Genomic DNA, 144,179 nt, shown 5'->3' on the forward strand with positions numbered 1-144,179 from the left:
GAATGCACAGCAGATAATTCATCTTATACAGACACCTGGAAATGAAGATATTAAAAAGACAACTGGGTTTAAACATTTTGATACAAGTACGTGACTGAACTGCCATCATGCCCCATGCATGACATTGTATTAACCCATTTTGGGCGGGAACCCCTTTTTATGCTTTAGCTATTGAAAAATAGCAGATCTACAAGCTCATAGCGCGCCACCAAGTGGCGCGCTACGAGCTTGTAGGTCTGCTATTTTTGAAAAATCGAAGAACGACTGACATAGAAACATAGCTTTTTCAGAAAAGTGTCAGGATGTAGAAGACATTTTTCGAATCTGATCTCAGGTCAACATGGGTTAATGGACACTCCTGGGGTGGGTGACCCAGTATTGAGGAGAGCCTCTTCAATACTCAAGAAAGGAAAGGTTATGGCACCGCAGACCCACAAACTATTCTCAAATAAATACAAAAATAAACTGTGCAACATTTGTAACATTACTTACAATGCCAATACAAAACATACCCTGAAATATAAAGTATTCTGACAGGCAACACACACTTATCTACAGTATATTACATGCATCATTTACGCAGTAAATCAACCTACATAATCTGTACTGTACTGTATGTGTGCGACTCCAAAAATGACAATTGCCTGAATTATACAAAACCATTTTCACATAACTATATTTTTTGGTAAACCAAAATATATCCCGACATAAAATATAAGTTGAAGTATTTCCTGAAACTATTCATCACACGTGGATAATGACATTACAATGTCTGCTTCAGCTGCATGGACTACTATACTGCAACTCCACAATTTACATGACAGACAATTAGTGCAGTGACCAAAAATGATTATTCAGGACATAACTAGAAAGAACAAAAGTTAATGACTGCAAGATAATATCCAGAAGATCCTTTGACATTTCCAAACGGCAATCACAAACGTCACGCAACGACACAAAATTACACTGACAACTCGGGGCAAGATTACGCCATTATGCACTAGTAGTCCAACTATTGTTGCTGCACCCCTGCACACAGATATACACTACAGTAGTACAGTGTATCACATACTGTATGCAGTCACAACACAACCCATGTTGCTCCATTGGGGAAATGGCTAATTGCAAATTCATTTAAACAACGATTACTGCTACTGGTGCACCTCCTGCATTCTTCCTTCCCACGTTTAATTCCTGTGCGTTTTGATGAGAGGACTACAGTATACAACATGTGACAGTGGCAGCGGTGGCCGAACGGATTGCGGAGCGATCTTGATACCGGAAGGTCGTCAGTTCGAATCAGCGGTCCGACACGTTAAAATTACCACCGCTGAAGTACCCTTGAGCAAGGCATTGAACCACTACCATGAAATGTTCTATGAGCAGGGCCTGGCTGGAAACAAGTTCTTGAGCTTAGCCCAGATACCCTGGGTAAATATAGTAACTTTGCTTTGCTTACTTTCTAGAGATCGTATCGCATTGCTGCAGCAGGTCAAGTTAAGCTTACAGTAAGGACAGGACAAAAGCACAAGACAAATTCATGGATGGATTTTGGATGAAAAAATAATGCTAAATAAATAAAACAAATGCATGGTTTTATGTAGGACAGTTTTGTTAATATCAGAGTATCCGTCTTAATTCGCTATATTATGGATGGTCAACGATCTTACATGAATGACTTCATGAAGCTTTATTCTAGACAATGTATAGCTTCATTCTGTCCAACAACAAGGGATGGAATGTGCAATAAGGAGAGAGAAACAGTCTTCTACTCTGTCCTCATACAAACTTTGGTTATCTCTACGCTTCACTCAAAACATTAAGCTCAAAACTGTAGCAGACAACAGAGCCTATGTTTATGCTCAATGCACATTTACACACTCACTATACTTTTTAAATCACATTTTAAATAAATATATATATATTATTATTACCACATAATGTCCCATCAAACACATATACATTAGTGATTCCATCAACACAAATTATCCTGCACGCACGCACACGCACACGAGCGCATGCACGCCCGCACACGAGCGCATGCACGCACGTGCACGCGCACACATGCACGCACGTGCACGCGCACACATGCACGCACGCGCGCGCGCGCGCGCTTGCACGCACGAGCACACATGCACACATGCACGCGCGCGCGCGTGCGCACACACACACACACACACACACACACACACACACACACACACACACACACACACACACACACACACACACACACACACACACACACACACACACACACACACACACACACACACACAGTACCTTCCTGAAGAAACTCCATCAATTTAGTCATTTCACGACCAATGCAGATTTGGCTCTTCTCTCTCCATTTACTTACAAATATAGAATGGACACTTGGCCACTTGGCCAGACATGAATCAAACAGAGAGGATGCTGTTTAAAAGGCGATGATGATGGATCTTACATTGTTCCTAGAGATGTTAGCAAACAGCTAAAGCCTAGAGTGCCCTCTGCTGGTTAAAAAGAAAAGAAATAATGACAAGAAAAGAAAAAGAAAACATGCCTTTTCTCTGGCAGTTGACGGCCTTCTCATCATCATGAGTGTTCCTCTCTGGCTAACTGTAGACCAACATGGTCTGCGATGCTGATGATGATCCAATGGATGGTGTACAGTTGGGTGCCACCGATATTGTCCCTTATCATTTGACCCATTTAGGCCTGACCTCAAAATTTTAAAAAATCCTTCTAAATCCTCCAGTTTTCTGAAATAAATATTTTCACGATTTTTCAAAAATAGCAGACCTACAAGCTCGTAGCGCGCCACTCGGTGGCGCGCTACGAGCTTGTAGATCTGCTATTTTTCAATAGCTAAATTATAACATAATGTTTAAAACACCAAAAGGGGTTCCCACCCAAAATGGGTTAACTGTCCTTTTGCGCAGATCACGCAAACCTCAGCAAAAAAGAAAAGGACAATATAGATGGCCTCCAACTGTAGGTTTCCAGGTAGAAGTGTGTTCATTTCTCGTAAGCCTTGTTGTGCAGGTAACTGAAAAGGGCCTCCAGTCCTTTGGTTGAGCACCACAGCTGTTTGAGCATGTGGCACTCCTTCTCGTTCACCTCCTCCAGCACGGACATCACAATGCTCCGCACCAGACATTTGGATTCTTCTAGGACCTACGACGTGGAGGGGGCAGAGAGAGATAGGTGTGGTATGTTAATGGTGTGTGATTGATTGATTGAGTGATTGATTGATTAATTGAAAATGTTATTAACAGATTGCAGAATGGGTACAGTTAAAGGAAGGTGCAGGTCAATACAAAAACTAGCCGGACACTCAGCCTGAATTTTCATTTCGTTTTCACTCGCCAGAACATATTGTTTTTAATGCTAGCGATTCATGGCTGAAGGCTCCAGCCATGAATCGCTCCAGCCTGGAGCCAGGCAATACAAAAACTGCTAAAACCAGAAAAAACACTAAGGTGACATTCACACCAGAAAGCTTTGCTGCGATTAAAACGAATCCTGCTGCGCATTGTCAGAAAGTGCACTTCGTTTGGCAGGTGTGAAGGCTCATTTGAATCCTAATGCGTATCAAAGAACCGCATTCTACTCCGAGCAAAAACGGGGGTTTCGCTTCGCTTCCAATCGCACTTGATTACGATTCGGTGCAGGTGTGAATGCAATCCGCAGTAAATAACGGAAATGAAGCAAACAATGTGGCGGGTGAGGAGCTGAACACAGTTGGAGACGGAGAAGGCATATTTTACGCAGCGCAAAGATGTCCCGTTACCGTGGATAGACGTGGTCGAATGAGGAGACTGAAGCCCTGATCGAAATTAGGACGAGTACATTAATCAATTGCTTAAGGAAACACATAAAAACACTGGCCTACACTACAGAATATTCTGTCTGTCTGTCTGTGCGTGCCGTAAACATGGAGTGCTGTCACTGTGTGGGGACTGGAGAGTAGGGACTTTCATCTCGATAAACTTGTAAACATTTTGCGCTGCTGTCTGTTATATCAGTGTGCTCAGCGCTGTTCCTTCCATGCCCAAAAGAACAGTGCGTGGCTGCGTGCGTATAGAGAGAGAGAGAGGCGGGTGGGTCCAGTTCCAGACGGCACGACACATGCACGTTATGAGTATAATTTAAGATTTTGATCACCATAGATTTCACTGTGTAGGGCCAGGCTATAGTTTATGAATGGAACACATTGATAAAGGTCCCCCTGCTGCGTTTCCAATAGCTGCGGATGACAGTGTGAAGGCAAACCGCAGCAAATTAAATATGCAAGAAGTCCCAATTCTCCTCCCATTCGCATCGAGTCTACCGAAGTATTAGGTGGGAATGTGTATTAGGTGGGAATTGAACGTGGTTTGTTCTGGTGTTGTGATTGTGGATTGTGGACGGGAACCCCTTTTGGTGTTTTAACTAAGCATTATGTTATACTTTAGCTATTGAAAAATAGCAGATCTACAAGCTTGTAGGTATATTGTAGGTATATATACGGTATATATAAACCATTGAATTTGTTTTGAATTCATGAACATTTTTAGCTTTTTGGGTTTTTCTTTTTTTTATGTGTTGAAATAATAATATTTCAAAAATGTATGAAACAAAATAATAAAGGGACCCATAAAATGTGTCCATGACCCACAAATGGGTCCTGTAATGTCCAAGCCCTATGCTTGAGTCGAAACGTTGTCCGTTGAGTTAATCCATTGAGACCTGGAACGCATCCATGTCACGTTAGCGTTTAACCACATTAACCATTAACCCATTTTGGGCGGGAACCCCTTTTGGTGTTTTAAACATTATGTTATAATTTAGCTATTGAAAAATAGCAGATCTACAAGCTCATAGCGCGCCACCGAGTGGCGCGCTATGAACTTGTAGGTCTGCTATTTTTGAAAAATCGTTAAAATGTGCCTCAAATCTTTCAGAAAATTGTCATGATTTAGAAAACATTTTTTTTTAATTTCGACGTCAGGCCTGAATGGGTTAATAAAATATATTTATTATCGCCGTTGTCCTATACTTCAGCACAATAAATAAACGGTCAAACGCTACACATACCCAGACCACGTACAGCTCCAAGAGCACAGTGTTGCTGCCAATCAGCAACACCTGCTGCTTGATTGGGGACGCATTAGCTGTTGCCAGACCTACCAGACAGGCACGGCCGTTTTCTCTGTCGGCCAGCGTCTTTTCCGGGTTTTTAGACAGCTGGTGGATGGAAATTAAGCTCCACCAAGCGTTTTCCGGGAATCTGGCCGTCGCGGCATTCAGCCGCGTGGGTGGAGCTTATTTTCCATCCACCAGCTGTCTAAAAACCCGGAAAAAAGACGCTGGCCGACAGAAAACGGCCGCGGCTGTCGGCTCAGGACTGGAAACGCTGATTAACACATGTTGTGCCCAAGACGTCCACAGACGTCCTGGGAATTACCGCTATGTGGTGCCCAGGACGTCTGTGATTTTTATAAAAAATAAATAAAATGTCAAAAATAACATTGGGCACCCTGGGTCACTATTTTGAAAATGTTGAAAGGGCACACAAAGCGTTAAATATCCAGGCAACCTTGGCCATGCCCTGTTAGATCATATGGCTCTTACAGGTCCCGAGCCAGTGTTTGTGAACCAGAGCTCTAGTCTAGGTTATGTATGTAGACATCAATGCTTACCACTGAACTGCACAACGCCATTTCTTTTACCCGTAGCATCACTTCCTGGTTGAACGTGGTTGGCCAGAACACCTGTGACACCAGACCTCGGCTGCAGGCTTCCTGGGCGGTGAGCTTTCGCCCACAGAACAGCATCTCGTTGGCCTGGGGTTTACACAGGGATATGGGAGAGTTGTTACAAAAACCATGAAACAGAACAGCATCTCGTTTGGCCTGGGGCTTACACAGGGATGTGGGAGAGTTGTTACAAAAACCATGAAACAGAACAGCATCTCGTTGGCCTGGGGTTTACACAGGGATGTGGGAGAGTTGTTATAAAAACCATGAAACAGAACAGCATCTCGTTGGCCTGGGGTTTACACAGGGATGTGGGAGAGTTGTTATAAAAACCATGAAACAGAACAGCATCTCGTTGGCCTGGGGTTTACACGGGGATGTGGGAGCGTTGTTACAAAAACCATGAAACAGAACAGCATCCCGTTGGCCTGGGGTTTACACAGGGATGTGGGAGAGTTGTTACAAAAACCATGAAACAGAACAGCATCTCGTTGGCCTGGGGTTTACACAGGGATGTGGGAGCGTTGTTATAAAAACCATGAAACAGAACAGCATCTCTTTGGCCTGGGGTTTACACAGGGATGTGGGAGAGTCGTTACAAAAACCATGAAACAGAACAGCATCTCTATGCATATCTAGGAAACACATTCCTATGTTGTCTCAAAATTCACAGTCCTGTCTTGACTCTGACCGATGCCAGATTTTTGAGTCCATACCAGAGACAAAGAGTTCTTATACAGTAACTGGCAAGGGTCCGTTTTCTTTTGTCAGACATTGCAAATGTTCTAATGAATTTGAAAAACGTTTAGGTTATAATAAGCCAATAAATAAATATAAAATACACATACAGTATATTGAACTTTGATTATTTGATTTAACCACAAGACCTATTCAGTATAATGTCATGCTCAAAATAGAGCACCGGAGTCTGACGTCAAGATCGGTAGAGGGCGCGAATCCATGGGTTCATGTACTTTTTATTTGCACTGTAATCACCATACTAGGGGGATTGTAGATTGCGTCATATAAGAACTGTGTTTGAAAAATAAACATGTCATCCCGGCCGTTTCACTCATATGGATATGAAGAATCAACTGACTGAGAGAAAACGCTATTGTTACTGCTACTAAATTAGTTACATTTTCGCTAGAAACAGACTGTATCATATAATTATGAGTGAATGACTGTCGCAAACGATACAGAGACACCTCCCTGACAATAACGCAGAGACAGCTTGTTTATTTGTGGACCGCTTATATGAAACGATTTTAAGATGAGCCCATGTTATTCTCCATAGAGAAATTACTTCCGTGAACCAGGGGATGAGCGAGTGACGTCAGGGCTTCGGCCCTCTATAGGGAAGCCAGGTTAAAAACCGGCACACATATTGGCTGCATAAATGCTGATGCCAAAGACGGCAAAAAAAGTCAAAAATAATGGCTGATATGTGAGCCGGTCCCAATTTATCAGTGTAACCAACGTGTAACCAAGATGTATTACATTGCTGGAAAAGATGAGGATCTTTCAAAGTTGTTAAAGGTGTCGTGAAATGAACCACACTTTTTTCACATCATATGGGCATACAATGGATGCCAAAAAAAATGGGAAAGTTTTCATTGTTGTGCATTTGTATATCAAAAGTCCATAAAAAATAAAATTGTAATTACTTCCTTAAAACAAAAACGTACTGTGTGATGACGTGTAGAGCTACACATCAATAAAAGCCAATAAAAATGAAGCTCACCTGTTTGATTCCCATTGCTGCATCGTCCTCCAAACACAGGTGCTTTTGATTAAAGAACTACTCCGTTTTTACTCTCATCGCCCAAATTAACCATTTCACCACGTCTTTAAATATGGAATGCCGTGATCCCCCCTTCCCCCCCCCCCCATAACATGATCATCAGGTACAATGATTATACTAGGAGAAAGATTATTTTTCAAAAAAATGTGTACAGAAAGTGTTACAATTAGTAATAAAACCAGTTCATGCCTGGTTTTCACATGGGTGGTGATCCTCCTTAACTGAAGCCGCACCTACACCTATGATAAAGGGGGAGGGGTTTGGTGAGGGGATGATATTGTGATGTCACTATATCACTGTCATTTCGATTGGGCCTTTTGACTCAAATGCTTTCAGCTTTCAGGAAGAAACCAAAAATACACAGGAAAGACATATTTCAATATTCTAGAGTAATGTTAACTCAAAACAGAAAAAAGTACAAAAATCACAGCACTTCCATCTTGAATAATGCCACTCACCAGAGCTACTCCCAGGATCTGTGGAAAGGTGTAAGAGGAACAGCCAGACGGTGTGAGGCGGAGGGCAGCACATGGGGTTTGGAACCAGGCACGTTCGCTGGCCCACACCACGTCACACAGGGGCAGGATGGAGGCTCCGAGGCCCAGAGCCGGTCCGTTAATAGCCACCACGATGGGCTTCTTAAAGTGGATGAATGCCAACACAAAGTCCCTGGACGACAAGTCACACAGCGTCACGTCAGCACAGACCAGTGGTGGGAAAAAGTACTCAATTGTTTTAAAGTCTTAAAGTAAAAGTGTCAATACTGCGACGCCGACGTAGAACTATACTCAAAATGTACTTTGAGTAAAAGTACAGAAATATTGGCATCAACATGTACCTTCTTCTTCTGAAAATAGCCGATCTACAAGTTCACAATGCGTCGACTCGCATCGCAATGCATTGTGAGCTTGTAGATCTGCTATATTCAAATGGATGGAATGTATACTGAAGGGCTGAAGTGGTCAGTGTATGTTTTGTGAAAACAATGCAAATCTACAAAGTAACCAGTGACTAAAGTTTTCAAATAAATGTAGTGGAGTAAAAGTGCAATGTAGTGGAATAGAAGTAAAAGTACTGCAAATTGGAAATTTACTCCAGTAAAGTACAAATACCTCAAAATTGTACGTAAGTGCAGTACTTAAGTACATGTACTTAGTTACTTTCCACCACTGAGTACAGACAACTGAGAATATACAGGTACGGCCTGGGCCGTGGCTCAGCGGTCAAGGCACCTTGGCCGGTAGCCCAAGTCTGGCAGTGTGCCGCGGGCTCGACTCCCGATCCCGACGGCCTTTACTGCATGTCACCCCTCCCATCTCTCTCCCCATTTCCTGTCAGCCTACTGTCTGTCCCTCTATAAAAATATATAAAATAAAGGCGAAAGCCACAAAATTGCACACTATGCGTCTAGTTACAGCACCCTGCCTTTTGTTGACTCTGCTCATTCAGATCTCGCACATGACAAAGTCGCTCTGGATAAGAGAGTCTGAACTAAATCATAGCTGTAATTGTCGCGTGTTTCGCGGTTGCGGCTCTAATCTTACCGTACGGCGTCTGCGATGCGGCTGCTCTCTTTCCTGCGATCAGTAGATAGACGTCCTATCAGGTAGGATGGTTCCAGGCCGCTGCAGAACACCGTCCCCACGGCACTGAGCAACAATACTTTACTGTCATCGGCAGCGGCGTTATCCAGGGCCCGACACACCTCCTTCATTACCTAAAGGAAGAAGGGAAAGTCGTTATCCAGGGCCCGACACACCTCCTTCATTACCTAAAGGAAGGGAAAGTCATTATCCAGGGCCCGACACACCTCCTTCATTACCTAAAGGAAGGGAAAGTCATTATCCAGGGCCCGACACACCTCCTTCATTACCTAAAGGAAGAAGGGAAAGTCATTATCCAGGGCCCGACACACCTCCTTCATTACCTAAAGGAAGGGAAAGTCATTATCCAGGGCCCGACACACCTCCTTCATTACCTAAAGGAAGGGAAAGTCATTATCCAGGGCCCGACACACCTCCTTCATTACCTAAAGGAAGAAGGGAAAGTCATTATCCAGGGCCCGACACACCTCCTTCATTACCTAAAGGAAGGGAAAGTCATTATCCAGGGCCCGACACACCTCCTTCATTACCTAAAGGAAGAAGGGAAAGTCATTATCCAGGGCCCGACACACCGCCTTCATTACCTAAAGGAAGAAGGGAAAGTCATTATCCAGGGCCCGACACACCTCCTTCATTACCTACAGGAAGAAGGGAAAGTCATTATCCAGAGCCCGACACACCTCCTTCATTACCTACAGGAAGAAGGGAAAGTCATTATCCAGGGCCCGACACACCTCCTTCATTACCTAAAGGAAGGGAAAGTCATTATCCAGGGCCCGACACACCTCCTTCATTACCTAAAGGAAGGGAAAGTCATTATGCAGGGCCCGACACACCTCCTTCATTACCTAAAGGAAGAAGGGAAAGTCATTATCCAGGGCCTGACACACCTCCTTCATTACCTAAAGGAAGAAGGGAAAGTCATTATCCAGGGCCTGACACACCTCCTTCATTACCTAAAGGAAGGGAAAGGCATTATGCAGGGCCCGACACACCTCCTTCATTACCTACAGGAAGAAGGGAAAGTCATTATCCAGGGCCCGACACACCTCCTTCATTACCTACAGGAAGAAGGGAAAGTCATTATTCAGGGCCCGACACACCTCCTTCATTACCTAAAGGAAGAACGGAAAGTCATTATCCAGGGCCCGACACACCTCCTTCATTACCTACAGGAAGAAGGGAAAGTCATTATCCAGGGCCCGACACACCTCCTTCATTACCTAAAGGAAGAACGGAAAGTCATTATCCAGGGCCCGACACACCTCCTTCATTACCTAAAGGAAGAAGGGAAAGTCATTATCCAGGGCCCGGCACACCTCCTTCATTACCTACAGGAAGAAGGGAAAGTCATTATCCAGGGCCTGACACACCTCCTTCATTACCTAAAGGAAGAAGGGAAAGTCATTATCCAGGGCCCGACACACCTCCTTTATTACCTACAGGAAGGGAAAGTCATTATCCAGGGCCCGACACACCTCCTTTATTACCTACAGGAAGAAGGTAAAGTCATTATCCAGGGCCCGACACACCTCCTTCATTACCTAAAGGAAGAAGGGAAAGTCGTTATCCAGGGCCCGACACACCTCCTTTATTACCTACAGGAAGGGAAAGTCATTATCCAGGGCCCGACACACCTCCTTCATTACCTACAGGAAGAAGGGAAAGTCATTATCCAGGGCCCGACACACCTCCTTCATTACCTAAAGGAAGAAGGGAAAGTCATTATCCAGGGCCCGACACACCTCCTTTATTACCTACAGGAAGAAGGGAAAGTCATTATCCAGGGCCCGACACACCTCCTTCATTACCTACAGGAAGAAGGGAAAGTCATTATCCAGGGCCCGACACACCTCCTTCATTACCTAAAGGAAGAAGGGAAAGTCATTATCCAGGGCCCGACACACCTCCTTCATTACCTAAAGGAAGGGAAAGTCATTATCCAGGGCCCGACACACCTCCTTTATTACCTACAGGAAGGGAAAGTCATTATCCAGGGCCTGACACACCTCCTTTATTACCTACAGGAAGGGAAAGTCATTATCCAGGGCCCGACACACCTCCTTCATTACCTAAAGGAAGAAGGGAAAGTCATTATCCAGGGCCCGACACACCTCCTTCATTACCTAAAGGAAGAAGGGAAAGTCATTATCCAGGGCCCGACACACCTCCTTCATTACCTAAAGGAAGGGAAAGTCATTATCCAGGGCCCGACACACCTCCTTCATTACCTAAAGGAAGGGAAAGTCATTATCCAGGGCCTGACACACCTCCTTCATTACCTACAGGAAGGGAAAGTCATTATCCAGGGCCCGACACACCTCCTTCATTACCTAAAGGAAGAAGGGAAAGTCGTTATCCAGGGCCCGACACACCTCCTTCATTACCTAAAGGAAGAAGGGAAAGTCATTATCCAGGGCCCGACACACCTCCTTCATTACCTAAAGGAAGGGAAAGTCATTATCCAGGGCCCGACACACCTCCTTCATTACCTAAAGGAAGATGGGAAAGTCATTATCCAGGGCCCGACACACCTCCTTCATTACCTAAACTCCTAAAGGAAGAAGGGAAAGTCTGTTTTTGTGGGTCATTATTCGGCCTAACACACGGTACAAGTTAAACACCTTAACCATATATTTATAGCATGGCATAGCAAGGATATGACATGACATGTTCTTGTACTTTTTGCACCATAATGATATGACAAGCTGCAGTACACAACAGATAGCCCCAGGATCACCTCATTATTATCCATGCCGAGGGAGAGAGAGAAGCACACAATACTCACCTTTAAGGCCTCACTATGTTGAATTATGTACACACCTGAGAAATAATGGTAAACACTAGGAATAGAAAAATGTTCTTGATCCGTACACACATGGTTGGAGTGGAATGTGGGTAGCGTATCCTAAGACAGATAGATACACACCTATATGTGTTAACCAAATGAACCCTAGCGTCCCTGGACCAGTGTTGTTTTTGGCAGCAAATTTTGATTTTAGTTTTAGTCATAGTCTCTTGAATAGTTTTCATTTAGTTTTAGTCACATTTTATAGTCACCCGGAATGTCTTAGTGTTAGTCTAGTTTTAGTCGACTAAATATCATAGGATTTTAGTTGACTAAATGTACAGTTGATTTAATTGAAACAGTTGCCTGTTTTTACACTTGCTGAAAATAGCCGATATACAAGCTCACTACGCGTCGCGCTGTGACGCGTTGTAGATCTGCTATTTTCAGCATGCAAGTGTAAGATGACTTACACTGGATCTCTTGTCCACTAGTCCCTTCCTATACATTTTAGTCTAGTTTTTATTTGCTGATGAAATTGTCAGTATATTTAGTCTTAGTTTTAGTCATCATAGCTTATAGTTTTCATTTAGTTTTTGTCAGTGGAAAAAGGTAGTCGACTAACATTTTAGTTTCAGTCGGTGCCGAATCGTCTATTTGAACCTTTTTTAAATGTTTTTTAAAATAGTAAAATATGGCTAATACGTTTAGGGATAAGGGGTAAGACTCTCTCAGTCTCCCAAACTCATTGTGGTCTATAGCAGGGGTTCTCAACCCGTGGGTCGAGACTCCTCGGGGGGTCGCCAAATTATTTTCAGGGGGTCGTGAGACATGGCCAAAGCATTTCTGGGGGTCCCCAGCCAAAAACGTTGAGATAGAGTCTGGAACTACACCTCTACCTTTTTTTGAGATCACAAAGGAATGTCGGCTTAAATAAATCAGGAGACTACTACAAAACTCTCGGCGTCAACTGTCAAAGCCAACACGAGCAAGTTGGATCCAGGCACTGTCATTGAGAAGGCTGTTAAAGCAGACCTACAGTAGGTGTGCTGTGAACAACATGTGGGACCACAGGCACAGCGTCCATCCTACCACTGCAGATTCTGTCACTTCGTAAATATCCTTAGCAAAATGGACATCGTGTGGGAGGAATCCACAGCTGCTGAAGTTGTACAGTGGATGGGTAGCCTGAAGCCTCGGATACCCAAGCTTTCATTTTCGTTCACATTCGGCCCAAAAATGAAAGCCTGGGGAAAAAAGGCGACACATTTCCTGGTGACCTGGTCTAGGAGTGGGAGGGAGTGAACTACAGTGCAGAGGGGGCGTCGCTCCAAATTCAGTGACGTCAGTGTTTTCCGCTGTTTTCTACCAGGGTGGGGAGGGGGAGGAGGGGGGCGGGCGCTCAGATCGGTGAACCAATGTGATCCAACGCCGTTATCCTGGCGGCACCCACCCCTCTATAACAGAAATCACGGATGCTGGGCCAGACTAATGGATGGGTGGCTTACAGATGATAATGTATTTTGAAATGATCATCCTTCTACCCTAATGGAAAGGGGGTACACAAGCACATGGCCGTTTATCCGTTCGCCTTCTCCTACCAAACCACTCCGTTAGCACACATCTCTCCATGCACAAAAACTCCTGCACGCCACCCGAATCCATATGCACTACATCGCTTCCCCACAACCGCCATATTTACTGTACAAATATTACTTTTGTCAGACACACTGTTATTGCGCAACATTTCGCTGTGATGCAAATTACATCACAAATTCCCCACTCCCCGCCCCCTTCCCTTTCCACTGGACACACACACACACACACACACACACACACACACACACACACACACACACACACACACACACACACACACACACACACACACACACACACACACACACACACACACACACACACACACACACACACACACACACACACACACACACACACACACGATATCCAGTTAATGGGGTCAAGGACAGAAATCAGGTTATGATGCACAATAGGAGGTACAACTATTTCTCATAGGAATAGATTACGTGACAACCAGGAATAGTCTGGTGACCACCGCAAAGACGGGTGACAGCCGGAATGTAGACGGCACCCCGGGAGCAGTATGGGTTGACGCCCCAGCCTGTGTCTTCCGTGAGGAGGAAGCCCAACAAACCCTTGTTGAGGCCTTTAGGAGGGCCATTCAAGACACAAGAGGAGCCTGCAGCACCACCGTTGCCCAGGTGGAGCCTGCAGAACTATTGCGGCTCAAGAATCCACCACTCCTGAATGTAGTGCCTGGTTGCTGGGAGTCAACCCACAGAACTTAGTCCTTCCTTTCACGCGCCAGATTGATCTACCTCCCAGTCCCGGCAGAGTAGTTCCGGAGCAACGGATTGTGTGGCCCTGGTCTTTCCAGTTCGAGAGACCCGAAACCCTGATGACCTTGGGATACATCACTGAGGAATACGTCCCAGGTGCATCCATGCAATGTTTTTTTCGTTCAGTGAAAATGTAATGTAGGTGCAATCACATAGACCAAGTGTACTATATTAGCCTATCTATACTTTTAAATACTTTAAAGTATAGACAATTTCAGGTCCTTCTGTAGGCTACGCAATTCCAGGAAAAGGGACACCGTGTTTAAATGACTTTTTTGATGAGTCAAGACACAGCTTTCACCTTGTTCCTGTCCTTCAAGGGCTCGAACACGTAGAGCACCGAAGTCTGACGTCAATATCGGTAGAGGGCGGAAGTACACAGGTTCATGTACTATTTATTTGCATTGTAATCCCCATAGGGGGATTTTAGATCGCCTCATATAAGAACTGTGTTTGAAAAATGAACAGGTCATCCCGGTCATTTCATTCATATGGATATGAAGAATCAACTGACTGAGAGAAAACGCTATTGTTACTGCTACTGAATTAGTTACATTTTCGCTATATAAGTGACTCCCCTCGATTCCCCTTTATTGCATTTTAAAAGCATCTGTCTGTCTCTGGTTTTCCTGATGGCGTGGAAAATATCACATTTGAAAGCAAATTTCAAAGCAGGGAAAGTGCTTTGAAATTTGCTCCTAGAAAGTACTCCTTCCCTCTCAGCGATCCTACATCTCAACAAAAGCAAATAAAAGGACTGACCACTCTTTCCACAGCATTTATTATTGTTGCTGTGCATCTCTCTCTCTCTCTCTCTCTCTCTGAACATGTCCAATTCACGTGAGAGTTAATGGGTATTATTGCTGTGGTCGATTGAAGGCCACGCAAAGTAAAGCTAGCAGAGGTCTTTTCTTTAGATTCTCTCAGCTAAAGCCATTAGTAAAAGCATCCACAGACTCCTTTGCTTTAGCAGCTTCCAAAGACTCAAAGACTGAGAAAGAGCACCAGAGCCGTTTGATAAGCCCACAGCTAAAAGGCTGTCGTACATTCACACATAATATGCCACCCACACACAGTATATGTACACAAGTAGAAAGCCACTTCAATGGCTGTGAAAGACAGCCAAGGGGGCACGGTGGCACAGTCGGTAGTGCTGTCGCCTCACAGCTAGAAGGTCCTGGGTGAGGCGGGGTTGGCGAAAAGGCCTTTCTGTGTGGAGTTTGCATGTTCTCCCCGTGTCCCCTAGGGTAGGTACCCTCACAAAAAACCTACAGTAATCCTGGTCTCTAAACTACCTTCCCCTGGCCAGCCGGGGCGCCTGATGGAGGAGAAAGGAACTGGTCGGAATAACGTGTTCCTTCCACGCGTCCGGCAGGTGAAAAGAAGCAGCTTGGACTCCTCATACATAGAAGGAGGCATGAGGTCAGTCTGCTGCCCCCCCAGGTTGGCAGAGGAAGTGTAGTGCCCAGGATTACATTAGATAATTGACACTGGGTGAAAAAACAGCCGACATGCAGCACCATGCAGACGCACTGATTCAAACCGAGACAGCTTCTCTCTAGAGAACAATACACGACCTGAGACGTATTCAACAACCAGAAGTGCAGGAACACCCAGTTTGCTTATATCAGTCAATGACTGTCAGGATCGAGGAATATGCCATGCCAATATGCCTTTCCTGGTGTGCAATAGGTTTTTTTTATGTTATATATGTCATGTTTGTGACCAAAAATGTATCAAATTTGTTTTCCTTCACTGGACTACAAGTCACACCTCCATGCAGCCTCCCCCCCTCCACAAGGAGGGGAAGTGCACTAAAGCATTTATGGTCATTGTAGGAATTCAGCGATGCAGTCAAACCCTAGTCAAACACACAGACTTCATTATTTTTCTGGCCATAGGGTTCAAATGTCTTGTGCTACTGTTATCTATATACTACTACAAATACAATTAACATTGAGTGACTGCAGTTTCTTCCAGCGGTGAAATGTCCCTTTTTAATTATGACACCATGTATAATATATAATATTTCCATCTGGTTTTAATTGTCCATAGGCTATACATACCACAGCCTTTAGAAATATTGTCTTTCACATCAGGATGTATGATAATTAGACTAGTAGCAATAACCCAACTATCTCCCAGACTGCCCACTGTCCCCAGCCAAAGTTTGAATGAGTGTAGAATTATGTGCACAATGTAAGACCTGATGTAAGACGATGAAAGAAAAGAAAAAACCCTCTCTCTCACACTTATGCCAGTGCGCCAGTGATCACCCTCCCCTGTGCCAATGTTGGCACCCGTGCCTATGGTTTCCTATACCCATGATCTACAGTATACCCTTAGTATTTTACCTACAGTGTTTACAATTTAATTGAATCCAGAGCGACTAACATTAGGCAAGAACAAAAAAGCATGGCAATACATCACATACATAAAAAGTAGTATTCATGAAACATGCGTAAGCTAAGAACGTAACAGTGGAATCTCTATATGAAACTATACATATAAACTATACATACAGTACTATATTATACTACATATATACTATAAAGTGCTACGACTACATATAGTGCTGTCTAGTGCTGTTTCAAATACAGTTAAAACACATGCTAAACCAAAATTATATTTAAATGAGTTTCGCGAAAACCGACTGAACGGTTCAGCCAGAACTGCTATTTTTTGGCGGAAAATAAGGGACCTTCGGGACTGCTTGGTCCCTTAATAATGATAATGGATTGCATTTTTATAGCGCTTATCTATGCACTACATGTGCCTATTTTACAATGTGCTTAACAATGGTCCATTCATTCATACATTGGGAGATGAAGTGGCAAACAGTCAACGCCAGCGTCCTTCCTTCCCACATTCATACACCAATGTTCAGTTTTCTGCGTCAACGTGACAGACAGTTACTGACAACGCTAGCCTGGGGACCAGGCCAGTGCAAAAACAAATATAGTCTGGCTATGCGAGACTAATTTGACTATGCCAATAGTTGATTGCATTTAGACATCCTGGGCCTCTATGCAACATGAGCAAACCTTCTTGTCATTTGAGAAGGAATTCACACGGAATGTTTGCGATGAAGGATATGCATCTGGGAGATTCAGTAGCTACAACAACCGGATGATTGCAGGTGTAAGGACTACTGAATAACTGTAAGCAAACATCTATCAGTCCGTCCGTCGTTCCCTCCGTCACGCCACCATATCTAGACGTCAGTCCCTCACGCCTCGTGACACGTCACGCCACAATATATGTCTTGTCAGTCCTTCACGCCTCGTGACACGTCACGCCACCATATATGTCCGTCAAGCCTTGTGACATGCTCCATATATCACAAAGATCACGACACTGACCTCGTCAAACCCTGGATAGCCAGCAACTCTACATCTGACATCAAACCCTTATATTTCCATATATAGAGCTGACCTGATCTGACATTCCAAATGCTGATCCTTCCCACCCGGCCTTCCTCTTCAGTGTCTCCCTTTCGACTGATACCTGTCCATTCAAACTCTAGACGGGCCCACCCCAAAGTTATTAGTGCAGCCGCTCCTGGCAGCCGGCGAAAACTAAAGTTCTAAACAGGCCCGAAAATTAAGGCCTGGCCCTACCTGGGCCCTCATCAAACCCTGTACACTCAAGACACTGCCCCGTTGCCACCCTTAGATCTCCATATATGGAGCTGACCTGTTCTGACATTCTATATGTTGATCTGACCTCATATGTTGATCTGACCTCATAAAACCCTGTACACTCGAGACACACTCAATATATGGCCAGACCTCATCAAACCCTGTACACTCAAGCCACTGCCCCCGCTGCCACCCTTAGATCTCCATATATGGAGCTGACCTGTTCGGACATTCCATATGTTGATCTTTGGAAATATGATAGGCAGTTTCTGCTGTCAAAAAACACTTTGTGTTTGAAATAAACACTCATGCTTTCTAAGGTGTGATTTGGGGCCCTAAGTATGAATACAAAATGAATATCAACATCCCAATACTGTCCAATAATTTGATAGGGAGGGGTGTGAAATTATGACAGGCAGTTTCTGCTGTCAAAATGTTGTGTTTGAAATAGACACTCATGCATTCTAAGGTGTGATGTGGGGCCCAAAGGTTGAATACAAAATGAATATCAACATCCTAATACCATCCAATCTAAGGTGTGATTTGGGGCCCTAAGGATGAATATGAGATACTGTAGACACTCATGCTTTCTACGGTGTGATTTGGGGGGGTGGAAATATTATGACAGGCAGTTCAAGAAACCTATGTGTTTTAAGCAGTCTGAACGATGCATCAAGAGCTTGAGAAGTATTGTATTGTTGTTGCTCACAGTATAGGATATCATGCTTGTTGTGCTGTGTGTGTGCTGTGTTGTAAGACGGTTAACATTGAAGTGAACAGCGATTCAGCCACCAGATGGCAGTGTCGGCGACAACTCCTCTAGTCTACAGTACTTGGCACCTGACCTCCAAATCTAGCAGGATTGCCAGTATACTGCATTGATTGATTGATTGATTGATTGATTGAACATTTTATTAACAGTTTGCAGAATTACAGTACATTTCAAGCACAAACTCAATACAAAGGCTGTTAACTGTGAGTGGACGACCCAATTAAGCATTACACTTGTTTACAACAGGGTCCACCATGTTCAATTCATCAAAACATTTAGAGACGTACAAATAGACACTTCTATATAGACAAAGAACAGTACAGGAATTCATCATAATGGAGGTAAAAAGGGAAAAGAAACATATACAGCGAGGGGGAAAGGGGGGGGGGGGGGGGGGGGGGGGGGGGGGGGCGGTGGGAAAGGAGGAGAAACAGAGGAGAAACAGGTGACAATTAACCAAGATCTCATTTAGATATCACTTAGATATTGTATGTAGACATAGCACTATAGTATATATGCAGTTTCATTATATAGACATTCCACTGTTAGGTTCTTAGCTTACGTATGATACATGATGGCGATGTTATATGTATATGATGTATTACCATGTTTTTTGTTCTTGCTTAGTGTAAGTCACTCTGGATTAAGAGTGTCTGCTAAATGCCTAAATTGTAAACCAACTCATCTGTCACAATTTAATGGTGGATATACAGTAGTATATTTGTGAGCTTTGTGCCAATATGGTATGTTGCATTTGTGATGTATGACGCACGCACGCACGCGCGCACGCGCGCACGCACGCACGCACGCACGCACGCACGCACGCACGCACGCACGCACGCACGCACGCACGCACGCACGCACACACACACACACAGGAGTCAAGTGCCAATTTTCAGCAGGTTTTTACACATACAAACAAATAAAATAAATACAAATAAAAAACGTGCTAATTTATGTGTAAAAGGTGTATATCAAACACCTTGGTGGAAATGTGGCTGTCATGCTGTATAATACTCCCCACTAGCTCAGCTGATATTTAGCTACAGTAACAGCAGATGGCACACACCTGGATGAGAGGGATGCGCAAATCGTTGCTGTCGGGCAGAGTATCTCCATGTTTCAAATGTTATTTTAAAAATCACACCCGTGTGAACTGAGTGGTGTAAGGTCTTATATAGACTGATCAGCTGTGGTCTGACGTAATGTCTGACGTAATGAAATCACACCCGTGTGAACTGGGTGACCATAGCAACCGTGCTCATTTTTTGAGCACAGACAGACACGTAAACTAACAAAGCCAGTTGTAGGAGTGGTTTACACCACTCAAAAATGTTATTAGTGCCTGTTACCTGTTACCTATCCACTTCGTGCCTTGTGCCACATAAGGCCTTCACAGAGCGCTTCCACCCTTCACGGTCAGCTGCTGCCATCCTCACTTCAGACCATGACCTCCATCCTGCCTCTTGTCTTTCTTTCTTTCTTTATTAGTGCCTAACTTCATCATACTAGAGTGTCACACAAAAGTAGCAATAATAGGCGATCCATGAGGTCAGAGGACGTCGTGAAGTGACCTTGTAGATTGGCTGTTTTTGCTATTTTTGAAATTATTTTTTAAGTTAAAGTGTTTTAGTGCGTCGTCTTTATTTACTTATTAATAAATTCCTTGACAGCCATAACCTCTATAGGGGTTAATGGTTTGATTACCGTTCACAGCCATTAAACTCTTTTGGTGCTTTATTCGTATTTCTTTCTAAGAGTTGGTCTACTAATAACCCCCATGAAGTTGGCATCCAGCTAGAATACAATACAATACAGTACAAAGCAACAGTAGAGTACAGTAACTATAACAATAAATGTATAGTTGCACCGCTCACTTCACACACTGATGTTTAATATCCATTGATTACGGTGCTCAGCTGTGTCCAGTTTCCCCTCATAACAGTCCCATTTTGATCCAAAACCGGAAATTAAAATTCCGCTGGCTTATGCTTGCTATGGGACACAGCATCTTAGAACGTAAATATCTCCGTTTCACTTTTTAGACCAAAATGCAACCTTGCTTTGAGTCTGATGTATCCAAACAATAGTATTTCGCTGATCAAAAGTATGTTTTGGGTGGATTAAATGACAATCGCGGGACGGATATGTTAAATAGCGGATTTTACTTCCTGACTCAGCAGTTTCTGGACAACGTGGTTTCAAAGTACCGCTGATCATTGACATTGCATTATGGCAACGAGAACCCAACCACCAGATGGCGCCATGGCACTGGATGAGTTCAAACGGATTTTCATGAAAAGGAGCGATGATGTCGGTGATGTGTGTACATGCATGCGTGCGTGCGTGCGTGCGTGCGTGCGTGCGTGCGTGCGTGCGTGCGTGCGTGCGTGCGTGCGTGCAAGTGTGTGTGTGAGAGAGAGAGAGAGAGACGAGTGTGTTGACTTGACTCACCTCGGGTGTCAGAGCGTTGTTGTCCGTCGTTTGACTGGAGAGGAGAATGTGTGTGAAGCCCTCCTCCTTCCTGACCACGATGTCTCGGAATCGACAGTTGCTCTCAGTCTGTCGCACGTTGTACCGCAGCCGCTTGTCGAACACGTAGCCTTTGTCCTCGGCCAGCTTCCGCTTCACGGAGCTGTTCGCGTGACTCCCGCCGTTGGCCAGAGGGGAAGCTGTGAGACAGACGGGAGGGTCAGAACTGTCCAGTATTCTGTGTATGTTTACTACTAGGCAGTGGTGTGAAGCAGTGGCTCCCAAAAATGTCATGTCACGGACCCCCAAATTGACACTAATTAGCCCGTGGACCCCCATTTGAAAGGATATGCCAGGGACCGCCATAAGAGAAGATTTTTACATCGAGATTCTCAACCTGTTTAATTTCAAGGAGCCCCAGTTTGACAAGCATTAGTCTACGGACCCCCATTTAACTGTTTTTTCCCCCAGTTATGTACAGTATATACGTCGACGCTAGGTGGCGTCATATCCCAGGTCCGTAGGTCCTTGAGTATTTCCAATTTCCAATACTTTTACTTCTACTCCACTACATCTCAGAGCCAAAAGTTTGACTTTTAACACAATTATTTGAAAACTTTAGTTACGAGTTACTTTGGAGATTTTAATTTTGATTAGAAAACATACATTAACCACTTCAACAAGAAATACGAGTGGACAGGAGAAAAAATGCTGGCATCATTAGAGTGAGAGTAGAGGCAGGAGGAGGAGAGAGGCTGCGTTGTGTTTCCCCTTTTTGAAACTAGCTCCTCGTCACTCGCCCTACACACTTCCACTTGGTTTGAGCATAGATGTATAAATCATAGAGACGGCACTGGATGGGAGGGGAATTCCAGTGCCGTCTCTTATATTTATATATCTATGCTCAAAAACAAGGCCTGTGTGTGTGTGTGTGTGTGTGTGTGTGTGTGTGTGTGTGTGTGTGTGTGTGTGTGTGTGTGTGTGTGTGTGTGTGTGTGTGCGTGTGTGTGTGTGTGCGCTCGCTGGTGCAGGCGTGTGTCTAAACCAACGGGAGAGGTACAGTAGCATTGATACACCGATACTATGAAAAAGTCATATTGACCCGTTTTTATTTTTCATAATCAATATTTACCGAGAAATCTATATTTTCGACAACACTATATATATATATATATATATATATATATATATATGAATGAATTTTATTTATATAGCACCTTTCCAAACAAAAAGTTACAAAGTGCTTTACAGACAGGATTAAAAAACAACAATCATAAAGAATAATCAAGAACATCAGAATTAATAAAGCATAACATCAGATCAAAACAAATCACGGACAGAAAGAAAGGTAAATAAATGAAAAAATATATACATACACACCTACATACATATACACATGTACATACTTTCATACATACACCCATACACACACACACACACACACAGGTCTACATACACCTACACACATACATATAGGACTGAAATTAGGAAAAACACTTGACATACAGGTGTGTTTTTAAAAGCTGTTTAAAGGCGGGCACTGTCTCCGCTTGCTTAAGGGCCAAGGGGAGGGCATTCCAGAGCGATGGAGCGCGGGCCGCAAAAGACCGGTCACCTCGGGTGACAAGATGAGTTATAGGTGGGACTAGAAGGGCCCTATCTGCAGATCTGAGGCTGCGGACCGGCCTGTGGGGTCTTAGCAAATCTGTGATGTAGCTGGGGGCTAGTCCATGTAGGGCTTTAAAAGTGATTAATAAAACCTTAAAATCGATCCTGTAGCTCACAGGGAGCCAATGTAGGGTAGCCAGGATTGGCGTGATATGTTCACGTTTACGTGTGTTGGTGAGTAGGCGTGCCGCGGAGTTTTGCACCATCTGGAGACGTGCTATGTTTTTTTTGCTCATGCCGGAATAAACAGAGTTACAATAATCCAGTCTTGAAGAAATGAAGGAGTGTATAACTGTTTCTAGGTCTGCATGTGACAAAAATGATTTAATTTTAGCAATGTTCCTAATCTGGTAGTAGCAGGACTGGACAACTTTGGTAACTTGGGTGTTAAAGGAGATGTCAGGGTCAAAGAAGACACCCAGGTTGCGGGCTGATTGTGTAATGTTTGCAGATAAAGTGCCGAGGTCAGAGTGGAATGGGAGGGTGGAGTGTGGAGGACCGAAAATAATAACTTCTGATTTAGAGTCATTCAATTTAAGGAAATTTTGCGACATCCAATTTTTTATGTCAGAGAGACAAGTAAGTAGCCGATGTACATTTCCGGTACTACCAGGTTTTAGTGGGATGTATAATTGCGTATCGTCGGCATAGCTGTGGAATTGGATGCCATGACTCCTAATGATGTTACCAATTGGCAACATATAAATAGTAAAGAGTAAAGGACCCAGAATCGATCCCTGTGGGACGCCACATTTAAACAGGGCCTGAGAAGAGGAGGCCTCTCCAATTGCTACGGAGAAACTCCTATCAGTAAGGTACGATCGGAACCACTCAAGTGCAGTGTTGTTTATGCCGACCAGGTTTCTGAGACGTTCAATTAAAATATTGTGGTCAACTGTGTCAAACGCACAGCTGAGGTCTAAAAGAAATAAAATTGAGCAGTCACCAGAATCTGCGTTTACAAGGAGATCATTAGTGACTTTTAAAAGTGCAGTTTCTGTGCTGTGTAAAGCCCTAAAACCAGACTGGAATGTCTCAAAGGTGGAGTTAAGATTCATAAAAGTAATCAGTTGATTGGACACAGTTTTTTCTAAAATTTTCGATAAAAATGGTAATTTAGAGATGGGCCTAAAATTGCTTAAAACTAGGGGGTCCAATGATGTTTTCTTTAAAAGAGGTTGGACTAAGGCCTTTTTAAAATTGGATGGGAATATGCCGGTGGACAGAGAACAGTTGATGATGGAGATAATGTTAGGGGCAACTGTCAGCAGGTTCTCCTTCAAGAAGGTGGTGGGAATTTTATCTAGGGGGCATGATGATGATTTCATATGAGAGACAATTTTAGTGAGAGTTTCCAAAGTGATAGGGTTGAAAGAGGTGAGTTGGGAGTGTGGTGCTGGACAGGCGTACGGGGCCGACAGTATCACAGGCAACTGCTGTCTAATTCCCTCTACCTTGGCAACAAAATGTTGGAGGAACGCTTCACACATTTCTGAGGAGGCTTCTAGGGATTGACTGGGGGGTGGGTTAATGACTGATTGAATGGCCTGAAACATTATCCGGGAGTTATGTGAGTGAGAGGCAATCAGTTTAGAGAAATGCTCACTTCTCGCAGTCTTAACGGCTGATTGATATTTCTGCATCAGCTCTCTGAGGTTATTATGGGACGACACCAGTTTATCTTTGTTCCATTTACGTTCGGCCTTTCTGCACAGTTTTTTAATGTCCCTGGTCTGTTCATTTTCCCAGGTAGTTGACTTGGGCTTTACGTGCTTGATTTTGAACGGGGCAATGGAGTCAAGGATGTGAGTACAGGCACTGTTAAAATCATTGACTAACTCATTTACAGAACGCTGGCCAGTAGGAGGGGAGGAGGGGGTGATAGCAGGAAAGGCCTGTTTGAAGAGATGATTAGAGTTAGGCTTAAAAGAGCGGGCGCGGTAGGACCTTGGTGGCAGGGGAGTTGGAGCAGGGAACAGAGACTGGAAGAGGATGGCTTTATGATCTGAAGGGGGGAAATCTGCAACATTTAAGTTGTGAAGGGGGAGACCATGTGACAGAACGAGATCAAGAGTATGACCTTTTGAGTGAGTGGGCCCAGTAATGTGTTGTACCAAATTAAACGATTCATACAGTGTAATGAAATCAGTGGCAAAGGCAGATGATGGACAGCAAACATGTATGTTAAAATCACCTAAAATACAGATATGATCATATTGAGGCATAATAACAGACAGGAGCTCGGCAAATTCAGCTAAAAAACCTGTGAGTTTCGGGGGTCTATAAATTAAAACAAATAAAATAGGCAGTTTGCCTTTGAGTAAAATACTAAAACTCTCAAAAGAGGAGAACGTACCAAAATTTACAATGGCCCCTTTAATATTTTCCTTATAAATTATGGCTAGGCCTCCAGCACGGCCAGATAGTCTGGGATGGTTAAAACTAAGGAAGTTGGGGGGGCAAGTGTCGTTTAGGGTTGCCAAATCACCAGGACACAGCCATGACTCAGTTATAAAAAATATATCTATATTATTTGATTGAATAAAATCTCTACAAATAAACGACTTCAATACCAATGATCTAACATTTAATAGGCCTATTGAGACAGGTGCCGTGGCCTGTGGGAGGAGGGTGGCTTGAGTAGTGTGAAAAATTGGAGTGATTAGGTTGTTTCTGTTTACTGAAAGGGCGCGCACAGACATTTCATTTATCAACTCTATCCTTGACGTTCTGTTTGAAATACGGACCGGTATATGTTGTGGAGCGACAGTAAGAGGAACAGATAAAGGAGACGTTAATACAAGTGTAATTTGACCGACCGGCCACATGGGGGCAGGCGCTTCACACGAAACTGAGGTGGAACCACACTGACCGGAAGTCAAATTTCCGGTTGACCAGTTAGTGTGTGGGACCCCAAGTCAGGCGTGTGTGTCTAGAATGCGCTGCACATGAAATGATAGGGAATGATTTCCCAGTGTGCTAGGATGCAGTCCATCCCGGCTGTAAAATGCGTGGCGAGACCAGAAAAGGTGAAAGTTGTGGATGTACGTTATATTGCACGAGGAGCAAACAGACTGGAGCCAGTAGTGTAAGTCCAGCAGCCTACCGAAACGACTCTCCCCAGCGTGCAGCGGCGGAAAAGGACCCGACATAAAAATGTTTTTACCACAGCTGAGCAGGAGGTCGAAAATAATTTTAAAGTTCTTACGGGTCTCGACGGATGGTTTGTCATTTACGCCGACATGCAGGACGATCTTGGTGATGGAAGGAGGAAGCGATGCCAGAATGGTGGGGAGTCGGTTGACGAAAAATTGCGTATTTGCACCAGGATAGCAGTAAATTAAACCGTTCGTCAAACGCAAATTCCTGGTCACAGAATCGCCAATCACCAGCACCGAGGGGGGGTGCCGGAGACTGGGTCGTCTGGGGGTCTTGTGCGTGGACAACGGGGCTTTGGACGAGGGCTGTTTACTTTTTACTCCCGCCATGCTCGCAGGGGTGGGCTGAGAAGCAGCAGCAGACCGAGCCTGCAGCAATGGGACAGTGGATGGAGGAGCGGGGTTGAAATGGACAGAGGCAGGGCGGATACCAGTACGTCCGCGGCGGTCAGGGACTACCGCCTCCACCTTGTTATAAAGTGAGGGGTCAACATCCCCAACATTTCTGGCACGCGTAGTGCATCCGCGGCGGTCAGGGACTCTCACCTCCACTTCATTTTGAAGCGAGGGGTCAACATCCCCAACTTGTCTGGAGTGTGTACCCGGGCGCTTGTTGTAGCCGAGGGCTGCCGCCTCGCTGTAGGAGAGCGAGGGGTCGATCTCTCTCGGTAGAGCGGGTGGGGATGCAGCTCTACCCCGGCGCCTACTCCTCTTTGCCCTGGGGGTGGATTGGCGATCCACCAGGAGAGAGCTCAGAAGCTCAAAGCTGTTTTCCAGAGGAATGGGTGGTGAGACTACCAGCGAGGTATTTCTACACCGTTTGAGCTTGGAGCGGACTGGAATCCAGGCATCCGATACAGCCCTACCGGTGGTAGTACTAGCAGGCTGTTTCGGCTTGGCACCGAGGGAAGGCCAATCCTCCACCGTGATGATGGCACCGGCTCTGGGCAGTGGATCCACACACGGAGGCTCCTTCGGCAGGCCCATGGATTGGCGGCCAGACGCTGAGTGCTCCGGAGAGGCCAAACCTGAGGCTGCAGCCAAGAAGTCCAGAAAATCCTCATCATTTTTTATCTGGCGGAGGAGCGAGATACGGACCTCCAATTCTTTTATTTTCTGCCCCTGACTGAGACAGCTTTCACAGTCGGGATGGGAGGTAAGTGGTGGCATGATAGCCACAAACACCCAGCCCAGTAGTTGGCAGCACTGGTAGACACCGCTGTTTGTGGTGAACACAGGCGACCAAAAAATCTGATTGTTAAAGTAGTCCACTGTGTTAAAAGCGGATAGTTATAGCAACCATATCCCACAAAAACTGTAGGTTAGGACTGCCTTAAAAGTATTAAAATGACGTTATTAATGAGATAGCTGTCGGAGCTTGTCACAAACGCTGTCACAGACGCTGCCACACCTAACGCATGCGCATGAATCTCTAAATATATATAAACTCTGGGCATGGCTGTCTCCCTTTATGTTGGCGATGACACCATTGACAGCTAAGTGGTGCAGGATAGCAGCCATGCACCGGTCCAGTGGAGAGAGTGCTACAGTCTCTCTCCTCTGCTCCTCCTGCAGTGGCTAGTATGAAACATACTTTGTGGTCACTGATCCGCTTTTTGACCTCCCTTTAGAAGTCACACCACTCTTCTTTTTTCTTTTTTTTCCTCCACAATGCTGGTTCAGGGCTATAGCAGAAATATACAACAGCCAAGCCAAAGTTCTCCCACTCATTTTGTTTATGCTTGCTTACTACTACTACTACTAGGCATTTGTGAGAGTGTAACACAATTCCACACTGACCGACTTCTTCACACAAGCGTGACAATGTCACGCTTGTATCACCAAGTGAAAGATCGTTCCTATTATCTGCTGTACTAAACTCAAATCTTTGCTTCTGGGGGGGGGGGGGGGGGGGGGGGGTTTCCAGGGCCTGGAAAAACATATTTTCAGATGGGGGGTCCGCGGCCAAATAGAGGGGGTCCTTGACATGGAAAAGGTTGAGAACCACTGACATAGTTTTTTTTTTGTTGAAAACCGTTAGGATTTAGAAGACTTTTTGGAGAATCAGGTCTAAATAGGTTAAAGGAGCATTCAGTGATTTGGAAAAAAAACCTGGTCCACCCGGTAACAAGATGTGCACATGCACACGCTCTACAGTGGGGGAAGTACAACAGACCAACAGCACGTGCACCAATGCCCTCCCCACTCGATCATGATTGGCCACCCAAAGCCCAAACCGAAACTAGGGTTTTTTGACCCCAGGGGCTCACTGGGGACAGGGAAGAACTCCTTATATGGTCAGCACACTTTATAGTAGGGAGGATTATCCAAAAAATAAGAAAAAATAAGTGATATTTGAATTAAGTGAAATCACTGAATATACCTTTAACCCATTCTGGACGGGAACCCGTTTGTGTTTTAACTAAGCATTATTTAGCTATTGAAAAAGCTCACGAGCTTGTAGGTCTGCTATTTTTGAAAAGTCGTGAAAATGTGGCACAAATCTTTGAATATATATTCTTTCAGAAGACTTTTTATTTATTTCGACGTCAGGCCTAAATAGGTTCAGCTATGTTCAGCGTTTTCTACATTGTGATGTGTGAGTGTGCTCCCCTACAAAGTCAGGTATATGACTTGAGGAATGATTGCCTTGTATGGGTGGTTAAAGGGTGTCTTGAGTGCAATCGAATCAAAGACACAGTCTGCACGTTCATCTTTCAGCCTTATATCCTCCTGCTGTCAAGACAGGTTTAAACAGTTTAAACAGTGGGGTACATCCAACAGTATGGAAGGAAGCTAAAATCACCCCACTTCCAAAAGACAAGAATGAAACATTTACTGGTCCAAACAGCCGTCCTATCAGTATTTTACCGTTGCTAAGCAAAATAATAGAAACAAATATTGTATTCAAACAGGTCATGGACTACTTTGCCAATAACGATCTACTGTCACCCTTTCAGCATGCTTACAGGGAAGGTCATTCCACAAGCACTGCACTTTTACAAATGAATGATGATTGGTTATCTTCCATGGACAATAGGAAATTAGTAGGTGCTGTTATGCTGGATTTCAGTGCAGCCTTTGATGTAATTGATCACACCTTGATTGCTTGTAGATAAGTTACAGTGTTACGGTTTCACCTCCAATGCATCATCTTGGTTTATTCATTATCTCTCAGGGAGACAACAGAGAGTCTTCTTTAGTGGCAGCTATTCAAAATGGAACCCCATTAACTGTGGAGTTCCACAAGGTAGCTGCCTAGGGCCTTTGTTATACTCTATTTTCACAAATGATTTACAATTGGGTATACAAAATGTTAATACAATTATGTATGCTGATGACACAACATTATATAGCGCAGCCACATCTGAGCAAGCTGTAACTGACACCTTAAATATGGCTTTAGCAGACATTTACAAATGGATTGAGTGCAACAAGCTGGTGTTAAATATTTCCAAGACAAAGGCCATTGTGCTTGGATCTAGACACATGTTGGGTAAGAATCCTCAGTTAAAACTGTCAATTGGCACCACACAAATTGAACAGGTGAACACAATAAAACTTCTGGGAGTAACTATAGATAGCTCTTGGTCCAAACATATAAATAATATTGTCATCAAAATGGGAAGAGGAATCGGTATGACTAGGAAGTGTTCTGCTTTCATCACTCCCTCTATAATGAAACATGTTACTCATTCTTTGGTTTTGTCTCATTTAGAATACTGCCCTGTTATCTGGTCATCAGCTACAAAATCTGATCTGAAAAAGTTGATTGCTCAGATTGCTCAGAATAAAGCGGCTCGTCTGGCACTAGGCTGTTCATACCGGACAAGTATTAGTTATATGCACGACATCTGGCATGGCTAATGGTTGAAAATAAATTAGCAGTGAGTCTTCTAATGCTACTGCGGAACATTATTTCCACTGGTAAGCCGTATAGCTTGGCTCACCAGAGGAACAGCTTCTGGCAACATAAGAATAAAAACAACACCAAAATCAAACTGTCTTAAACACACTGGTATATATATATATAGGTCAATAACTCTCTGGAATGCTCTGCCCAGGGGACACAGGGAGAACATGCAAACTCCACACAGAAAGGCCCTTTTTGCCAACCCCAGCTAGGGTATGGGCACTGAATGATGATGATGCAGGGGAGAGAACACGCCCACAGCGTCGAACCCGGGACCCTCTAGCTGTGAGGTGACAGCACTACTGACTGCGAGCCACCGTGCCCCCCACCCCTATTCTCCCACTCCCACTTAAGATGTAAAATCCAGCCTTATTAGTAAAACAAAACAAAACAAAAGGCTGTGATGACCTCTTGAACAGTCAAAGAATGATTAACTATGACAGTGGAAACTCTGGACTGTGACCCAGCCAGGAGTGAGATCCAAAGCTCTTATCAGTTGCTTCACTGCTCTGTCGGGAGTAGTCATGGATGAGGCTGAATGACAGACTGGCACGTGTAACGCCCGGGATTCGAACTCGGGTCTCCTGCGTGAAAGTCCAATATCTTAACCACTAGACCAAAGGGACATCCCTATGGACTAGGGGAATTATTAGATATTAGGCTCTGAGCCACTGCTACACATGCAGCCTTATTTTGTTATTAAGGAATGTGTATTTCTCACAGAAACTCTCCAGTTTGTTTCTACAGCTATCGTGCGCACTAAAGTTGTCACTAGAGATGCACTAAGTGGTCACTTTACTTTACCTCTGCCCAGAACCAATGCACTTAAATCTATAGCTGCCGCTAGGTGGCAGCATAAGCACACGTAAGGACTGCCACCCGTCCGCTCCAACGCTGCGATCCTTGTTTCCTTTCCGGGTTATTCAGGAAGGTGGGGGCTTTTGTTATGAGCACAGTATTCACTCGCATTAGCTCAGACCCCTCTATCATTGGGGTTTTTTTGTTGCCTGGACCCCAGGAAGAATAGTCTCCACTACAGTGTAGACCAATGGGGATCCCCAATAAACAATAATAATTATGTCCCAGCACCGGAGACACATTTAATCTCCAGCTCTCTGCAGCTTACAGTAACAGCACAGTATTACCATCAGGGCTTAATTTCAGCCGGAGCTTGGCGGAGCCCAGCTCCGGTACCTGTAGGGGGCGCCGATTGGTCCTATACGCAGACTACACAGGCTGCGTAGGGCCCCCGATTCCCAACAAGGCCTCCACCTGCCATGCGCAAAGAACCACGTTCAAAGAACGTTGCGCAGTGAGTGAATATTCTTTCAAAAGTGTGTGGAAAATAGGCCCTTAACACTGAGGATAGTCATTTGTTTTGCCATGCTTATGAGTAGCACATTAACTTAGCATAGAAACACTGCTCAGAACGGTGAAATCTTCCGTCAACAGCGTACCTTAGTGATCAGAATCAGAGACATGCTGACACCGTAGTAGTTATTTCCACCACGCGGAAACGCCCCCCTTTCAAAGTGTTTTTGCTTCGGTGTAAATCGGTTCAGTTTCGGACGGAAGAGTTTATTAACACACGGATCTATCAGTCATCATGAAGCGACTTTATCCGTTCAGGATATGAAAAAAGAAAAGGCGTCAGACTGAACTATGGCAGCAGCAATCAGGTAAATAAACATGTAGACTTGCAACCTTGCAGTGTCCTGTGCTGTGAATGCCGGTTGTTGTTACTTGTTGTTGTTGTCGTCAGGGGTGTCACTAGGTTCCAAACGGAGCTATCGGGTGGTCAAAGTGTGTGTGTTTGTGTGTGTGTGTGTGGGGGGGTGAAATCACCTATATGTGAGAGTGCGGGTGTTGCGACTCACAGTGAATGGTGGTGTTGGTGGCCTGGTTGTTGTTGTTGTGTGTTGTACAGGCTGAGCCACACTAGCAGTACTGCTGCTGCAGTTTGTAATCAATAATCATCTCTCTTATCATGACATGGTGACTGGCTGTAGTCTCACTCTCTGTGACTGTACAGTCTGTGGCTGTGCAGTCTGATTTGTGAAAAAGTGTTTGGTATACCTACTGCCTGGCTGTCACTCTGGGGCAGAATTACCGCCAAATAACCGGCATAAATACCCCCAAACCCGACTAAAAGCCAGTGCACATGCACATGCACTGGCACACGCGTGCATGTGCGGGAGTTGAGCTCCGGCATCCATTGAGTTAGAAATGAAGCACTGATTACCATTAAAGGATGACGTGAGTTATGAGGTCAAATGACACAACATTTCAATGGACAACGGAATGGGCAAAATGTGTTTCTATGCTAAGTTAATGTGCTACTCATAAGCATGGCAAAACAAATGACTATCCTCAGTGTTAAGGGCCTATTTTCCACACACTTTTGAAAGAATATTCATATATGTTTTTCTTCACTCATGCTCATTATAAAACGGCACCATTTCCATCTACTCACTCTGGGTCTCCGAAGTGTGCTGTGGACAGTTGAGAAACCTGCCTATCAACTATGGTCACCTCAAAACTATTTTTATTTTTCATTGATGCAAGAACAACATGGCTTCAATTTCGGTCTAGCACACTAACTTTCCAACAAGAGGAAGGATGTACAGTTTCCATTAGCTTCACCAATCATTGGTAGGCAGGGTTCTGAACGGTCCATCCATATACAGTACCTCTTATCATTTGTTAATCAAAGTAACATTGTGTGATTAAACGTGTATGCTTTCTAATACCGAGCAAGTTAAAGTCAAAAGCCTAGTAAAGAATCAGAATCAGGTTTATCAGAATCAGGTTTATTTGTCACATCACATTACAAGTAAGGTGGGTGAAATAGTAAAGCCTAGCGACGCCAAGGCTTATAACTCTCTGCTCCGGACTCCGGAGGCAACTGTGTGTGGGTGGCGGTGCACTGACCGTGTCACTCTGTGGTCAGAGTGAAATCTGTGTCAACAGGCAGGCAGAGCGGTGCGAGGCAGCTGATTTATTCTTCATTGTATGCCAGTGTCGCATGGCAAATATGACAAATCTACAAGCTCACAACGCGTTGCATCAATGACGCATTGTGGACTTTTAACTCGGCTCACGTTTACACACGGCACCGCCGTACGATTAAGTAAAGCTTTAGGGGAGACTTCTCCCGCCTTCTGCCCCTGACTGTGGGTTCTGTGATCTCGTGAGACAAGCCGCCGATTAACCCATTCAGGCATGACGTCGAAATTTAAAAAAAAAAAGTTTTCTAAATCATGACAATTTTCTGAAAGATTTGAGGCACATTTTAACGATTTAAAAAATAGCAGACCTACAAGTTCATAGCGCGCCACTTGGTGGCGCGCTATGAGCTTGTAGATCTGCTATTTTTCAATAGCTAAATTATAACATAATGTTTAAAACACCAAAGGGGGTTCCCGCCCAAAATGGGTTAATGTTACGTGGCCCAGTGTCTCGCAAGAACTCGCACAGCTGGAACACTGGCAGTTCCTGGACCACTGGCAGCCAATTACATATAATTGCTGGGGTCCTTGACATGAAATAGTCTGAGAACCACTTATATAGAAATATAGGGTTTTCAGAAAAACATTTTTGAATACCGGTAGTTAAAAAAGCCAGTCTACACACTCACAACGTGTCGATGTAGATTGGCTATTTTAACAATGCAAAAAATGTTTTTCAAAATAGTAAAAAAAAAGGCAAAGTAGTTAGAGCCCTTAGATCCTTACCTAGTTCAGTAGGGTGTTGTGGCCCAGTAGTATCCACGTGGCCTAATGCCCTCTCCACTCGGTCCGAGGGCAAGCCATGTGACCTTGCTGCTGCTCTGTACATGAGGGGCTCCGCCTCGCCATTCTGGAGTCCATTATGCGGAGTCCTCAGTGGAGGAACAAACTGAAGATTCCCTGCTGGAGGGGCCTTATATGACATGCTTTTACTCATCCTGTCCGTCGTGGCCTGCTTCCCCCCTCCTCCTCCTCCTCCTCCTCCTCCTCCTCCACCCGCCTTCCTGTGCTTATGCGCCGCTCCGGAACCAACAGTCATGCCTGACCCAACTCCCACTCTGACCCCAACCCCTGGACCACAAGTCCTTCTCTTCTTGCGGGCCTCCACCCGAGCTCTGGAGGGGTCTGGGGCGGAGGGGCGGCTGGTACTATCGAGGTGCCGAGGGCCGGCAGCCGCAGCCGCCGCCGCCCCTCCGGAAGAAGATATCTTGGGAGGTTTCGGCCGCTTGTGTGCTGCTGTGTGCGGTCGCAAGGTGTGGAACTGCTCGATGAAGTCCTCACAGTGCAGCAGGTGGTGTTCCGGCTCCCATGTGTCCTCCTTACTGCCGTAGCCTTTCCACCTGATCAGGTACTCCCACTTCCCCTTCTTGTTCCGCCGCCTGTCCATGATCCGCTCCACCTGGAGACCAGACAGGAAGACAGTACACTGTAATGTTATACCCATTAAGACCTGAGACCAGGAAGACAGTACACTGTAATGTTATACCCATTAAGACCTGAGACCAGGAAGACAGTACACTGTAATGTTATACCCATTAAGACCTGAGACCAGGAAGACAGTACACTGTAATGTTATACCCATTAAGACCTGAGACCAGGAAGACAGTACACTGTAATGTTATACCCATTAAGACCTGAAGACCAGCTTCTACTAATGTCTCTGTAGTTTTTTGAAAACTTTACATTTCTATGTGCTCTAAGGACCCCAAATATGATATTTGGCCGCCGGACCCTCATCTGAAAATTTGTAGTTTCAGGGAGCACCCAAGAAGCAAAGATTTGGGTTAAAAATATTTGCTGTGAAAGAATATATTATATTCAAAGATTTGCACACGTTTTCACGATATTTCAAAGATTGCAGATCTACAGGCTCGTATAGTGCGGCACTCTGTGCCATGCACTCTATGAGCCCCACACATATTTCTGTGTTGTCAGTCACTCACTACCGACTCACGTGCCAGTGAGGAGCCCCCAACAGGAGTACGTATAGTGCCTTCGTGTCCTACTCCTCCCGCACAACACTCCCTGCTGGCATTGCCGTCCCCCCAGCCCGTAGGAGTATACAGTACCACTCCCTGCTGGCAGGTGCCGTCCCCCCAGCCCGTAGGAGTATACAGTACCACTCCCTGCTGGCAGGTGCCGTCCCCCCAGCCCGTAGGTCGTAGGAGTATACAGTACCACTCCCTGCTGACAGGTGCTGTCCCCCCAGCCCGTAGGAGTATACAGTACCACTCCCTGCTGACAGGTGCTGTCCCCTCAGCCTGTAGGAGTATACAGTACCACTCCCTGCTGGCAGGTGCCGTCCCCCCAGCCCGTAGGAGTATACAGTACCACTCCCTGCTGACAGGTGCCGTCCCCCCAGCCCGTAGGAGTATACAGTACCACTCCCTGCTGACAGGTGCTGTCCCCTCAGCCTGTAGGAGTATACAGTTCCACTCCCTGCTGACAGGTGCTGTCCCCCCAGCTTATAGGAGTATACAGTACCACTCCCTGCTGACAGGTGCCGTCCCCCCAGCCTATAGGAGTATACAGTACCACTCCCTGCTGACAGGTGCCGTCCCCTCAGTCTATAGGAGTATACAGTACCACTCCCTGCTGACAGGTGCCGTTTGCATAGACGCTCGATAAAGCCAGATGTACCGCGGTGGATTCGCACCCACAACCTCCGTGGTGGTGGGCGAGGACTTCACCACTGCATGCGGCACCCGAGCATAGATCTGATATTTTTGGTACGAATGGTAACCCCAGAATAGGGATGGATGCTAGTGTTCATGTGGTTGAGTCTACAGGAACAACTATATTTAAGATATAATTAAATAACTTCTCTATGTTCCTACACATATCAACCTGATTCATATTTAATTATCCTAGATCACTATTAGGGTTGTCCCGATCGGATCGGTTGATCGGAAATCGGGGCAGATCACGTGATTTTCAAATGATCGGGAGCCAAAAAACGTGATCGTGATCAATATTATATCCATATCATGATATTAGACTGGATATTGTCTGTGATTTGGGATATTGTACTATTATGATATGGCATTAATGTGTTCTATAAAATATCGGTATTGGCATATGCTCAAAATCAAATGATCGGAATCGGATCGGGAGCAAAAAACCCTGATCGGGACATCCCTAATCACTATGTCTATGAATTTGATGTATGTATTACCCTGTGTTGTTCTTGTTTACTGTAAATCACTCTGGATTAAGAGCGTCTACTAAATGCCTAAATTGTAAATGGTCAAGATTGCCATTTTGCGTAAACACAGCGAACAAGAACAATGTCACAGCCACGCAGTGACAAAAGAAGGGGAAAAAGGGTGATAGTTTCATTGTCACACAGAATACTGCTCAGTTTTATCATGTCTGAGATGAAAGGGCGAGATGACATTTCACTAAATATTCATATTTAGAGTTAATTTGTGAGAATGGATTTCTATTCAATATTCTCTGATTCCTTGATGCTGTGATCAACACAACCTTTATATTTTATCTCATATAACTTTCAGCATACAAAATGCAGATTTCTTTTCCCCCTACACAAATGCATGCAGACTCTCAAAATCAAATGTGAATAATTTAACAACTTGATGCTGCACAAGTTGGTTGGGTGGCACAAATACATATTTTCATATAGGCTAGACCAACAGCATCATACTGCATGTCTAAGTGACGTGTATGGACATTGGTGTCCGTTTAATCTCCGTCACTTCCATTCTCTACAATCTATTTCAAGTCTACATGTATCATTAAAGTTATGCTGAACGTAGGCAAGAGAATATATGTTGACAATACAATATATCATCAGGCCTAACTGATTATTATAGCAAGAAAGATAATTGCGTAAATTAACTAGAAATGCACTCTGTCGAGGTGCCAACTTGCACGTTGCACACAAGTAGGCCATAGCCTACTTGTGCGCAAGCAGAGCACGCCATGAGGTGCACTCACCACTGACATCACTGCTTCAAAAATAATATATATTATGATATATTGTGGTAGATAAAACACTGTTAATCTAAGATGTAGTATAAACAAGATTTTCTTTTCTTTTTTAAATCATTTTTATCCCACGATTTTGTAACCCATTTTTCACCCGTGTCAATTATCTAATGTGATCCTGGGCTCTACACACCCTCCGCCAACCTAGTCCCCATATATGGGGGACATGGGGAGAGCAACGGACTTGAACTCATGCTTCCTTCATGCCTTAGTGTCCAAGTTGCTCCTTTACACCTGACAGGGGGGAGTTTCCCTGGTTGGACGTAACGTGTGGAAGGAACACGTTATTCCAACCAGTTCCTTTCCCCTCCATCAGGTGCCCCGGCTGGCCAGGGGGAGGCAGTTTAGAGACCAGGATTACTGCATGTTTTTTGTGAGGGTACCTACCCTAGGGGACACGGGGAGAACATGCAAACTCCACACAGAAAGGCCCTTTCGCCAACCCCGTATCGGGTATGGGACGCGGAGGAGGAAACACGGCGCCAGCACCCATAGCGTCCTGAGCGGGAATTGAACCCAGGACCTTCTAGCTGTGAGGCGACAGCACTATACCAAATGTGCCACCGTTCCCCCATAACAAGAATTGATGACATCAATTATTCCTTCTAGCTGTGAGGCGACAGCACTACCAAATGTGCCACCGTGCCCCCATAAACAAGAATTGATGACATCAATTAATTACCAGCTGGTGCCTTATATCCCATGGCTGAGAGGTCGGCTAGAGGCAAAAAGTGTGTGGTTGCCTAGAGACGAGGCAGCCAATCAGGACGAGCGGTATACTGTGGTTACTTTGCGCCCCTTTTGATGCGTATGTATCGTCCCAGCATATGACGTCAGGGTATAACTGGTATAACTAGCTCTCAATGATGACGTAATAAAGATATGGATTAAAGGACCCAATGCCAGGGTGTAATTGGTTTTCGATGGTGACGTAATGACGATATGTTTTAGTGTCGGGAGGATTAAAGGTAATGCCCCTATGTATACATGCATGTAATCTGACACCACTGCCATATCAAGCACAAGTAGTCATTACGTCATACGCTGGCACGGCGCATACGCATCAAACGGCGACATGGACGAAAACTATTACTTGCGCGCTCAGCTTGCGCAGGTAACAAGAATTGATGACATCAATGAATTACCAGCTGGTGCCTTATATCCCATGGCTGAGGTCGGCAAAAAGTGTGTGGTTGCCTAGAGACGAGGCAGCCAATCAGGACGATAGGTTGTCAGTGCAGCCAATGAGAAACATAGGTCTCAACTACAGCAAGTGGGCATGAAAGCACGGCAGAGAGAACATTAACCAGCTGTGCTTACACAGCAGCTGGTAAAAAAAAAGAATCACACCCGTGTGAAGTGAGGGGCGCTTTGTGTTGCCACAAATTCTGTCGTATTTGGCGCACATTTGACCTAATTTCTCCTTTCATTGTCAATGGCAAATATGAGCCGTGTGGGAATAGATTTACGTCATATTTGGCAGACGTTTGACCTAATTTCTCCTTTCATTGTCAATGGCAAATATTGAGATGTGTGGGGACAAAAGCTGCATATAGGAGGGGCTAGTGCCCCTAAAAAAACTACTGCATCTTCTGAATTAAGTCTAATACAACTGCAGTTCTAAATCCTTTAGACCCATTATTGACCTTATACCAACCTTGAAACGTACCCTAGTTACGTCACCAAGAATGGTGGTCCCTTATTGGCTGTTGATGGTGACATCACATAACCAACTCAATCATTGATCCTATTGGGATTGAAGTAGAGACGTCATGAGGTGCGTTCACCACTGGCATCACCACTGGTGACGTTACCAGAGATGCTGGTCCCTGATTGGGCTACGCGGTCTTAAGCAAGAGAGGACACCGACATACATACCCCGACATACATACATACCCAGCCGATCGCACTACTTGCTCGCTCTGCTTGCGCAAGTAATAATAAAAATGACACACGTGTGAAGTGAGGGGCGCTCTTATCATCTTACAACATGATGATGTAAAACAAACATCAGACAAAACAAACATTAAATTCTCTTTATTGTCAATGGCATTTTTAAAACAAACATTGAACTAAAAAAAAAAAAACCTGTAGGAGGGGCTAGTGCCCATCAAAAAATAAAATAAACAATACTAATAATAATATAGGCTAAGGCTGAACGATTAATCGTTTTCAAACCGAAATTGCGATTTGAAACCACGCGATTAGCAAATCGCAAAGGCTGCGATTAAAAAAAAAATCATAATCAACCCGGAGCGCGTCTGATCCAGTATTTACAACACGGCTATACTGTGCTCTCTATTCTAACCAATCAGAAGTGTCCCTGCAGTGCATGTGACTGCAGTGCATGTGTACACGCGCTCCCAGTGCCCAAAACAAAGTCATCATTTACGTCTACTCTGCTCTGTGTTCAGTGCGTTGATGCTAATGCTACCATGCTAGCAGCTGAGGAGCAGATGCAAGCATAGCGTCTGCGGAGCCCGAATAAACTTTCTGAAGTCCGCACAATTTAATCCCAAAGAGATCAGGCACTTCGGGGATATGGCATTATTTTGGTTTTGACGTTACAGCCGTCCAACAAGAGAGTTTTGTGCAAGACCTGTCATGGTACAGCGACAGTCAAAACATCCCGCAGCAACACCACAAACCTTCGCATGGCACGGGCGCTGTCCTGCTGTCCTGTCCCCTGTTTATTTTATTAATGCTACATTGTCGTCGTCGTCCCCGATTCTGGTGAACCGGTCCCCATTGTGGTGCATGTACATTTGTAATGATTTGTCTAAGCGAGGTCCGCGAAATTGTACCGAGATCCGAGAGCCATCATTAAAAAAAAGCTTACACCAGGACCCGTGGTGGGAAAATAGCCGGCCAACAAGCTCATAAACATTAAAGTTAAAGTTATGAGCTTGTCTTAAACCTCAGACAAAATTATCTCTAATAATTGATAGCCTAATTCTGTCATCACATCTGTCAAAATGTAGCCTACACTTATGCAATGCATATGCTTTTATTTGGTTAAAAAAATCCCACCCGTGTGAAGTGAGGGGCGCTCTTATCATCGTACATCATCATGACGTAAAATAGACACTAGGCCTATTTCTTTGCTCAGACAATGACATAAAATTGTCAATGGGAATGTAATGTTTGTGTAGGACGTTTGTGGACATACGTGCACTGGATTTAGGAGGGGCTACTGCCCCTCAAAAACAAATAAATCAATTGAACATAATATCTAAATGTGAATATTAAATGAGAATCACAATATTGTGCTCTGATGATTAGATAACTAGCCTAATAGCAATTGCACTTAAATAGAAAAAATTACATTGCATTTATGGTCTGTATCCAGAGAGCTATTTACAATTATTTCTAACATTACAATTTGAACACACATTCTTATTGTAGTTAATTAAACACAGGTCAATTTGGTTAGCCTACATTATTTTGAGCTGTCTCACATCCTGTGAATCCTGACATCACTGCCTGGTAAAGTAAATGAATGGTATGCCATTTGGTAATGTTTCATTACTTTTTAAATGGACACAGTGAATACTAAATTGAAGCTTTACTTTTTAAGTGGTGCAACCACTTCATTATGGAGCTTTGTGTGTCTGTGGGTGGCTGGCTGGCTGGGTCTGTCCGAGCACGAAAATAGCATTTGGTTGGTTTTCACAACCAAGTGTCACTGTTGCGCAGCCTAACACACACACATACTAACTGTATAGGCCCTATATGATGATTTTGGGTGTGACATTACAGTACAGTGACTGTACAGTACAGTACAGTACAGTATAGGGACCTCCTGGGGACCCACACACGGTAACTCTTTCTCGACCGTTTCGGACGCGGGGCGGCTCGCCTAAACCGGGCCGGCACCCTGGGCACGTTCCTGTGGGTCTGGAAGTTTCGGGGACCCCCCCCGGGGGCGCCCACACGGAGTTGCACCACTTACTTCACACGGGTGTGATTTTTAAAAAAAATATCGCGAGTCAAATCGCAATCGCAATATTGGTCAGAAAAATCGCAATTAGATTTTTTCTCAAAATCGTTCAGCCTTAATATAGGCTGACATAGGCTTTATAGGCATCAAACTATGTGGCTTTATGGCTACACTGTACATTGTATGGCTATGACAAAACTTGGCAAAGAAACAAAAAAGCAAAAATCTGCTATTTTCACAGAATGTTCGCCCACACAATAGGACCTCTAGGGTTAAAATGGTGGTTAAAATTAGCCCAACCCCAGCCTGTGACATTGTGACTGGGCCTTCCAGATAGAAGTGATGTCCTTCACTACAGAGATAACAGCATGCATCCTCAGGCCGTTCAAACAAAGCCAAGAGCACTTATATTTTTTTTTAACTAACAACTGCATATAAAAGGACTCCAAGAGACGTTTCCAGGGCGGGTCAAATCCAAAACGAATTATTTTGGTGACATGTTGTGCCTGTAAGATAAGGGGTTTTTTTCAGTGTGGGAGTAAGATAAGAGGCCATAGTTGATAATGAGTGCCATCATGAACATGAAACCTTAAACACACGTACTATGTTTTTGTCTCCACCAGGCCGAAGGCATGGGGAGAGAGTATGTTTTGCACTCCGTCCGTCCGTCCGTCCGTGTGTGTGTGTGTGTGTGTGTGTGTGTGTCCGTCCGTCCGTCCGTCCGTCCGTCCGTCCTTCCGTCTGTGAACAGCTAATCTCCGGCACCGTTAACCCGGTCGATGCCAAATTTTGCACACACACTCCCTGGATGCCAACGATGAACCTCTGCCCCAAAATTTCCAGAACGGCCTGTTAAAGCGCCACCAGGAGGCCGCTTTGTGCAAAACAAGTTTTTGGACAGTACACCTACAGATTTTGTCCAAACATCACGCAAATTGGTACATAGTCTCTCTAGAGCCATTCAACGAAACGGGTCTTTCAGATTTCTCAGACTCCATCCTGATTGGCTAAGATTGGCTTCCAAAGTTCGCAGGAGTGCTCAGTTTCAAACAAAATGCTGCAAATCATGAACACATCGTGTGATTTCCGTGAAATTGTGCACGCACATTCCCACTAGGCCGAGGAAGAAATGCCACATGAACATTTTCAACTCAGCCTCATGGTGGCGCTATAACTGGCCGAAAAGTGTTTTTACCTCTAACTGCACGGATCTGTGGATAACTTTGTATGCCAACTCCCTAGAGGCCAAGGAAAGACCTTTGCCTGGAATTTTTCACATCTGCTCTTTATAGCGCCACCAGGAGGCCCACATATGTAAAACCCATTTTCTAATATTACTCATTCAGATTTTATCCAAATTTCACGCAAATCGGTACACATGCTCTCCATAGTCATGTGATCAAGACGGGTTTGATAGTTTTCAAATTAGCCTCATGGTGGCGCTACAACAGGCCAAGCCACGTCACACACACACACACACACACACACACACACACACACACACACACACACACACACACACACACACACACACACACACACACACACACACACACACACACACACACACACACACACACACACACACACACACACGTTTATATTTCTCCTAAACATTTTGCCAAACATCACACACACACTCCTATCCTCCTGGTGGAGACCTGTGCCCAGAAGGGCACTAGTTTATACTTTGTCTTTATACTTGTCTACTGTGAAGCACTTTGGTCAATTTCGGTTGTGTAAACGTGCTATATAAATAAAGGTTGATTGATTGATTGATTGATTGATTGATTAAACACACGTCAGTGTTGCATTTCAACACAGTGGTTTTAAATCCTTTCCATTTCAGGCCTGTTATTTATTCGGCATTTCAGCCACGGACCACCATTTGATGACATTTAGCCTCTCAGACCCAAGACATATTTTGTTGTTGTTGGATAAGAGTTTGTCCACAATGTCATGCTGTATTGATGTTGGTACCACGCTCTTTGCTATTGTTTTTATTGTTACTATTATGTTATTATTTATTGGATGGAGAGGAGATCATCTGGCAAAATATCTAAAAAACAATTCTTCTACATTCTCTAATTGTGTAGACTTCTTGTAAATTAAGTAATGCAAGATGTTTAACAATGACTCTTGAGAGCGTAAAATGAAACCAAATTGGTTTCATTTTATGCCGTCAAGAGTTAAAAGATCTACAGTAATAACGAAGGGTCCATTTGGTTACCAACTCTCCATCATTTAGCTGGGGACGACCTGGAACCCCCTCAAGGACCACTGGTGGTCCCCGGACCACTGGTTGAAAACCACTGCCCTAATACACTAGCACAACCTGGCATTAGAGAGCTACTTTAGGTTACTAATCGAGAATTTACGTCATATGTATACAGCTTTTGTCCCCACACGTCTCATATTTGCCATTGACAATGAAAGGAGATATAAGGTCATATGTCACCACAAACATTACATGCCATTGACAATGAAGGGAAAATCATATGTAGACGAGCAAATCGGCTAATCAAACACATAAATGTACTTGTTCATGAGATGATGTACGATGATGTATAATGATAAAAGCGCCCCTCACTTCACACGGGTGTGATGTTTTTTGTTTTACGTCATGATGTACGATGATAATAGCGCCCCTCACTTCACACGGGTGTGATTTTTTTTGTAAAATGAAACACCTTCACTGCCCCAGTCACAGGGCATGGGCTGTTTATTCTGTGAAGGTCTATTCTCTTATAACCCAGCCTGCACTGCAGTGATGCATGGCATGATCCATTTTTGGACCAAACTTATACTGACATAGCTTTAATGTTGAGATCAATTTTTTATAGATATTGACCGGGTGTGGCTCGACACATAGACCAAACAGGATATGTCTACATCAGTGGACCAAACCTTTTCATGTCAAGGACCCCCAAATTGACATGCATATTAGTCTACCGACCTCCATTTGATGGCAATTTATATTGTAAAATCAATGTTAATTTAACTCTGAGAGTGTACAAATGGAAGCAATTGGACCCTCGGGTCCATTTGTACACTCTCAGAGTTGCACACCCATAAGGGTCCATTTGGTTCCAAACTATCATTTATCTGGGGACCCCCTAGAACTCTCTCAAGGACCCCTGGGGGTCTCCGGACCCCATTTTGGGAACCACTGGTCCACATAACATGTTTGTCTACATAAAATAGCCATGGCATAACACAAATAAGTCTATTAATACAAAACTGTTTATCCAATTCTTTGGGAAAAAACAAACAAAAAACTGTTTCATAATACTGTTTGTATAGTATTAGTATTAGTATTTTTAATTCACCCAATAGGGCTCCAAACACATGCATGGGCCTGGAGAACATTTGGTGATAAATCAATTACATTTCATCCAAATATCAGTGCTTCATATATCATCATATATCATATATCATCATACATGAATGAATGTGTGTCTGTCTGTGTGTCAGAAACACAGCCGTAGCTCCTCACTGCCTGCACCAATCACTCCCACTTTTCACACAGGCATTGACCATAATAATATGGAGGTCTTAACGAAGCCCTTTTTCCAATTTAACAAATTATAGATTAATAATGAATTTATTAGTGAATTAAAAATGCGCTCAGGGCGCAGTACCCCATGCGGCCACAATGGGGGGTCAATATCTCACAACGGGTAAGGGCTAGTTTATCTAAACAACCACTTCACCACTTTTCAACTTATCTTCATTAATTCATTAATTGGTCCTTTCTAATGTTCATGATACCATTTTTTTCTACTCAGTCTGTGTTTCATAGGAGGGCTGTGGGCAGTTCAGAAACCCGTCCACCAGTGACATCATCAATGGGGAAGCAAAGCTAATATAAACTGCAGGCTTTCTAGCCCTGAAAAGTTGCAATGCGAAAATGGAAGCCATCGTTCTCACGATAATAATAATCTAAACATGTTTGTAAAAAAATCTGATGATGTCACTGGTGGACAGGTTTCTGAACTGCCCACAGCCCTCCTATGAGACACAGACTGAGTAGGAAATAAATGGTGCCATTTTATCATGATTATTAGTGAGGACCTATTATATGAAGGTAGGTTGAAAAGTGGTGAAGTGGTCCTTTAATAATGAAGCTGTTGAAACATGTCCCCAAAAGGTTTTTGAAATTGACCAGTAGGGTGCTTACATTTTGCTCAACAGAGAATTCGCCTGGAACAACAGGGACCACGTGTTGCCCTCAGGGGTCATGTCAGGGCAGGGGCCCCCAGAGGCCACAGGCACACCATTGCTCCAATCCGCAAAAACACTGTTCAGGCCAGGGGCCTGCCATGACATAGTCCCAGCAGGGCCCACGTTAGGAATCCACAACAATATTCTATATACAAATCCCACCCGTGTGTGAAGTGAGGGGCGCTCTTATCATCATACATCAAGGGGTTGTCTGTCAACGCTGTAGTCCCGTAACCAGAGTCAGACCTCCATTCGCATCTATGTCTTGGATGTAGCCAGAAAAAAGGCAGAAAGCTGAATCGAGAAATTCATAACAATTTACTCATTGGGAGATCTAAAGGTCAGAGGACTTTTGACAAAATGAGTTCAAAATGGCTTCAGTTCCTGAGGGATCCTCACGGCCAATTGTCCATATTGTCGAATTTCGTGAAGAACGATAGGACAGAACTGGCAAAACAATAGGGCCCTTTGGGCTTGACCTCTAATAAAATCTAAATTTAACCATAAACGCAATAATCATCACTAATAATCACTGACACTAACAGAAACAGACGGAACTCTTACACTTAGCCAAAAGAAGAAGAGAAGACTGACTGCGATGTGACACATTGTGAGCTTGTAGATCAGCTATTTTCAAATAGCCGCTGCAGCCTATATATATAGGGTTAAAGTGGTACATTTTGCTCAAGGACCCCACTTTGAGAACCACTGCACTATGCTACCCGGATGCCCCATGCAGGCCCAGGGTATCTCACAGGGTGCGTTTGTAATTGTCAAAGAGAAAGAAGGGACATCCGCACAAACATTTGCCTGATGAAGACCTAAAAGGGCCAAAACGTTGCCCCTTCTTGCCATAATATAATAAAGTAAGTCTACTACGGCAGCGGTTCCCAAAGTGGGGTCCGGGGACCCCCAGGGGTCCTTGAGGGAGTTCCAGGGGGTTCCCAGCTCAAATGGTCTGTAACTCAGAGAGTGTACAAATGGAACCAAATGGACCCTAACAGGTCCATTTGGTTCCATTTGTACACTCTCAGAGTTAAATTAACTTTGATTTTACAATATAAATTGGGGGTCTAAGAGATAGAAATGCCATTAAATGGGGGTCCTTTTAAACGGGTGAGAATCACTGCTAGAACCGTACAAATCTTCTCTTATGGGAGTCCCTGGCATGTATTTTCAAATAGGGGGTCCGCGGGCTAATTAGTGTCAATTTGGGGATCCTTGACATGAAAAGGTTTGGGAACCTCTGTACTACGGAGCTCTAAAAACAAGTGTGTGGATGTCCCTTCTTTTTCTTTGATGTTTGCCTTGATGCCTTGACGTCCAGCACCTGGCCTAAATAGTAATACAGGCAAAAGATGTAATGTGCACACAATCCTCTCTGTGATGTGTTTGTAATTGTAACATAACTATCAGTGCTGAGTGCTTCTCCTGTCATGTCTGACTGATAGTTTAGTACAAAGCAATGTTCCTTGGCATGGATCCGTTCATTCGTAATGCAAGTCTGGCTGTGTGTGTTTGCAGGGGAAACTCCTACTACTGCAACGCCATGCCACTTTGTAACATAATGGTATGAAAGCTACAACCTGTACGTTTTGTGTCCATTCCATTGACTCTCTCCATCCTCATGGAGAGAAGTAATTGCAACCATGGCATATCAGCCCAGCTAGGTTATAGCTACTTTTACTGACATCAAGGGAAGTGACAATATATAAGGTGCAGTTCAATACACTGTCAGTGTAACTGTTGCCGTCAGAGCATCACTTTGTTTCCTTTGCTTTTCCCCCTAAAACAAATTCAAGAGGAGTTTTGAGTATAGTCTTAGCCTGCTATCTTATCCTATACTATGAATGTGCAAAATCTCTGTTCGTGTCTGTCCATCTGTGGATGGACATGGAAGTCCATATATGTCTATATATATATATATATAAGACAGACAGAGACTGTAGTATATCCATATATGGGCATAAAGACTAAAAAAAGATACAGGCAGAGGCGGGTACAACGAGTACTCTAACACCATTTTACAATGGTCTGGAAGAGTAATAAGCTATAACGCTAGCCATCCATTACAGGTCAGTGTGAGATGAATGAGAGTGACAAAGCCTCACAAAGAGGAAGGTAATGAATGAGAATGGGTTGCTCACTGCACAACAAGTAGGCTATCAAGTTCTCTCTCTTTTGTGCCATCGGATTTGGGCTAAAACAACCCTTTTCCTTTTGGATAACTGATGTGTATTCATCTTCAAATATTTTCTCTTTTAATTGTTTCCCCTTTTCTCTTTTTGTCATCTCTGTCAAAGCAACGGCTGGGGGAGGGGATTATGCTTTCACTCCTGTCTGTCCATCAGTACACCATCTCTGTAGTTATGTGATCATTTATCTGTAAGATCTTTCAGATTCCATTCCGACTGGTAACTATTGCCTTTCAAGATTTGCAGGAGGGACCTGTTTTGCACAAAATTACACTAATCATGAACATCATATTTGCGCCAAATCTGAAATTCTGAATCAATTCAATTCAAAAGAGCATGAGAAAACATGCGTTTACGTTGCCAAAGCAAGTGTCAATTTCATGTTGTAGGACCTTAAATGAGAAGATGATGATGATGCATACCATCCCACAACACTCACCAGATCATTGCATTCAAGAAAGGCAGAGAGAGAGGTTTGGCCACACATGGTAGTACAAATGTTTGGCTTAGTAGAGATGTAGAAATGTCCACGGTCAACTGTCAAAGCCTCCCTATACAACACTGCAGAGTCTACAGTATATAGCATCCAGGAGCAACCAGAAAATGGTGAACAGGACACACAGTGGTGCCGTAAGTGTCAATTTCGGTTAGTGACAGATCCGCTGGAGTAGGTGCCATTCAACCTTTCTCTGAGCTACGTAAACTGACTGATTGTTTACTACATAGTCAAAGTACTTTCTTATTTCTTTTGTACGATACACATGAGATCACATCTCAATATCTAATTGTCAAATCAACTGTGAAATTGAAAATTCTATAATCCCAGTTCACATTCTTTTGGAAAATATTAATTATTTCCTATTACTATTTCCTATTACTGACTTTGATTTGTTACCTAGCCAGAGTGGTCATATTTCAGGAGAGCTGAAATGTGGGTCCTGTTAAATTGTAAATGATTAGAGTAGGATTATTGCGACCATAGGTCGCATTTCCTATGGAAACCTGCATTTCCGTGTGTCAAGTCACACCTCCATATATGGTCATGCCTCGTGACATCACACCTCCATATATGGTCACGCCTCGTGACATCACACCTCCATCTCAGCTGATCTGTTCTGACATTCCATATAGGGATGTGAATTATCGATTAATGCGTTAATAGTCAACTGATATGTTTTGATACCGATCGATTAACCGGTTAGTTGATAAGCGGCGTTTATTTATTTTTTATGTGATTATCTTAATTTCGCTCAATGTCCAACATAAACATCTACATTTTGCTAATATGCAGAAAGAATACAAAAGTCATATTATATTCCTCAATCACATTTATTTTACCATTTGTGATACAGTGCCAGGCAATGTCAATATGGCATGTTTGTATGAGGAATAAAATTCAATGAAAATTGCTTTGTCACATCACAAGCAAAACTATTAGCAGCAACCAGCAGCATGTATCCCTCTTAAGGTGGCCTTACACTAGCCGATAATCGGGCATTTTTGACGCTCGGGGGGTGCCCGACCGCTCAAAGCGCGATCGGGATCGGCCCGATCAACATCAAGAATGTTTGATATTTGCTCTGCCCCGCTCCGATTATCCTGTAGTGTGTGGTGCTATCAGATTTCAGATTGAAAATAATCGGCTAGTGTAAGGCCACCTTTAGCCTAGCCTAGCCTATGACAGTCAAGTCAACATATATGAATATGGGAAAAATGTTAACTAAAGTAACTGAAACTGACAGTAAAATTAGTAGGCCTAGCCTATGACAGTCAACTTGAAATATGGGAAAAGTAGTGTAGTGTAGTGTAATGTAAGCTCACTGGCTCCTCAGTGTAGGCTGACTTAAACAACTTCAGTTGAAAATGGAAATCCCTGAAAAATGCTGACAGGCAGCAAAACAAATAGTAGTAAGTACCCTAGAACAGGGGTTCTCAACCCGTGGGTTGCGACCCCTCGGGGGGGTCGCCAAATTATTTTGGGGGGTCCCCAAATATATCTTTTTTTCCAATTAACTGTTATTTGTTAAGTTTAATCGACCAATTTCTTAACGACGGTTAATCGAAATTCGAAATGTTGATCCTTCCCCACCCGTCCTTCCTCTTTGATGTCTCCCTTTTGACTGATACCCGTCCATTCAAACCCTAGACGCCGGGCCTGCCCCAAAGTTATTAGCGCAACCACGCCCGGCAGCCGGCGAAAACGAGAGTTCTCACACACACACACACACACACACACACACACACACACACACACACACACACACACACACACACACACACACACACACACACACACACACACACACACACACACACACACACACACACACACACACACACACACACACACACACACACACACACACACACACACACACTGTACAGAGTGCAATCAGCAAATCCCGGACAAATACCCACACACCCTTCAGGGTAACAGCGTCTTCGCCGGCGGCTACCGATAGTGGAAGAGATTGCACAGAATTTCGCAAGCCGTTTGGCTGCTTTTTTGGCATCCCAAGTTGTTGGAAGCCTCTTACAAGTAACCAAACTGTGTACGTGTCCTAGGCTGCCGAAGATAAACACAAGTAGATTGCACCTATAGCCTAGTTCAATGATGGTCTGGAGAGGAGCGGCTGGTACTTTAAATGACTTTGGTCATAAAGGCTTCCTCTAAGCTAGAATCAAAGGTGCAGACCACTTCAAGAATGAAAACTGATCTGTTCTCTTCATTGACCACAACAACATCTGGTGTGTTAGCAGAGAGATGTGCAAAAAATTCAGTATTTTCAGTACAGAGTTGAAACATGGAAGGTTTGACACAGGAATGTTTGTACATTCTCACAGACAGTGCAAAATGTTTAGATATGTCCTTTGTTATGAGATCAACAATGATGTCGTGGCGTGCTATGTAAAGCCCTTTATAAGCATAACAGCCATTCAGAATGTGTGACACATGGTTTCTGTAACAAGCCCTGTGGTGTGATGCAAGCAATGAGGTGCATGGGTGGAGGGAAACCAGAGGGAAAGGTTGAGTTTGGTGGGAAGGATCTGTAGCCTGGCTTTTACTGTAAAGGTGATAATGTCCTCATTGAGAGCAGTGTTCCTTAGAAATGAATGGGAAACAGAATGGTCTTTGATGTCTCCCTTTTGACTGATACCTGTCCATTCAAACTCTAGACGGGCCTGCCCCAAAGTTATTAGCGCAGCTGCGCCCGGCAGCCGGCGAAAACGAGAGTTCTCACAACAGCGAGCACACACACACACACACACACACACACACACACACACACACACACACACACACACACACACACACACACACACACACACACACACACACACACACACACACACACACACACACACACACACACACACACACACACACACACACGAGGAGTACAGTACCACTCACTTGAGATCGGTCTGATTTTTATCCTAAATTTGTATAGCTGTAATCCTGGGCACTACTCTCCCTCTGCCAGCCTGGGTAGAGCCTCGAACTGAGCTCATGCTTTCTTCAATGCATAAGGAGTCCAAGCCGCTTCTTATCACCTCCGGTTGGACGTAGAACGTGGAAGGAACACGTTATTCCAACCATTTCCTTTCCCATGCATCAGGCACTCCGGCTGACTAGGGGGAGGTAGTATAGAGACCAGGATTACTGCATGCATGTGTTTTGTGAGGGTACCTACTACCTAGCTACCCTAGGGGACACAGGGAGAACATGCAAACTCCATACAAGGTCCTTTCGCCAACCCCACCTAGGGGCACTATGATTTTCAAATATGGTAACAATCACAGTGGAACCTTATTGCCGAAGTCCATGAATTAATTTGTATTAGTTTGCAGTTTTAATTGACTGGTCAGTTCAACAAGTCACTCTCCAGGCATATCCAGTAAAAACTGTCTCTATGTTCCATTTGTCTTTTCTTTCTCATGCCCATCTCCCTTTTTATATCTTGCATGTCTTCCACCTGTAAGTTTATTTTACTTCCCTCTGTGGTGTGTATTGCCTGACATCATCATTTAATGCTAAAACGTATCTCAAAAGAAAAATGGACATCATACCTGATTGCTGATTCAGTAATCTAAGGCTGAATGTCAATTCATAGATAGATTAGATACATTGCTTGTTTTAATTTGAGAACTGTGATTGATAGCCTATACTTGTGATAGCCAAAAGGATCACTGATGATCATTATTTCAACGTAGTGGTGGTGGTGGTGCCGGTAACCTCTATACAGAGGTTTCAAGAAAATTAAATGCAAAATTATAATTCCACTTTCTCTTTGGTGTGTGTGTGGTGTGTAATTGGCTGAAACGTTACAAGACCAAATACTAGTTTAAGTTTGTTTCACTTCAATATTCTGTGTATTTCCGTTCCTATTAAAAGACAATAGCCTTGTTTTGCATACCAAATGTATGTTGATGAATGCCAGTCGTTCATAAATGTAATGCACATGCCTGTGTGAATCATTTGGATAGTTCAATGCCCTATTCACACCACAATGCATCAGCGTTGTGGTGACCACAACTTAAACGTGTTGGTGTTTGTTGGGGAGCACGAGTGCTACCAAGTCAAGAAATTGAGACTTACTTCAGAAGAGCAGGGGCTGCAAGAGTATACTTGTGGATGACATTTGACTAATAGCAGGGTTGTTGAAAATGGAAGCAAGGCCTTATAGTTGAAAGTAGATAGAAGTTGGCATTGGTAATTGGTGCCAGACATGAGAGGCCTGTGTTTTTACTTTTTATATGGCTTTTCGTGATTTCCAAATTTTCTACCGATTTTTCTGTCCAAGTGATTACATGTAAATAGTTTTTCATACATTGGCACTCCCCAAGTAACAGTGCTTTCTCCCTTCCTGTTCACCTTGGACTTCAACCACATCACGGATGACGACAAGGAGGAGAACAGAGCCCTGGCAGAGAGCTTTGTATATACGGTCGTGTGACAAGAATCACCTCCAGCTCTGTCGGAAATACCAAGTAGACTACCAGCAGAGCAAGAAGAGGCCTCCAAATCCCCTCACCAGTACCGCTGCCAGGCATACTGTGCGCACGCAGTGTGCGTGGGGCAACACAATGCGCCAAGCCGATCCTCATAATAATCATTCTCTCTGCCGATCCGCCGCTTAATAGCGAGCGCCCGTGCGTGTGTCCTCAAGTTGCATGCGTGATCTGCTCAGAGCTGAAGCACTGAAGATCGAAGCCCCTCTTCCCCATCCGGTCTAGCCCATTCTGGGCGGGAACCCCTTTTGGTGTTTTAAGCATTATGTTATACTTTTTGTTTTTTTAAATGTTTTGTTTTGTGGCTTTCGCCTTTATTTTATATTTTTTTCATGGAGGGACAGACAGTAGGCTGACAGGAAATGGGGAGAGAGATGGGGGGAAGACATGCAGTAAAGGCCGTCGGGATCGGGAGTCGAACCCGCGGCACACTGCCAGACTGGATTACCAGCCAAGGTGCCTGGACCACTGAGCCATGGCCGAGTGCCGCGCTACAAGCTTGTAGATCTGCTATTTTTGAAAAATGGGAAAATGTATTCTTTCAGAGCGAACGTTTTTAACTCAAATCTTAGCTTCTGGGAGGGTCCCTGGAACAACATATTTCAGATGGGGGTCGGCGGCCAATTACATATATTTTTGGGGGTCCATGGGTTTTTCAGGATTTAGAAGATTTTTTTTAAATTTCAAAAGTAGTCGCGCTGCATGAGGAAACGTGACGCTCTCGTCAGGGGGGGGGCACAATCATATAAACCACAGGCAACCAAAGAGTCAGCGGTGTCCCTGCCCCTCACCTTCAGAGAGGAGGAGGTGGAGTTGGTTTGAGGCCCTACATACAGGAAGGGACAGAGCATATTTTTCCCCTGAGGAGACTGAATGTGTGCATACTACAGTAGGCATAGCTTTATCGTGATTTGCACATTTTAGACTGCACTGTCCAAATGAAATTGATTTCAGATTAACCGCTAAAGTAGAGAGCATGGCGGAAATTCTAGTCTTGAGGATAAGTGCTTTTCAAGATATAGTGGACTTTGAGAAGTTAAAGATGACCAGAGGGGTATATTCTCTTAATTTCTATTTTAATTGGAAGGGCTTATATCTGTTTTCTTTGTTTGTCATGAACCAAACAGGAGAAAATGTGTTGCTGTTGTATGTATTGATGTGGAAAGGGTACGCAGAATAAAGCATAAGCTTATTAGCTTCAGCCTTTGTAATATAATGTATTATTGTTGTTGTCATTTTGATTTAGTACTGCTGTGTTGTATGCACATGGAGTGCATTGTTTACATGGTTGGACTAATACGGAGCCCCTAAGGGGACATTAGATAGTAGTTTTTTTTTCCAGGTGGAAAAAAAAGTTGGTGTGAAGATTATTTTTTTCAGGCAAAGAAAAAAATCACACCCGTGTGAACTGAGTGGTGCAACTCCCCTCTCCCCCCCCCCCCCCCCCCATCTCTCTCTTTCTCTCTCTCATTAGCAGGCAACAGTGCAGCACTATCTCTCTCTCTCTGTTCCTGGCACAACAGCGCCACTTTTGCCCCTACTGCTACTCATAGTCACACACATACATAGTCACATAGGTTAACACGGACATTGCTGTTCCTTGGAGTGGTTGCACCACTCAAAAAAACGGCTGTGAAGTTTGTTTTTTGTCAGGAGGAAAAACAAAATGGTGCCCCTAAGGGGACATTTCAAAGTCGCCTTTGAAATGGGGACATTTCAAAGTCGACTTTGAAATTTCAAAGTCGACTTTGAAATATCCCCTTAGGGGCAACATTTCAAAGTCGCCTTTGAAATATCCCCTTAGGGGCAACATTCCAAAATCGCCTTTGAAATATCCCCTTAGGGGCACCATTTCAAAGTCGACTTTGAACTTTCAAAGTCGACTTTGAACTTCCAAAGTCGACTTTGAAATGTCCCCTTAGGGGCACTATTTCAAAGTTGACTTTGAAATGTCCCCTTAGGGGCACCATTTTTTTCCCCTCCTGACAAAAAACAAAAAAGAAGCTTCACACCAATTTTCTTTTTCCACCTGAAAAGAAAATCTACTATCTAATGTCCCCTTAGGGGCTAATGACCAAAATAAGATTGCAAAGTGAACTGTGAGAAGAATGTGTCATGAAATATGAATCTGGATGCATTTGGAGAGACAGCGAGCTCATTTGAGACCTATGATTTATGTTCATGTTAGCCTTTTTTACAAAACAATTGGGGTGGCATTGATTATTAGGTAACTTTCGGGGCATTTCATGGTGTAACTAACATTATCATGGTTAGTTAACATTTTGATATCCCTGTACCGTAAATGTGTGTGTGTTGTGTGTGTGTGCACGCGCGTGTGTGTTACAAAAATGTGCAGTGGCGTGCATAGACATTTAGAGGGGCAGGTGCTCAAGTGAAAAAAGGGCACCTTGTGCAGCGTGTGGAACCAGCCGGTTGCCTTATATTAATAGTGTGAGATTTATAGATTTTGGGGCATAAATAATATATTAGAAGCTTTTTTTCTCAAAAGGGCACATTGCTGTCCAGAGTGCAAAGGGCAGGTGCTCTAGCACCACCTAGTGTCTATCTGTGCACGCCACTGAAAATGTGTATATTGTCCGTACTGTTGACTGTCTTTGAACTGCAGTGTCTGATGCAGTTCAAAATGATATGCCATCCAGTGCAGCAATGTATAAACATTCAAGAGTGTTACCAGATTGGTTTAGTTGTGCATGCGTTGTCTTTGCCAGCTTCCCAAATACTTCCCTTACTTCGGGGCAGCATAACATTGTGTCTATGGGGCATGTACTTTTAAATAACCATAACTTGCTCAATTTTCATCCGATTTTCAAACGGTTTGGTGTTGTTATAAACGTCAGAGACGTCCACATACTTATATGCTTTTATACGACGTTCATATTAAAAAGAAAATTAGGCAGATAAGCATCCTGAATCATAGCCACGTTGACAACGTTTGTAATAAACCAATCTGTTTGTAAATCCGTCACAATTTGAGGGAGTTATGACTGTTTTTGTTTGAGCTGCCATAGAACATACTGTACTGTAGCCCCGAGGCAAGATGGCCGCCTTGAGCCATCTAGCCTTTATATATGTCTATGGTATTGGTCGGGCCCATTGGCAGAGTATGAGTCTGGGGTCGGTCCCATTGGCAGAGAGTATGAGTCTGGGGTCAGGCCCATTGGCAGAGAGTCTGGGGTCAGGCCCATTGGCAGAGAGTATGAGTCTGGGGTCAGGCCCATTGGCAGAGAGTATGAGGAAGCTGGAGAAATCAGAAAATGACCGGGGCCAATCAGTGACTGCGTTTCAACGGCTGTCCCTACAACAGTGAAAAGCAGCCTCTGATTGGTTCATGTGTATATGGCGACGTAACATTCATGCTGCAGTACTTTCAAAACAACAATGGCTGCCCTCAACGCAACAAGTTTAAAAGTTTACACAGAAACGATAAGAATAGACTGACATATATCCGACATATCTTACTTACTCGCATATAAAAGCAGAAACTAAACAGACCTTGTTGTTTTTAGCGTGGTATCTTTCGTGCATGAGGAGCAGACTAGCGCACTGTTATGCTGATTGGCTAGATGGGTCTGTCTGTCAAGGCAACTACTAACGCCCACTTTTCATGCAGCCTATGAGCCCGACCCCAGACTCATATGCGGGGAGGAATCTTCAGTGAATCCCCGCTATGAGGCTAGCCAAGCCAGGATACTGTAGATTTGCCATACTGATATTTGGAAGCCTGGGCCATTTACATAAACATACATAAACTGACCACGAGTGGCCTAACAATATAGCAGACATGATAAAGAGCAAAGCCAAACAACTTTCCAAATACTTCCGTTTCGGCTGTTGTGTGGAGGAGAAGGTGCCATGTGTATCCTTATAGGTGCCCATGAACTGTCAACCCTGTTATATTTGTTTCCCCATGTCAAATTAATTGTAATCTGCGGATTCAAATAAAGAACTAAAATGTGTGTGTGCGTGCGCGTGCGTGTGTGTGTGTGTGTGTGTGTGTGCACGTGTGTGCATGTGCCTGTGTCACTGTTCATTCCATGTGGTGCTGAAATGCATGTTTTAGGCTACTTCCTCCAACAAGTCATGTAGGCTGGTTATTGCATGTTTATGGCAGGCCCCAGAACGGCATGGGAAACGGTAAAGCCATACCCGCCCTACCCGACTGGCCAAAGATGGAACTGCAGGTGGGCAAAATACTTGCACGAGCAAAAGAGCGCACAGCTGGGTTTAACACAGAGCACTCGTTCATGAATCGATTCAGGCGCGTTCATGGAGTTAGAATTCATGCATTTGGGCACCAATATGATCAAGAAAAATCACACGGTAATATTTAAAGTGCTCTAAACAAACATTAAAAAAGTCCATAGACTTGGCTGCTACTCTCTGTTTGTTGAACACATTCTCTCCCGTTACACTAGGCGGGATTGTGAGGCCAGTGCCAGTCAAATGCGCAAAATACCAGTAGAAGAAGAGATACTGGGCAATCCCCCCCACCCTCACCACACTACAGTGTGGCTTCACTCTAGGCAGCGGAGGACCAGCGATGGAGTTGTTTTGATCCGCGCGATGTAAGAACAGGGAATAATAACCTTCCAAACACCGGATTTTGGCTCATTTTGAGCAGAAAAAGGAGTAATAAGCGCACGTGCATGTCGGTGTGACAACAGGGATTCAACTTAATGTTATTGCTGTATACGCAACTTTACATGTTTTGCATTAACAACTGAAGTGACTATTTTGCAAACTATAAGTCCATTCTCTCACATTCACTCTCTATTTTGGTTTTTTCCTCGGTTCGGGCCATTTCTTGAGAACCACACTCAAGATACTTGAGTGTGGTTATACCACGCTCACCAAGTGTGGACCAGAGGGTTAACTATGGGAGTAGGAAGGAAAGGTGCTACATCCTCCCGGTGGGGGCTCCTCACATGCGGCTTATCAAGAAGAGCAACGCAGAAATGCGAGGGGAGCGTCAACACACACAATAACAAAATTTGGAGGAATAAAGGGGTAAATGTAATGATATTCATAAAAAATACAAATAATTATTACATGGCTTGATTGAACGCTTGATTCTGATTGGTCAGTCGCTGAATTCAGCGGTGTGTTATTTCTTGATAAAAATACCTCTCTGCTCTATAACAGATCAGCGGGGCCCAGCAGGTGCTCAGAGGGTTTGATTAGGCAGCGGCCTAATCAAACCCTCTGAGCACCTGCTGGGCCCCGCTGATTTACTGCCGTTTCCAAAATGACAGCCATGTAAACACTGTGACACACAATGTCATTTACAGCTAAACATTGCTCGCAACATTTTGTTTTAAAACATTTGAGCGAGAAATACACAAAGCAGTAGTAGTAGTATTTGATCAACTCAACTTACTTATTTTCCGACAGTGCTCCAGTCCTGCAGCTGGGCAGACGCAGCCAACGAGACACTTATGGAATACTTTTTTTGTTGTGTTTTGAGTCAAGTTATTAATTTATGTTAGGTAGCCCGTAGCTATGTAATAAGCGGGATATAATTCACCTGCAGGTGACTCCCTGTCGGTGAATTATCTCCCGACAATGACCACCTAAGCCAGATATTATCCCTTACATAATATGCCTTATTCATTTCAACAGTCAACCCTGGTGTGAGTAAGTGTCCACACACACACACGCGCACACACACACACACACACACACACACACACACACACACACACACACACACACACACACACACACACACACACACACACACACACACACACACACACACACACACACACACACACACACACACACACTTTGTGAAAATGGATATCCAGTTCCTTATCTAATCTAATTAAATATGTAAACTATTGAAAAACATCTTGTTTATCATTTACATATAAGTGCAGAATCCAGTCTGCAGCGAGGCCTACAAGCCCAGGTGACTAAAATTACTATTACTATTACTATAGTTAGTAATAGGGTTATTTTATGTTCAGTGGTACAGGGAGGATATGGGCAATATAATTGTATAATGTGTACTTTGCCTTCTTAGAAATTACATGTATGAGCCGTAACAGGCAGTGTGACTTTTATAATATAATTTCAGACTGAGGCACCTGATGGCATCCACTCAAATGAACTGCCCCCCCCCCCCCCCCCCCCCGCGCGAGCGCGCACGCACGCGCAAGCACACACACGCGCGCGCGCACACACACACACACACACACACACACACACACACACTAACCCAATTGTCACCGGCTCGGTCTTACCACGGCCAAGAACCAATGCTTGATTGCATCATTATGAAAAACTCTGCTTCCAAAGTGATGTTGCGCATGTTGCTAACGAATGTGCCCTTCCATCCATCTATCAGGGTAACTTTTACGCCCCTAAAAACTGCTGCCAGCTGAGCCATAATAAATTCACAACAATTTCTCCCAACCATAAAGTAACACAGAAAGAAACTCGGGCAGACTTGCGTTTACAAACTATATATAATGTCATCAGCCGTTTCAAAATATACACTATTTCTCATCATGACAAAATATAATTTGGCATCTAGGCCTACTGTACAACATGTATATGCGCACCTTGTGTGAGAACCATTATCATCACTTCGTCAGACTGTAGCTATTCACCCATACATGTCCGTCCGCTCAGCACACTGACTGCTGTCAGCCTGTCTGTCACTTTACCAACGACTTTCAACTCGGCTAAACCCGACAAGGAGTTCAGCTCCCTCTCTATCTCATCTACTATCTTGCCGTCGTCGGTCGTACACAATAAAGTATATTTGAAAGCGCCTACAATAAAGTGAAACGCATAAATTAACGTGCCTCGTCTGCGAGCTTGTTTGGGAAGGGTTGGTTATAGTTGGTTTCGCCTGTTAAAGGGCTTATAGGACATCGTTTTCCTGCCCGTCCGTATAGTACAGTACGCGACGACCGACCTCCCCTTCCTTTACTTCCTAATTCCATTATTCGTCAACATTACAGTAGTATTTCCTTCTATTCCCCTTGACATGGTTGTCAGCCCTACCTCATAAAGGTCTCCTGAAGCCATGGTTCTGGGGTGCGGACTGGACTCCAGCGGCGCGGCGGTTGGTCTTGTCGCCTGCCTGGTTGGGTTGGTTGGTTGGGCTTCTTTTTTTTTTTTTTTTACCCGCGACTCACTGACTCGGTGTTTCGGCGTAAAAGCCCCGATAGAGACGGCCGGGAATTATAGCGAGGAGAGCAGCCTTGTTATTCTGAGCAACCAACCAACCAAGCCGCAGTAGCAGATCAGCAGCTAGACAGTGTCAATCGAGCGCCGGCTGCTCTGCTGCGATGGATCGCTCTCTCCCACACACTTAAAACAAACAACAACCATATCGAGGCGGTGCTGTTTAGTGTTTACCCACTGCCATGCTCCAAGTGCATGGAGGAGTGAAATTAGTCGAGCTATTATGTATGTGTGGACGTAGCCTACAGTAGGCTAAATCCGAATGCACTGCAGGCGTCCTACTGTGCTGCCTGGCTGCTCTAGACTCTCTGTCGTTGTAATCCACTAAACTCTCAAGGGGATATGTCTTAACCGATGAGTGATACCATGAACTGAGAGTACTAATTCATTTCTATACCTGTCCTGTCCTGTTTATGGACATGTAGGCTACAGTAGGCTTAGGCTACAATACATGGGACTTGAGAATGCGTGGCATGATACTTATTATGTTTGACAAATAGCCCTAACACATGCTCTTTAATTAAGGTATGTGAAATACCCAGGGAGTCTCTGGACCATAGGTTAATTACCCATGTGACCATGTGTGTATCATAAATGTTGTGCTTCCAATTGTATCACTTCAATAAATACCAATCCACTAAGTAGGCCTATATATAGTTTTCAATATAGTATTAGAAATGTCATGGTTGCTGCAATTAAATAGGCTATACAGTTTTGAGATTATTCGAGTGCCTCAAGCACTTGAATCAATCAATCAATATCTATCTATCTATCTATCTATCTATCTATCTATCTATCTAGAAATCTAGAATATTTCCATAAATCATATATTGATTTATTACTTTATTCACTTGTCCATTGGCTATTTTATTCAGAATTATACAGGTTGATATAGTCTTTGCCAATGTGTCACCTTTGAATTCTGAACTTTGAACAAAAGCTTGTTAGAATACAAGTGATCTTGTGTCATGTGGAGAGAAAAGGCATATTCTGTCTCTTGAATGTACACAACCATCATTTAGTGATAATAATACATTTGTTTATGCAAGTCATCTGTCCATCAAATTGATAGATTATGAATCACTTCATTAAAAACTATGGACCAATATTGAGTTTTAGCCTAAAGCAGTGAACAGGTCTACATTTGGAGATTTGGGAAGCCGGCTGGGGAAGACGATAATCGTCACTGCACGCAATCTTACAGGCTGGAGAGGCACCTGTCAGCAAGGAGTGTTGGGCAGGAGGAGTAGGACTAAGGCTCTGCGTCCTCCCGGTGGGGGCTCCTCACTGCCACTGATATAAAAAATTGTTTAAAAAAAAATGCAGTTGCAAACAATTAGGAATAAAAAAACACAACCAAAGATTCAATTCCGGCAGAAGCACAGTTCATCTCACTTTATTTTATTAATTAACAATCAGCATCTTACCCATGCAGCTTCATCATCATTTTGTGTTGCAGATTAAGCCAAGATAATATAAATGGAACATATAGTAGTATACAACCGAATGATACAAGATGACAGACAGTGGAATGCAATACAAATAAATTGGATGCCAACATGTTTGCAGAATAATGTAAACAATATCATATCCTCAAGTAAGAGAAGAAAGTGTGCATTGTTGCCCAATTATGCCATATATTTGTCCATTCGGTAGTGGTATGCATACTATGCATCATGCACGCTGAAGTGTCAATGTGCTAAATGTATTTAGTGCAAGTATAGTGTCTATTGTGCTGTATTGTCCATGTTGTCCAATGACCTCAATCAACCTCCAATCCCTTTTCTCGGCATGTCATAACAGGGAAACATACTTCAAAAATAGCGAATGTACAATGCTCACAATGCTCACAATGCATCGCAATGCATTGTGAGCATTGTAGAGCTGCTATGTTGGCCGAAAAGATTTGGAGTATAGAGACAAAAAAGGAGGGGACCAACCCCCCAGTCATAATAGTATATATATTGTTACTTGCGCAAGCAGAGCGTGCAAGTAATGTTATCAGTCAGGTGCTACGATGCGTATGTCCCTTAGCAGCATATGATATGACGTCATATGCTGGCACGAAGCAGACCGTGCAGGTATGTTTTCCGTCATGCTACGAAGCGTATGTCCCATGACGTGATGAAGATATGTACCAATGTCCCTTAGCGGGAAATTATATGACGTCATATGCTGGCACGGGACATACGGAAGCAGACAGTGCAGGTATGTTTTCCGTCATGCTACGAAGCGTATGTCCCATGACGTGATGAAGATATGTACCAATGCAAGGGTATAATTGGTTTACGATGGTGACGTAATGATGATATGTTTCAGTGTCGGGTGGATTAAAGGGACATACGCATCAAACCACCCGAGTAACCACATTATACCACTAATCAACTCAGAAATTACATATACATACATATAGACATATACATATAGACATATGAGCATATGACGTGATGAATATATGTACCAATGCCAGGGTATAATTGGTTATCGATGGTGACGTAACGATGACATGTTTCAGTGTCGGGTGGACTAAAGGTAATGCCCCTATGTATACATGTATACATGAAAGTAATAAATCCATGAGGGCCTCCGGGGACTTACAATGTTGTTCGATATGAAGATGTGTTGGGTTTTGGTATGCAGCAGGTGGCTGTGAACATGGAAGTAGGACGCGTATGGTCCTAACTTTTCTATCTGTGGGTAGTACTTGCATGTGGAACACGCTGAAGGAGCTGAGCCTCCTCAAGAAGAACACCCTGCTGCTTGGTCTGAAAGATACTATTTATAGAAATATATCTTATCAAAGGTAGACTTTCCATGCGTAATCACCCACTGATTTATAACACTGGCAATTGAAATTAGTGCACAACTTTATACTTTATAACAACTTCATAACTTAACTTATTTTTATCATAGCACTTTTGCTTAGGGCCTGCATGCAGTTGTTTCCATATCCCCCATAATCATTAGGCCTATAGTATGCCACCCTGAACATATACTGTAAGTGTAAAGTATGTCAAATTATTCATAATAATAATAATAATAATAATAATAATATCTGGGACTTATATAGCGCTTTTCTTGATACCCAAAGATGCTTTACATGTGTGGGGGCCGGGACTTTATTAGAAAAACGAGTAAAACGAATAAAAACCAATAGAACAGTACATGTAACAAGTTAAAAACACATCAGCTATGGGAATGCTATTCTGAACAGGTGGGTTTTCAGTGCGGTTTTGAAGGTGGGGAGTGAGGGGGCATCTCGGATGTGTTTGGGGAGAGCATTCCAGAGGGTAGGGGCGGCCACAGAGAAGGGCCTGTCGCCCCAGGTTTTGAGCCTGATCTTCTTGGGGATCACAAGGTCGCTGGACCTGAGGGAGCGGGATGGGGCATGTGGCTCGAGGTGAGCGGAGAGGTAGGGGGGAGCCAGGTTGTGCAGTGACTTGTAGGTGGTGAGGAGTGCTTTGAATTCAATTCTGTGTTTAACGGGGAGCCAGTGAGGTCACGGAGGACTGGAGTGATGTGATCTCCGGAGCTGGCTGAGGTGAGCAGGCGGGCGGCTGAGTTTTGGACATATTTTAGTTTGTTGAGGGTTTTTGCGGTGTTGCCATAGAGGATGCTGTTGCAGTAGTCCAGTCGGGATGAGATGAAGGCGTGAATGAGGGTTTCGGCAGCTGAGGGTGTCAGGGAGGGGCGGAGACGGGCGATGTTTTTGAGGTGAAAGAATGCTGGTTTTGTGATGTGGTTTACGTGGGGGAGGAATGAGAGGGTAGCGTCGAAGATGACACCTAGGTTGCGGATGCTTGTGGAGGTTCTGACAAGGGAGCCGTCGATATTGAGTGAGAAGTCCTGAGTGGAGCGGGTGAGGGATCCAGGTTTTTATGTCTGAGGCAGGTGGTGAGGGTGGAGTGGGTGGCTGCGGTGATGGTTGAGGTGGAGAGGTATAATTGTGTGTCGTCAGCGTAGCAATAAAATTGAAGGCCGTGGTGGCGGAGGATCTGACTAAGGGGAAGGGTGTAAATGGTGAAAAGCAGGGGGCAGAGCACAGAGCCTTGGGGGACACCGTGAGTGACTGGGGGTAGTGGAGGAGGTTGATTCATAACATTACTGAATGATCTCTATGAGTTGGTTTATTAAAGGGAAACTTCACCCTTTTTGCAAAAAAATATATGTATATATGTATTATGTGTGTAATATGTGGTTTTAGATATTTTAGATTTTAGCAGTGAGCCCAGTGTCTCTGATGTCATGGACACAAGGCTCACTTACTTCCTGGACTACATCAAGGACTGTCTAAAGAGGACGAGACGCGAAGATCGTAAGGGCGACGCCATGTTGCTCCATGGTGCTCCATGGAAGGAAAGAAACATGCGCAGTTGAGACCAGGAAGTTGTACATGCCCACATTTGTGCATGTCCAACTTCCTGGTCTCAGTAAGACAGCCCTCCCCCTATCCACAAGGAGGAGCAGTGCACCAAAGCATTATGGGAATTGTAGTCCAGGAAGGAAGTGAGCCTAGTGTCCATGACATCAGAGACACTGGGCTCACTGCTAAAATCTAAAATATCTAAAACCACAAATTACACACATAAAGACCCCCATGAAAGTGTAAACGTCATTAACATATTTTTTTGCAAAAAGGGTGAAGTGTCCCTTTAACAAGTGTAAGACTGCATCTGCAGATTCAGTCCCATAAAGATATGTGATATGTGTTTGTGCGAATGTGTGGCTATAACCACAACCCTCCTACACAGCTCCCTGCAACTCATCTAGGCCTGCATGACAAATCTGGCTTGGTGGGCTGCTCAGGACTGTTTACCATGCTGTTGTCTGTTTCTGTTACACTGATACACTGCCACATTATATGAGCTGTTGTTGTGGTGATGAATCCTGCACTGAGGCTTGTATTGGAACTTCCCATAGTGATTATTAAGGTCAGGGGATTTGTTTGCCTTTTTGAATAGAAAGGGGAACATTGGACGTTTCCTCATGAGGTCACATACTTCCATGACCCAAATCTGTTACACAAAGAGAGACCATATACATGTGGTGCAACCAAGTGTGTTTTCTTTCTATACCTTTTCTTGACATTGAGTTGTGGAATATCTCTACCCAGGGTCGCCTAAAATGCAGCTTTGAAGAAAATGACAATAACAGGAAGTGTTGTATGAATAGATTTCAGTTGTCTGAAGACATTCCCCCCCCGGCTAGGGATGGGTGGGTGTTGATGGAGCTATGGAGATCATCCATGTTGTGAGCAAAGCCCAGTATTTGAACTGTATGGCCATAAACCAGTGTTGTTTTTGTCGACTAAAACTAAGGTGAAAAACGTTGGTCGACTACCTTTTTCCACTGACGAAAACTAAATGAAAACTAAGCTACGATGACTAAAACTAAGTTAAATGTATTGACAATTTCGTCAATAGATAGAAACAAGACTAAAATATTAGGAAGGGACTAGCGGACAAGAGATCCAGTTTCACTCGTCTGTCTGTGAAACCTCACATCCACTAGTCCTAATGGCATCAAGCTATTATCGAGCCATCGCTAATTAAACTGGCAGAACATAATCAAAATAATTGTAACATTATTTTTGGTCAGTACAGAGAATAAAAATGTAGCCTATACTTCCTCACTAATTTCAAAAGGACAAGAGACAAAGGGAAGAGGAGATGTGCCATTATGAGGCATTGACATTTCCTATCTAAATGCTACAATCTCTGGGGCTCACTGCAATCTTGTCACTGCAAGCCAGCCAGCAATACTGATTATCTGGTCTGTGTCGGCCCACGGTCCGCTTTTCTGGTATAATGACACAGAATGAGCCACTATTAGCCAAGAAAACCAAATCCCATCAGCATTAGGTTGACCCTGACCTTGATGTTATAGGGACACCACGGTTAATGTGGTTAAAAGCAGTGGTGGAAAAAGTACATTTACTCATTTATTTACTTAAGTAAAAGTATCAATAATACTGCAATGTACAATGTAGAACTACTCCGTTACAAGTAAAAGTCGGGTAATCAAAATTTAGTAAATAAAAAGTACTCCTTATGCAAAAAATGTCCCGTTTCAAGTTTTCAAATGTATAAAAACCTTTGAAAATAGCGGATCTACCAGCTCACAATGTGTCACATCGTGACGCATTGTGAGCTTGTAGATCTGCTATTTTCAAATGGTCTAATGTTTTGTATACTTAAGTACAGTAAATGTCCTTAGTTACTTTCCAACACTGGTTAAAGTCACATTAATCTTGGTGTCGCTATTTTGGGTATGTCATAGGCAAAAACTGTGAGATTATGACATTTTGAAGATTAGAAAATAGCAGTTCTACACACTCACAATGTTATACTAACCGATGTTATGGGGTTGGTTTATAAAGAGTAATATCTCTTTGATCCCATAAGTACCGGGTGTTTTTCTGTTTGTTGACATGCATGGCCATTATGGTAGAAAATAAGATCTGGAAGAGAATGATGTGATTGCTGTATACCAACACAGCCTACTACAGGCTCTGTGTGTGTGCGTGCGTGCGTGCGTGCGTGCGTGCGTGCGTGCGTGCGTGCGTGCGTGCGTGCGTGGGGGGGTGGTGAGAGAGAGAGAGCAGCAGCAGCAATAACGTTCAGAAACAGAATTGTTCAATATTTTCCAATGAGTAGCAAGCAAGGGTATAATCATAACAAAACATATAGGACAAGAAGAAAGAACAAGAAGAAGATGCCGAACAACAGCAGTGGGATTAAATATGACCCAAGTCCTGTATTTATAGCTTATAGGGCTTATAAAAGTTACAGTACGCACACTGTTCAGAGGTCGGGGAGAATCATTCTTTGCAGATGGCGTTTGAGTATAAATGCCCAAAGCTATATGAACCCTGACTCCCTGACAGGGGGAAGACTGCACAACATGCAAAAGTCAGGTTTTAATTAAACTATGGATATTTAACAAATGTATAGTAACGATAGTGTGTGTACAGCATGTAGTCCTGTATGAGATATCAGTAATGTGAAGACATATGGAGGATGAGTGAAGTGTGTAAATGTTGAGAGATGCAAAAGATCTGATTTGCTAAAAGGTCCTTAACCTCACAACGCCACCAAACCTGTTGGACACAGTAAATGACAGGTTTAGATGTTGTATTCAGCTGTTAGTTATACTGTAGGTGTTAAATCTGCCTCTCTTAATCATAATCCTATATTAAAATTGGCTTAACGGCACTCCCTATATCATGGTTATTTGCAGTTCAGTCAGATAACTGTCCAGAGTCCTCATATCCAGCAGATGTTCCCAGTGTTCCCTCATTGGTGTTCTCTGCTGTACCTGTGTTAATTATCTCTGCCAAGCCAGAAGGTGTTTTTGGCTGTGTGTGTGTATGTGTGTATGTGTGTATGTGTGTATGTGCGTGCGTGCGTGCGTGCGTGCGTGCGTGCGTGCGTGCGTGCGTGCGTGCGTGCGTGCGTGCGTTGTTGCGTTCCAGCCTATGCCCAGTCAGTTGTTGGAGGGTCTCGAACTTTCAACAGCTTGGGGTGTCTGTGTACCTGTGTTAATTATCCCTGCCAAGCCAGAAGGTGTTTTTGGCTGTGTGTGTGTGTGCGCGTGCGTGTGCGTGTGCGTGTGCGTGCGGGCGTGTGTGCGTGAGTGTGTGTGTGTTGTTGCGTTCCAGCCTATGCCCAGTCAGTTGTTGGAGGGTCTCCAACTTTCAACAGCTTGGGGTGTCGGTGTCCAGAGGCGAGGCAGAACTTGCGAGGTGTTGTATTGTCCCTGTTGTTTGTCTGAGCCACCATACAGAGACTTAAGGCTCATTCATAGTCTGGATTTTCGGTGGTGAGGTGACCACCGCTCCGGTGGTGAGGTGACCACCGGAGCTGAAATAACGTTGAGCGGTGGTGAGTAAAAACAGAGAGAAGGGCTGGGGCGGTGGCGGTGGTTTGCTCTTCACCGCGGCTCAGTGACGTCATGTTGTAGTTCGGTGGTAACCTCACTGGTCGGAATAACGTGTTCCTTCCACGCGCTACGTCCAACCGGGGAAACTCTCCCCTGTCAGGTGAAAAGAAGCAGCTTGGACTCCTCATGCATAGAAGGAAGCATGAGGCCAGTCCGCTGCCCCCCCAGGTTGGCAGAGGAAGTGTAGCGCCCAGGATTACATTAGATAGTTGACTGGGTGAAAAATGAACAGGGGGGCAAAGTATTTATTCTTGTTTTATTTTTTCAATGGGAGGGGGCGCCAAGTCACCCACCAGAGATTTTATTTTATTTCATTTTTTATTTTTTTTATTTCATTATTTCAAAAATATATATTTTTGGAGTTGCTAAACAACAAGCAGCCAAGGTGATACTATTATAACTAGTGGCTCTCAAAACCTTTTCGTGTGTTTGAAATTCTTTATTTAGGAATACCCCATTGAGATATAGTACCTCGTTTTCGAGAGGGTCCTAACTGGACAATGTGTGACTGCCACATTGATACGTATTTTTGCCATAGATTTGAATACCGGTATGTTTTAATTTTGAGACATTTTGCACTCGGGTAGGCTCGCTAAAAGCAAAATAGACAGTTCAGGAGGTGAAAAAACCCCATAGAACTGGGGCTTAAAGGTGTACCGATGATCGAGCGGAGTGGCGGCTCCCCTCTCTCTGACTCCGTCTCTGTCTCAGTCACGCCATGGTGAGAACTCATTTCTCTGTGATTGCTTGGATATCTGGCAACAAGGGAAATGAGAGAACATCCAAGGCTGGGGACCTCTCGGAGCCAGACGAGGCATCAGCCTGACATGCATCACCGCAAAGGTCTACAACCATATGATCCTGAACCGGATACGGCATGCCATCGACCCTCATCTGAGGGAGAACCAAAACGGCTTTCGAGAATGGAGAACTACCGTGGCCCAGATCTTGGCCCTAAGGAGAATCACCGAGGAGGTTAAGAGGAACAACCTGACTGCCGTGTTGTGTTTTATCGTCTTCAAAAGGGCATTTGTCTACTCTCGATACACAGAGGCACGATGATGAAGATCCTTAAGGCCTACGGTGTCCCTCCCAACTTACTCCGGGCAATAGAGACCATGTATACAGGAAAAAAGGGCCAAGGTGTTGACTCCAGATGCATGGCAACAGTGAGGATTTTAACATCTTGGCTGGGGTACTGCAAGGGGACACCATAGCCCCGTTCCTCTTCGTCATAGTCCTGGACTACGCGTTAAGGAAGGCCATCAATGGACGAGAGCAGGACCTTGGCCTCACCATAACACCAAGGAGGTTGAGACGAAACCCAAAAGTAGTCCTGACAGACTTAGACTATGCGGACGACAACAGCCTGCTCTCTGACCACGTGGAACAAGCTCAGGAGCTCCTGACCAGAGTGGAATCAGAGTGTGCCAAGGTTGGCCTCCGGCTGAATGCCAAGAAAACTGAAGTTATCACCTATAACATCCCATCAGAGCATCCACCTCTGACAACAACAGGAGGCACTGCTTTGAAGGAAGTCAAGGACTTCAAGTACCTGGGCTCATGGGTCAACTCAACCGAACAAGACCTGAAAGTGAGGAAGACACTTGCATGGAGGGCCCTAAACGGCATGGCCAGTGTATGGAACTCCAACCTCCCCCGTCAAACCAAACTCAGCTTCTTCTACGCAACGGTAGAGTCTGTTCTCCTATATGGCAGTGAATGCTGGACCCTGAAGCCAATCCTGCAGAAGTCTCTCGTGCTGCGTGCAGCACTCAACATCAGTAAGAGAACACAAATCTGTATGATGGAATGCCAAGGGTGAACCAGAAAATAGCCAGGAGAATGAGACTAGCAGGACACTGCCAAAGACACCAAGAGCTGCCAGCCAGCAAACTGTGCTGTGGGAACCAACACACGGGCACCGGTCACGAGGACGTCCCACGCTAACATACGTGGATGTACTCAAGAACGACGCAGGAGCGCAAAGCACCAACGAGCTGGCCAGATGTATGGAGAACCGCGATGACTGGAAGCAACGATGGAAGGGCTCTCTGAGGACGACCTAGAGAGAGTGCAGGACCTGGCGCCCCAGGACGCTGCGTGACCCGCTTGCCGTTTGGGCCGGGGCTGACAGTGCCCGACGAGGGGTTAGCAGGTGTGATCAATTTGCTAATAAAGAGCGAGGTCGTGCAACATTGTGATGTCAGAAACTCACTGTGATGTCAGAACAGGCCAGCTCCATATATGGAGATCTAGGGGTGATCAGTGCTACCGGGCACTGCACTCCCTGTGGGGGTGTGGAACGCCTGTGTCACATTTGAAGTGTGGTAGGGCGAACGGTTCTCGAGTTACGTGGATCACAGACGTACACACAGAGACGTGGTGCATTTATAGATGGATTGCAAGACAGGGTGAAGCATGACTGATATCACATACTACAATGATGGACTGGGATGACCCTGCCGCCCGCCACACCCAGGTGGATAGTAACTAACAGCAAAGCTTTATTTATCTGTTATTACAGTGCAATACTGCCACCATTCGGTGGCCAGTTATACTGGTGTGATGTGTGCTGATGTGTCCTCAAAGTGGCCTTATCAAGCTATGACATTGACACTGCAGGGCCTTGATTGGGGAAAACCTGATACGATTCTATTGGCTTGTTGGTGCGTTACCACTACAGACACGTCGCCAGGGCGGACACTCTAACCACAAGGTCACTGAGGTTACAGGGACATCGCTGACCATCTGGTTGCCCTCCTACTCGCATATGTTTATGCTGCCCCCCCTCCCGACGTTATCTCATGCAGATCGGCTACTTTCGCCGCTTAATTGCGAGGACGCACACATGGGCGTGCGTTATTACGCGGCGGAGCCGCAGAGAAAATTGTTATTATGAGGGTCTGCGACTCGGCGTGGCACTTTTTGGCACAATTTGGTGCCCACCCCGGCGTGTTGCCCTACTCGCAGTGCATATGGTGCGTATAGCGACACGCTGGCTGGTTAGCACCACATTTGTTGTGTATGCTTCACTAGGCCAAGCAGGTAACTCCCTGAGAGTAACTCCCCCTTATTTTTGACTGGAAGTCAAAGGAGTGGAAAATAACTTCATATTTGGAAGTCAATATGACTTAATTAACATGATATATTGACATAATGTCAGAGAAGCCACCCTGGTATTAGACCCTAGCTGTCTTGCTTGGCTCATGGACGTAATTTGGAATGTCTCACAGACTGTGAACGTCTGTACCTGGCTCATATCTCTTGAAATGTCCAGCAGCTCACGTTGCTTCATTTAAAGACGTAGTGAAATGAAAAATAAATTGTTCACACTTTTAGACCATATCTGTGGTGATCATATGGGCATACCTAACAATGGGTGACAAAACAATGGGAATATTTCCATGTATTGTGTATTTTTACATCAAACATCTATAAAAAGATAATGTGATGCGGGATGACGTGTAGACTCCCGAAGGCATCTTGATTTCACCTGTTTTTCTTTCTTTCCCATTGCTGCAGTTCCTCCAAACACAGCTGGATTTGATTACTGAACTACTCCATTCCTAATGACATCCAGACAGTCAGACATCCAGACACTCATTTTAAACGTAATCACCACGCTAAAAATATGTATCTGAAAACATTATAGGTTAGAAATAAGCCACGTAGCTCTGCATACTTTGCCGCCCATCTCGTCTGTCTATGACTTGTAAACAAACACACTCCACGCGTTGCAGATGCATCTTTGACTTGTGGAGTCAAACCCCTTAACGATGAGTTAAAGATGGAGTGCCCCCCCCCACCCCCCCCCCCCCCCCTAAAACATGACCATCAGGTACTATGGTTATACTAGGTTATGTTTCCACACCCACCAGTTCATTAAGTATACCTGGTTTTCACCTTGGCACCACCCACCTGAACTTAAGCCTCGTCCACAGCTGTTGTTGTATGAATTGATTATGTGGGAGGGTTTAGGGTTATGATGACACTAAAATGGTGTTATTTTGATTGGGCCTTTTGACTCAAGGCTTTCAGCTTTCAGGAAGAAATAACCACACCTGGGGGTCTATTAGAGCAGGGGTTCTCAATGTTTTTGGCCGGGGACCCCCGGACATACTTTGGCAATGTCTCGGGACCCCCGCCCCGCCCCCTCCCGACCCCCAATATAAATATAAATGACTGCTACAATAACCTTAATAATAGAGACAATACACCATAAATAAATACTGAAACCAGATATAATCATTAGGGAAGGTGTATGCATGTACTATGTGTACTATATGTAAACTCTTCATTTCCACTTTCCAGCCATTCAGTTGCAAATTATTGAAAATAATTTGGGGACCCCCCAAAATAAATTGGCGACCCACCGAGGGGTCGCGACCCACAGGTTGAGAACCCCTGTATTAGAGTAATGTTAAGACACATGCAAAACAGAAAAAGTACAAAAATCACGGCACTCCATCTTTAAATGCCCAAAGCTACAATCTGTGGCTCAGGAGGTAGAGCAGGTCGTCCAATGAATGTTGGGTCGGCGTTTCGAATCCCGGCTCCTCCTGTCCACATGTCGAAGTGTCCTTGGGCAAGACACTGAGCCCTACATTGCCAGCCAATGAGTCGGTCGGTGTGAGCTTGCCACCACTGGTGTGGGAAGTGAGGACGCTGGCGTGGGAAGTGAGGACGCTGGCGTCGACTGTTTGCCACTTCACCTCCCAATGTATGAATGAATGAACCATTGTAAAGCGCTTTGGGCAGTGCGGTCTCCCTCGCCATCGCCGATCGAGCTCTCAATCTCTCCCGGCTCCCTCTCACTCTCCCTCTATAGGCCTAAATACCAGAGCTCGTCTCGATCAGAGGGAAAGGATACTGAATGCTCTGCCCCCGAATAGGGATACTAGGGGTAATCAAATCTATAGCCGACACACTGCCATTCCGACTTGCTCAATACTAACCCTGTCCTTAAAACCCTAACCCTAATCAACACCACCTATACAATCTAGAGTCTTGCCCATTCTATTTCACACAGGTTCTTTTCACTTGGCGAAGATCATTCTGTCCCAACAAACCACCAAACCAGTTTAGTGTAAACTTAAATGTAATTATTAAAACCCTGTACAGAAAGTATAAAGTACAGAAAATAAAACCCAAATTAAAAACAGACCCCACATTTTCAATAAAATAGAATAGAATAAAAAACATAATAATGTTGGTGACTACACGTCCATAAGAACAATAAAACCTGCACTGATGGATGGGGGAGGGGGGCATACCCTTTCTCAGCAGTCATCATCATCATCATCATCATCATCATCATCATCATCATCATCATCATCATCCTCATCATCATCACCTTTATTCATACTCGGAAGCCCTCATTTTCAATGTAGCCAAGGTTGCAATACATATAGTACAATCAATACATCCAAAACACAATACATTATAAATACAATTACAAAGGAACTTTATGCAGAGCAACCATGCAGTCAAACACACAAACAAACAAACTGCTTTGAAGCATTCCTTTGAACTGACCGAATGATGGCAGGGAGCTCAGTTTTAAATACTTTTGGAGTTCATTCCAGGATGTTGGGCCGCTGACAGAGAAGGCTGTCTTGCCCAGCTCTGTCTGAGCATGAGGAACCTTGAGCATTAAGAAATCACTAGAGCGGGTCTGATAGGTGCTATCATTCAGTTCCAACTTGGAGCATATCCCCGGCTTTATAAAAAACGGCTTTATATAAAAAATAGGTACCAGTGTTTATCCCGCCTCTCAGTCATTCAGAATTGTCCACATTTACTTAACCCTACAGAACATGGGTGATTTTCACCCGGACGATTATATTTTAGCAATTTTCATAATGTTGCTGATGTCTGAGCTGGGTGGGTCTTTCAGTACCTTCATGATGCTCAGTGACATCATAATGTTGCTGATGTCTGAGCTGGGTGGGTCTTTCAGTACCTTCATGATGCTCAGTGACATCATAATGTTGCTGATGTCTGAGCTGGGTGGGTCTTTCAGTACCTTCATGATGCTCAGTGACATCATAATGTTGCTGATGTCTGAGCTGGGTGGGTCTTTCAGTACCTTCATGATGCTCAGTGACATCATAATGTTGCTGATGTCTGAGCTGGGTGGGTCTTTCAGTACCTTCATGATGCTCAGTGACATCATAATGTTGCTGATGTCTGAGCTGGGTGGGTCTTTCAGTACCTTCATGATGCTCAGTGACATCATAATGTTGCTGATGTCTGAGCTGGGTGGGTCTTTCAGTACCTTCATGATGCTCAGTGACATCATAATGTTGCTGATGTCTGAGCTGGGTGGGTCTTTCAGTACCTTCATGATGCTCAGTGACATCATAATGTTGCTGATGTCTGAGCTGGGTGGGTCTTTCAGTACCTTCATGATGCTCAGTGACATCATAATGTTGCTGATGTCTGAGCTGGGTGGGTCTTTCAGTACCTTCATGATGCTCAGTGACATCATAATGTTGCTGATGTCTGAGCTGGGTGGGTCTTTCAGTACCTTCATGATGCTCAGTGACATCATAATGTTGCTGATGTCTGAGCCGGGTGGGTCTTTCAGTACCTTCATGATGCTCAGTGACATCATAATGTTGCTGATGTCTGAGGTGGGTGGGTACCTTTATGATGCTCAGTGACATCATAGAAGGTATTTGTTTCTCTGCCCGCACAACCCTGATTGTTCCTACAGGCAGGTGTTCGGGTGAATTTCACCCATGTTTAGTAATAGTGTGATAGAGAAAAATCTCAAAAAATCCAATACACCCACAATGGATATTCTTTTACATTTTTTTATTCACCGGACCAATCTCACATGTCTTAGGAATGGGTGGACCAAAGGAGAAGTTCCCAACTTAATTTCTCTTTTTTTTTTAGGAATATTTAAAAAATAATATTCACGTTTTTCACCCCCCCCCCCCCATGACATTTTTTTGTGAAAAGTCATGATGAAATATTAAAGAAGAGTACCTCAAGTTGCCATGTATTGCTGTACTGCAATATATTTTGATGAGAAATATTTTTTATGGAATATTTTATATTGGTGTTTAGTGATGGTGTAACAAAAAATATGTTTAGTGTTCTAGGGTTAAAGGTAAAGTAAGTGATTTTCTTTGGTTAAAATAAGTGAGTATCCATGTCTCTCTAGCTTTTTATGAAACAGAAAATGCATTTTCAGGTCGGGATACCAATTTTGTCCAATCAGGATAGAGAACGCAGTCAGCATACAGATTAAACAAGTGGAATTCTAAGTGATGTCACAAAGAAATGAGCAGACAAAATTGGAACCCGCACACTATAAAGATTACGTTTATAAATGGCTACTTTCTCCTGATTGGCAGAAAATGTGTCACCTACCTGAAAATGTATTTTCTGTTCATTAAAGAGCTGGCCTATCTACAAGCTCACAATGCGTAGTGATGTGACACATTGTGAGCTTGTAGATCGTCCATTTTCAAAAGATATTTATTTTATACATTTGAAAACTTGAAATGAGACATTAGTACTTTCTACTTTTGGTACTTTAAGTACATTTTGATATGAATACATTTGTACTTTTACTTATGAACATTTAGAATTCCAGACTTCCATTCTTGTAACAGATTCTTCTACAATGCCGTATTGATACTTTTATTCAAGTACAAAATGTGAGTACTTTTTTCCACCACTATACATATTCTTCCACCAAGCCGTCCTCCTTCCTCACCCCTTCCCTCTTTACTCCTATTTCTGGTTCCTCTCCCTGTCCTCCGCACTCCCCTGCTGGGGTCACCTGCCAATCAGTCTTTTTATGCCCAGGACAGGTGCAGGTCCTCCTAGTCATCAATGGCTGGGTATAATCTATAGGCTATACTAGTATAGTCTTTTTTTTCTTAAAAAACAAATTAAACAATCAAATTAAAATAGGTCAACCGGTGTAAGAATTACACCATGCATATACTATGTATTGTTCATTAACATAATAATGCACTGTCCAGACAGACAGACAGTGTGTGTGGGTGTGTCCGTCCGTCCGTCCGTCCGTCCGTCCGTCCGCCCGTCCGTCCGTCCGTCCGTCCGTCCGTCCGTAACTAATCTCCGGCACCGTTAACCCGGTCGATTCCAAACTTTGCACACACACTCCCTAGATGCCAACGATGAACCTCTGCCCCACATTTTCCAGAACGGCCTGTTATAGCGCCACCATGAGGCCTTTTGTAAAACACATTTTTTTATATTACTCCTCCATATTTTGTCCACAAATCCTGCAAATCGTTACACAGTATCTCTACAGTCATGTGCTCAACACAGATCTGTCCGATATTTCATATTCCATCCTGATTGGCTAACATTGGCTTTCAAAGTTTACAGGATTGGCCCGTTTTGAACAAAAAGCCTCAAATCATGAACGCAGCGTGCAATATATGTGAAATCTTTCACAGACGTTCCTACTAGGCCAAGGAATATATCCCACCCTTTTCTCATTGTCCTGTTATAGCGCCACCAACAGGTGGATTTTTGCAAAACATATTTTTGGAACAAAATGCCTCAAATCATCCAATTGCCATCCAAGGCCCGAGGGGCACTTTTTCTAGTTTCCATTTTGCAGCCATCCATTTGCTTTTTTTTTGGTGATTAGTATTTTATTGGATTTTCTTTTTCAGACAACACCCACAATACCGTAAGTCAACAGTAACAACAATACAGAGCAAAAAACGAAGAAAAAAAAATTGACAGTCACACACACACACATAAAAAAGAAAGAAAAGGAAACACAACTAGGAGGTAAGGAGGGGGAGAGAGGCTGTGTTATTCTCGATAAAGAATAACAAAGCCATCCATTTGCAAAGAATAAAATAAAAATGGTCAGGTTGAGAAGAGAACCCCTGGACTAGAGAACAGCAGAACAGATGGTGACAGAGGCGGCAGCTACACCAGTGAATCCATTAGTAGGCTACAGTCAGGGCCGGCTACTTCAGAGCAAACCTAAAAATATCACAGTGAGTCAGTCAGGTTGCCAAAGCAATCACATGCAGTGATTGATAGTGATGGTATTTATAGACCCAAGAATAGATGATCAACTTTGCATTGTCACTGAGGAGTCTGATATGATATAACTCAGTGAAATGTAGGACTACTTAAAGGACAACTTTAGTTTTTTTTTCAACCAAGGTTCATGTTTTAGGTTGTTATTCAACAAAGTAAAAGATTAGTGTTAATATTATTATTATTATTATTTTATTTTTTCATGTGCTGCTTTCTTTTCCGTATAGTGTTTTTTAGCTATTTTTGACAGGGGGGCAAGGCATTCTAACACCTGGAACCAAGGGGTCTGCCGTGCTGTGTGTCGTAGGCTCAATCGTCAGTTTGTCACCTCCTCCTTCACATTCAATAGACCCCGCAATCTTTTGTGGCCAGATGTAATTTCCTGCGGTCTAGTAGGACTATAGTAAATAATAATAAAGAAATCGCTGTAAAAATTTTTTTTTGCTAAAATCGTTTCTCTAATAACAACCTAAAACATGAACCTTGGTTGAAAAACTTTCTCCTGATTGGCTGAAAATGTGTCACCTACCTGAAAATGTATTTTCTGTTCATTAAAGAGCTGGCCTATCTACAAGCTCACAATGCGTAGCGATGTGACACATTGTGAGCTTGTAGATCGGCCATTTTCAAAATATATTTATACATTTGAAAACTTGAAATGAGACATTAGTACTTTCTACTTTTGGTACTTTAAGTACCAAATAGTAATTATTACTTTACTATAGTAAATAATAATAAAGAAATCGCTGTAAAACTGTGTAAAAAAATACATATTTAGCCACTTGTTCGAATGTCCTGCCCCCCTGTAAAAAAATAGCTAAAATCGTTTCTCTAATAACAACCTAAAACATGAACCTTGGTTGAAAAAACCCAAAGTTGTTCTTTAAGGCCTCACTCACACGGTCGCAACAGATTGCTGTATGCTTGTTGTATACAAAGGGTGTGACACAGCTTGCCCCAATGCATTTCCAATGGGAGTCACATGGTTTGACACAACATTTGTGTTGTATGAGGGGGAGGGGCGCCGGAAGCCATACAACAGCTTGTAGTCCAAAATGTGGACTACAAACCATGTGACTTCCATTGGAAATGCATTGGGGCGGCCATGACACTCACAACATTCATACAACAAGCATGCATCAATGTTTTAAAGGTCTGAGTGAGGCCTACTTAAGTACAATTTTGAGGTATTTGTACTTTACTTGAGTATTTCCATTCCAATACTTTTACTTCTACTCCACATCGATCTCAGATCCAAATTGCAGTTTTACTATTGTTACTTTGTAGATTTTTTATCAATATTACAAAAACATACAGTAACATACAGTGACCACTTCAGCCGTATACATTTTGACCATTTGAAAATAGCTGATCTACAAGCTGCAAGCTGCGATGTGACCAACTGAGAGTGTGTAGATCTGCTACCATGTTGACAAAGTATGCTGACCGGTTTTGGCATAATTGCGCTTCGCACCGCTTGCCAGTGTTGTTTTCGTCAACTAAAACTAAGACAAAAAATGTTTGTCGACTACCTTTTTCAACTGTAGATTTAGTCGATTTAGTCGACTAAAATCGTATGACATTTAGTCGACTAAAACTGGACTAACACTAGAACATTCTAGGTGACTAAAATGTGACTAAAACTAAATGAAAATTATTCAAAAGACTGTGACTAAAACTAAAATCTAAATTTGCTGTCAAAAACAACACTGAGTGTAAAGCGAACTAAAGCCCCAGATGGGGCTTTTAGGAACTCAAGTAAAGTAAAGTCAAGCAATATAATATATACCAATATAAATTATTCATTATTTAATATATTTTTTCTGGAAAATACATTTCCCAGAAGACTAATCCAATAGAGATCAGATGGACTGTGTGTTTTCTTTTTTTGGGGGGGCTTTTTTATGAAGAGCTTTGAAAAATAGTGTGGCTTGTTATTCACTAGATGGCAATATTGTATTGCAGAAGACTTGCCTTCCAAATGGTGGAACCATGGAAACAATTTCTCCATTCTACCTCATGTACTGTAGATGTATTTTAATATACAATACCATTCGGAAAGTCAAACATGTTTTATTTATAAACATAACTTGCCTATGACATTAAGTAGGCCTACATACATACAGTACTGCACATTTACATGTAGAGATATCCTTCTTGCTTTTACAGTGAGGAAATGCCCTTAATTAATCTTACCTGGTAGAATTATTCCTCTCATGATGAAACATCGCTATAACTTGACCATGTTTAATTTATTAGTTTATTAATTTATTAGCAGTTAATGGAGGATCATTAACAGTAGATTAACAGAGCTGTATCACATGTCAGTGTTAAGCAAAATGTATCACCTCATATTCACTCTATAGTCTAATGCCATTTGCACACTGGTGCCTTTGTCACGGTAAACCTTGGTAAATTATGAAGTGTCATGTCATATGAAATCACATTATGTCTCCTTTGCTTCCACGTATTGTGAATGACGTATAGACCAGTGGCAAAGCTTGCTGACAGCAATGTTACAGTCACTAGAAAGATGTAAACATACATTTAACCTCTATTTGACATTTTAATTTTCACATTTTAAGACTACATTTTCTCAATTTGAAATTGTGCATATAATGCACAATAAAACGCTGTGGTTGTACTCTTCTGGAAAAGGTGTCCAATGTCATATACCCAGTCTTTTATGTAAAGGCTTGCAGTTAATGTGGTTGCATAATATAAACGATGAAGTAATTTAAATCGCTACTTCTCTGCCCGATTTTTTGTTATTCATTTTCACATTAAGAAATACCCCAAATCCATGGTTGGTGTTAATTAAATTGCTGACGAACAATGTGATCCAATCTGATCATTGCCACTGTATTCATCATCACCTTGATGTCATCGTAAGCAAAACATTTGAATTGAATGTCATGATTATTTATTATTGTTGTTATTATTATTATTAGTTTTATTTTTAATTCTTGCAACTGCAAGGCAGATCCTTTTGTTGCAACACAAACATGGCATTAAAAAAACCTCTCACAGTCCTACAGAGGGCAGGCAAGACCTCAACATATTTCACCATCCACAAATTCACTTGTGCCTGCAGACACACAGCACACCGTTCTGACAAACTGAGTGTGTTTACACACTACACAGACACTTGGATTCAAGTGCACACTGGATTATTTGGATGTATAACAAGCTGCAATAGCTGGTAATCAGTATGCTGTGGTCTCCTGACTCTAATAATTATGACAACCATCCTCTTTCACCATGAACTTGACCTGAACTGGAATCGGTAATAGTGTAATTGTCCAATAAACAAAATCATCCTAATTCCAATTAGCGACAGAGTCACCATTCTAATGTGCCAGAGTTCAGCCCCGGCTGCCACGTCTAACTCACCTTTTCAGGCCCCTCTCTCTGAACACTAACTATTAATTATTCAGCCACAATTAGCATGATGTCAATAGTAATTGCCACCAGTGCAGTGCTCCTCTGACATTGGAACGGCCTATTGTGTGAGACTGAGCTTACATCTCACACATGTTAATATTATCCATTTCAATCAAGTGACTGTATATAATGAACGGACGTGTGGTCCTAAACCTAAACACACCAGGACACTCAGATAGGTATGCAGGCACACACACACATGCGCACACACGCACGCACGTACGCACACATTCTCATATGCATGAGTAAACACTAAAGGCCCTATTTTGGGGCAGGCAGATTGGTGTGAGGCATGCAGCAAATGGGAATTTTGACAATTTCAGGAGGCGAAGTGGGGTTATTATTCATGTACTGTACCGCCTTTGTGTGTGTTTGTGTTTGGTATTTTGGGGACTCCACTTTTGGGGTCAGCAGGGCCAAGCTTTTGCACCATATCCACCTGCATGAACCAGGTCTATCGCTGCATACTGTATAGGGAGTCACGTGCTTGTCCATAATATTATTTAGCACACTTGCGTAGATGAAACTCCAAAAATGTGTCTCCAAAATGTCACAAAAAACACAGTTCAAATTAAATAGTGTTATGCTTCAGACTTGAATCAAGCTGGAACAGTATTTGTAGAATGTTTCTTTATGCGTTCTAACTCACATGTGACAATGGTTAAATGATTGTATTCAACACAACCATTTCATTGTGCAACATGACAAGCAGCACTGATTAAAGACATGATATCCATATAGGTTTCTCAATAAAAAAGTAAACTAGATGGATTATTTATAATTATTGCCAGGTTCTGTGTGGCTCATCACCAGCCATCATTGAATTGTTTATTTGAAATCAGGGAGCAGAAATATGTAGAAAACATGCAGTACATGGATGTAGTTTGCAGACTTTTGCCTTTTTATAGTCCACTGTACTAGAAACATTATTCAGGGTACCAGCCCCATTATACAGACAGCATTTCTTGTGGGTAAGTACTAAGTACTGTAACATAACATGGATAGATACAGACTGACACAAAGACTTACTGCTGCATGAACCTCCTATAGGCTAGTGGTTTTCAACCATTTTCATTTCAAGGCCCATTATTTATTTCGCATTTGAGCCACAGAACCACCATTTGATGAGATTTAGCCTCTCTGACCCGGCAGAGACTAAAGGATATTTTATTGTCCTGCACAATTCCATAAGTATAAGTAGCCTTGCCGAGCCATGAGGTCCATAGGGCAGGAGCCTATCTCCCGTTTCTTTAGCGTGAGGGAGCTTTAGCGTGAGGGAGCTTGATGTAAAAGTACACCCCCTGGACATGACGCTAGTATGTCGCAGGGACTTACCCCCAATCCAACCCTTGATGCCGAGTGTCAAGCAGGGAGGCACTGGGTCCCATTTTTAGAGTCTTTGGTATGACCCGGCCGGGGATCGAACCCCGACCTCCCAGTCTCAGGGCCGACACTAACCACAAGGCCACTAGCCACACAATTCCATGCTGTATTGAAACATTTATCAAAATAACAATTATTTTACATTCTCTAATTGTGTAGACTTCTTGAAAATTAAGTGATGCAGATGTTTAACAATAATTTAACTCTTGAGAGTGTAAAATGAAACCAAATGGACTCGTACGGGTCCATTTGGTTTCATTTTACTCTCTTGCAACCACTGCAGCCTGCTCAGCTTAGGGTCTGCTATACAGCAGCAATTCCCAACCTGTGGACCGCGGCCCACTATGGTGAGCCGTGAGGTTATTGGGGCCCTCACATAATTGACAAGTTACGCTAAGATTGTATTGATAATATAACATTAATTGCAGTGTTGGTTGGTCGAGCATGTGACATCACGTGACATCATCAGGGATGGAGCATGTGACATCACATGACATCATCAGGGACGGAGAGCCCATATACAGTACGGAGATCCCTGATGTCATAAATATTGGCCAGAAACTCTACATCTGACCTCAAACCTCAAACCCTTAGATCTCCATACATGGAGCTGACCTGTTTGGACATTCCATATGTTGATCCTTCCCCATCCACCCTTCCTCTTCGATGTCTCCCTTTTGACTGATACCTGTCCAATTAAACTCTAGACGGGCCTGCCGCAAAGTTATTAGTGCAGCCACGCCCGGCAGCCGGCGAAAACTAGAATTCTCAACACGCCCGAAAATTACCCCCATGCCAAAGCACCAGCGCTCGCCCAGCAGTCTGCTGTCACCCAGGCGGATATATTGATCTGACCCCCCATTCCAAAGCGCCAGCGCTCGCCCAGCAGTCTGCTGTCATCCAGGTGGATCTATATATATATATATATATATATATATACACTGTATATAAAATATTAAAGCTTAGAAATGTTTGAGAACTACTGTGCTACAGTGTGTGTTTGCACAGAAACTATACACCATACTACATGTGTATTTTTTGTGTCTGTGTGTAGAACTAGTTTGTCTGGAAAATATGAACTGGGCTTTACACTGAGAAACACTTCTCATATAGGACCAGTGCCAAATGTATTAACTGGGTATGTGTTATATTCTCCCAGGATCATTTTACATAATATGTTCTTGGCAGTCCATTTGAGGTGCTGTACATTTTGTTGTTTGATGATGACTGTGCAGTGTGCACCTCCCGCACTGCACAAGGACATCAGTTTACTCATGGGATGAATTCCTTTTCTAAAACACTGCTGTGTAAATTGGCAGTACGTACACCCTAGCTCTGGTCCATATAGTCCTGATGCTTAATTCTGCCTTGTGTAGCCCCCAGCCAAGACCCAGCCCGCAACAGCCCTGCCAATCGGGCTCAGACCTATTGGCACGACAGGTTGTGCGTTGGTCTGGCGAGTGGGAGGCCCGGGTTCAATCCCTGCTTCCGCGCAATGCTACAATCGCATTAAAGCTATGGAACTGATGGCTTCTAGCTCTCTCATGAAACGCTGACCAGCCTCTCGTCTAAAATCTAAAGAACGTTTTACCTACTCACCAATACAAAGATGGGTTGTGTCATTAGAAAGCCTGCTTTCCTTAGTGGACGCACTCCCCCCACCACACGTAATAAAATGCACTTTTTGGCCAGAAAGGCATTTCTTTTCACCAGAAGGAAAACATTTTTTTTTCTCTTGGTGGTAGAGGGCGCAGTGGAGTAACTAAAAGTATTTTTTTCCCGGTGAAAATAAAATCCCTTTCTGGCCAAAAAGTGCGGTGGGGGGCTCAGAGTGCGTCCACTAAGGAAAGTAGGCTTTCTAATTACACAAGCCGCCTTTGCATTGGTGAGTAGGTGAAACGTTCTTTTTATTTCCATAAAAGAGGAGAGGCTTGTCTGTGTTTCATGCGAGCCAGGAGGAAGAAGAGTGGCATAGCCGTAATGCAACGGCAGCACAGGGCATTAGGGCTATGGACCAGAGCTACGTATACCACTGAGAAGAGTGTACTGCTCTTTCATGGAAAGTGATCATTTGATTGGTCATGATTGAATCCACCTGCACCAGACAGCCAACCGATCTCACTACTTCACTGTGGTTATATACTCAGCCCTTCTCAGCACAGAAAAGATGTCACTACACTCCACTCCACCATACATGCTTCATGCTGGTCTGCCTGTTTTCACAAAACAGGGCCTTCAGAATTTTAGATCATAGTCAAGTTAAGTTTTATTAATTTTATCCAGTGAACATGCTAGTATTTACTAGATGGCGGGGGATAATTTTGACCAAATTATATATTGTGATATTGATTAGTTAGTACTATAATAGTAGTAGTAGTACCCATTGTTGTGGACAGACAATTTGTGGACAAGTTGTGGACAACTTTTTATGTATGTGATGTACAGTATTGCCATGCTTTTGTTCTTGCTTAATGTAAGTCGCTCTGGATTAAGAGCGTCTGCTAAATGCCTAAATTGTAAATTGTAAGTTGCAAAGTTACTGTTTTGAGAAGGCAAGATTCATGTACTGATTGGCCAGTTTGTGACACAATAAAACATCGTGTAAGATTTTTGAATAAATACATAATTCCAGATTTTTGCAGAACCACAAGCAGGAAGATAAAGTTAATTGATGATTTATTCACAAACTGGACAGGACATACATGGCAGGACAAGCTGTGACAACAACTAGGGCCTATAAACTGGCAAGGGGACATTGAACACAGGGAGGCTTAAATAGACACAGACTAACTAGACACAGGTGAAACATAACTACAAACAACACATGATTGGCTGAGACTTAAATGGACACACACAGGTGAACTACAAGGTTGCGTTAGACAAGACAGACATGACAGGTAGCAACAAATAGAGCAGACAGGAAACACTAGGAACATAACTACACAATACAAGTACAGTTCATGACAATTGCAAACCGACAGTGACAGAATCATGACATTTCTTTGCCTGTATTGTAGTGTATACATAATTATTACATACTATTGCGCTGTTATGTGTTTGTATGGAGTCTGTTATTGAATACCTTTGTTTTCTTTCTGAGCCAAAGTAATGTAAAATGTGTTTGTTTGTAATTGATTGTTGTTTAGATTTGCTCATGATTAGTTTGATTGTGTGATGCATTGTTGTTGTTTTTTAGCTCCTTCCTTAAGCAATGCAGCCATGGTAAGACCCTTTCATATTGCCTTCCACTATATCATCTATATTGATTTGCATTGTGCATGTTTATGCAAACCTGTGTGCCCTCTCAAACATTATGCGCAGGAGAATCCCACTTCAGGACAAACCTGTGTATATTTATATAACCCATCTATATTGCTGCATCTGCTCACCCCCCCAGATCTCCATCGGTTAAAGTCTTCCGAAATAGGACAGTATTCCTCGTTGTGCTGTAGTGTCATATAGGAATCATCTCTGGTCATGTGATGCTTCAACAGACAACAAAGAGCATTCCAGTGGATGACACACTTGTATCGAAAAATAAATAATTCCATACAATATCGATAGTGGGCACTGATGTGATTTGATATTGGTTGACATATTATTTGACATAACTAACGCTGTCATGAAAATTCATAACAAAATGCTGTTTGCCTCCACAGCGCTTTTTCGGAAAGCAAAACAAACACAAATCACTTGAGAGTGCTGAATATTGAGCTCCTCTTCCTCTATCTACTCATCTACTTTCTTACAGGCACAATAGGTCAACTAGAAAAACATGAACAATTTCAATTAATGTAAGTACATTTTCTATTTGCTTTAAAGCATTATCATAATACAATTATGTAGGCTATTTAAATGCTTTGGAAGCAGGGTTTTAAAGAGTTGTCCAAATTCTTAAAAGGGATTCCTCACTTTCAACAAAATCTCATATAGGCCTACATGTATATTTTGGAATCACATGCATTTATGTTATTTTGCACAAAATAATTTCACCCACTCCATTAGAACCAGTTGTAGACATGTGATGTGACAATAAACGTTTTCCGAGGTCCGAGGGGGGGGGGGGGGGGGGTTACAATCAACATTGGGCAAAAGGAACAGCAGAACCTCACGATATGTGTGTATAGGCAGAAGACATTATTATCTTACAAAACATGTTATCTTGTTTAATTGGCCCACTGTGTGTTATTTAGTCATTATTTTTTGATCGATTTGAATTATGAAATAGTACTGATACAGGAAATATATAGCCATGTTTTGATGATTTCTAACTAATTTCTGTTTGATTAATCAAATTGTATACATGGACCTGTGACAATTTTTAACAAACCGTGTACATGCTTGGCTGGCGGAATTATTATTATTATCTGCTGCGCCGTCAAGGTCAAGGCTGAGCAGTCAACCCGCATTAATATACAAGAAAATTAGATCCCAGGCCCTGCCAAGTAGGTCAATAAGTATTATCACGGCCATATAACCAAAGTGTTGATGTTGCGGAATCGAAAATACATTAACTTTGTTGCTTTGCATCATGATGCTGCGTACAATGGTAAATATTGCTACAGTTTGCTCGATTCTATACTAAACACTCTACTGTAAAATGAAGTATGTCATAGATTTGTGGGTAGAGCTAGCAGTGTTTGGGCAGCTGCACACTTTGGGGGGGGGGGGGGGGGGGGCAGGAGGAGTATTGATGGAGGTGATAAAGACATGTAATAATGTCATAAAAAGCCAGCAAAGACAACGGGCTGTAAGTGGAGATTGGTTGGACAGTGTAACCCGTAATCAGACGGAATAGGGTGAAAAATGACGGGGTCGGGTGCATGTGGACAGAGATGTGTGGAATAAAAAAAAGGGGGGGATGGGTTGGAGGGAGGTTGACCGAGGTGAGCGTTCTCTGAGGGGACGGACACGTCGGACAGGGCCTGTTGTGTTTGCTGATTACAAACCATAGGTCTCAATTTCACATGACAATGCCAAGTATTCATTTGGGGCGGTGTCAGTGTGTTATGGATGGGTATAAAGTGGAGGGCAGAGGTTCATGGCCCCTTTAGGGCTGAAATCCCTTTCTAAAATAGCTTCCAGTGGTGGATAGTGATGAAGTACATTTACTTGACTACTGTACTTTTTTAAGATTTTAAAATATAATATAATATTTCTGTAGCCTACTTTAATTGGCTATTTGTATTTTTGAACATTTATGACTTTCACCCCACTATTATTTCGAAGACAATGTATTACTACTGACTCCACTAGATTTCGATAGGAAAAACTACATTATGGAGTAACATCTGAAGCCCTTCTACAAATAGTGAAAACAGCGCACAGCAATAGAGACACATTGTGAGCTTGTAGATCTGCTATTTTCACTATTATTGGTATTTTTGGAAACCGTTTTATTTTCTAAATTAAATTGTAATACAGTAATGCATTGACATACATTTGAATACTTAAGTATTTTTAAAAGCAAAGTACTCTGGTGCTTGCTTTAGTGGTAACTCAAGTAAAGAATTTGACAGAGCAACTTTCCCTTGTATAGCTGAGTAATATTTTACCAAAATATTATCACCTTTCTGTGATGTGACCCATATCATTTCCCGGCTTCAACAATGACAACAGTGTTTAACAAAATAATGTTCTGCTCACTGCAAGGCGTTTTTGTTTTTGTATCAACTTTGGTCAATCTTAATTGTACCTTTTTAAATTGATGTTGATGAACTATGTGATGAAATGGTCTTTTATTCATATTTTTTTTTCTTTGTCCCCCCCCCCCCCCCCCCCCCTCTCCTTTTTTCACTTTGTTGTTTCCACCAAAAATAGCTGTTCTGGCTGAACCGTGCAGTCGGTTTTCGAGAAACGCGGGAATCTGGTAGAGGGCCATGCCAAACGGTGACTATGCGATTGCATGAAATGTTCATTGTCTCCGTGTAGCTCAGTCAGTAAAGCTCTTACCTTTGGACCACAAGGTTGTTGGTTCAAATCCGATACCGATACCGACAACTCAGCTCGTCAGTCTTATTTGTGCATATTGTTCTTGTTGAGTATTGTTTTCGTTCTTGGTCCCGCCTTATCGCTGCTTGCAGCTATATTTTATTATTATTTCAGTGTTTTACACGTCCTATGAAAATGTATGTGTTTATGTTTGTACACTGAAATACAACAAAGTTTATAAACACATGATTAAGGAATGAATGCAAGGTGAGCTTGTAGATACGAAATGAACATATGGTATAAGTTAATTAGTGCGGCGGATAACCAAACCAATTGTGCATTTTATGACTAAAGCATGAAACTTTCAGAATATCATCTACACACCCCAAGGTTTGATTTGAGACGTGGAACCACTTTCTGACTGACATCTGGTGACCTTGAGGAGTCATTGACCTCAAAATTGCATTTTTGCACGTTTTGCTCCATTATTTTCCACTATAATAATTATTTATGTTTGTTAAATGGAAGTTTTGTTCTAATGAATGACAACTTAAACCCCAATAGTCTACAGAAATGGTGAATCGTGTCAACTTTTATGATATAAATGTTATGACATTGTTATAACATTAAAAACATCTAGGAGAGAGAGAGAGTGCGGAGAGAGAGAGTGCGGCGGTTATGGAAGGTATTGTGCATGTTATGACTAAAGCATGACACTTTCTACAGTGTTTCTATATACCATGAAGTTTGTTTTTAGACATGGAAACACTTCTGAATTTACATCTGGAACTTGTCAGAGGCTGTACACATTTTGGGCTGTCAAACCATGCTGTAAACCGCCATAGGGCCCATGTTAAACCCATAAATGTTGTTTCCTTTTATGATTAAAATGTCATCTATAGGCTAGCAGATGATTGTTTGCAAAAAGTTATATGTTGGACAATTTGAGTAATTAGCATAATGAGCAAATCAATTGCTTAATGAGCAAATTAACTGGAAATGGCTATCATTTTGCATCCATTTAACTTTGAAAGATGACTTAAGAGTCTAAGTCTATGTTTGTGATATCCAGAAATTAATCTGTTATTATGGTGAAGTCATACACCCTTTCTTCATTAGCATAATTGGCATAAATTATGTAAAACATAGGTACAAATTAGGAATTAGCTATACAGTGTTATTGCTTTTAGTCAACATATCAAGGTTGTTTTAGAGTCTACATCTATATTATGTTACATAAATTAATCTCTTGCCATAACTAAATTATGAAATTGTTCCTCATTTGCATAATTTGCATAAAGTATATAATAATTCGTCTTTCGGCCTATTTTATGACATGTCTAATGTGACGGGGCAGCAGTGGCTCATGAGGTAGATCGGACGTCTTGGAATCTGAAAGCAAGGCATGATGCACACTCTGATGTCATGCATTGGCTGCGTTGGAACATTGATGAACATGTCTGTGATAAAAGCAGGCATCGAGTGTTATCAGATGCTTGTGCTTGTCCTCCTTCCTGTTAGGATGTCAATGTGATACTGTCTCCTTACTCTCCTACCCCGTGAGAAAGTACCATGCCTATAGTCTCTCAATACAGTTCCTGTTGGAACTTCTACAACCCATTCACAAGAAGGATGGCCATAGCTGAATGAGCCACCTGGGAAACAGAAGGTCCCAGGTTCAATTCCAGGCCCCGGCAATGTGTCGAGGTATACATAAGCAAGACCCTTAATCCCCAACTACCCCCTGACCTCAAAGGTCTGACGGCCTTGAGCAGCAATAACCTAATTGAAGCAGAAAACAGAATTTTCCAATATGATTAATATAAGGTCTAATACACAAAGATAAAGACAAAGAAGATGTAGAGGCTGAAGGAAATGAGGAGAGAGATGATGAAGATAGTGGTAAAAGACCATTGAGTGTGAGGTTGTGGTTCTAAGTGAACTCACTAGTGCTCATTATGGTACAATTTTTGTCCACTCAGTCTGTGTCTCAGAGTAGGGCTGTATGTTCAGAGACTTGCCTACCGGTGACATTGTCGGTAGGCAGGTTTGTTCATTTCGAACATTTAAATGTTTTAATTTGATTTTGTATTAATGTGAGAACAATGACTTCTATAATGGCTAACTTTCCAAAAATATAAAGTCTTCAGTTTATATTAGCTTGGATTCTCCATCGATGTCACTGGTAGCAAGTGTTATGACAGAAATGGTACCATATTATCTCCCAACATCTCCTTAAATTCCTGCCACCTGAGTATCCAACAGTTACTTCCCCAAAACATATGAACCCTGAACGCTCGCCATATACTGCCCCCAAAACCAAAATCATGAGATGAATAGGGCGCGTACAGTAGCATTGGCAGCCATTTTCGGGTTCCATCGTTCCAGACCCCATTGTTTTTTTCCCATAGAGATTTCTACGAATATTTATATAAAAAATGAATAAGCCTATAGAATCAAGCCATCCAGGACCCTACTGAATCATGACGATAAAACATTTGATTCTGTGATTTATTTTTAAATATGTAATTATATAATATACTATTAGCCTTTATAATAGCATTTGTTTTGAGGTTTTTTCATTTGTTTTTCACATAATTTATGGTCATTAATTACCAGGATCCTGGATGGCTTGATTACATAGGCTTAGAATGATTGATATATATATTGTTTGGAAATGTGAAAAATGAATGGGGTCTGGATGGATGGAACCAGAAAATGAATGGAGTCTGGATTACAATTTAGGCATTTAGCAGAGGCTCTTAATCCAGAGCGATGGAACCAGAAAATGACCACCACTGCTATGCCCTATAGCACCTTTGAATATACTGTAACGATATTCATTGGATATAAAAACCAAACAAACTCATCAATCAAGTCTTTCTGTATTTTTTTCTTACATAACTTCATTAATAACCAATACAATAATGTTAAAATAACAACAACTATCTCTTCTGTGGTTCTTGTCATTTTTAACTCTTCGCTGCCAAAAGCTCCTGTGCAGCTTTCTTGGCTTTGACCATCTCCACCAATTCCTTATACCTCTTCATACAGTCCTTTTTGTAGCTGTGTGAAGAGCTGCATCTTTATTTTATTGGGCTAGCACTGTAGAAAGTGTCATGCTTTAGTCGTAAAATGCACAATACCTTCCATATGAGCTTAACGGCTCTCCTAGATGTTTTTAATGTTATTACAATGTCATAGCATTTATATCATAAAGGTTGACATGCATCACCATCTCTGTAGACTAATGGGGTTTAAGTTGTCATTCATTAGAACAAAACTTCCATTTAACAAACATAAATAATTATTATAGTGGAAAATAATGGAGCAAAACGTGCAAAAATGCAATTCTGAGGTCAATGACCCCTCAAGGTCACCAGATGTCAGTCAGAAAGTGGTTCCACGTCTGAAATCAAACCTTGGGGTGTGTAGATGATATTCTGAAAGTTTCATGCTTTAGTCATAAAATGCACAATACCTTCCATATATGAGCTTAACCGCCGCACTAAATGGACATTGGTTGGATAAACAATGGTCCCATTATAGAGAAGGTTGTATCTTCAATGTACTGTAGTTGGCCTGATGCCCTCTCCACTTGTAACTTGCAACATCATTAGTCTCTTTTTAAGACCTGCAGTGTGGATCAAGATAAGATCAAATAAGACATGCTTTGTTTCTCCAGATCAATTCATTATTATTAATAATAATAATAATAATAATAATAATAATAATAATAATAATAATAATAATAATAATAATAATAATAATCCTGAATTTACTGAAAAAGTAAATCTACTCCCTGGGGTAGCCTATAAAAAAGCTAATATGGGCTTTTTATGCTGTATTCGTCAAAACATATTTGTATTGACCACATCTCCCCTGTAGTATGTTATGTTCTATACAACAATATGTAATCCTACAATATACCAGTAAGACGCCTGAGGGCAAGAAGCGACCTCGCCCTGCACGCATCCGCCTGGGTGACAGCAGACTGCGGGGGGAGCACTGGCGCTTTGGAATGGGGGGTCAGATCAACATATCCGCCTGGGTGACAGCAGACTGCGGGGGGAGCACTGGCGCTTTGGAATGGGGGGTCAGATCAACATATCCGCCTGGGTGACAGCAGACTGCTGGGCGAGCACTGGTGCTTTGGAATGGGGGGTCAGATCAACATATCCGCCTGGGTGACAGCAGACTGCTGGGCGAGCGCTGGTGCTTTGGAATGGGGGGTCAGATCAACATATCCGCCTGGGTGACAGCAGACTGCGGGGGGAGCACTGGCGCTTTGGAATGGGGGGTCAGATCAACATACCCGCCTGGATGACAGCAGACTGCCGGGCGAGCACTGGCGCTTTGGAATGGGGGGTCAGATCATCATATCCGCCTGGATGACAGCAGACTGCGGGGGGAGCACTGGCGCTTTGGAATGGGGGGTCAAATCAACATATCCGCCTGGGTGACAGCAGGCTGCCGGGCGAGCGCTGGTGCTTTGGCATGGGGGGTAAGATCTTAATTTTCGGGCATGTTGAGAACTCTAGTTTCCGCTGGCTGCATGCCGGGCACGGCTGCAATAATAACAGGCCCGTCTAGAGTTTAAATGGACAGGTATCAGTCAAAAGGGAGACATCGAAGAGGAAGGATCAACATATGGAATGTCAGAGGTTTGAGGTTATATGTTCTATACAACATATCTGAGAGTGTACAAATGGGTTCCATTTGTACACTCTCAGAGTTTGCACACCCGCACAGGGCCATTTGGAACCCACTCAAGGACACTTTGAGACCCACTGGTGTAGCAGTGTTTCCAGTGAGCCAACATGTTCTTTCCAAAATGACGTGTATGCATATAGTCCATTTGCTTCACCATAGTGAACTGCAACCCGTCGTGGGCGTGTTCGGAAATACCGCACCGGAGCGCCCTCACCTTACGTTTGCTTTGCACAGGGCGCTATTTCCGAGCGCGCCCTATAGCACGCAGCTCCCTGACCTGAGTGACCTCATATCACACCACACCATTCCCACTGTGAATGAGCCCATCAGTCTGGCAACGTTTAAACTAGGGCTGGGACTATAATTACCGATTAATCTCGATTACTGACTAATTAATTACAGAAACAATAACGGCATTAAAAAAATGAACGCATTTTAATTGCGCTTAGTTTTTGCACCACATACGGAACCTTTCTCACTGGACGAATTTCAGGCGTACCGGTCATACGCAATGGGATAATTAGCCGATCTGACCGCTTTGCTTGGCCCAGTGGATGGGGGAAATGTATATATATATATATATATATATATATATAACTGACGAATTGACTCACTCGTATATATCGAAATCTGTTTTAATAGAAAAAAAAAAGTTTCTCAGGTCAAATATTGATATGCGATTACAATGTGATTAATTTCGATTAATTAATTGCAATGCCTTGAATGAATTGGATTTTTTAATGGGGTCCCAGCCCTAGTTCAAACAGATAAGACCATCCCTTCTGACTGCAAGTCACTAACACTAAATATGCATTCATTTCATCCACGAGACCTCAATTGCATCACACGTCATCTTGTTAAAATATAATGTGAATGGCAGTGTTGAAATATCACTCACTGGTTGGTTATATAATAATATGATTTATGCATGGTTGAAAATCTTTCCTCACTGCAGCAAAATATGGTAGATTCTCTCCAACCTCAAAGTATCTTCCACGAAAGACATCCACGACTAGTCGTACAGCACTTAGGAGGAGACGGAAATGGAATCTTGCAAGATGGGAGTGTCGGCCAAGCTTGTCTTTGGCTGCTGCATATATTTGGGGTCTGATGAGAGAGATGCCATGTGCCTCATGTTGGAATATAGTGGTGAGTCATTGTACCAATGGTGTGTGCCTGCATAGATGTAATGTTCAGTATACCATCATGAGCAGCAATGGTTCTCCATGTACACTACACCTACAGTATAGTATCTTAGAGTCTATATTACAGTAATGACATTTCTACATGCCACCTGCCAGAGCAATGTGTTTTTGCAGAGAAATAATCTACCATAGATCACTATTATCTATCTATTCTCCATCACCCAATCTCTCAAACCAGTCTGTAAATACCTCCACATCTTACTATGAGGGGTTTGTGACATCAACACTTCTGCACTTGCTGGCTTCATACTGTCCTTCCTATAGTCTTTCTGGTCTTTCCTAAACTCGCGTCACCAGGCTTTCCACCTTGGACGAAAGCCTGGTCTGTGTTACTAAATTGGCGTGTGATCGGAAGAATACTACCTTCCCAATTAAAAGTGTAGTTTCTCTGATTTCTAAAATACAAAATAAATATAAATTTGAGTGTGCTTTCCAGAGACTATTTAGTGTCTGTATACCTTTGTTATCCCACGGGGAAATTATATTCTCATCTCAGGCTACGAGAGAACGAGTCTACAAAACAATGACTACACTACAACATGACGTAACGATATCATCCGCTCCCGACCGGATCATAAACCCGAAAAGGAATGCTGAAGGAGTGGCTCTGGTCCGTTCCTAATACAAATGCAAATAAGTACAACACACTGGAGCCAGTGAAGGGGTATAGTCTTGCAGTAGATGGATATCTAACACCTGAAGCACAAGACAGAGTTGGGCAAGACAGCTTTCTCTGTCAGTGGCCCAACTTCGTGGAATGAACTCTTTAAAACTGAGCTCCCTGCCATCTTTCGGTCTGTTCAAAGGAATGCTCCAGAACATTTTCACCGTGATTGCTCCTGCTTCAATTGATTTATTTAATTTGATTGGTTGTTCTGCATAAAGTTCCTTTGTAATTTATCCTGATTTATAATGTATTGTGTTGGATGTATTGACTGTATGTGTGTATTGTAACCTACATTGAAAATGAGGGCTTGCCCTCAACTGTATTTCCGAGTATAAATAAAGGTGATGATGATGATGATGATGATGATGATGATGATGATGATGATGATGATGATGATGATGATGATGATGATGAACTGTTGAGAAGTGGTTTCTTACATCTTATCATGGATTTATTTTGGGGACAGGATTTCCTGCACCGCAAACCTGCTTGGCTTCTCGGTTTTGTTGAAGAACGTTAATAGTTAGTGAAGGTATAATGTGCTACACAAGGTGTGGTATCTATATTTGTCATGTACTTTACGCAAGTCAAGTCAAATGTATTTATATAGCACATTTCATCTGACAGGCATAGCCTGTTAGCCTCAAATGTGCTTTAATGATCTACAGTTTAATTAGCTACTTATTTGTTTCCTTTTTTGAGAGTTTCTTGTTGGCCTGTCCAAATCAAGTAAACACATTTTTTTTCTTGTTTTGTCAGGTGAAACCTGACTAGTGAATATATGAAATGTAGACGACAAGATCGCCACCTAGTTGACATAGTCGTGATTGGCTGCTTCCAGCCAATGGGACAGCTTCTGGCGAATTGGAAGGGGAGAGGCAAATATCCCTGGCAGACGGACAGTGCAGAGTAATGCAGCAGAGAAGCATGATTACAGTCACACTCACAGGGTGACGGGGAAGGAAGAGCTCAACCCGACACCAAACGCGGCTGAAACAGCACAGCCAATGCAAAGCTACAGCAAAACACAGTCATTGAACCACACAGAATGTCGGAAACGAACGCAAACAACGGCCGCGAAGCACACGTTACTAAAATAATAATTATACTAATATGGGGGGGGGGGGGGGGGGAGAACACAACGGAGACACAACGGAGACACAACGCAAACAACGGCCGCGAGGCGCGAGGTTGTATGTTTGTGACCCACAAACATGCACCTGACAAATATCACTATGTGATAATTTCTTGTTTTTCATTTAACAAAGTTTACACCACCACTCATGAAACACATTTAACAAGCTTGTTTTGAAACAAAGACGAAGAATAGCCAAATCATTAAAAAAATGTACTCACATATGTGATTCACATGATACATGATGAAAGCCTCAGGAAAGGGCACTTGTTGATCAGTTTCCTTATGCATATAGGCTATAGCTAACTGCAGAGTGCACTTGTTGTACGACTCACTAACCGTATCTTTTTGATGAGCAAGTGATTTCTTAAATGCAGTAAGATTTGACTGAGGTGATGAGGAGAGGACCAAATGCTTTACTTTTAGTCCTGGAAAAGAATGTCCTGTGTTTTCCGATGCCAGATTTGTACATCAGCTTGTATAGTTCGGCTATTTGTTTTTTGGCAAACAGATTTGGATGTATAGAGGGCAAAAAGAAGGCCGGGGACCCCTGGGTCTATTCTTAGACCAGCCAAAGAAGTATATAGGGTTTTAGTGGTTAAGGCTCCATGGAGGCTTTCCCACTCTCCCTGGAGCTGGGATGGTGCCAAGCATGCAGGCGTTCATCTGGCATGCAGCCCCGTCCCCTCCCTCCATATTTCACTTCTGTTTCTACTCTCTCTATCTGATAGCTTTATCACTGCCGAGGGGTCAGATGCTGACACCAGCATAAGGGCCGCTTAAATCGTTTAGGCCTGACGTCGAAATAAAAAAAACGTTCGCTCTGAAAGAATATATATTCAAAGATTTGTGCCGCATTTTAAAAAAAAATCAAAAATAGCAGACCTACAAGTTCATAGCGCGCCACCGAGTGGCGCGCTATGAGCTTGTAGATCTGCTATTTTTCAATAGCTAAGGTATAACATAATGCTTAGTTAAAACACCAAAAGGGGTTCCCGCCCAGAATGGGTTAAATCGCTCTAAACAACATCTATCATGGACCCTATAAAACAGGCTTCGTGGCACGCACAATACAGCGGCCTCGCGCCGGAGAGCGCCTCGTCTATCATACGGCTGCTTGACTCCAGGAAGCCCCTCTTTTTTTGATGATGTGTACAGTACTGAAGAAGAGAAGAGGTTCTGATTCTGGCCTAATCAGTCTTTATGAGTCATCTATAGGAGGAAAAGAAGATGGTGGAAGGTCTATCACTCATCAGCATGAGGCAGGTTCTGTTCAGGACAATTTTTCTTTTTCTTTTTTTGTGTGTGGAGGTGACAACTAGGGTTGTCCCGATCCGATCACGTGATTGGAAATTGGGGCCGATCACATCAAAAAACTAGTATGATAGTATAAATATTATATCCATATCTTGATATTCGACTTGAGATTGTATACTATTGTGATATGGCATAAGTGTTCTATAACGGGAAAAATCGGTATCGGGGATACTCAAAATCAAATGATCGGAATCGGATCGGGAGCTAAAGAACAAAAAAACTTGATCGGGACATCCCTAGTGAGAATCTGAGGTTCTGAGTTGTCAGATATCTGAGAAACATTCAGGTTAGCTGACCAAACTACACTGAAGTAGTGTTGATTTCGACTACCTTTTTTCACATGAGGAAAACTGAATAAAATAAAAACTAAGCTATGATGACTAAAACTATCACTAAATCTAAATATATTGACATTTTCGTCAACAAAATAGACTAAATTGTTAGGGAGGGACTGGATAAGAGACACCTAAACTACAAGTCATTTTATGTTTGGTTGCATGCTGAAAATACGTGTCATGCGATGTGAGCTTGTAGATCTGCTATTTTCAGCATGCAACCGCAAGTCTAAAATCAATCATTACGACACAATCAAGTCCTGTCAAAATACATTTAGTCAACTAAATCAACTGTAGATTTAGTCGACGAAAATCGTATGATATAGTGGATTAAAAGTAGACTAAAACATTTCAGAAAATGTGACTAATGTGTGAATAAACTAAATCAACATCAGCACTAAAGCAGAGTGTTGTGCAGCCGCTATAGAGAGCATGGCGTGGGGGAGGGAATGGGGGAGGTGGGTGGGTGGGTCCGATGGGGTTGGTGGGGGAGGGAATGGGGGAGGTGGGTGGGTGGGTCCGATGGGGTTGGTGGGGGAGGGAATGGGGGAGGTGGGTGGGTGGGTCCGATGGGGTTGGTGGGGGAGGGGCCGAGGAGAACGATAATTGACTTTGATTATTGGCCTAATATTATGGCACTCTGACAGGTTTAGCACGATTTACGGCTTTAGGAAAACAGAAACAAAATGAAATGCAGGTGCTTGAGTATCAGGCCCATAGAACGAGAAGAGACGCTTGTTATGGTCCTTAAATCACAAACGCCCGCTGCAGGCAGGCTGCTCGGCAAACCAGCTTGATTAATAGCCGGATGCTAATAGATTACAGTAAATTGTTAGTTCTTCTAAAGTCAAACAAAGAAATAAAACAAGTATTAAAAAAAAGAAAAAAACCTTTCTGCGATGTGACTAATTTCCCCGCTTCAACAATCGCAGTGTGTTTAACAAATGTTCTACTGGCTGCGAGGCGTTTTATGGAGAGTGGCTGGATTAAATAATTATAGATCTCAGACAGCATGACAGCTGCTCGTTTCTGCCTTCCGCCTCCGTTAAGGAGGCATAATCCAGACTTTCGTATTATTTTGGTGTAGCAATTACAGTCACTTAACACCCTTTATCTACAGCCAGGGAATATTCATCACGCAAACACACAGGCACTCGCTCGGAAATCATTGTTACACCAGCTACGATAATATCTACTGATTTGATAGTATCCAAACTAATCTATTTCACAAAGAAACAAATTAAATAAACATAATAAACAAATAAAACAAACACTGCCGTTTAATGACACAGGCCAACGTATAGGTATTTGGCAGCGTACGTTTGATTCGCTTGGTTATGCACATGATGCACGATTATAACGCAGCTTTATTTGTCACACATTGTACACTATTGCATTAAAAAACGGTTTGCTTTTAAACATTGGGATTTGTTTAAGGTTCTGTGTGAGCTGAACTCATCTGTAAATACTGTATACCTGTGTATAAATTGACCTGAACTAATCTAATTAAATCTGTCTGTTTATACTGTACTTTGTGTATAAATTGCCAGTGGACATAATGAGGCCATGCTGGTACTTGTGCTCTAGATGGTGGTGGTGTTCTCCGTTCTACTGTATAGTTTGTTCACTGGATACTTACTGTATTCAACATAGAAAAAGCACCCATTGTACCAAAATAACCCCCAGAGATGCAATATGTTCTTTGTTCTCTGGCAATTGTGGACTCAGTTTCTATGTTTATTTTCTTTATTAATAACTCTCAATGACCAAACAAATAACTAATTAAACACATTTTTAAAATATCATTTCAATTTCATGACAATTTTGCAAAGAGAAATGACATACGTTTAAGAAGGGCTATCATGTTTCGGTAGACTTTGACTTTGGTTTTGCACCTGCTAATCACTTAAACCCTATTGAATTGGCCGGGGGTCCCCAGGGGTCTACAGTATCTGTGGGCCCCCTCTACACGAAATATCTTTGTTAAAAATAGTTTATCAACAATCTGGTGACGCAACGTTGTGATGCGTTGTGTGCTTATTGTAGATGTGCTATTTTTGCCTAATGTTCTCCTATTATGACATTCCCAGAATAAGGATGCAAGGGTTCAAGTGGTTTTGGGGTGAAATGCGTTTTAAAGTTATGGGGATGAGGCAGGAGTCATCGAATGCAAATCTTCAGTAGTGGAACGAAATGGGTCTGAGTGAGGAGGGAGCCAAAAAAAGAAACCGATCAATGACTAGGAGAAGAGGAATTATTGTCCGAGCCCATCACTTAATTGCCTTAAAAGCCTATTGAAAAAATCTGAGGCGCCCAATGTGCATCCACTGAAGTTAACACTCCCGATATGCCATACAATTTAATTATTAGGACATGATTCATTCATCGAGTGGTCACCCATTCACTGGTACCGTTTATGGCCCGACGTATTCTCTGCTGCTGAAGAATCATCCTTTTGGTCAGTAATCACTGAACTGTACAAATGTAATTTAGATACTTGATTGAGGAAGGGATTTTGCTAATTAAGAGTTTTTGTAGAGTGCATAATCATTTTGGCTGGCTATTCATTAGGAACAATGTGATGATTAGCCCTTGTGGCAGTCTCAAGTGCATGCTTATCAACTGGAAAGAAAAGTAATGTCTCCAATCTTGAAGGGTCCTATAGTGTATACGGTATAAGTAGACAGGGATTTGTCAGAGCAAGCTTAGGGCCAGCTTTAAAAAGAGAAGCCAAATAATCAAATCACACCAGGAAGATGGAAGGGCTAATTATGTAGTATAAACACTCAAATCAATTGAACAGGTGAGGTGACACAGCTTCATCTTTTCTTTTAATCATTGTTGGAAAGCTAATTTTTCAGTATGAAACACCTTTTGCATAAAACCAAACATAACAGTAAACACATGCCAGTTTGCAAATGAATATGAATTCCTAATTCCCTTGTATCAAAGGAAATAAATTGTGCAAAGGGTTCTTGAATTTATTGCATAATGGCGCTCATAATCAGTATACAGAGCTTCAGTTCCTTGTGTGGACACAGATTAACCTATTCCTTAACCTTATCCCTTTCCATGGGACCTTACATGAAGTAAACAATAAACATACACTGTGGAAATGCAACCAAATGGACCCCTGATGGTAGGCTATATTTGTGCACTCTTGGAGTTACAAATGGTTACATTAACACTGAGGAGTTTCACTGTGTACAAACTTACAAAGAGCTTTGGCTTTGCTACAGTAGTTTTTGTCCTTGATCACTTGCAACCAAATAACAAACACGTTCCACACAAAACCCCCTGGCATTGTTTGCTAAACGTCTATTAGGTTCATGCGCTCTACAAACATTCTTGATGTTGTTTGGTGATTATTATAGCAAACAATACATATTCAATAACAAAATATTTTTTAATTCATGACTATATAATATAATGTTATTAACCTAACTACCTTTGCGTGACGTGGTTGTACAATAATAGATTACATTTGACCACAGTGCCCAAATTGACTGGGTAATTGCTTGACATTTTTTTAAAGATGGAGTGCCGTGATTTTTGTATTTTTTCCAGTTTTGCATGTGTTTATGAGGTGACAGTACTTCATTAAACCGCTTGGTGTGGTTCTTATATGCAATGATGTCTTTCTTTTGTATTTAGGGTTTCTTCCTGGAGGCTGAAACCTTGACAACTGAAAACTTTGATTTAGTGACATCACAAAATGACCCCTCCCCTAACCCCTCCCCCTTTATCATACAACAGCTGTGGGTCCATCCATCAGTTCAGGTGGATCACCACCCACCAGGCAAACCAGGCATACTTAATGAACTGTTGTTGGCGTGTCCACATAAAAACGTCATTTTAACAAATACTGTACACTTTTTTGAAAAGACTCTCCATCTCCACTCTCAAAGGCACTCCATCTTTAAATCTTCAGGCTGCAATGTATGTCATAAGATGGATAAACACTAGATATCTAAAACTATAATTACCCAAATTGTAACGACACCTCGGAGGAACATCATGTGTGGGTTATTTACCACAGCCATTTATGATTGTGTTAGTTGGATAGGGCCACAGCCCACAGGCCTACAGTATTTTTAGCTAAATCTATCAATCCGTCTCCTTTCCATAATGCCAAACCTTTAAGCCTCATTCCACCTTTTCCAAACTCTCATCAGCCTTCCCCCTGGCCCGTAGCACCCTGCAGGCAGCATGAAGCCCAACATTGTTGTAATGGAGTCACATGCTGAAAACAGACCATCTATATCATGTTGTATCGGTGTATTCTTTGAGACACAGGTCTTCAGGTTTTTGGAGCATGACCGAGACCACTATCACAGTGCAGGGAACCTGCAACATGAAACATTACGAAGGGACTTATCGTCTACATATAGCTCACGAACGACAAACAAGAACAACCTTTGTTTGCATAATTGCATCTCCACACTCCTTCGCATGTCGTAGCAAAATCTACGACAATCTGCTAATTCTGGCAAGCGACACCGTTGTACGATGAAGCATACATTAGGCATGAAGCCTGATTTATGCTTCATAGTAAGATAGTGTCCCAAAAATCACACCCGTGTGAAGTGAGGGGCGCTAATATATTAAAGTCTAACTCATGTTGATTAGGTGATGGTGGTGTAAAATAAACGGTGACAAAACAAACATTAAATTCTCTTTATTGTTTATGTTTGTGTTAGGGACAAGCTGATTTTTTTAAAACAAACATTGAACTAAAAACAAACATTAAACCTGCATATATATAGAAGGGGCCCTCAAAAATAGCAGACCTACAAGCTCAAACATAGCGAACCTACATGCTCACAACGCGTCGCAGATGCGGTGCGTTCGTTGTGAGCTTGTAGAACTCTTCTTTTTCTTTCTTTCTTTTCGAGGCAGTGACACTGACGCACAGTAGAGCATACATTAAAGGGGCATTCCACTAATTTTCAACATTTTACTATGTCATTAATATAGCTTAGAGCTGTTGTGTGGAAATAATAAAAAAGCCTAGAACTGGAGGTCTGAAAAAAAACATTAACATGGTGAAACACATCTTGATGATGTCAGCAAGATGTGTTTCACCATGTTAATGTTTTTTTTTCCCATAATTACAGTTCTATGAAAAACAGAATGGGGGGACTTTTTTATTATTTCCACACAACAGCTCTAAGCTATATTAATGACATAGTAAAATGTTGAAAATGAGTGGAATTCTCCTTTAAACATAAGGCACTCCGAGGACCTCATTTATCAACATCTTATTGCATGCAAACAGATGTGCATGTAAACTGCACATGCAATTATTATTTCCAAGCAAACTTGTACTTAGGCTATACTTAGAAATGTACACAACGCACTGATGAGTCTGCACACCTCTAAGTGTACCTCTATAGGCCTATTCATATACTCCAGTTTCAGGTGATAACCACCGAAAATTTCAACATGACAACGCGGTGATAAGCGACTCAGTGCTCACCCAAACACATCTCTCTGTTTATACTAAAAAAAAAAAGTAACCCATTTTTTCACCCCTGTGTCAATTATCTACCCAGCTAACATGTCCATATGGGCCCCACTTGGGTATTGACATGGGCTATGGGCTATGGGCTCCAAGTGGGCCGTGCACCCACTTTTCAAAAAGCGCCCACCTGTGTTAGCCCATATGGGCTTACGTGGGTTTCTAACTGGGTCTTAGGTAGTATCCAAATGGGCCATTTTATGTCAGAACCATGTGTGCGCCACCTGTGTTTGCCTATATGGGTTTTAACTGGGATCTGATTGGGCCTTAAGTGGGTACCAGCTGGGTAAATTATATGTGACCCATGTAGGCCACACTTGTGTCCGCCCATTAAGGGCTCCAAGTGGGCCGTGCACCCACTTTTCAAAAAGGGCCCACCTGTGTTAGCCCATATGGGCTTACGTGTGTTTCTAACTGGGTCTTAGGTGGTATCCAAATGGGCCATTTTATGTCAGAACGATGTGTGCGCCACCTGTGTTTGCCTATATGGGTTTTAACTGGGATCTGATTGGGCCTTAAGTGGGTACCAGCTGGGCAAATTATATGTGACCCATGTAGGCCACACTTGTGTCCGCCCATTAAGGGCTCCAAGTGGGCCGTGCACCCACTTTTCAAAAAGGGCCCACCTGTGTTAGCCCATATGGGCTTACGTGTGTTTCTAACTGGGTCTTAGGTGGTATCCAAATGGGCCATTTTATGTCAGAACGATGTGTGCGCCACCTGTGTTTGCCTATATGGGTTTTAACTGGGTCTTAGGTAGTATCCAAATGGGCCCACCTGTGTTAGCCCATATGGGCTTACGTGTGTTTCTAACTGGGTCTTAGGTGGTATCCAAATGGGCCATTTTATGTCAGAACCATGTGTGCGCCACCTGTGTTTGCCTATATGGGTTTTAACTGGGATCTGATTGGGCCTTAAGTGGGTACCAGCTGGGCAAATTATATGTGACCCATGTAGGCCACACTTGTGTCCGCCCATTAAGGGCTCCAAGTGGGCCGTGCACCCAGTTTTCACAAAGTGCCCACCCGTGTTAGCCCATATGGGCTTACGTGTGTTTCTAACTGGGTTTTAGGTGGTATCCAAATGGGCCATTTTATGTCAGAACCATGTGTGCGCCACCTGTGTTTGCCTATATGGGTTTGAACTGGGATCTGATTGGGCCTTAAGTGGGTTCCAGCTGGGCGAATTATATGTGACCCATGTAGGCCACACTTGTGTCCGCCCATTAAGGGCTCCAAGTGGGCCGTGCACCCAGTTTTCACAAAGGGCCCACCCGTGTTAGCCCATATGGGCTTACGTGTGTTTCTAACTGGGTCTTAGGTGGTATCCAAATGGGCCATTTTGTGTCAGAACCATGTGTGCGCCACCTGTGTTTGCCTATATGGGTTTGAACTGGGATCTGATTGGGCCTTAAGTGGGTTCCAGCTGGGAAAAGTATATGCGACCCATGTAGGCCACACTTGTGTCCGCCCATTAAGGGCTCCAAGTGGGTTTTCACCCAGTATCCACTCAGGGCCCAGCTGTGTTATCCCATATGGGCTTACGTGGGGTCAAAATTGGCAATTGTATGTCAAACACATGTAGGCCTCACCTGTGTTTGCCTATATAGGCTTGAAGTGGGATCTGAATGGGCCTTAAATGGAGTCCAACTGGGCACTTTGAGACCGATGTAGATCCCACTTCTAGCAGCACAAGTGGGTAACACCCGGGAACTTTGTCAAAATGGGTTTCAAGTTGGTCCTGAAGGGATTTAAATGGGAGAATTTAGCAGTATATTGACATGAACCCTGTTTAACAACTGCAAACACATTAACATGAGATGTAAAAAGTTCCTAAGGTTTAGCCAATTTAACTTTTACCAGAGTGAAAAAACTATATCAGACAATATATCTTTTGACAAAGTTTATTGAAAACATGTTCACATGGAATCTATTGGTTGCAATATAAAACCAAGCTTTGTTCTTTCAGACCAATTTAGTTTTATATTGGCCTCAATAACATAAGTGTCATAAATGAAACGTAGGAAAAACAAATTATTCACAAATTGTGTAAATAACACTTGTGTGAAGTGATGGGCGCTCATATCATACATCACATTCCGTGCTCAGCCAATCAAATCATCGCTATGGGGTACACACATTGCTAAGCCAATCAAATAATCGTTATGGGGTACACACATTGCTAAGCCAATCAAATAATCCTAATGGGGAACACACAAACACAAAGCTGGGCATAGGAGGGGCTAGCACCCTTCAAAAATAAAAAAATAAAACACTATTGCAAGCTTATTGGGCAATGTTGAGAAATTTCAAGAACTTGAACCATCAAGTGAAGATAGGGTTAATTTAAAGGATATTTAACTTTCAAACATGTTTGGGGTCATTCTAACATTGGGGTGTTTTTTGTCACTGTATCCATCCTTTAACAACTAGGAGTAAGGAGCAGCCATTCTCTCTGGGAGCTGGCGCTCAAGCAGCAATTAGGGGTTACAAATTTTGCTCAGGGACACACTTTGACACATCGCTGGCCTAGCATCGTGCCAGGGACAACCAGGGGCTCTGGGTCCCCAGGCAGGTTCACTAACTTGTGAGCACCCAGTTTTTAAGTTGCTTGATTCAGTATTTAAATATTTGATATTCATATTATCAGACACGCCTCCTTCCTATGTAAACCTATGGTAACTTTGAACTCAATTTTAATCATGTTAGATTAATTGAAAACAACACTTAGCCTACTGCAAGACATATATATTGACAGACAATATGGAGGAAGCACTTATAGAAACCCCAACTGAAGTATTATGGCAGGACAGGAAGAAAAACAAACCATGGGCCACTGATAACATCCTAGATCAGTGGTTCCCAAACTGTGGTGCGTGCACCCCTTGTGGTGCGCGAGCGCCTTCTAGGGGGTGTGCGACATGCAAATGGTGGTGCTATGGTTTTATTATAAATATATGAACATATTGTGCCAATATATGGCAAGTATATGCAGCACATATCCTATGTTGCATATATGCCATATTCAGGTTCATATATGTGCATGTATATGTGGATAAATAGGAAATGTATGTCTCTATATAGCTTATGCAATTTATATTTCCATGTGTGGGGGGTGCGTCAGTTATGTCAGAAGGTAACAGGGGGTGCATGGCCAAATAGGTTTGGGAACCGCTGTCCTAGATCTACCGGGAGGCAGTAAAGTGGATCACATAATCCACGTGTGGAAGCATAGATGCAGGGAGAAGACAGGGCAACAATAAAGCAGCCAACATACAGCCACAATAATAGAAGACAAGCATGACTCTCTACTAACCGAGAAAGCAGCAATATCCAAGTGATGGACAGAGTATTGTTAGGAACTATACAAATGTGCAATAAGACCAAATCTCAACATACTAGTGCCATGAAGTCCAGTAGTGCATGTGGTAGGATGCCCCAATACTTCAAGCTGAAGTCGAGGAGGCAGTAAAGAGCCTGCTATCGATAATGTCCCAGCAGAGCTTTGGAAGCATGGAGGGCAATACAAGATAATAGCATTGACATGCATCTACCAAAAGATATGGGAAACCAAGCAATGTACCCAATAAAAGACCCCAAGAAAGGGAATGCAGGGCAGTGACAAAACTACAGAAACAACATTTTTTTCTGTCTGGCTAGCAAAGTAATGCTGCAGATCATCTTGATCTAGACCAAAAAGGAGATATTCAAAGTCAGAATACTGATTGAGAAGCACCTTTAGCACCAGCACGACCTGTACCACAACATTGTAATCTAAGCACTATACCCAAGCAGTGCAGTTCTTATAAACAACATGGAGGAAGCACTCATAGAATATCACACCTCCATATCCATCAGAGGAAGACCCTACCATCTCCAATGACATCAAACTTATGAGGAAACACAAGGCAGAGCATATGGCATGGAGATGAAGAGAAAAGTAATATCCTGGTCACCAGCCACAGCCATACATATATCACCAAGGAACAGGCCACTTGCCTGTAGGAAGTAAAGGACTTATATACCTTGGGTCCTTTGTGAGTGAAGATGGCAGCTCCACAAAAGATAAAAGCAAGAATTGGGATAGCAACATCAGCCATGACTAGACTATACAGTATTTGGAAACATAACAAATAATAAATCAGCTTCTCAGTGACGGTCAGACTTTACAAGTCACTTGTACTCTCCACCCTATTCCATTGGCTCTGAAAGCTGGACACTTACAGCGGATACCGAGCACAGGATACAGTCGTTTGAAAGCAAGTGTGACAGAAGAATTCTACATATATCGTATAAGAAGACCGGACAAATGATTATGTTAAGACAGTTTAGCTACCACCCATGCTGGAGAACAGGAGCCTCTACTCTCATGGTCATGTCACAAGACATACCCTCTCTGTCAAAGACCAAAGTACAGGGGACAGTGGAGGGAAAGTGGAGAAGAGGTAGACAGGCAGATTAAGTCCTGAGTGGACAACATCAAGGAGTGGACTGGCTGCAGCTTTCAAACCCTGATATGCACAACAGAAGATCGAAAGCACTGGAGATACCCGAGTGCCCAAGCATCCACCATGACACCTGTACACCCCCATAGGCCATGGGATGAGTGAGTGAGTGAAATACTGAATCAAGCAACTTAAACTGTATGGGGTGTTCACACTTCACAGAAGCCTGTGTAGCTGTTAAAATGACCCCAAACATGTTTGAAAGTGAAATATCACTTTCACTCTTTTAAACAATCATTTTAGAATAGGGTATACATGGACAGACTACATGAGGAATTTAAATATTCTGAACACAAAAAGTAAGAGGAACCTTTTTGACTTTGACAGATTAAACTTGCACTCTCAATTTGAACTAAAAGAGGGTTATTCTCAGGAGGTAGTTGTTTGCGTGTGTGTGTGTGTGTGTGTGTGGTCTGTTTTTTCTATTGGGGCTGTGCCCCATTGTCCTGTGTGTTCTCAAGTGATCTCTGAGCTCTTTCAACTATATTCCCACCTCAAGCACGAGCTCCTGTGAACCACTTTGACAGAGCCTTCTCTCCCTCCTTCTGGTGAATGTCCTGTGACTGCCACTGCGTTCTTCTTTAGTGTCCCTAGAAAAATAACAAGAAGCTGACTTAGTAATGCTAGCTTGATTCTTTGTGTATCAGATTTTGTAACAGATAGCAAATATTTGCTTCTGAGGGGTCCCTGGAACATCATAGTTTTAGATGGGATTCGGCAGCCAATTACATATATTTTTGGGGGTCCTTGACATAAAAATGACTGACATAGAAACAAAAGGTATTTTAGAAAACTGATTTAGAAGGCATTTGTAGAAATGTCCTCAGGTGTAAATGGGTTAATTATACATCAAGAATCGCTAAGGTCTTTAAAGATATTATTGCTGCATATTGAGGATTATTTTCTGAACAGAAAAAAAACAGTAATTTTAAATGTCTTGAGCTAATATGGCAAATTTGTTTTCTATGTGAAATACAAACGGTGGCCTGTGTTCAGAATTGTTGTGATCCCTTTTCAGCACTTAAGACAGCTGAAATACTGTGGCATGCTTCTACTTGTGTACATCAAACATCAAATGTGTTGCCAAACACCATTTCAAGTTAGAAAGACAAAAGTACATTTTGAAGTGAATACGAGACTTCAACTTACAACTGGTTCCAGTGGGGCGGCTCCGTCTGCGTCCCGCATGAGGCTGGTCACATTAAGGGTTCTAGCAGCTGATCAGGGTTTCAGGTGGGCAGCTATTCGCACTGGGACTCGCGGTTCCTACACATATTTTTACATTTCAAGATGTTAAATCTCTGTATACGTTTAAAGAAATGAAATACATTTAATTCCATAGTTTACATACTTGCATGAGAACCTCCAGGAGAGACACTGGGGCTGCAGGTCATACTCTGCGTCCTGTTGGCTACTTGTGTGCGGATCACTCTCTGGGACACATTTAGTCGGTCCACAGCTGTTCATTCCACAGGAAGGAGTAGGTCCCATGTTTTTGCAGTGGCCTACATTCAATTAAAAAAAAACATACCTTTTAGCAAACATAAAGAAATAACTTTAAGCAATAGCATGGTGTGGGCCACAATACATGTCAAACAGCTCAGGAGAAATAAAGAATCACATGACATGCAGAGTCTGGGGATCCCCAGGGGTCCTTGGGGGGGGTTCCAAGGGGTCTCCAGATAAATTATGGATAGTTAAGAACCAAATGGACCCTTATGTTGCTGCAACTGAGAGCCAAATGGACCCTCGCGGTCCATTTTGTTTTATTTGTACACTCTTAGTTATGGTGATCTGTATTCTAATGCAGGGGTTGGGTTGGGGTGCGGTGCAAGGACCCCCAGGGCCCTATATTTCCGATGGCATGCCTTGACATGAAAAAGTTTTAGAACTACAGCCATTGTTACACAACATTACCTCCTCGGTCACTTTTGGGAAGTTTCAGCATCAGTCTGTACATCAGATTGGCAGAAGTCTCTGCCTTTGTGAGCTTCTGACATTGCATGTGTCTTCAAGAAAGAGCACACAAACAGGGGAAGGGGACAGGGAAGGGAAGTTAAAGCAATATGATGCCAAACCTTTGAATGGCATAGGCTAGCATAAGCCTATCATCTCATTGCCTACTTAATTACACATATGTTGTAGTACACCTTGTAAAGGCAACTTGTTTTCAATGTGGAATAACAAAATTCAGGAGCCTAGACAATATTAAAAAAACGATGTGAAATGATAACTGTGGCCTATTTTCAGATTTGTTGCACTTCCTTTCCTTTCCAGTTATAGAGCACCAAAGTCTGACGTCAATATCGGTAGAGGGTGCAAATCCACGGGTTCATGTACTTTTTTATTTGCATTGTAATCCCCATAAAGGGGATTTTGATCGCCTCATATAAGAACTGTGATTGAAAAATAAATATGTCATCCCGGGCCATTACACTCAGATATGAAGAATCAACTGACTGAGAGAAAACTCTATTGTTACTGCTGCTAATTTAGTTACATTTTCGCTAGAAACAGACTATCATATACGAGTGACTGACTATCATAAACGATACAGAGACACCTCCCTGACACCTCCGAGACAGCTTGTTTATTTTTGGACCACAACTCTTACATGAGACGATTTTAAGATGACCCCATGTTATTCGCCATAGAGAAATGACTTCCGTGAACCAGGGGATGAGCGAGTGACGTCAGGACTTGGGCGCTCTATAGCAGCTGTATGATGTGGCATGCTTTTACTAGTGTATATAAAATGTTTTGCTAAACTTCACCATTTAACCCACTAAGACCTGGGACTTTAGCATTTAACCACATTAACCATAATTTTATACTTTAGCTATTGAAAAATAGCATATATGCAAGCTCATACACTACGAGCTTGTAGATCTGCTATTTTTTCAAAACAATGTCAGGATTTAGAAGACATTTTGTAGAATCTGGTCTCATGTAGAAATGTTACACTAACAATTAAAAACTCAAATTCACCTTATGCAACATAATATGTTATGATGGATACAACTCCAGACATGAACACAGAGACCACAGCTTGTCATTTGTGGCTGGACATCTTCATTTCCAATTTACTTGGACAAATAAAAAAAGTAAAAGAGAAGAATCAATTACCCAAAAGAAACACACAGACAAACACACCCCCTGTATAAATTCATAACACAGCCTGGGCCTACTGTACTTCTAGGACCCCCAAAATTGACACCCCATAAGAGAAGATTTTCTCAAATTTCCTCAACCATATTTTATTTCAAGGACCCACAATTCTCTGGGACCACCATTTTAATTTAACTCTGAGGGTACAAATGGAACCAAACTGACATGTTAAGGTACGTTTGTTTCCATTTGTTGTTACACTCTCAGAGTTACAGACATGTAAGGGTCCATTTGGTTCCATTTGAACACTCTCAGAGTTACAGACCTGTAAGGGTCCATTTGGTTACTGTACTATCCATCCTTTAGCTAGGGACCCCCTTGAACTCCCTCAAGGACCCCACTTCTTGAACCACTGACTTAAACAGAACTTTAATGCTCTTAAACTTCACTGAGAAATACATTTGAACTCACTTGTTATTCAGTCACCCTATGAACTCATCCATCTCCAAATGCTAGCCACACACACACACACACACACACACACACACCAATGCAATAGCCCCCCAAAAATATATAGGCAATTTTTGGAAGGAGGAAAACAAATCTGAATTATTTCGCGGACCCCCTGGCTATGGGGGGTCCGCGGACCCCCCCCCCCAGGGGTCCGTGACATATCTTTACTGGAAGAGGCTGCACACGAACGCAGAAACCAACTACTACACACACACACACACACAAGCCTAGTAGCTTAAGCCTGCTAAGCTAAGCTAACCAACTACTGGCCCATTGCAAGCAAAGGTTAGCATTTCAATAGCATTAGCATTGACACTGCAGTCATAGGCCTACTCATTGAATAACATTCATGTGCACCAAAAAATATATCAACACAAACAGAACAGACAACATTGTTCAACACTCTAAATTATACAAGCATATACTGGCTGGGGAAAATGGAGGGAAAAAAACAACTGCAATGTAGGCTACTTACTGCAAGTCACTGCTCCTGGCTCCAACTGTTCATCTCCTGTCTTAAAGTGTATTCAATCCGAGGAATAGATCGAGTACTAGGCCTACTTCATAATTAGTCCAACAACATTTTACTGATCATGTCGGTTTAGTTTAATCCAAGAATCTGCGGAGCGGACCGTCACATAGAGACCCCCCGGCGTTGTAGATTCAAACAAGAGAGGAGGAGCTACAGAATTGACGTCAGGGGGAATATCACCAGACGCAGGGCAACCAATCACATTTCGCCTTTCGGTCACGTGGCCTTGCAACCGTCTCTCATTCAGCACAGGAACATTGAACATTGATTCTGAATGTATTTTAAAGCATTTAGGCATTAATGGTTAATATCAGTTCTGTGCTCTCTCTCTGTGTGTGTGATTAATAATAATAATAATAATAATATAATAATAATAATAATATAACAAAAAACATTGCATGGATGCACCTGGGACGTATCCTCACCCAGCCAACATGTCCATGTGGGCCCTGCACATTCAGGCTTTCTGGGTACGAAGTGGGCATGGGCTAGAACTGGGCAATTATACCGGGTTCCATGTGGGTTCTATGTGGGCTAAGTGATCATGAGCTTGAACTGGGCAAATTTTGTGGGTTCCATGCAGACATACTAAAGGTCCGACATGCTGAAATCACCCGTCGCTCCCGGCATGCGTTGGTACGACATGCGCCGTGCTTGCGGTTATGGGTTAGGTTAGGGTTTTGGGTAGGGTGTCGGTCTAAGCACAGTCGGACCAATAGGGAGGCACACCTTGTCTGTGCATCCTCCCGGTGGCAGTGGTTCTCGCTCAGGGTAGAATGGCCGGTAGAACCTGCCGGATGGAACCGTGAGGTTCCCAGTTCGATCTCAGGCTCCCACAGAGATAGTGTTGAGGTGTCCTTGAACAAGACACTGAACCCTATAGGGCAGTTAAACTGCATGCTTGCGGTGTGCAGGTTGGTGCCTTGGATGGTTTCCTCCGCCATTGGTGTATGAATGGGTATTGGGACAATCTATGTAAAGTGCTTTGGATGAAAGCGCTATATAAATGCACCATTTACCATTTATCCAACTAATTAGTTGACAGATTTATCAGACATGTATACAGGCACAATCCCACCCTCCTCAAATTAGTATGGGATTTATGTCTGTCTGTCTGTCTGTCTGTCTGTCTGTCTGACTTTCTCTCTCTCTCCCTCCCCCACCCATCTCTGTCTCTCTCTCCCTCCCCCACCCCTCCTCTCTCTCCCTCTCAGTCTCTCTCTCTCTCTCTCTCCCTCACTAGAACATGCCATGCACACACATTTGCCTGCTGCAGTTGGCAGAGCAGTGGACAATAATACAATTACCAGACAGAGCAAATTATACATCCTCAACATTTTATTTAATAATAATACCTCAGATGTGAGGGGTTCCAATAAATGTATCTGTCACAAACTTCTCCATCGGACAAGTACACTTTTAATAACCTTGTCCAGAAAGATTTATTACTTGTACCGGACAAGTATACCTACTATAAAATGGTGGACAATCTTGAGGATTTCTGTGTAAAGTGGGGGGAGGATTGTGTACAGTGGGGAATGATGACAAACTGCTCTTCTCTTTCTGATCTGGTTTTGGAGCCTCGCTGTGTTTCTGTGTTTTTATCCTTCTAATTTGCTTGCATATAACTTATAGGTGAGGTCATGTACTGGTCTATATATGCAGTGTAAAGAACTCTCTCTCTCCATCTCTCTCTCTCCATCTCTCTCTCTCTCTCTCTCTCTCTCTCTCCCTTCCTCCCCCATCCCAAATCATGTCTGTCTGTCTGTCTGTCTGTCTGTCTGTCTGTCTGTCTGTCTGTCTGTCTGTCTGTCTGTCTGTCTGTCTGTCTGTCTGTCTGTCTGTCTCTGTCCCGCCCTCCCTCTCTCTCTCCCTCCCTCCCTCCCTCCCTCTCTCTCTCTCTCTCTCTCTCTCTCTATCTCTCTCTCCTCTCTCTCCGTCCCTCCCTCCTCTCTCTGTTGCGACATCACTCAATGGAATGACGTACATAGGGCTGCCCTGGAGGCCACCCTAGTAGTTTGAAGACGCACGTTGCCCGCAAGCCTGCACAGCCATTCAGAGTTTTCGCACCTGTGTCACAGCTTGAAACAATAGGAATGACCGGCCTTGGATGCATATCAATGGTGATGGCCAGGTCCATTGTGTCGAGTCGACTGTACTGTAGGTGGCTGATGGATTTATGATGATAAACTAATTCAATTTCAGAGATGACGTTTGCAAGGTAAATGCATAATTAAACACTAAAACACTAACACTAAAGTTTGCCCATTACAGTTGATATACAGTATATTGTGGGTATATTAGGTCTACATTTAAGAGGATATTTCAATCGGTGATCGCTCGTGAGTGTGCATGTGTGCGCGACATAGCCCCACTAGTTGAAATATCCACAGCACATCGCTGGACATAGGCATTATAGTCCCGCACACAAGATGTGCACGCCTAACTGCTATTCACTAGTTTGACGTGTGTGCATGGGCTGCCTACTTCCGATAATAATCTTATACATAATTCCCTCCCTAGGGAAATATCCGCCCATTTTGCCCAGAATAGCAGCTCTACAAGCTCATGAAATCAATGAAAAGCTTCCATCTGCAACACAATTTTATACAATGGCCGGTACTCTCTCTCTTTGTCCGTCCGTCCGACTGTTCGTCCATCCATATCTATCAAGACTTTATACACTGTTGTTCACATCCAAGATCATCAAAGGAACACTTACACTTATTGTAACTTATCATTACTTTCAAGAAAAAAGCTGGTACAGATTTCATTTATGATAACTTGCTGTCAGCTGCTTACTTTCTGCAGTTCTTTACCCAGATATGCTCTAACTGTGTGTGTGTGTGTGTGTGTGTGTGTGTGTGTGTGTGTGTGTGTGTGTGTGTGTGTGTGTGTGTGTGTGTGTGTGTGTGTGTGGGCGCGTAGCCGACTTATCCCATGCTTAAACCTTTATACGTTCAGTTATTTTTGGCAAGGCAAAACTGGTCACCCTTGTATGGGTCCTGTATGGGTTATGTATGGGCTAAGTGGGCATGGGTTAAAACTGGTCACTCATGTCTGGGTCCTATATAGGTTATGTATGGGCTAAGTGGGCATGGGTTAGAACTGGTCACTCATGTCTGGGTCCTATATAGGTTATGTATGGGCTAAGTGGGCATGGTCTAACCCATGCCCACTTAGCCCATACATAACCTATATAGGACCCAGACATGACCCAGACATGGTCACTCATGTCTGGGTCCTATATAGGTTATGTATGGGCTAAGTGGGCATGGGTTAGAACTGGTCACTCATGTCTGGGTCCTATATAGGTTATGTATGGGCTAAGTGGGCATGGGTTAGAACTGGTCACTCATGTCTGGGTCCTATATAGGGTATGTATGGGCTAAGTGGGCATGGGTTAGAACTGGTCACTCATGTCTGGGTCCTATATAGGTTATGTATGGGCTAAGTGGGCATGGGTTAGAACTGGTCACTCATGTCTGGGTCCTATATAGGTTATGTATGGGCTAAGTGGGCATGGGTTAGAACTGGTCACTCATGTCTGGGTCCTATATAGGTTATGTATGGGCTAAGTGGGCATGGGTTAGAACCGGTCACTCATGTCTGGGTCCTATATAGGTTATGTATGGGCTAAGTGGGCATGGGTTAGAACTGGTCACTCATGTCTGGGTCCTATATAGGACCCAGTACTTTCCCTATGGGTCCTATATAGGATTATGTTTTTTGGGAAATTTGGCGCCACCTTTCAGAACTTTCCCGATGTCGCACAGGAACGGGGATGGTACCGTTGGATTCAGCGTGGAAAGGTAAGTCCGGCCAAGTGGTCTTTTTTAAAAATAGGGATAAAGTCCATAGCACACCTAATTAAGAGTGGTTAACTCCGCCCACAAAGGTCGCACAGGGGCGTGGCTCACATCCACACGTAGGGCTCGATGATGCGCACACGCATATATGCGTTTCCTCGCACACGGTCATGCGGTTCAGAAAACTAGGGTTAGACTTTGACGCGCGATAGCTCCGCCCACAAGGGTCGAAAATGGGCGTGCCTTACATCCACGCTTAGCTATCCATGAGACAAACGTGCCAATATGTGTCTCCCCGCTCACGGACGTGTGGTTCTCAAAATTAGGGTTAGCATTTCACCATTCAATACACTCTAAGGTTTATCATGTCTATAACGCTTGTGGATGACAGGTCAGAGTTGGAGAACTCTTGCTACGGGTGTCGCACAAGAATGGCGGACCAATCGGAGCGTAGATCTCGGAGAGCTGTACGCGCCCATGTAAATTACTTGGCTGGCGGACCTATCGTTACCGAGCTATCACGCGTCGAAAACTAACCAATTAACTAGCCAATTAAGAGAACCGTAATTCCGTGTGCTGGGAAACGCATATCAGCGTGTTCAGCTCGTCGTGTTGAGTCCGAAAATGGTCTCACTTTTTTCCAGACATGTTTCGAGGGCTAGGGACCGATAGGAGGCGTTTACACCCACTTCCTAACATCGTAGAGAGATGAGACCACCACCGTTGAAATCGGGTCGAAAAAGTAAGTGGGGATACATACCCATTGATTATTTTAAAACATTGGAAATATATCGTTTCTGGGTGCATTTGTGACACTTTTACGTAACCCATATGGGACACAGACATGCGTGCCCAGTTCTAACCCATGCCCACTTAGCCCATACATAACCTATATAGGACCCAGACATGCGTGACCAGTTCTAAACCATGCCCACTTAGCCCATATATAACCCACAAGGGACCCATACATGCATGACCAGTTCTAACCCATGCCCACTTAGCCCATATATAACCCACAAGGGACCCATACATGCATGACCAGTTCTAACCCACGCCCACTTAGCCCATATATAACCCACAAGGGACCCATAGATGTGTGACCAGTTCTAACCCATGCCCACTTAGCCCATATATAACCCACAAGGGACCCATACATGCATGACCAGTTCTAACCCACGCCCACTTAGCCCATATATAACCCACAAGGGACCCATAGATGGGTGACCAGTTCTAACCCATGCCCACTTAGCCCATACGTAACCCATATGGGACACAGACATGCGTGCCCAGTTCTAACCCATGCCCACTTAGCCCATACATAACCTATATAGGACCCAGACATGGGTGACCAGTTCTAACCCATGCCCACTTGGCCCATATATAACCCACAAGGGACCCAGACATGCGTGACCAGTTCTAACCCATGCCCACTTAGCCCATAAGTAACCCATATGGGACACAGACATGCGTGCCCAGTTCTAACCCATGCCCACTTAGCCCATACATAACCTATATAGGACCCAGACAAGCATGACCAGTTCTAACCCATGCCCACTTAGCCCATATATAACCCACAAGGGACCCATACATGCATGACCAGTTCTAACCCACGCTCACTTAGCCCATATATAACCCACAAGGGACCAACAGATGGGTGACCAGTTCAAACCCATGCCCACTTAGCCCATACGTAACCCATATGGGACATGCGTGCCCAGTTCTAACCCATGCCCACTTAGCCCATACATAACCTATATAGGACCCAGGCATGCGTGACCAGTTCTAAACCATGCCCACTTAGCCCATATATAACCCACAAGGGACCCATACATGCATGACCAGTTCTAACCCATGCCCACTTAGCCCATACATAACCTATATAGGACCCAGACATGGGTGACCAGTTCTAACCCATGCCCACTTGGCCCATATATAACCCACAAGGGACCCAGACATGCGTGACCAGTTCTAACCCATGCCCACTTAGCCCATAAGTAACCCATATGGGACACAGACATGCGTGCCCAGTTCTAACCCATGCCCACTTAGCCCATACATAACCTATATAGGACCCAGACAAGCATGACCAGTTCTAACCCATGCCCACTTAGCCCATATATAACCCACAAGGGACCCATACATGCATGACCAGTTCTAACCCACGCTCACTTAGCCCATATATAACCCACAAGGGACCAACAGATGGGTGACCAGTTCAAACCCATGCCCACTTAGCCCATACGTAACCCATATGGGACATAGACATGTGTGCCCAGTTCTAACCCATGCCCACTTAGCCCATACATAACCTATATAGGACCCAGGCATGCGTGACCAGTTCTAAACCATGCCCACTTAGCCCATATATAACCCACAAGGGACCCATACATGCATGACCAGTTCTAACCCATGCCCACTTAGCCCATATATAACCCACAAGGGACCCATAAATGCATGACCAGTTCTAACCCACGCCCACTTAGCCCATATATAACCCACAAGGGACCCATAGATGGGTGACCAGTTCTAACCCATGCCAACTTAGCCCATACGTAACCCATATGGGACACAGACATGCGTGCCAGTTCTAACCCATGCCCACTTAGCCCATAAGTAACCCATATGGGACACAGACATGCGTGCCCAGTTCTAACCCATGCCCACTTAGCCCATACATAACCTATATAGGACCCAGACAAGCATGACCAGTTCTAACCCATGCCCACTTAGCCCATATATAACCCACAAGGGACCCATACATGCATCACCAGTTCTAACCCATGCCCACTTAACCCATATATAACCCACAAGGGACCCATACATGCATGACCAGTTCTAACCCACGCCCACTTAGCCCATATATAACCCACAAGGGACCCATAGATGGGTGACCAGTTCTAACCCATGCCCACTTAGCCCATATATAACCCATATGGGACACAGACATGCGTGCCCAGTTCTAACCCATGCCCACTTAGCCCATACATAACCTATATAGGACCCAGACATGCGTGACCAGTTCTAACCCACGCCCACTTAGCCCATATATAACCCACAAGGGACCCATAGATGGGTGACCAGTTCTAACCCATGCCCACTTAGCCCATACGTAACCTATATAGGACCCAGACATGGGAGCCCAGTTCTAACCCATGCCCACTTAGCCCATATATAACCCACAAGGGACCCATAGATGGGTGACCAGTTCTAACCCATGCCAACTTAGCCCATACGTAACCCATATGGGACACAGACATGCGTGCCCAGTTCTAACCCATGCCCACTTAGCCCATACATAACCTATATAGGACCCAGACATGCGTGACCAGTTCTAAACCATGCCCACTTAGCCCATATATAACCCACAAGGGACCCATACATCCATGACCAGTTCTAACCCATGCCCACTTAGCCCATATATAACCCAAAAGGGACCCATACATGCATGACCAGTCCAACCCACGCCCACTTAGCCCATATATAACCCACAAGGGACCCATAGATGGGTGACCAGTTCTAACCCATGCCCACTTATCCCATATATAACCCATATGGGACACAGACATGCGTGCCCAGTTCTAACCCATGCCCACTTAGCCCATACATAACCTATATAGGACCCAGACATGCGTGACCAGTTCTAACCCACGCCCACTTAGCCCATATATAACCCACAAGGGACCCATAGATGGGTGACCAGTTCTAACCCATGCCCACTTAGCCCATACGTAACCTATATAGGACCCAGACATGGGAGCCCAGTTCTAACCCATGCCCACTTAGCCCATATATAACCCACAAGGGACCCATACATGGGTGACCAGTTCTAACCCACGCCCACTTGGCCCATCTGTAACCCATATCGAACCCACGATATTTGCCCAGTTCAAGCCCATGCCCACTTAGCCCACATAGAACCTACCTGGAACCCAGTATAATTGCCCAGTTCTAGCCCATGCCCACTTGGTACCCATACGCACACATGCACCCCATATGGGGCCCACTTGGACATGTTAGCTGGGTAATGTGATCCTGGGCTTTCTACACACCCTCCGCCAGCCTACAGTTGGAGGCCATCGATATTGTCCTTTTCTTTTTGCTGAGGTTTGCGTGATCTGCGCAAAAGGACAGTTAACCCATTTTGGGCGGGAACCCCTTTTGGTGTTTTATACATTATGTTATAATTTAGCTATTGAAAAATAGCAGATCTACAAGCTCATAGCGCGCCACCGAGTGGCGCGCTACGAGCTTGTAGGTCTGCTATTTTTGAAAAATCGTGAAAATATTTATTTCAGAAAAGTGGAGGATTTAGAAGGATTTTTTTAAAATGTTGAGGTCAGGCCTAAATGGGTCAAATGATAAGGGACAATATCGGTGGCACCCAACTGTAGTCCCCATATATGGGGGACATGGGGAGAGCAACGGACTTGAGCTCATGCTTCCCTCATGCCTGTGTGTCCAAGTTGCTCCTTTACACCTGACAGGGGGGAGTTTCCCTGGTTGGACGTAGCGCGTGGAAGGAACACGTTATTCCAACCAGTTCCTTTCCCCTCCATCAGGCGCCCCGGCTGGCCAGGGGGAGGCAGTTTAGAGACCAGGATTACTGCATGTTTTTGTGAGGGTATCTACCCTATAGGGGACACGGGGAGAACATGCAAACTCCACACAGAAAGGCCCTTTCGCCAACCCCGCCTCGGGTATGGGCACTGATGACGCGGAGGAGGAAGCACGCCGCCAGCACCCACAGCGCCGCGAGCGGGAATCGAACCCAGGACCTTCTAGCTGTGAGGCGACAGCACTACCAACTGTGCCACCGTTCCCCCGGTGGTCACCTTATCACCTAACACTGGAGTATGAATAGGCCTTATGTCTCCTTTCTCTCTACCTCTTTCTCTTCCCCACACAAGCACACGCACGCGCGCACGCACGCACGCACGCACGCACGCACGCACGCACGCACGCACGCACGCACGCACGCACACATTCATATATATATATATATAGAGAGAGAGACTCTTACAGCTGAGCTACAGAAGAGAATACAGAGTATGGAAATGAGATGGTACAGAAGACTCATGGGTATCTATCTCCTACACCCAACATGTCACAAACGAGGAAGTACGGCAAGAGATCAGCCAAGCCATCGGCCCACATGATGACCTTAATTACCACTGTCATAAAGCGTAAACTGAGGTGGTATGGACACATCACCAGATCCTCAGGCCTGGCAAAGACCATCCTGCAAGGCACCGTACAAGGTGGCAGGAGAAGAGGAGACTTACTGGACACTTGACAGAAATGTGACACACTTGAAACTCGAAGCAATGAGAGCTGCCTCACTTCACCTATCCCGTATTTTTTTTATTTTCTTTAAATTAAAATATACTGTATGTATTGCATTTCCATATTATCAGATAAAATCTATACTAGCGTTTAAAATTAAAATGGACTATCGCTCCCATACAGCTGATGAGAATAGGGGCAGCCCATGGTGGCCACACATTTATTTAAAAGAGTCCAAATCAATAAACATAAGAAAGACCTCTAGACAAACTCCAATGTTTAATAACTGTTGGCTTAACGGAAAGTGTTTATTGGTGTGTCTTTAGCCTATAAGCACCATTCATGTCGGGGTTATTGTGTCACACATCACGGTGAGAACACTGGTCTGGTGATGTTAGATATAAATCAACGTGCACGGCAGGCAGGCGGGGGGACAGGGGAGGCTGGATCCCTCAGCCCAGCCGTAGTGCTCTGATCCCCCTTCATATTGCCTTTCACGGGTAAATATTTAAAGAATCAACATTACCGTCCGCGGATCCCGCAGTGATATTAGTTTCTAGGACAATAATGGCAGACTGTTTTCTATTTTCTCAGTTTGTGTTTTCGTTTCACTGCGGTGCCCGCGGTTCAAACATTGAGCTGTGTGGTGAAGACAAGGTTGAGGCTTTCACTTGTTCCGCATGGATGGACCATCTTTTCTGTAGCTACATATAGGACATGATGTAACTCTGAGAGTGTACAAATCCGGACCAGTTAACGGTCCATTTGGTTATATTTGAACCCTTCTGAGTTAAAATAAATAAATAAATAAAAATAGATAAATTAAAGAGATCGTGACATAAAAAATGTTTTTGTATTTCTTTTCCCTCTATACTCCTTTTTTTGTTTTCTAAGCTCAATTGCACCCAAAAAACCTGAACTTTTCACATTCCGTAGATTTTCTGTGGTCTGGGGTTTTCTGGCTCAAACAAGTATATATATTTTCTTTTTGGCTCAAACAAGTGCTCTGATTTTCCTGTGGACTGTGAGGTAAGAGTCCCCAAATATGACTAGGAATAGGAATTTGCCAGCAGATGTCACCTGACAGTGACATCTGCCTGTTTGCCTGTTCTCATTGCAGCTCAAAAAGCTTCAGAACACACAGAGAAAACCCCAAACCACAGAAAATCCACGGAATGTTCAAAGTTCAGGTTGTTTGGGTGTAATTTAGGTCATAAAACCTTTAAAAAAAAGAAAAAAAAGAAGATGAATGTCATGAAACCTTTAACACTGAGAATTTACTGTGTATAAAAAGCAGCACACCTCTGCCAAACCAGGATGATTTGTTCTTCTGACTGCTTCCATGTGGAAGGTGCAGTGAATGACTCGAACAGATCATAAAAAAACAAATTTGCACCACATTAAGGAACTCTCAGAATCCTAAGATGTACGCTGTTTATTTAGCTATGACTTTTGTATTTGTTTTCAGCAACTATACGATTTTGAATCAGTGATGTTCATGTATATTCCAGTTCAGTGTGAACAGCGTTCAACAAGACTTCCCTGATACAGGTTGGTTTATGGTGTTAATTGTTATTTGGAAGAAAAGTCTTACTTGTCAGTCACTCACTACTAATCTTGACTATGAATACGATTTTGAGCTCTTAATTTTTGTGGCAAACCAAAAGTAGCTAATCCAAAATCACTTGACTGTACTGTACTGGTCTCGCCTTGCAGCACAAGTGTCTGCAGGGTTTTGGCATTACAGCATGTTGCTGCATATGGGACATGTGCCATGCTAGCAGGGGAAAGGAATCAACACCACATCAGAGCAAATCTATACTGACTGATGGTGCCTTGATCACATTTGTATGATTGGAACCTCTTTCCACCGAGGAGATATCCAGACTTTAAACCATCTAGAACTTATAGCCAAGTTTCTATCCACTAATCAGAAACCCAGGAGGAGGGCACATGGGATGGATCCCATGTCTTGGGCGGCTATCTACTGTAGCAGCTCTGAACCACCATTGAGCTTCACAGTAAAATCCTGTGCTAAATCTGAAATCCATCTCTCTCGGTCCTAGCGGGGTTTGAACCTGCGCAAGTGCCAAATTTTTTACTGTTGAGTTATAACGCAAAGCAGGTTTTGGAAGTCTTTCGATTAGAGTTTCGTACGACACCAATAGTGGTCCCCGCGTCATCAGTGCCCATACCCGAGGCGGGGTTGGCGAAAGGGCCTCTCTGTGTGGAGTTTGTATGTTCTCCCCGTGTCCCCTAGGGTAGGTACCCTCACAAAAAACATGCAGTAATCCTGGTCTCTAAACTGCCTCCCCCTGACCAGCCGGTGTGCCTGATTGAGGGGAAAGGAACTGGTTGGAATAACGTGTTCCTTCCACACGCTACGTCCAACCAGGGAAACTCCCCCCTGTCAGGTGTAAAGGAGCAACTTGGACACTCATGCATGAAGGAAGCATGAGTTCAAGTCTGTTGCTCTTCCCAGGTTGGCGGAGGGTGTGTAGAGCCCAGGATCACATTAGATAATTGACACAGGGGTGAAAAATGGGTTACAAAATCGTGGGATAAAAAATTAAGTTAAAAAAAAAAAAATTGTGGTCCCAGTCCTTCCCTAAAGGTGGTTGCACACTGGACGCGTTTTTCGGAAAACCGATGGAAAAACGCAGAAGATGTGCAGGGACCTTAACTCTTCGTTTGGCTAGTTCCCATGCATGCAAGGGGTCGGCACAACGGATACTTTTTGCATCTTCTTTTTTCGGCATCTTCCTCCTCGGTTAGTCCAGCCACCTCCTCTCTCTCCACATACATGAACGTCCTTTTTTGGCCTCCCTCTCTTAGACATCCCTAACCGGCCACAGAATCTAAATGTCTCAGTAGAACAGCAGGGAGTCTACCTCCAACCACTGCACTTGTGTGTGCTATTAGGGCCTGAGCATTGGACCAGCTAACCCTATTGAAATGCAAGGAATTATTTATTGTTATTCTACTATACACAAACACATTTTTTAGGGCCTAAATGCTGTATTGGTCCAAGTACTACCACGCTATTGTTGATGCAAAAGACGTTGATGCATTTTGAGAAGTTTCGGGGGGCCATAATGACGTGCCCAAAATAGGGATGTCATGATCAAATGAACACTTTGGATTTGACTGTGTGGGGGACCACAGAGCTGTTGGGAGCCGGAAAGGAAATACATAGAAGGCTAGTGTATACAGGGGAGTGTGTCTTGGCACTGCATGAGCTCTGATTCTATTTACGGCTTTTAACAGAAATCTGATTAACGGAGGCATTTTAAGCAGAGTGACCAGGAGGAGGAGTGAGGAATGGAGGAGAGAGAGAGAGAGAGAGAGAGAGGGAGAGAGAGGGAGAGAGAGGGGGGGAGAGAGAGGGAGAGCCAGGAGGAACAGGCGCTTTCATTAAATCAGCAATCGATGCCAGCACTCCTCAGAGACCTGCGTGCACAGGAATAAAGGAATAAAATAAAATGAAATAAAGGAGCCATTTCCCACGTTTATCTGAGACAGTTTAGGGTTCTCATTGCAGGCACACTGTATATCAACAAGGCTTTGCATGAAGGGAGTCGTGTTTTATACATCATGGTTTATACATAACATAACGTGCATGATGTGAATTCAGGCACATACAATCTATTCTAAGCGATTGAGATAATGTCACAGCAGCCAGTTTGTATAGTGTGAGGAACATTACATATATATTACAAGATAATTGTATACGTTTTACATTTGAACAAGAAGTCATTTAAGGATGAAAGGTGCTGATGATGATCTGGGCACCTGCATTCTGTCACCAATTATGCTCATCGGCAGTGAACTAACTGCTGGAAAAATAGGACACTTAACGATGTAGCTCAGTGATCAAAACAAGGCATTTATACCGTGGAAATTATGAAACGCGACGATTTCCTCGCAAATGGACCCGAGGCGATGGGCCTAAGGGGGCTGCCGAGAGGGCCGTCTCCTCCCCAGCAGATAGAGTAATTCTGCCCCGTGTTATAGCCTAATTAGACATGGCTGCCGCTCTGAACGGTGTTGCCTGCTACCGAATCCATCTCTTATTAGGGTCGGAGGGAAGCCTGGAGACCTATCAATTGCCGGGATCAAGAGCTCATTATAGGATGCCTCAGAAAACAAACACCCAGCCGGTATGGCATTATACAAGGTACATGTATTTTTAACCGTTTCCGTACATAGGACGTCGCCACACGTCCTAGGGGTCCCAATCGACGCGTACATCCAACGTCCTCACACGTCCTAGCGCATCCTCAATGATACAGGGCGAGATAAGAATATTCTGAATTTTTTCCTTTTTTGTATTTGTCAGTTCGCCTTTCGGCTACCGTATGCTACACTCTAGGCAATTGTTAGCTTACCATTGACTTAGCCGTTAGCGCGGCGGAAAGAATGACTCGTCTCTCCTAATCCAGGGCGCTCTCCGTGGTGTTACGTGGATATACTGGTGCTTCATTTCTGCTCCTCATCCGTCTCTCCCGCAAAATATGAACGCTTTTTGGATCATATATCGTATAAACTAAAACGATCGCAATGTAAGCTAGCTATGTAAAGTAAACTTTTTTTTAGTGGATTGTTTCCGGTTCATGGGGTTTCCGAGTAAAAGCGGCCATGTCTTTCCGGCACCCCAGAGCTCCTATTTTGAAGGACTTCCGGCACTGATTGTGTTAAGGGTGCCATTGTAGTGGAGCTGACGGTTATAGAGTTGGTGAAGGGTGAGAGGGTTGGATAGACTCGCCTGCCTTATACCAGCAGAGGTGGACGGCTCGCCCTCTCTGGAGCATTGTGAAGTTTCCTCCTCTTTAATTCACTTAGTTCAGCACTTTAGTGGAGGAGAGTGGAGGAGGGAGGGCCGTAATGATAATGGTGCTGATTAAACAGTACAACTTAGACCAAAATTACAAAACCTCCCCCCCACACCGCACTCACAGCTCTACGCAGTGCTTATAATGCATCATGGGACATATTGTCCATTTCACAATGTCCCATTGTGGGCTACTTTAAAAAATTAATCTTTCCCTATATTATCTTTCTTATTTCTTTAATTAAAAGTGAGCATAGGAATTGCAAGGATGGGAGATTTGACTCATACGCCATATATTTGTTTTAAAAGGAAACTTGTTGGAAGTCAATGTAGAGACGAGAGAGAGAGAGAGAGAGACAGAGAGATAGAGAGAGAGAGAGTGAGAGAGAGAGAGAGAGAGAGTGAGAGAGAGAGAGAGAGAGAGAGAGAGAGAGAGAGAGAGAGAGAGAGAGAGAGAGAGCGAGAGAGAGAGCAAACACCACCTCTATCCCTGTGACTAACGCCAATGTAACGCAGACAGATAGCTCCCTGGAGACTACGTGTGGCATAAATAATCCGTCTCCCATTCTGTGTGTGTGTGTGTGTGTGTGTGTGTGTGTGTGTGTGCGTGCGTGCGTGCGTGCGTGCGTGCGTGCGTGCGTGCGTGCGTGCGTGCGCATGCTGGGAAACCTGCCACAGGGGACAGGGGAGCAGCCGTGGTGACACAGCGAAGCAGCAGGGATCACTCTTTCTGCTCTGACAGGGATTTAGCGGTCCACTCCTCCTCGCATGAGGGACGGAGAGCATGGAAATCACCCCACCATGCATAGAGGATGGACACAGAGGGCCTGGCTGGCTGGGGAACCACCTGTGGTCACCGCTTAGTAAACATGCCCATGTTTGGTTTTTTTTTTAGAATGGATTTGCACATTTCGATGGTCCATTTATATTCCCGGGGACTTTCCTCAAGTACCACATTGGTGGAGGACAGGTCATGTGTGGTTGCAGGTTAAAAGCCTCCTCTCTGACAATGCAGTTCGCAGCACGAGTGCTGTTCGCATGCTGCAACAAATCAACTTGAATGGTCCAGTATAATCCAATGGAATGGCCACTGTAAAGTGGTTCCCATTGTATTATTATCAATTTGTCTTCTTGTCCATTTCTTCTTTTTTTTTGCTTACTTTAAGCATATTGCCCATGCATCTTTATCCAGATTTCCTTTGAGAGCATTGCGGAGAGAGAGGATATAGCGCTGCATGCTGTGAATGAATGGCTCAATGGCCAGAAGGAGGCCCGACTGAGGAGTGACAGGCGGTGCGCAGGCACTTGGCTGATAAATAGCTCCGCTCTCACTTAGCCTCATCTGTATAAGAGAGATTCAGCACTCTTTCCCTTTCAGCTTAAGAGTCCCACATCAGATTCTTATCCCTGGGCAGGTGGTCTGGGTACACGGCTCCTCTCTTTGGGTAAGCAGCTCTCCTTTTTAGCCACAGGCCTAATGATCCCGGCCAGCATCTGCATGGCACAGGTGCATGGCTGCGGAGATTCTTCACTCTGGAGGGGGATTGACAGCAAGATATGTATGTCCCTCGCCGATGTCTCTTCTGACACACTCTCTCTCTCTCTCTCTCTCTCTCTCTCTCTCTCTCTCTCTCCCTCTCTCTCTCTCTCTCTCTCTCTCTCTCTCTCTCTCTCTCTCTCTCCCTCTCTCTCTCTCTCTCTCTCTCTCTCTCTCCCCCTGTCTTTCAAAGTACTTTCGTTGACAGTGTCACATGCCGGAAGTGGCAGATATACAAGCTCACAATGTGTCACGGGTGCGTTGTGAGGTTGGATATATATATCTGCTATTTTCTGCTATGTTCGGTGCTCGTACCACGGAGCATTAATTAGACAATACTGTAGGCTACTAATTTATCTTTATATTCTCATTTATTTTCATTGTATATCACACGCGGTACTTTCTGTTTCGGATTTCTTCTAACACTCCCCTCAATCACTTCTTATTACTTTCCACAGCTCTCTCTCTCTCTCTCTCTCTCTCTCTCTCTCCTTAAGGCCTGTCTCTCATGTCTCTCCTCGCGGAGCACCATGCATGTCCCAGACACATGTGGTTGAGATTTGCCATAGCTTCATTATGTGAGTTTAGAGTTAAGAGAGGAGAAATATTTATGTTACGAGGAGCCTTTTACAATACGAGCGCTGTTCCTCTTGTTGTTGGGGCCGTTCCGCAGGTGCAGCTCTTATGGCCTGCGCCGAGACCTCCATAAACCATGGTGAGGCATTAACGGAGCAGATGTGCTCCTGGGGGAGAGCATGCGGGCATTAGCAAAGGCAAGCCGAGTAGCCGACGCACATGCAGCCATGCCAGGAGAAGAAGAAGAGGCTGGAGACGAGAGACTGCACATCTATAGGGAGAGATGGACACAGCCTTATATTCGCCATGCAGTCTGCCTCAGCATCTGGTGCATGTGGACAAAGAGCCAGTAGTCTCTGCATAGCCAGCCAGACAACTATATTCCACAATCTCCGAATGCTATATAGAGTCTGGATTCTGAACTATATACACTGCAATTACGGTAACTGTAATATACACATCCGTATTCCAAGCTTTTTGCGCAGTGATACGCCTCCCGAAATCCGAGTAAGGAAGCTGCTATTTCCGTTCACGAAAATATATTTTAAAATACTTTTTTTTTTCTTCCTTTCCTGCTAAGCAACAAGCTATATAATATGCTTAGATGATTTCTATTTATATTAGGATAAATTTGCGCGACTGTAAATACGAAACGGAAGTGGGGAGGAGGCTCCACTTCCGCTTTAAAAAAAAAAAACTCATGATAGGTTTTCCGTTGCTCCAGACTGTATGACGGAAGCATTTGGAGATTGCGAGAGGCAACAGTCTGGCAACGCGAGACTAAAGAGTCAGTTATGTAAAAATAACTCACATTCTTTACTTAAGTAAAACCATCGATACGATGCAATGAACTACTCCGTTACAAGTAAATGTCTGGAATTCAAACTTTACGTGAGTAAAAGTACAAAAGTATTGGCACCAAAATGTACTTAAAGTACTAAAAGTAGAAAGTCACTATGCAGAATGTCCCATTTCAAGTTTTCAAATTTATAAAGATATTTTTCACATGACCGGAATGTGTATAGGGCTTAAGTGTTAAATGTATGTTTTGTAATAATAATCAAAATCTACAAAGTAACTCGTAAGTGAAGTTTTCAAATAAAATAGTGGAGTAAAAGTACAATATTTGCCTCTGAGATGTAGTGGAGTAGAAGTAAACCGACAATGAAATGTAGCCATGCGTCCATTAAATCAGATATTGTTACAGTGTCCATTAAGTCAGGCTCCTATTCACTGTAAGTGGAGAAGCTGCACGATTGTCTCTTGGCAACATGATTAAGAGACTCTTGGCCCTCTTGTTAGTAGATTTCCTGAGAGACCTTTTTTGTCTTCACAATCTAAACTAAATGATCACCGGATTAATTTAGATTATAGAAGATGGATTCTGTATTGCTTTGGTTTCTCTTCGTGAATTAAGCAATATTACACGACAGGGATGCGGTGAGGAACGAGACGAAGTCGAGTTCCGCAAGCATCACTGAAGTGGCAATAATCACGTTAACCCACACCCTCGAGTGTAATATTGCAATTATACAACAGTTACCCTTAAAACTAAGAAAATCGCTGAAAGAATATATTTTTTTAATGACAGATGTAGTCACTACGACCACAAATGTCCCAAGAAACTAGCTAGCCTAGCCACCAAGTTTGCTAGCGCTCTGGGAGAACAGAGCAGCTGAATTCTTTGTTTTGATTAGGTGGTGAATGGTGCTGGTTTAACCCACGGCTAGAAGGCTGTTTCAACCAATCAGATTGCTTCCTCGAAACGACCTGTGGTATAATTGAAGGCGTTTTCCTCCTTCATGACGGATGCTCCGAATATGCCATTTGTTTGGGCAATTAGCCCTTCTACAATACGCAGTGACATTCCACACACTGACGCTTCATCACATCCATCACTCCACCTGCACTCTGTCATCATTATTCCTCTAACTCAGTGGTTCCCAAACTTTTTCAAGGACCCCCAAATTGACACTAATTAGCCCGCGGACCCCCATTTGAAAAGATATTCCAGGGACCCCCAAGCGAAGATTTGTAGTGATTCTCAACCATTTAAATTTCAAGGACGCCCATTTTGACATGCATATTAGTCTACAGACCCCCATTTAATGGCATTTCTATCTCTGGGACCCCAAGTTATATTGTAAAATCAATGTTAATTTAACTCTGAGAGTGTACAAATGGGGTCCATTTGGTTCCATATGTACACTCTCAGCGTTACAGACCCATAAGGGTCCATTTGGTTCCTAACTATAATTTGGCTGGGGACCCCCTGGGACTCCCTCAAGGACCCTGGGGGTCCCCGGACCCCACTTTGGGAACCACTGCTCTAACTAATGGAGCTTATAGCTGATGTTCAGGAGCAGGACCACACCTCCACTCCAGATTCCAGCTATACCTTCACCTTCAGGGACGTGCTGGGCCCATAATTCGGCCGCGCACAGGCAAAACGAAACACTGACGAATCAAGGGCGTGCTAGCGCATTTTAGGTCACTTTAGGTCCTACAGTGACCTAAAATCATTGTCCATGGGTGTCATGTTTATACCTGCCACAGAAGACAGTGCTGCATTGCGCGATGCGGCCGACACCATAGTACTACGAAGCCTAAACATGTGCATCTACCCACAGCTGTAGGCCGTATAGTTAATTAGTCTGCCTCGGCCCGCCGTGTGGAGTGTGTACTGTGTGTGTGTGTGACACTGACAGGCTGCGCTGCAGCCAGGATGGCTGAGGCAGCCTTGCTTTGCAGAACATTATGTCACAAAGCAACATGATTATATAGGCTGTTACTTTGTTAAAAGATAATTGTGTATCTTCTATCTTTTTTTTTAAACGCCATGGACTGGACCGGCCGTTCGGGAGTTGTCCCGAATTTCCCAATGGCCAGCACGTCCCTGTTCACCTTCTATCAAGCCACTCCAATCGGGTGACCTCCATAAAGGCCCATCTAGCCCACGGTTCTCCCTCTGTGTTCTCCCTTTGGTCACCCCTCGCTCACACCCTAATTCTCATCCTACTCCCTCTCTAACCTCTCATCTCCTTTTTACAGGTCCCGATTTGTTTCAGGCTTTTCTGCCTTTACTGATAGTTTCAAGTGAAGACTGACAGGAAAGAGGGAGAGAGAGAGAGAAGGGGAAAGGTCGTCATGAACGGGACTTGAACACACAACGCGCTGTCAAGCCAGAGCCTGGCATGCGCCTGGACCACTAGGCCACCAGGTGCCCCAGACGGGGGGACTGGGGGACGGGGGGTTCATTGTGCCCGGGAGCCACGGCGGATCCCCGCAGCCTCCCCACCTCGGCTTAAGTTACCCGATGACCGGCTGTCATGGCCAGATGAGCTGCAGGGTCATCTTCGTTTCTGTTCATTATTCGTTTTGTTAATCGTTTCATGCATTCTTCTTTTTCATGAATACATTTCGTTAAACATCATTATTTGTTGGTGTGGTCCTTAAAACTGTCTCAGTGCCACAGGACGCCTTTGGACGCCTGCCCCTGGTGGCCGCGAGTGCCATTGGCGCCTTTGGACGCCTTTTTTTTTTCTTTCTTTTTTTTTTATATATATATATATATTTTTTATCCATATTTTGAAAATTGCTCTAATCTGCATGTCAGGTGATGACATGCACATTACATGCACAATAGAATTTCATTTTCTTTCTTTTATTTATAATGGGCTTCGGTGGCAACGAGGGCCAAAACTGGTGTTCACCCGGTGGCACTGGATTAGTTAATAGTGGATTCTTACTGCAGATCTGTCCCTCCCTGATGCCCGAGAAATGATCATGTGTCACTGTATATGCCCCTGGTTTATTTTGAAGGAAATCTCACCTCGTGTCTTTGAGAGTCTTGAGTTTATACTTGAAGTGAAGTAGTCTAATCGTGTGTGTCGAATGTTCTTCCGTTTCCTGATGGAATGATCACGGTGGTGCGTTGGTGCTTAAAACTCTGCCTACAGCCAGACCGGAGAACAGCTCATGGGACCTCTTTGGTCTCACTAGCAAACAAGCAGTCCACCACAAGGATCGAGGCCCTGCAGGGCAGGAAAAGATGCAAAGTCCCCCTGCATGCTTGTGTTAAGGCAATATTGACTTTAAAATCCCCCATGACACGTCTGGGTGGGCGCACGCCGCACAGGTAAAGATCCTGCCCACCACCGTGGAGAGGAGACTATAGGGTATGATTTCTCCACTGTGCCTCCGGCTTGGCCATGGGTGCTCCAACGAACACGATTGGCTGTGTTTCTGTGATGGGAAGCTGTCAGGGAGCTCAGTCACTGTCTGGCGCTGCACTCTAAACTACAGGATGTATATTGTATACTATGCCCAAAAGAAATTGCAATAGTAATCGTTAAAGGTTTTTATGATCATCTAAATAACATATTGATCATGGTAAATTCATGGTAAATTCAGGGGTTGAACGTTGGAGTACCATTAACAACCTACTGTATAAGGCAAACATTTCAAAATTTAATTATACTTAGTAGTAGCATGTGACATGTCAAACTAGTGGGTTTTATGATTCTGAACCCATTCCAAGCATTAGTTTTGCACGAAAAACACTCCTTGGGCTAAATTCGGCCATAGCCATTTGCCCAAATGTGATGACCTCAGCACATTTGTGTTGATGCTATATGGCCCTTTTTTAGCCCAAGGAGTATTTTTCATGCAAAACGAAATACTAATGCTGGCAATGGATTCAGAATCATGAAACCCCCTTAGTTTGACACGGCACATATGCTACTTAAAGCATAATGGAAATGTTTTGCCTTAAGGTGGCCTTACACTAGCCGATAATCGGGCATTTTTTATGCTCGGGGGGTGCCCGACCGCTCAAATCGCGATCGGGATCGGCCGGATCAACATCAAGAATGTTTGAATTTTGCTCTGCCCCGCTCCGATTATCCTGTAGTGTGTGGTGCTATCAGATTTCAGATTGAAAAAAATCGGCTAGTGTAAGGCCACCTTTAGGTTGTTAATGAACCTATAAGGCCTATACAAAAATTGCTCAATACCGACAGCCGGTCAGCAGGTGGATTAATGAATGTATACAGACAATATTTTAGGCCAATAAATAATAATAATGAAATAAACTATATTCCAAATGTCCCACTCCACACCCCCGGCTGCCGGATTGTGTTCCTTCCAGTGGCGTGCACAGACATTTTGAGGGGATAGGTGCTCAAGTGAAAAAAAGAGCACCTTGTGCGGCCCGCAGGGAATATAGGGGAGATATAATATGAACAACAAAACAACATACAGTTGATCAAAATCCTTAAGACACTAACTTGGGTCATACCTTGAAAGGTCCTGTGTTTTTCCTCAGTTGATGGTAATCTCTGATGTATAATAAATGAATACGGGTAAAGGGATACCATCGACCTGCCCCTTACATACCGCACTGCCCAATGCCCAGAGGAGATGCTTTAAAAACTCTGACAGCGGGTTAAGCTGATGGTTAACAAGCAAAGCGATGGCTGTGAGCATGTTTAATATCCCTGAATACCTGTGGTAAGGTCTGCTTATCTTTTCATTCTGTCTCCCCGGAGACGGAAAAAAGATGAAGCAAAGAAGTATAGAGGGGATGAAAGAGAGAGAGAGAGAGAGAGAGAGAGAGAGAGGAGAAAAGGAAGAATAAAAAGAGAGGAGAGGGAAAACCCCAGGACGCTTAACTGCTTCGTTATACGTATCGGAGCCCTGCGCCTCCTCCAAAGGTTTCTGGGCACCGCAGACTAAATTTGGAGTCCATGTTTGCCGTTTAACATTGTTATCCCCCTCCTCCCCCCTGTCCAATTTACCCCCTATCTCTCCCCCTGCTTAGTTTGGTATGCGTAAAGGATGCAAATGAGCCACTTAGTAACCACATCAATTACCCCACCTGGCCCTCTTATCAGGCCCTCTGTGTTGTTTGCAAAGAGCTCGTTATGGTCCTGTGGTGATGAAGGCGAGCCAGTCGTCAGTGGACTTCGGTGGTGGTGTTATGGTTCGCTCTGGAACCAATTAGGACTCGACGCCCGCTGTCCTCCGAGACCACTAAAGCAGGGAGAGTGAGAGAGAGAGGGAGAGAGAGAGAGAGAGAGAGAGAGAGGGACAGAGGAGGCTTCCAACACCAGGCCACACCTATACAATAATCAGTGGTGGATATAGTACTTCATGTTTTACTTAAGTAAAAGTACTGTTAGAACTATACTCTGTTATAATGAAGTGAAAGTTCGGAATTAAAAATGTATTGGCATTAAAACGTACTTAAAGTATAGCCTGCCAAAAGTAAAAGTAGTCATTGTGCAATGTCCCATTTCAAGTTTTCAAATGTATGAAAATCTTTTGAAAATAGCAGATCTACAAGTCATGCAAGCTTGTAGATCGGCTGGTTGACGGCAGACTGCTGGGCGAGTGCTGGCGCTTTGGCATGGGGGTCAGATCAACATATGGAATGAATTCTGTATACTGGCCATATATGGAGCGTGTTTTGAGTGTACAAGGTTTGATTAGGTCAGATCAACATTTGGAATGTCAGAACAGGTCAGCTCCATATATGCATGGAGATCTAAGGGTGGCAGCGGGGGCAGTGTCTTGAGTGTACAGGGACTGATGAGGGCCCAGGTAGGGCCGGGCCTTAATTTTCGGGCCTGTTGAGAACTCTAGTTTTCGCCGGCTGCCGGGCGCGGCTGCACTAATAACTTTGGGGCAGGCCCGTCTAGAGTTTAAATGGACAGGTATCAGTCAAAAGGGAGACATCGAAGAAGAGGAAGGATGGATGGGGAAGGATCAACATGTGGAATGTCAGAACAGGTCAGCTCCATATGGAGATCTAAGGGTTTGAGGTGAGATGTAGAGTTGCTGGCCAATATTGATGACAACAGGGATCAGTGTCGTGATCTTCATAATGGAGACGGCCATATATGGAGTGTGTCACGATGCATGATGGACTGACTGCCATATATGGTGGCGTGACGTGTCACGACTCACGAGGCATGATGTCATGGACTGACAACCATATATGGAGGTGTGTCGCAATAAATGTCCTTCGTTAAAGTCCACCACTGACTGATGTTACTGCGTGCGTGCGTGCGTGCGTGCGTGCGTGCGTGCGTGCGCGCGGCGCGCGCGTGCGTGTGTGTGTATTATTTCATTAAAGTCTCAGTATTTCATTAACTAGTGTGGTGTCCGTGGGGTGGGGCCTCTACAGCAGTGCCCGTTGGGCACTGGCCTACTTGGAACGATGCAAGTTGGAAATGCACACGCAGATATTATGTCTGTCGTCTGTGTCCCTTTTATGCCCATATATGGAGTTCTTTGTCAGGCATGACCAAATATGGAGACGTCGTAATGGTGTCAGAGCAGGCCAGCTCCATATATGAACCCCCACCCTGGGCATGCAGGGGTTCTGTCCAGAGCCCGGGCAGAGGCCTTGTAGGGGCGGTTCTGGACAACCGTGGGTCCGACCGACTCGACAGTGGCCACTGCACCCCCATGCGGTGGTGTGGAACGCCTGTGTCGAATTTGAAGTCGGTTGAGTGAACGGTGCTCGAGTTACGTGGATTACACACAGACAGACAGACAGACTTACAGAGACTTACAGCACTAGGGTCGACGCTATACTGGACGCATCAAATCAACACATTTTCAGTGGTGCACACATCATGCACAGCATTGTCATATACAGTTGGAGGCCATCGATATTGTCCTTTTCTTTTTGCTGAGGTTTGCGTGATCTGCGCAAAAGGACAGTTAACCCATTTTGGGCGGGAACCCCTTTTGGTGTTTTAAACATTATGTTATAATTTAGCTATTTAGCTATTTAGCTATTTAGCTATCGTAGCGCGCCACTCGGTGGCGCGCTATGAGCTTGTAGATCTGCTATTTTTGAAAAATTGTGAAAATATTTATTTCAGAAAACTGGAGGATTTAGAAGGATTTTTTAAAATGTTGAGGTCAGGCCTAAATGGGTCAAATGATAAGGGACAATATCGGTGGCACCCAACTGTACAGCTGTATGGAGAAACACAGTAAGCGGAAACCACACTGGGAAAAAAAATAGAAAAGAAAATAGAGAGAGAGCGTGAGACAGAGGAAGGGAGATTGCAGAACAGAAGCCATATTTCATATTTATTTTTAGAGACCGGTAATCTACTCTCTCTCTCTCTCTCTCTCTCTCTCTCCTCTCTCTCCCCTGTGTCCCCCACGCTCTCGATAAGGTGACGTCAGCAGACCAGCGGAGTCTTATTTTTCTCCAACGCTCCTCGATTTCTTGAGCGATGGTGCGTGGGCCGGGCCAGGCCGGGGACGGGCCGGATACGAGCCGGATGTATACGTGCGCTATAAGATTGTGGTGGAAAGTAACTAAGTATATTTACTTAAGTATACTGAATTTACAATCACGGTATTTGTACTTTACTTGAGTATTTCTAATTTCCAGTATAGTGTTACTTCTACTCCACTACATCTCCGAGGCAAATATTGTACTTTTACTCCACTATACAATTATCTAAAAACTTTTGTAACTATAGTTACTTTGTAGATCTTGATTATTATTACAAATCAAACATTAACCTCGTCAGCCTTATATACATTTTGTCCATTTGAAAATAGCCGATCTACAAGCTCACAAGCATGCATGCAACGCTATTGTGAGCCTGTAGATCTGCTATTTTCAAAAGAACTTTTGAAATTTTGAACTTGTGAAATTTAGTAATTTTTGATTACCAGACTTTTACTTGTAACAGAGCATACAGTTGGAGGCCATCGATATTGTCCTTTTCTTTTAGCTGAGGTTTGCGTGATCTGCGCAAAACCCCTTGTGGTGTTTTAAACATTATGTTATAATTTTGCTATTGAAAAATAGCAGATCTACAAGCTCATACGAGCTTGTTGAAAAATAGCAGATCTACAAGCTCATACGAGCTTGTAGGTCTGCTATTTTTGAAAAATCGTGAAAATATTTATTTCAGAAAACTGGAGGATTTAGAAGGATTTTTTTTAATTTTGAGGTCAGGCCTAAATGGGTCAAATGATAAGGGACAATATCGGTGGCACCCAACTGTAGTTCTGCTGCTCTGCATTGCAGTATCGATACTTTTACATATATGTAACCAAATAATGTGAGTACTTTTTCTATATCTCAGAATGGCATATGAGTTCCGAGAGATGGGAGGAAGGCTTGGTCGGGGTGGGGCGGGGAAGAGGAGGAGAGTGAGATGGAGGTGAAACCGATCCATCCTCTCATTATGTCGCCCTGTCTTTGTCAGATAAACCCCCAGGAAACATCTCAGACTCACGGACGCACGCGCCGCTTTTAGGGGCTTGATTTAGATCCGCCACCCGCCCCGCGCGGCTTCACAAACTCAGCGCTATGAAACAGAAGAATTATGGCGGTATTGTGAGACTGCGTGGAATGGGGGATATATGCATGTAAGGATTCTGTGTGTCTATGTGCGCATGCATGCACTCACGCGTGTACTGTGTGCTCATGTATGTCTGCCTGCGCGCGCGCGTGTGCGCGCGTGCGTGTGCGTGCGTGCGTGCGTGCGTGCGTGCGTGCGTGCGTGCGTGTGTGTGGTGCTGTATACTGTCTATGTGTGTGTAACAAAGTGCCTCTTCCAGGGTCATGCAATCTGCTGCGGGGGGATTTTTTTTCTTCTGTCCTCTGAAACGCCAACTACCCAAGAGGAGCGTTTGCTTTGCTGCTGCATGCAGGCCCTCGTGAGGTTTACTGTAACCTCTGCATTGGTGTCACCTAAAACACATGTGACCGTGACTGTCCTATGTGCCCAACTTCATATATAGGCCTGCAAAAGGTGAATGATGATAGTGTGAGTGTGTGTGTGTGTGTGTGTGTGTGTGTGCGTGCGTGCGTGCGTGTGCGCGTGCGTGCGTAAACGAGTGCACCTCTGTGGCGTGCGTGCGTGCGCGACTGCGCACGCATTTCCAATTTACGCGCACATCTGCATGCGCGTGTGTATATGGTCTAGATGCTTCAAACTGCTGACTCTACTTATGGTGATGTTGTAATTGACACTGACGCTGATCTTCTCGGGGGACCATAAACAAGCTGACCTTTCCCCCGCGGTGAGTGAAAACTCCACCTCAAAAATACTTGTTCCATCTCGCCAAACAATCAATCTAATGAATGTATATATGTAAAGATGAGGCTGTATGTCGTAGCAACAAATCCATTCTGATGTAAGAATTAATATCCAGCCCTGACATCAATATTCGCCCGCACACCTGCTGAATTTGCATGTTCCGTATACGTGTCATCATTTAGGGGCACCTGGCTCGAGGTGGGGACTATATGTATTGGTGACCTTCTGTGGTTTTCCTGATGGTCCTGTAAAGCAGGGGTTCCCAAACTTCCATACAGCCCCGTGACCCAAAACAGAACTTACTGTAGATGTTCGCCCCGGAACCCAAACGATAGTGAACACAGCCGATCTATAAGCACACAATGCGTCGCTGCGTTGTGTGCTTGTAGATCGCCTATTTTCATCTTAAAGGACAACTATGGGTTTTTTTTCAACCAAGGGTCATGTTTTAGGTTGTTATTAGATAAAGTAAAAGATGAGTGTTAATTTTTTTCCATTTGCTGCTTTCTTTCATTTTAGGGATTTTAGCTATTTTTGACAGGGGGCATTCGAACATGGAGCTAAATACGTCTTTTTTTTTTACAAAATATTATGGCGATTTCTTTATTATTATTTACTATAGTCCTACTAGACCCCAGGAAATTACATCTGGACACAAAAGATCACAGGATCTACTGAATGTGAATGTAGAGTACCTCAGTTTGTCACCTCACGATCTGCAATCTTTTTTAAAAATCGTGACAATGTGGCGCAAATCATTGAATATATTCTTTCAGAGCAAACATTTTTAACTCAAATCTCTGATTCTGGGTGGTGTGGTGTGTGTGTGTGTGGGGGGGGGGGCGGGGGGGCTCCATGGCTAAATACAGATAATTCTGGGGGTCCTTGACATGAAAAAGGTTGAGCACCACTGACATAGAAACACTGACATAGAAACATAGGTTTTAGAAGCCCTTTTTTTTTAATCGGCCTCAGGTCTAAATATATCCATAGTTTTTCCTGTCCCTGGGCCTGAACTAATAAGTGTGGTTGCCTGTTGGAAAGCAGACTATTTTATTGCACTCCAACGCTTAAATAGTTGAACACATTTAAATCGTTAAATTGTTGAGGGCTCCTGCTATATGTCCAGATTTGAGTGTGTGTGCAAACACAAACTCTGTCCTATAACACATTGACAATGAATGGACAAAAGTGTAAACACAAACATTGCGTAGCACAAACATTAAAGATGAAGGTGAGGACGCAAATTCCGATTGGAATGAGATGATGTAAATTATGATGTATGGGCGGCTGTGGCTCAGGAGGTAGAGGAGGTCGTCCAATGATCCGTGGGTCGGAGGTTCAAATCCCGGCTCCTCCTGTCCACATGTCGAAGTGTTCTTGGGCAAGACACTGAACCCCACGTTGCTTCCAGTGGTCGCCACCATTGGTGTGTGAATGTGGGAAGTGAGGACGCTGGTGTCGACTGTTTGCCTTTGAGTAGGCACGTGGTGCATAGAAAAGCGATAAAAATGCAATCCATTATTAGTGTGGTTGCCCAAAGGGCAAACAGACGACAGTTATTGTCACACTTTATTTTCCTTTTTCCGGAGTAACCTAACCTAACTTCCGCTGTGATTGGCCGAGCTTTGCATAACGTTTGTAGTAGCTGATATGTTGGTTACGTAACCAATCTATGTTTTACAATGGTTTATAAAGACATGAATTCCCTTGCAGGGGCAGAAGACCAAACTATTCAAGCATTATAGAAATTGTCTAAATAGGGAGGGGCCTATGTAAGCGACTGCAGCAACCAAACTTTGCAATTTTTCAAAATTGCAACTTTTCTAGTTATTATTATTACGATGATAAGAGCGCCCCTCACTTCACACGGATGCGATTTTCCTTTAAACATTTGAATCGTTAAAACTCTCTATTCTCTCCTCCGATTGGCCAGCGATCTCTTCCCAATGCATTTGTGTACTTTGCCCTCCTCTGATTGGACAGTATACGGTCCAATCTAATTGAACAATAGACAACCACACTCGCAATTCCGCAGGATTGCATCTTTCTAGTTACTTAATTAAATCTCATCCAAAAATAGATAACACACAATTCATCACACAGAATTAGAGCAGGTGAAATAAGTTATACAGAAGTATTCTTCAGTGGGACAATGAGCTGGATGTACTGTAGCCAAGGGATTGCCAGGAGTTTTGACAGCTAATAGCTTTGGCAAGAATAAAACGTTATTTCTCTCTCTCTCTCTCTCTCTCTCTCTCTCTCTCTCTCTCTCTCTCTCTCTCTCTCTCTCTCTCTCTCTGGCTTGTTAAAAAAGTGAAAACGTTGACCCGCTACTGTACATTTCCCTACAACTTCGTTAGCTGCACCTGTGCATTGGAAGTCACACTCCATTCAGGCTCTCCCTTTCCTCTTTTCCGCTTAGGCTTCAAATAAAGCGCTGTTTCAAAGACCCTGCACGCCATATGTGTATTTTCCACACTTTGGAATATGTAATATATTTAGTTTGGTGGTAATCACTCACACGTTGGGACAACAGAGGCAAAGTAGCAAACCGAGAGGGAGTGGAGCGCAGGAGAGTCGCTGATGTTTTAAAACATGTATGGATGATTAATTACCTGGAGCCGCTGGAGGAAAATACTGTTTTTAAAAAAAAAAGAACACAGAGTGAGCCCGCCACAAAAAAACGAGTGTGTTTCCGTTTCTCCATCGGAGTAATTGAAATTTGATTAAAAGGGAAACCAGAACCTTCTTTTGCCTGCTAAGCAGAATATCCAGAGAGTGAAATGCAAAAGTATCTCCCCCCTCTCTCCTCCTCCTCCTCCAACGCGGTGTATAACGTGTCCGCGAGAACCGAGTCTATATACGCGGGCCGGGGTCATTCGCCCAAAGGACATGAAGGGGAAGTCATTACTGCCTTTTTTCCCCCCTTTTTTTTTACCTGTAACCTCCACCAAAATGCATATTACATTGAGTGAGGTGCAGTCAATCAATGTGCGACTGTACAATTACAATCTATCAACAAGGCTGTCAGGTGCGGCAGATCCCCGGGCTGGAGCCAGTAATGATGGGAACAGAGTTCAAACACCTGAAACAGGCCTTTCATGTCCCCGGCCCACTCAGACTTTGTTTGAGCATGTGTGTGAGCGCTTATCTACTGTATAAGTGTGTGTGTGTGTGTGTGTGTGTGTGTGTGCGTGTGCGTGTGCGTGTGCGTGTGCGTGTGCGTGCGCGCGCGCGCGCGCGTGCGTGCGTGCGTGCGTGCGTGCGTGCGTGCGTGCGTGGAGGTGCAGAAGAGAAAGAGGTAGAGAGAAAGGAAACAGAAAGAGAGCGAGAGAGAGAGGGAGAGAGAGTGAGAGAGAGAGAGAGAGAGAGAGAGAGAGAGAGAGGTTCTTTTTGGTTCAGCCTGCCCACATCGCTTGGTCCATGCCTGCGAGAAAGGGACAAGTGCATCTCGGTAAATGAAAGAGAGGTCGCTCTGAGAGACTGCTGACCAGTCAATAAAGCACGGCTCTCTGTAGTGCAAAATAAATGGTGATTCATTCACGCTCACACTGACCGCATGCTCTTCCAACTCTGTGGGTCCATTCCTTAGAGGAGGCGCGTAGCGGGGGGGACTGCATCATCTCCAAAAGACCATATATAGTGTAACGTGTAACATCTTACAACACATTCTCACTCTTCAAAAAAGGACGAGTAGGGAGTGAGAATTTGTTGCATCTTACAGAGTTTTGGACATTGGTGACGGTGCTCACGGGATCACTTGAGGCTTACCAAACGTATATCAACTTCATAAGATAAGAAGTATGTTTTCATTTACACAGTGCAGAGTGATATATTATACATGCAGGTATATGTTGATCCTTCCACCATTCATTCCTTCCTCTTCGATGTCTCCCTTATGACTGATACCTGTCCATTCAAACTCTATAGACGGGCCTGCCCAAAAGTTATTAGTGCAGCCGGCAGCCGGCGAAAACTAGAGTTCTCAACAGGCCCGAAAATTAAGATCTTACCCCTCATGCCAAAGCACCAGCGCTCGCCCAGCAGTCTGCTGTCACCCAGGCGGATATGTTCTTTTTTTTAAACAATATGTTTATTGTTTTTTTAGTTTTTCATATTTTGTACACAACGTGGTGATGCTGAAATATAGGAGCGGAGAGGATCAATACAGCAGACCAAGAGACAAAAACAGAAGACAAAACAAAACAATTAGCAGAAGTCAGTATATAAACAGATAAATGAGAGTATAGGTCCTCACAGGTTAGATGCATCAGTGTCTGAGAGAGTCCATAAGATCACTACAGTGTTATGAGGCATTTCCATTATCATTATGAAGCATATTCAACACATCAACATTCGTTAAGAGTTGGGTGAAGGGTCCCCAGACTTCATCATACATTACACTTTTTTTCTTCAAAATATAAGTTATCCTTTCCATAGCACAACAGCTGCTCATTTCCCTCAGCCATTGGCTCGCTCGTGGTCTCTGAGTCTTTTTCCATGTTAGAGCAATTGTGCGCTTTGCTTGGAGTAGTTACATATCTATGAGAATTTGTTTATTCCTTGGTATAACCAGAGTTACCGGGTACAATCCCAATATGCAGAGTTTTGGATCCAGTGGTATCCTTAAATCTAGCATTCTATAAAGTATTTGTAAGATCTCGCTCCAAAATGCCACAATCTCTCTGCATTCCCACATACAGTGAAAAAGTGTGCCCTTCGACTGCTCACATTTTACACAAGTGTCTGGAATATTGTCATTGAACTGGTGTAATTTAGCTGGTGTTATATAAGTGTGCATCAACCAGTTATATTGTAGCAATCTTAATCTAGTATTTGCAGTTTGTCCGTGTACTTTTGCACATACAGTATGGCACCCCAGTCAACCAAGGATATATAATCTTGTACATCTTCCTTCCAGGCCCTTAGTCTATCGTTAGAGCTTTCAGATGAATTGGAAACCAGCATGTCATATATCACAGAGATACGCCCTTTACTATAATAATGATCAGATATAAGTTTCTCCATTCCCGAAAGGAATGGAGTAATCAATGCTTGGTTACCAGATGCTCTAATAAAGTCTCTTAGCTGTAAATATGGCTATTTGAAAGATCAAATGTTGTACGTATTTGTTCAAATGTCATCAGATTTCCATCTTGGAACATATCTCCTATTTTAGTTAGACCTTTATTAGCCCAAAGGCCCCTGGTCTGTTATTCCTGGTTTAAATAGATAATTTCCCCATATTGGGCTGAACTGTGACAATGACACCCTGGTTTCCCCCATCATTTCTCTAGTATTGTGCCACACATTGACCATATTTAGAGTATAAATATATATTAGGGGCCATTTTAGGTTTAATTGATAGTGATTCGATATCAACCCATGCTGGACTTGACTCTGTGGAAAAATAATACATTATAGTACGTAGTTGCGCAGTCCAATAATACCACTGGAAATTTGGAAGTTTAAATCCCCCTCTGTCATATGGTAGATATAATAAAGTCAAACGTAGTCTGTGTCGTCTATACCAGGCGGATATGTTGATCTGACCCACCATTCCAAAGCGTGCTAACGTGTGTGTGTGTGTGTGTGTGTGTGTGTGTGTGTGTGTGTGTGTGTGTGTGTGTGTGTGTGTGTGTGTGTGTGTGTGTGTGTGTGTGCGTGCGAGTGTGTGTGTCAGTAGTACCCTTTGCATGATTAATGATTGATGTCATCCATTGTGTGCATAAAGTCTTCTACAGATATCAGACAACCAGAGGAGCCCTATAGGCTATAATGTCCGTTTCATTGTTATATTAAGCAGTGAATGTGGTATTGAGGGGCTATGTGTTCCTTGGGGTGGAGGAGGAGGAGGTGGTGGTGGTGGGATTTGTGTTAGACGTTTGGTAAAAACAGCGAACCCAACCCAGCAGTGGCATGTCTTAAATACTAGGAGAGCATTCCATTTCTAAACCTTTTCCTTCCTGTCACGAAACCCGCAACAACATATCAAACACACGACTATTGACTCACTGCACTTTTAAAAGCACTCCCCGTAAATTCCCAAATAACATTTGGCCACAGCCCAGAGAGCATGCATGCATGCACGGGACGGCGGCTCTAGTGCTGAATAAATAAATGTCTGGAGCTATGGGGTGACGGGTGGCGGGAGGTGAGTGTCGAATATAAGCGGCCATGGGGGGGGCCTTTATGAACGCTTCCAGGTTGACGTTGGCTGTGATGGATCAGCGTGCCGTGGAATGTTGTGGAGTGGTAATCTGAAGTGTGGTTCCAGTTTCAGCAGGATTAATGGGCGGGGGAGAGAATCTGCTCTGGGCCCAATTCAAACCGTGCCCACATGTCCTTCATCACTGCAACTCCACACTCACATGCAGTGAAACAGACCTGAGTACTGAGCTCTGTACTTGGACTTGGATCACCCCCCCCCCCCCCCCCCCCCCCCTGCATCATATCATGTTGCCAATCTACAAGATCTAGATCAGCTATTTTTGGCTAATGTTCCCCCAGAATATGGGGCTGCGTGGCATTGGTACGACCTCCCGTTAGTTTGACCATTACTAACCTTACTAACCCTAACCTAAACATAACCCGCAAGCACGGAGCAGCGCATGTTCGCCAACCTTAATCCGGTCGCCAACCTCAATGCACGGTCACCAACCTTAACGCATGTTCGCCAACCTTCCAACCTCAATCCGGTCGCCAACCTTAATGCATGTTCGCCAACCTTAACGCATGTTCGCCAACCTTAACGCATGTTCGCCAACCTTAATGCATGTTCGTCAACCTTAATGCATGTTCGCCAACCTTAACGCAAGTTCACCAACCTTAATGCGTGTTCGCCAACCTTAATGCATGTTCGCCAACCTTAATGCATGTTCGCCAACCTTAACGCATGTTCGCCAACCTTAACGCATGTTCGCCAACCTTAATGCATGTTCGCCAACCAACCGTAATGCATGTTCGCCAACCTTAACGCATGTTCGCCAACCTTAATGCATGTTCGCCAACCAACCGTAATGCATGTTCGCCAACCTTAACGCATGTTCGCCAACCTTAATGCATGTTCGCCAACCTTAATCCGGTCGCCAACCTTAATGCATGTTCGCCAACCAACCGTAATGCATGTTCGCCAACCTTAACGCATGTTCGCCAACCTTAATGCATGTTCGCCAACCTTAATCCGGTCGCCAACCTTAATGCATGTTCGCCAACCAACCTT

General features: G+C 43.6%; 1 protein-coding gene across 1 annotated transcript; it reads right to left on the reverse strand.

Annotated features, from left to right (window-relative positions):
• Window positions 1–2,859: 2,859 nt before the first annotated feature.
• LOC306919932 (chromodomain Y-like protein 2) lies at window positions 2,860–59,639 on the reverse strand. Its single transcript, XM_079496500.1, has 7 exons — window positions 59,348–59,639; window positions 33,659–34,331; window positions 21,168–21,385; window positions 9,072–9,244; window positions 7,986–8,196; window positions 5,667–5,810; window positions 2,860–3,159 (listed from the first exon to the last, which is right to left on the reverse strand). Exons 1-7 carry the CDS (start codon window positions 59,369–59,371, stop codon window positions 3,001–3,003), a joined length of 1,602 nt encoding a protein of 533 aa, XP_079352626.1. The 5' UTR covers window positions 59,372–59,639; the 3' UTR covers window positions 2,860–3,000.
• Window positions 59,640–144,179: the final 84,540 nt, after the last annotated feature.

This window comes from Electrona antarctica, assembly GCF_951216825.1.
Source record: "Electrona antarctica genome assembly, chromosome: 3".
Classification (NCBI taxonomy): Eukaryota; Metazoa; Chordata; class Actinopteri; order Myctophiformes; family Myctophidae; genus Electrona; species Electrona antarctica.

Excerpts from the sequence above, each read along its gene's own strand:
- LOC306919932 (XM_079496500.1), bottom strand. The coding sequence starts at position 59,371 with ATGGCTTCAGGAGACCTTTATGAG. Across the intron at positions 9,245-21,167 it reads ACAACGCTCTGACACCCGAG|GTAATGAAGGAGGTGTGTCG; the intron begins GTGAGTCAAGTC and ends TTCTTCCTTTAG. Across the intron at positions 8,197-9,071 it reads CGCATCGCAGACGCCGTACG|GGACTTTGTGTTGGCATTCA; the intron begins GTAAGATTAGAG and ends CTTGTCGTCCAG.